At 42.3% G+C, this 112223-nt stretch overlaps 1 protein-coding gene across 1 annotated transcript; it reads left to right on the top strand.

Moving 5' to 3' along the window:
* Positions 1 to 12049: 12049 nt before the first annotated feature.
* Positions 12050 to 75333, top strand: TNFRSF21 (TNF receptor superfamily member 21). The gene is made up of 6 exons (XM_004424045.3): positions 12050 to 12593; positions 32334 to 32985; positions 34475 to 34969; positions 54244 to 54509; positions 72344 to 72572; positions 73934 to 75333. Exons 1-6 carry the CDS (start codon positions 12507 to 12509, stop codon positions 74161 to 74163), a joined length of 1959 nt encoding a protein of 652 aa, XP_004424102.1. The 5' UTR covers positions 12050 to 12506; the 3' UTR covers positions 74164 to 75333.
* Positions 75334 to 112223: the final 36890 nt, after the last annotated feature.

Raw genomic sequence — 112223 nt, 5'->3', positions numbered from 1 at the left:
AGCCTCTGTATGGAGAGCAGTGCTCCCGGTGCTGGGAGGTGATGCAAACATGGATAAGAAAGTGGCCTAGTGGCGTAGTGGTTGGGTTCGTGCGCTCTGCTTCTGCCACCCGGGGTTAGTGGGTTCTGATTCCAGGTGCGGATCTACACATTGCTCATCAAGCCATGCTGTGGCGGCATCCCACATACAAAATAGAGGAAGATTGGCATAGATGTTAGCTCAGGGCCAATCTTCCTCATACACACACACAGAAGTCCCTGCCTTCAAGTGGCTTCCACTCTGGCTGAAGCACATGCAATCTTATGAAAATAACTATAATGCAGAGAAGACATTCATGCATAAAAAGAGCATGTGTTTAGAACCAAATAACCTAATTGTCCTTTCCATGTGTGTTGAGGTTTTATACCTAAAGAGGATCTGAGGTTGTGGGGCAAGGTTGGTACTATCCACTCCAATGCTGGTCCAAGCCACCATCCTCTCTGGGCTGGACTGTTTCAATAACCTCCTTACTGGGATCCCAGCTCCCCAACAGCCTATTCTCGACACAACAGCCAGACTGATCCAGATAAACACACATCAGATCATGAAACTCTGCTCAGTGGCTTCGATTCACTGGAAAAAGCCAGTGTCTTAACCATGGCCCACAAGGCCATCCAGGATCTGGTCCCTGTTATCAATCTGACTTCATCTCCTGCCACTCTCCAGTTCTTGGTTTCTTGTGGCTCCTCCAAAACAGCAAGGACACTCCTGCCCAGGGCTTCTGCAGGTGCTGTTTCTCCCTCCCTTTCCTCAAATATTTTTGCAAATATCATCCTTCCTGATCACCCTATTTAAAACTGCAACCTCTCTCTCCACTTTGACTTGTCACTATTACACTGTGTAACTGACTTAGTTGGCTAGGGCTGCCTTAACCAAATACCACAGACTGGGCTGCTTAAACAACAAAAATTTATTTTCTCACAGTTCTGGAAGCTAGATGTCGGAGATCCAGGTGTCAGCAGGGTTGGTTTCTTTGGAGGCCTCTTTCCTTGGCTTGTTGATGGCTGCCATCTCCCTGTGTCCTCACATGGTCTTCCCTCTGTACTTGTCTGTGTCCTAATCTCCCCTTCTTCTAAGGACACCAGTCATATGGAATTAGGTCCTTATTTTACCTTACATACCTCTTTAGAGACCCTATTTTGAAATACAGTCATGTTCTGAGGTTCTAGGGGTTAGGATTTTAACATATGAATTTTGAGGGGACACAATTCAGTCCTTAAAAATAACTCAAGTATTTTTGTCTGTCTCTTAGTAAGTTCCATGACAGAAGGGTTGTTGGTTGTTTTGTTTATTGCTTTGTACTCAGAACTTTGAACAACGGCTGGCACATAGGGGTGCTTAGTCAATATTTGAAATGAATAGGTAGTAAAAGAATAGAAAAGAAAGCTAAAGTAATCTTTCAATAGTTTGGATATGTAATGGTTGGGGGCAAGCGAATTTAGAGCTGTCTTCAGCAAGGGTCAACTGGTAAGGGGGAGATGGACCTCAGGTTCTTCCCTGATCTTAGCTGGATAAAGCTGCATTTCTCAAAGTGTATTTTTGTTCCTGCCACCAACAGGTGTCACCCCTAAGCAGCTGGGTAGGACTCTAGCTTCATTGCTTGGCTGTGTGAGCTTGGATCAGCTGCTTGCCTCTCTGAAAATTTGTTTCTTTATCTGTAAGATACGGTTACAGATTCTTGCCCCAGAGGATTAATATGAGATGATGTTTGTGAAAATGTCTGGCATATAGTAATCACTCAAACTAAAAGTTTCCTACCTCTGAAATTTCAAGTTATACCGTTTTCTGAGTTCTACAGAAATAACACCCCACCCCCTACCCGTAGCTTCCCCATGATTATATTCTGTTCTCTACCTCGCAAATCCCTCTATCTCAGCCCACTCGGCAGGAAAATTTGAAAAAGAAACAACAAAAATGTGGTGTGGTTATTTTTTAAAAATTTCTTATAAAGAAATATAATTATTTTATTAGGGAAACAGTAATTTAATGCCTTAAAATGAAACTCATTTTAAGATTACTTCTAAGAGAAAAATTCCATTAAACAACAATTTATCAACCAATGAAGTCATTTACAACCCTTACTTTTTAGAATAGTAAACAGCTCTATATTAAAGATGGAGTTTAACTGATGCGTGGAGCAGACACTTAAGTAGGATGGGTTTTCAAACAACACAGTTCATAAATCAGTTCCAGAAAAGACTGCTTTAAGATACAAATATCTATTGTGCTCCTCATCATGAATTCTTTATTTAGCATTAGTTTTAGTGCTGTGAAGAGAGATGGTTGAAAACCTTGCAAAGTGACACCACATTGTTGATTAGTCTAAGGCTTTTAAATATTTTAGATATTTCAATGAAATGATTACTTTCTAAGCAAAGTTTGGATGTTCATGTTGTTTGGAAAGTGATTTCAGATACAAGCAAGTTACTTCAATTCAGCCTAAGGCATAGTGCATGGAGGATGTCCCAAAAATCTTACCGTAGTTTTAAACTTTAATGACTTCAAAAGTGTGCATGTTACAAACAACAACAACAACAAACCATTTAAAAGTGTTTTTATTTAAACTACTTTACTTTTATGCATTTGTGGTGAATTTTGAGTAACTAATATTTAGGGGCCAGCCTGGTGGCATAGTGGTTAAGTTTGCTCACTCTGCTTTGGTGGCCTGGGGTTCAAAGTTTCGGATCCTGGGCACAGACCTACACACTGCTCATCAAGCTATGCTGTGGTGGTGACCCACATACAAAAGAGAGGAAGATTGGCACAGATGTTAGCTCAGGGACAATTGCTGTCAAGCAAAAGGAGGAAGATTGGCAACAAATGTTAGCTCAGGGCCAATCTTCCTCACACACACACAAAAAAACCTTTAATATTTAATTTTAATTTTTTTTCCTTTTGGTCAATGTTTGCCACCTTCAATCAGAGGGACAAAAATTAAAATTCAATTTGTATTATTCTAAAAAATAAAAAAATGTAGTAACTGTACAAAAAAACTAAAAAATTAAACTTTCAAATTTTTTGGTAAGTTTGTAACATGTATACTCCTGAAAGCACTAAAGTTTAAAACTGCACTAAGACCTTTGGGGCCACCCTTGTAAAACACTATATATATAAGGTGCTGTGGGAATAAAAGTGAAAAAGATTTAATCAGAAGGGAAAGTTCCCTCTCAAGAAAAAATCCCTTTTTCGTCAGGTCGGTTACTACAGGCAGGGCACCAACGACCAATCATCCAAAAACCCTCAAGGCCCTTGAAGGGGTGAGGTGGGGTGTGTGTGGGATGGTGGGTTGGTGAGAATGTGATTATATTGCCTAAATTTCTGTTGCTTAAGTGACTCTGGATCCAGTTTTGCTAATGAAGTTATTTCTCTGTCCATTTGTCAGAAGCTTTTAATGCTGCCCTCATCATTTATGAAAGCTGAAAGAATAGCTCAAGAAAGTGCTGGAGTATCTAATCATCCAAAGGATCTTCTACAACCTACAAAGGATCTTCTACAACCAACAACCTATTATTGTGAGGCGAACTCCTGTGTACTGGCTAAGCAGGTGAGCTATGAAGCCACAAGACTTGGGGTCAAATCCTGTCTCCACCAGTGGCTAGGTATGTGACCACAGGCAAGTTACAAAACCTTGATAAGCCTCAGTTTGCCTATCTGTAAAAGGGGGGGTGATGATTCCAATAATACATATCCCAAAACTTAGCTGTGTGGATCAAACAAGATAATGCATGTAAAGGACTTATACAGTGCCTAGCACATGGTGAATGTTCAATGAGTGTTGCTGACTATTAGTGTTACTTTGATTACAGTGCCCCAAACCCTCTCCTTGCTTCCGTCATAAATGGAGCCTTCAAATGAAAAAGGTTTCTTCATTTGAAGTTGGCAAAAGGACCTTTGTTTTGCAAAATGCCTAACTGAAAGGCAAAGTCCACTGGTGCCAAGATAAAGGGGGCTAAAGGACTCTACATCACAAAGTAAAATCTTTCTTCTCCAGGATATGAAGGAAATTTCTATGCAAAATAGATTTTCTTGGGACAGACCCCAGAAAGGTTTGGGGAAGTGCAGGGATGCTGGGAAGAGACGCAAGAAAGACGCGAGAAAGGACCCAGTAGAGAGAGCTGGCCCTTGGGAACAGGGTGGGAATTTTTAGGAAAGAGAAAACTGTCCCAGGCTCCCTCTAACAGGCCGATGGATTTTCAGGACAAGAGCATCTAATCTAACTTTGTGTTGTGCTCACCATCTTAACCACTACACTGCAGGGCCTCCTTCTGCTGGAAATCCAACTCCTTTTTCAGGTCTTCCCAGATGGGCTCCCAGCTGAAATGAATCTTTAATTCCTATTCTCTACTATGCACTGTGCATGGTATGTACTATGTTTGCTTCTCATATAACGATTATTCAGTCATTCAACAAACATGCATTGCATAATCTATGTGCCAGGCTCTAGCTAGGAGTTTAGTACAGAGTGTCAAAATCTGAACATATTTATATGTTCTCAATAATATGTCTTCTCAATAATATTACCAGCCCCTTGAGGGCAGAAGTCACCTTTTTAACCATTGTATGACTCATATTGCCTAGCACAATGCATTGAACATATTCCTTGATAAATGTCTGCTGAATTGAATGGAACTAAAGAGAGAGATGAAATATTAAGATGAGTCTTGACTGATGATTTCAACTGGTAGAGTTTCCAGGCAGAGAAAACGGACTAAACAAAACAACTTAGTAAGGAAATGCATGGCATGCTCTAGAAACAGTGAAAAGTTTGTGTTCTCTATAGCCAAGGGAGTGGTAGAAGATGATCCAGAAAAGGGAGGTTGAAGCCATATTTTGGAGAGCCTTGAATGTCAAAATGAAAATTTTATATTTAATTTTTTAATCAATGGGGAGCCTTTAAGTGTTCTTGGGCAGATGTGAGACATAATCAAAGTTGTGATATAGGAAGCATAATTTGACCATGGTGTGTAGGAGTGTTAGAGAGACAGACTAGAGAGAGGCAGTCCAGTAATCAAGCTAATTAATTCAGCTAGGCAAAGATGTTAAAAACGTCAATTAGATTGTTTGTAGAAAGAAATGGAAAGATGTACAAAGACACAAGAGACTTTGCTAAAACAGAGGTCTTAGCAGCAAAGCAGATGCTGGGATTGGGAGGTGGAAGGTGTGAGAAGGCAAAAAAGAAAGGAAGAATCAGGAATGGTTTTGGGAATCAGGCCTATGGATGGGGAAAAATGCGGCGCTACTTAAAAAAACCAAAACAGTGATAGCAAAAAGAGGTGTTGGTTTATTTAGGAAAGAAGTGGAGAATGGCAAAGTGTAAGGGTTTCTTTTATTGGTTTATGTGATTATTTATTTACGTATTTAAAGATGAAGGTACTTGGATATCATATGTATGGGACAAACCAGAAAAGAGAGATTTTTAAGATGCAGGGGAAAAAGAAGTTATAATCCTAGAGGAGGCAGGAGCAGTGAACTCAAGATCATAAAAGGAAGCATCAGCCTTGGCAAGAAGGACTAGTGATTCAACCCTGAAATAGAGGTAAAGAAGGAAAAGGAGAGGGAAGAGAGAATGATTCAGCCTGTGAAGAAGGAAGTAGAAGAAGCTTACATCACAGAACCACGACGTCAAGATTACCTGATGAGGGTGAAGGGGCCAGGGTGGGGCAGAGGATCTGAGGAAAATAGAAGTAAAAGAAAAAAGCATGATTGCCAGTGAGCAGCGAGGACCAAGGCGAGGTTAGACAGCATGGAGCTCTGTTAGCATGAACAGGATCTCTTTACCAACACTGATCTGAGAAAACAGAGGCAGGGCTTCTGCCAAAGGGGATGAATGTCGTAAGTGGGGATGATTAGTCATGGGGTGAGGACTTCTAGGATGACTCTGGGGCAAATGTGACAATGGGAGGAAGGATGACAGACTAGGAGAGACTAGGAGAGACTAGGGGAGAGGTAGATAGATCAGAGACCAGGAGGAGAATACAGGGCAGGCTCAGCAGGGCTGAAGGAGGGAGAAAAGGACAGGCTGTTTGATCAGACAGGAAAGATCTTAGAGCTTGGAATGGCAATGTCTTCCTTGTTTTTGTGCCTTTGCTTGTATTGCTTCCCTGGCTCAGAAACCCAACCAGTTTCTTCCAATGCAAGTTTCCCCATTTTCAGGGAATAACCCCTCCAGCATTCTCCAAGTGCTCAAACCCTCAACAGTCTTACTTTCTTCTACATGTATAGCTCAGGCCACACATCTTGGTACTAATTTATAGTCTCATCTTATACGCTTTCATGTATGTTCATTTAATCTATCTGATTTTTTTTTTTTTTTGCTGAGGAAGATTTGCCCTGACCTGACATCTGTGCCAATCTTCCTCTATTTTGTATGTGGGTCGCCACCACAGCCTGGCTGACGAGTGGTGTAGGTCCATGCCTGGGATCCGAACCCACAAATCTGGGCCACCGAAGCGGAGCGCACTGAACTTAACCACTATGCCAAAGGACTGGCCCCTCATCTATCTGATTTGATTGTAAGCTCCTGGAAGGCAGACAACTTGCTTGATATTCTGTCTGCAACCCTGCCTCTTAGCACAGAGCTGGGCCAGAGCCTGCCCTCCAGAACTACTCGGTGATTGAGTGGATGAAAGGAGATCAGTCAGAGAGAGCAAGTGAGAAAACTGCAGAAGCCAGTGACTCGATAAATCCCAAACTGAACGGGCAACTCCTGAATAGAAGCTAATTGTGCTCCGTGTTCCTTCCATACCTCCAGCATCTGCTTGGAGCTCCTCTTCCCAAAACACTTCCTTCTTCAATCTTCTCTCCTTTCCTACTTCGAACAGCCTGAACTCCTTATAGCCAGGAGAAAATATGGCACATCAGCCAATTAAAATCCTAAAACTTCAGTGGTAGAAAGGATCATAAAAGATCTCTTAGTCCATATTTATCATTTTGCACGTGAGGAGGCTTAAAAAAACCCAGCAAGATACAGAGGCGTGCAGTGACTAGGCCAAATTCACACAGCTGGCTAACGCCAGAGCCAAGAGCAGAAGTCAGATCTCCCAGCTACGACAGTTTTCTTGACACTACGTTGCTTCATATCAGAGTAAGCAATTTTTCTATGCATCTTAACCTCAAATTCTAATGTGTCTCTGAAGACATTTCAAACTTTCCAACTTAATGTTTTTTCTCTAATTAGAGTAGTTTATAAAAGACAATCCTCTTAAAAAGGGGATTGGAGAAAGGAAGTTGATTTATTGAGTATATACGAAGGGACAAACACCATGCTGGGAATTTTACATATTTTATCTCATTTATTCCTCAAATCACCACTGTGAGATGGTTCTTATGGTCTTACAAATGAAGGAACTCAAAAAGATTAAGGTGTTGCTCAAACCCATCCAGTTAATAAATGGTTTAATGGAGATTTAATCCCATATCTGGTGCTTCCCCAAACCCATTGACTTTCAATTAAATTATTATATGAAGTCTATTTTCTCATCAGCTTTCCCATTAAGTGAGAAACGATTTAGGACACTAAGTGGAAAAAGTTTATGGCAAAACGAAAGCGTTACACGTGTGGACCCCTAAGGCACCTGGATGCTGGGCAATTCAAGGTGAGTTCCACTTTTCACAGGCGCAGTTTCTCTCCTTCAGAGAAAGAAAATAATTTAATCTCCTCACTGTTCCTGGGAGCGAGACAAAGGTGTCATACCTTCAAAGAATTGTTGATTTTATTTTTCAAATCATCCGTCTCTTATCATCCAAGAGACAAAGAAGCTTCTGGAACCATGCCTGCTTTGCATTTCTATTTGATCTTATCCAACAGTGTCTTCTTTGTAGCATGTCACCATGGAGACTTGATGAAACTCATGCTCATGCACTTAATCTTGCAATCTGTTGCTGAATGGCTGATATTCCTTCTTAGGCCGAAGAACAGCAAGTTCTTAAACGAATTCTTTTAGGGAAACGGAGCTGCGAACAAAATGTTTAACCCAAGTCCGGGATATGGCACTTTACTAATACATAAGACTAAACTTGTTATTGTTTGTTTAACCCAACTCAGAATGTTTGAATTAAGGCTTGGAAGAAGAAAAGGTACATTAGGTGTGTTAACTATTCCACTGCTTGTCAAACTTTCCGAGTTTTTTTCACTCAACAAATATTTATTGATTCAGGAAAATATCTGGAATCTCGACTACAGAGATATGAAGATGATTAAGACATGACTTTGGCCCCAAAGAGCTCAAGATCTGGCCAGGGACGCAGAGAGGTAAACTAACTATAGTATAATGTCATACATACTATAAGAGAGCCACTTGGGAAAAAAACTAGAGGAAGGAATGACTAAGTCTTTCCAAATGAGGGTGGGGAAGGTAAAGAGCGGACGTTAGGAAAGGCTTCTTAGATGAGGTACCATTTGAGTTTGGTCTTGAAGGATGGATTCACAGGAATTCAATAAGCAGAGGAGGGGAAATGAAAACAACACCTAACAAAGCCTTGTTAACAAAGGAAGGATGACAGGGACCAGGTAGTTAAGAAACATGATGATCTAACGGGATGAGTATGTAGAACCTGGGGTTTGTAGGGATTGGCAGGCAGTGGGAATGGAAAATCAAGCTGGATATGGAAAGTAAAAGCTCTATGTGCCATGTCGGTACATGTCTACTCAACCTTGTAGCAGTGAGGAGGGTTGAATTATAAGCAGAGATCAGAATATGAGTTATTTTATTGACTTTGTACTTCAAATTGAGAATAAGGAGGAATTGTTGTTAGGTTTTTGGCTAGAGGGAAGGACACGATCAGATTTGGGTTCTACAAAGCTCATTTTCCTTAGAGTGTGAAGAAGAGATTAATTGTAAGGACTGAGAGGTTCAGGCAAAAGGAGAGGCAGGGATGCCAGTCACGAGGTTTGGGTAATCTTCTAGGTAAGCAGCCTTGACCAGAGCAGAAGGGATATCGGGGAGGAGCAGTGGGAAAAACTGCTAGACATAGAATTAGATTAGAATTGATTGAGATAGAATTAGCAGGTCTTTGTGACAGATTGATGAGAGAGATGATGGATAACTAAGTCCTAGCCAATGGGAATGCTTCCCAGAGGCACACGATAATTTTTCTTGGCCAGAACTTTAGTCACATGGCCATACCTAGGAGTATTGGAGGCTGGGAAGTGTAGTCTTTTATTCTGGGCAGCCACACAATCAGCTGAAAATAAACGTGTGCCTATAATGGGGGGACAATAGCAATCTCTACCACCCATTCCTGCTGAACTATTTTAGTCATCTTTTCACCTTCTCCTCTGTGAGACTGTGAGCTCCTCAAAGGCAGGATCAGTTCTTGTTATTGTTTCTGCGGTGCCCAACAGTGTCTGACACACACTGGATACTCAGCACATGTTGAGATGAAACCATCTTGCTGTTGCCCAGACCAGATTCATGCTCTTCTTTGCTCTGAGCTTGACTTGAGCTGATTCCTGCACCTTTTGCGTGCTCACATCTATTCCCGTCAAATTCCTGCCATTCCTTCACGGATCAGCTCAGGATGTCGGCCATAAAGCAGTCACCACTCAGAATGTGGACGACTGTTATTTTCATTATGAAAACTGGGTACTTCATTTTTAAAAACTGAAATTTTACTAGATGCGAAAAGTATGCAGGATAAATAAAAAAACAAGGCAAACTCAAGGCAAGATGGTAATTTTGGTGATTTCTCCAGTGTCCCAATATATAATCAGGTTTTTAACTAGAAAGACAGAAAGTGGAAAAAATAGAAGGATAGAAAAAGCAGATTGACTGGAAATATAGTAAGGGAGAGGAAGGAATTAACAATGATTTTGGGACTGGGAAACTAGCAGAATTGTGCAGCACTGGCAGAAATAGAAAAAGTCCGAAGCTGGGATGTGTGTGAGGAGATGGGGGTTGGAGAGTGATTATATGGTAAAGATATTCCAAAGTTAGTCCTTGTGCATTTCTGAATTTCTATCCTTTCCCAGAAAATAAACATGTCTAAGTGACCATATTGAAAATGTGGCAATGAGTTAACCAATACTTGAAGAATTTTTATGAAGTGAAATGAAAAGCATTTACATCTTTTAATTCAAAGCAATAAAGTTTCACATCCCATCTAGATTCAAATTATTCATAATCTATTTATCACTCATACAGAAGGACATTTATTTAAATGTTAGCAGTAAACAGGATTGAGTGAATTCTCATATCTCAAAATGGATATTCAGTTTCAACTTGATGTGATCAATGCTACACCAGGAAGTGATGAAATTTGAAAGTAGTGGAAGCCAATTCAAACTTCTCTTAGGTCGTAGGAAGATAGATAATTGAGAAAGGACTCCTTATACTTGCATAGTAACCCAAACGCTAAATTTGCCCAACTTCATGGAGGAAATCAATCAGATCCTACTCTGAGAAATGTTAAGTTTGGATAAGAGGAGTTAAAGGGACTAACTAGCAACAAACAACTGCTTTGACCTCCCCCACTTTTTTTACACCTGTGCAACTTCTTTAAAAAAAACTTATGTTGGTATTGACCAGTCATTTGAGTTTTTGAAGAAATAATTGACATTGTTATATGTGGAGATACAATGCATATCCCTCGCGCCTTTGAACTTGTGGAAATAGCTAGCCACATTCAAGTCCAAACATTGCCCTCTCCCTAAAACTCCATATTTAGTGGTAATATTTTCTAGAACTTCTTTGAAGGTCACCAGAGGTTATATGTTACGGCTCTTTCCGCCTCCAACGTTTATGGACAATTCCTTTCTTTACTGACATGTTTAAACGAATAGATTGGAATTAATCTTCATAGCAATTTTTAGCATCTCCCGAAGTGTACAGAGAACAAAGGCCAAACCACAATATATTAATAAGAAAAAGAATAGTTGGCACCTCTGCCTTAGCACATGACTTTTGGGGGTACAGGGTATTGAGACTTGAAGCAGATAATTGAGAAATGTGTTTATCTTGAAGTAGAAGAAGTCAAGGAAATCTAGACTAAGCCCAGCACCACAAGACTCACAAGTGAGTGGTGGCGACCAGATGCCCAAGAGGTAATTTCAATATAGTATGCCATGTGTTGTCAGTACATAGATGATGGACACCACTGTACGAGAAGTGGTGGCCATAGTCAGGAGACTCTGCATCCCCCAGGTTAAACAAAGAAAGGGATGCCAGGTCCTCTCTCACATCCAGAAATGTGGGAGATGCAAACCATCCAAGAGAACTGTCTGGTTGTTCCTACTTCTGAAGCAGTACACTACCTCCTTTCCCACCCACCCACAGCCCGCAAAGGCATTTGGAACTCAACTCAAACATTTTTAACACTTTTTTGTGGCGAAGGGTGTTTCTCATCTCTGTGATAATCTGATTCAAAACACTGGATCCTTTAATTATGAAAATGCACCTGCCCACACATTTCAAGGATTTCCAAGCCCTCTCGAAGACCATCCACGGACCCAACTCCACGGGCTCCGGGTTTGGAATCTTTAGTCTGATTTCCTTAAGTGCATTCGTTAGCCTAAATGTTCTCAAACTTTGCCCCATATTAAATCACCGGGATGACTTTAGAAAAACACAATGCTCAGGCCACACCCCGTTCCAGTTAAATCAGTCTCCGCGGGTGGGACCCAGGCATCAATATATACGGTCTAAGCCCTCCAGGCGATTCTAAAGCGCAGCCAAGTTTGAGAACCAAAGCACTAGTTTCTTTTTGGCACGGAGTTGCTCTAAGTCCTCTCCGGTCGTGGGCTGTTTTTAACCATTGCGTCAGAAACAATAGAAAGGCGTCTGCTGTGGAAATAATTTGCTTTGAATCATCTTAGAAGAAACGAGTTAATCTGGGTCAGCGTGCGCATGACTTCGCCCTGCTTTCCCCGGGTCAGTAAGCAGCTGCAATTTCTTCAGCGAACGCCAAGGGGCACCCTCTCCCTCCTCGCTCCACCTGGAACGCCTTCTCCTTTCGGATCGCACAAAGAGCCCGGCCTCCTCCAGGGTGACATCACAAAGGGCCGATCCCCCGCCCCTTCGGCGCCACCACGTGTGTCTCCGCGCCCGGCGGCCAACCGACTCAGTCCCTCGCCGGCCGGTCTTGGGCAGCGGAGGAGGGTGGTTGGCAGTGGCTGGAGGCTTCGCTATGGGAAGTTGCTCTTTCGTTCTCTCGCGCCCAGCCCACCTCCCTGGTTCTCCGCAGCCGCTGTCGGAGGAGAGCACGGGGAGGCGCGGACTGCAGCCGCCGCTGCCTCTCCCCGCCCGGGCAGCCGCGCCGCTGGGCAGGTGCTGAGCGCCCCGGAGCCTCCCTCGCCGCCTCCTTCCTCTGCCCGGCTGCCCGGCTGCCGCAGTGCACATGGGGTGCTGGAGGTAGATGGGCTCCCGACCCGGGAGGAGGCGGTGGATGCGGCGCTGGGCAGAAGCAGCCGCCGATTCCAGCTGCCGGGGGGCCAGGCGCCCCGCGCGCCCCTGCGAGTCCCAGGCTCAGCCATGGGGACCTCGGCGAGTAGCAGCACCGCCCTCGCCTCCTGCAGCCGCATCACCGGAGCCACAATGATCGCCGGCTCCCTTCTCCTGGTGAGCGCTCGGGGAGACCGGGGGCGGCGGCCGCGCCGGAGCCGAAGGCGCCGCTCTCCAGCAGCGGGGCTGGTCTCCGGGCTGGGGCCGCGGGAGGCGTGGGGTCGGGCCGGCCGGGTTGGGGGCCTGCAAGGGAAGACAGCACACGGGAGGGCTCTGACCGGGTCGTTTGGGGGAGCCGCAGAGCTCAGCCGGGACTCGGGAATGTGGGCGAATTGTTTTCCTTGCAGTCTGGCTGCTTCTGGAGGAGGCGCTAGAGGTGGCCGCCGGGCTGCCTGAGCATTTCAGGGCTTTTGCCCCTACTCGGCCGCCCTCGTGCCCCCCACCCCCGCCACACAGCCCTACCATCACCGGCCGCTGCCCCCTCCGCGTGGTGTGGGGCTGGGGCTGCGGCGCGGGGCGCGGGGGGCTCGCCGCGGCCGTCGCTTTGTTGTAGCCGCAGTGTCATGTCGGGATGCTACCGCAGTGGGAGAGAGTGGTACCGGTGCGCGCCGGGCGCTGGAGACGCCGGGAGCATCTGTGCCTCGCGGTCCCCAGGCGGGCGCAAGCCGCCCCCTCCCCCGTCTCCTTTCCTTGGCTCGGGTGGGTGCAGATTCTGCACGCCAAAAAAAGAATCCTGAGACCCACTCTCAGGCGCCTCCAAAGCGGCGGCTCCCAGCCAGCCAGCGCGCTGGCACTTGAGTGGGGGGAGGGGGAGAGAGATCTACATAAAGGAAGATGAATTCTCTCCAGTCTTCCCTATCCCTCGTTTACCTGTGGCCAGGCAGATGACCCTGCAGGGTGGGGCAGGCTCCTTCTTCAGTACGCGAGCTACATTCAGCTCTAGGGCGTGCCCTCTACGGAATCCCATCACTTACCTGGTAAAGCCTGACACCACCCTTGACCCAAAACTTATCCCAACTTCCCCAGATTCCCTCTCCTTTCCAGATGTTAGGGGGAGGAGGAGGCGAGTTAGGTGGAAGAACATTTATTTGAGATCAAACCCTTGAGCCACCATAAGCTTCCCATGCCTATCTTTTTGTCTCTGCTGGGAGGATGGAGATTCTTAGCTAAACAACGAACAGAAACAAAAAACAGACTATTTTCATGGCAGGGTTGTGTAAGGGAAAGGCAGGCTTGCTGTCTCCTTCCCGAAAAGGGCTTAATGCCTGGCCAGCCAAGATCTGCTTAGATCCCCGGGGCCCCACAGTTGCTATGGCCTGGGCATTCATCCTAAAGACACTCTGGTTCCCTGTGAGGGTGTGTTTTAAGGGAAGAGAGAGACTACAGAAAAGTTTGGTGCCATTAACATTTATAATGAGGCAAGTCCCAGTCTCCTTCAGAGCCTCTTTTCTGCCCATTTAGAGTAATGGCAAAGTCAAGATTTGTAGCCTTGAAACAAGTGTGGAGGATGGTGAGCAGTGTGTGTGTAGGGGGGTCTCTTAAGGCAGTGAGCCTGGATTGATAGTCTTGGTGTGGAGAGAAACCCATCTAAGTCCATGGGAACACTGGTCCTAACATCAGTGGACTTAGATCTGTCCTTGAGCTTCTTCCACTGTAGCCCGCCACGTGTTGGCAGGGTCCCTCCAACACAACTGATTGTTATGCTCCCCACAGAGTCCAATCCTAGATTAAATCTTAAGTCAGTGTGCTATTTCATTTATTTTACCATTTAGCATGCGATAGCTGCTTAAAGTAAGGTCTCATTGTAATCAAAGTGTCAGAGCTCAGCTCCTTTTCTTAAGTCATTAAACTCAGTTTACCTAAAAATTTTGCACTGGATTTGCAACTGAAAACCTGAGAATTGAAGTTTGGCTAATTTCTTTAAAAGTGAAATTTATCGTGGAGCTTAGAAGCAATCTCAAGGTGTTAGCTAAAATGGGAGTCTTTATTCTGTTAATTGTAATAGAAAGGCTCCGCTTCAGTTCATGGAATGGCCTGGGGTTGACCTCTTTGTTCTGAAGGGTGACTGAGAGCGTGTACCAGGGGTCACCAGGGGCCATGCTGTAACCCCACACAGGGTGGGGAGGCACCGTCTTTTATTTTTCCCATCGCCGCTCTGCAAGCTCCAGTCCTCAGGACAGGTGTGGCAACGTATAAAACCATGATCTCATGACATTGTTCTAAGGATTATTTATCCCATTAGGATTCTTGGCCATGTGAACATGACAGACACCAGGTACTGGAGCCCAACTAAACATGGCAGGGAGCTCAGAACAGTCCTGGGGGAGGTTAGTGACCTAAGTATATATTGCAGTTAGATTAAACAACAGTGAACTCAATAAAATGTCCTGTTTATTATGGCTTTCATTTACCCCTCTTCTTGCAAATATCTCCCTTATTGTGTGGCAGTATTTGTTACTGTCATCATTTTTGATGCTTTTTCTTGTCATGACAGGCTAGCAGTATAAAAGAGAAGTTACTATAAACTTAAAAAAAATATATATGCTTATATATAATAATGATATATATAGCATATAGTATGATTTTTTATATTTATATATAAATTACTATGTGCCAGGTGCTTTGTATATAATATCTCATTTAACTTCCAACATCTCTGTTAAGCAAGTGGTATCATCTCCATTTTACAGATGAGAAAATGGAGGCTGCAAAAATGTCATTGGTTTATCCTGGGCCACACAGCTCACAAGTGATGGCACTGGGGCTGGAGCCCAGACTGCCTGACCTTTCATCTCATGCTCTGCCTCACACCTGTGCCACGCTGCCTGTTTCACAACTCCAAGCTTCTAGATGATGAAATGTAACAGCAGAGAAGGCTCATGGGGAGAAAGTTGAGACTGGTGATTTGGGCTGTTGCAGGACATTAGTGAGAATTACATGAGTGCCTTTGGAAGGAAGTGTTCTTGTTGCTTGCACTTCTGTTTCTGATGAGTTGAGATATCTGCATGATATTGGAAAGTAAACCATAAACTGAAAGACAAAATTTTATGTGTTCCAGGCCAAAAGTCTGGAGAGAAGAGAAAGGAGACTTTGAGGTTTGTTCCGGTGTTAAGGAATGCCCTAGAAGGCTTGCCCGCTATGATACAGCACACTCAGAGATGTCTCCTGCCCTCAGGGAGCTTGCTTTGACTGAGTGGATAGAATGGGGGCAGTGGGCCATCAGAAGGGAGCCATAATTGATAAGGAGATGAAGTCTAAAGTTTTGGAAACTGCTATTCTGCATGTATTGTGAATTCCAGGTAGAGGGACATTTGCTGCAAGGGCCTGGTCATCTGTGTGCTAGCCTAGAAAGTACCAAGTATTAGTGTTTGTCACTGTAATTGAGACTGGATGTCTAGCTTAGTGCCACCTCCTGACCTTAGCTTATGGAAGTAATTATCTAGAATTTGACGAGGCAGTTGTGGAGTGATCTGGTGGAGCTGAAGTGCTGAATGGACTTGGTGGTAAGTTCAAGTAGAACTTTGAATTAGAGCTGACGTTACATCCAAAAGATTTTCTCCTTTCTGTATACCTTAACTCCACAACCCTAGAGAGTGAAAGTTGGAAGGAAAGAAACAGCCTAGATTTGGGTAGCCGTTTATTTTTGTGTTAACAAACCTATATTGAGCGCCCTCTCTGAAAGGGGCATTGTCCTAGGCACTGGGAACCCAGGGATGAATTAAGATCTGGATGTTGCCCCACAGGTACAATTTACATGGTATATAAAATGTACGTGGCTACCAGCAGTGCTGGTTGGGTTTCACTCACTTATATGGGATCAGTGGATGAATGTAATATACTCGAAGTAATATACAAAATGTGATTGATGTTAAAATCTTTACACCACTTGAAGTAACTTTGGCTGTTAGTCTGTTAGAGACTAACAGACAAAAAGTCTGTTAGTCTTTTTGTTGCGTAAAAGAGGAAGAAAAATCTTCCAAGTCTCAGAAAAACGGATTAGCCTTGGTAGGGAAAGTGACTTATAATCAGAAGAATGGAGAATGCAGATCTGTAGTGGAATGCAGGATTTCTAACTTACCCCATGAGTCTTCCACCCTTGTCAAAATGTATAGAATGGGATCAAGCTTTCTCATCTGAACTGTTTCTAAAGGCATATGGCTGAAGCTGCCTCAGGTCCAGTCCAAAACAAACAAACCTCCAGTGTAAATAAAATACACAAGCAAACCAAATTGGCAAGAAAAAGCTTCCTTGTAATGGAATGTATACTACCTTAAGTGAAGAAAAAACCTGAGACTAAATAGGTATAAATCCACCAACTGGCTAAATTACATATTCTAGTGTGGTCTTGGACAGAGACTATCAAGCTGCATATGGTAAGCGCAGTTAATGCCATATTTTCCAGGACAGTTTGCAGACGGCCGCTTTCTCCAGGTGTGCCCTTATTGGATTGGATTGGGCAAATAGGCATGAGCTGCGGGGCTGGCCCCGGCTGGTGCTCTGGGTGCTTTCTGCATTGTGGATCAGAATGCGGAGACATCACACTTGAACTTTACACTTGACCCCCTCTGTCCAGATGAGAGGTAAAGCCTCTTTGGAGATTCCATAGGCAAGTTGCAAATTGGTTTTGTACTCAGCCGGCCCTTTATAAAGTATGTGAAATGTGATTGGCGTAAGTAAACTTGATTAATTCTTTTTGGTGTCGGGAAATGGTCAGATGCATCCTCAGACTATTCAGGGGCCAGTATGAATTGAGTGACTTTTTGTTGCGTAAACTGCAGCGCCTATTTTCCAGTAAGCACTAATACTCTGCTGGCCTTCTTCCCCCAGCAGGCCTGGCAAATTCTGGTGATGCCGGGCCACTGGCAGCTTCCTGGCAAACTCAGGTGCTTCTCTTCTGTGACAAGAGGAGCCCAGGGTATCATCCCCTTGGGCATGTGCCCGATGACCATTTGGAGCAGGCTCAGTCTGGACCATCAGGCTCAGAGATGTCTCTTTGACTGAATGAAAACTGAAGCCATAATAAGAGTCAGCTTGGTTCCCAAACTTGAACCCCCACTTAGCGTTAGCAGAACACTGGGCTCTGTTGCTTCTGGAGTGACAGATGCTGAGCTTTGATTCCTTAGGAAGAGGGGCGAGATCATGAGTAAATACTGGCCTTGCCCAGTGTTTGTATTTGTCAAATACCAAAAGTAAACAGGAATCCTAAATTGGCTTGTATGCTGCCACCTGGCTTTGCTACCCGCTCCCATCTCCAGCCTGAGTCCAAGAGGAGAGGAGCTGGGCAGAGGTTATACCCTGGGAGGAACCTGGCAGATGTCAGCCTGTGCTTAACTTGGGGCTGTCGAGAGACAGGGCTCGCTGGTAGAGGCTGTTGATTGAGAGCAGTAGTGATCTCACTCTTCTTGAGGGGTGCTCAAGGCTGCCAGGAATGGTTCCTTCTCCCTGCATACTGTCTACCTGGATTTTTTTCACGTGTCAGCATCCTGGCCTTGGAGATGACAGATGTTTGCAGTGGTGGGAAAATTGTGCTCAGAAGGACCTCAGACGGTGGGCATGGGCAGAGTGTGGGTGGGTAGTCAGGGCACTGAGCTATGGCCCCATCTTGTCTTTAGAATATATGAAAATTATGTCAAAGGCTTTGTTCTAAACTAAAAAACAAAACAAGAAAAAGGAGAGGGGGCTTACTTAGTAAGCTGAGTCGTAGCCAGGCTCATTATCTGGTCTTTGTATCGTTTTCCATTTGCTCTTCTGCCCCAGCACTGCTTGGTGGCTCAGTTGCTTGGAGCCATTTGCAGATCTCTTTTGGGTGAAGGAACGTGAGTTTAATGGAGTTAGGAGAGAAGAGGGGAATGAATCCATGAGTCCTGTAATCAAATGAGAGCAGCCGGGGATTCAAGAGGGCTTTGGTGCTGAGAGCCCAGAGGGGAGGAATATTAATGGCTGTTAATATTAATCATTGATATTGATATTTCTAGTTCCTATTATGTTGAGTACTTACCATTGACATTGTGTTGAATACCTTGTACAAATGATCTCAGTAAATCTTACAAGTCCATGAGGCAGTAGCATTAGTCCCATTGTGCAGAAAAGGCTTAAGAGAGGTTACGGTCAAGCAATTGAAAACTGCTAGATAGAGGATTCAAATCTAGGTCGGTGTGTCTTTGTACACACTGCTCTTAGTGCCAAGTTGTGGGTAGGGGATGAGTAACTTTAATTTACTGGAGTTTTGTTTTCTGTTAAGGGAACGATTTTACCCGAGAGCTAAACGTTCTTTTTCCATCTGATGAACACTTCTGCTCCATGATGGCACTTGGAAGTTTAGCCAAAATGGCTGATTATATAGTAGGAGCAACCTGTGTGTGTGTGTGTGGATTGAAAGGGGAGGGCATGGAGTCATTGGCAAGCATTTTCCCATGGCATGACTCTGACGGGCAATGCTGCCGTGGTTAAGATGGAAAGATCCTCTTGCAAATTGAAATGTTATAAATAGGGAATGGGCGCTTTGCTTTCCTGCTACTCGGGTCATTTTGAAAAATATTTGCTTAGTGATTAACAGTGTAACATGGGTTCTGCTTAGCGATGTAGTTTCAGCTCAACTTATCCTGAGAACTTGAGGACTGTTTAGGGTTTTCTTTGCTGCCAGCCTGATTATTTCTATAGGATGAGTGCATGGGTTTGCATCATCTGTCATTAGTATTTCCTTTGTTAACTTTTCATTTCAGGTCTTTTTGAAACTGGTTTAACTCCATGATGTGCATGGTCCCATTGATGATGTGTTTGTGTGTGGTTTATTACACTCTCTGTAGCAGTCTCCTAAGCAAGCTTTTAAACATCTCTCTTCAGGGGCCAGCCCGGTGGCATAGCAGTTAAGTGCGTGCACTCTGCTGCGGCAGCCCGGGGTTCGGATCCTGGGCGCACAGTGACGCACCACTTGTCAAGCCATACTGTGGCGGTGTCCCATATAAAGTAGAGGAAGATGGACATGGATGTTAGCTGAGGGCCAGTCTTCCTCAGCAAAAAGAGGAGGATTGGCGACAGGTGTTAGCTCAGGGCTAATCTTCCTCACCAAAAAAAAAAATCTCTCTTCATAGATTATAGATACTGACTAGACTAAAGAAAGGCAAAGAGTGAGAGGAAATTTAGTCACTGGTTCTGGGAAAGAGGGTGGAATTCTAGTCTCCCAAAGAACCTTTGTGACAAGACCATTGTCTGATTTCATCCTTGGTATGGCCAGGTTAGTTTAATCAGGATTACGAGAGGCGGGAGGGTTGGGAAAGGGGAAAAAGATTCAACGGCAAAGCTGACAGATTCCCAGAATAATTTAACTGGTTTTTATTCACTCCTTGCTCTTCCTTTACTTCTAGAAGTTCATGGCTCCCTGGGTTTAAATCTTGTGTACCTGGTCCAGGAAAAATACCAAATTGGACAAGGTTTGGGTGTGTGTCTTTCATTTGGAATGCTCAGGGGCCCATGTTATTTCATTTCAGCTTCTTAAAGACAACAGACAACGTGTTATTCATCTTTGTGTTCTGGCTCAATGCCATGACACATAGTAGTTAAGCAATAAATGATTGTTGAATGAATTCCAGAAGGATCTTGTTCTAAACTAACTGTTCATTCATTCTAGACAAGTAAGAAAATAGTTGGAGCTTACACTACATCTCAGTACTTTGAGCTACAACGGAAGGGTATTTGCATTATTAACAAAAAACATTTTAAACTTAAGTTGGCAGACTACAAGAACCTAGTAGGAATGGAATTCTCTTTGTGTGTCTTCCCAATTCATTTTTATTCTTTGACAGTATACAAATATTTATGTATAGTTAAAACTAATGTGTACATACTTGCTTGTGTCCTGCTTTTCTTGTGTAGCTATTTTGTATTATCTTACAGATATATTTTACATTCATTTAATGCATATTTATGGTACATCTATTAAATGTTAGGTGTTGCTAGACTCTGGGTGTTTGATAGTAAAAGGCTATTCATGGCCCCTTCCTCATGGAGTTCATAGATTATCAGGGAAGACAGAAGGGGTGATGTTTAAGAAGGACGGGGCTTCTTAAAGAGCAGAAGTAGGAGTATGCCAGTAAGAGGGAACAGCATGTGGAATGGCCTACAGATAGAAGAGAGCCTACATGTTCAGAGAATGGAAAGAAGACCCTTATGGTTGGTGCTCAGGTTGGTGTGGTTGGGCAGAGGGAGGATGGGTTGAGGCTGAAGAGGTGGGCAGGGCCTAAATCACATAAGACCTTTTAAAGTGTAAACATGTCAGCATATCACTTGGGAGTCCCGAGGCAAGCAGGGTTATAATATGGCTTGAATTAGATTTTTTTACAGATTGGTCTGGCAGCTCTGTGGAGAACGGATTAGAGAAGGGAAGCGTAGAAACAGGAGGCCAGTTGCAATCTTCTTGAAGTTCAGGGGAGAGGTAATGGTTCTGGGGTGGTGGCAGTGAAGAATGGGGATTACTAGATAGATTTGAGAGATTTTGGAGAGAGTTTACTGGTGCTGAGATATGAGGGGGCAAGTGAGGTTGAAGGAAAGTGGTCATTAGGGCTGACTCCCTGATTCCTAAGTTGAATAGTCTGTAGTGGTCTGATTTCCTTGAAGGGGAAGGCTGAGGGAGGAGTGGGGGGGGTTGGGGAACCCAAAGTTTGGATGTGTACTAGCAAGTTTGAGAGGTCCGTGATTCATGTCAGTTCAAGCCTTCATGCCTTTTTTTTTTTTTTGAGGAAGATTGGCCCTGAGCCAACGTCTGTTGCCAATCTGCCTCTTTTTGCTGAGAAAGATTGGCCCTGAGCTAACATTCGTGCCCGTCCTCCTCTATTTTTTGTCTGTGGGATGCTGCCAGAGCATGGCTTGATGAGCAGTGCGTAGGTCCTTGCCCGGATTCGAACCTGTGAACCACGGGGTTCCAAAGCTGAACGCGTGAACTTAACTGCTACGCCACCAGGCTGGCCCCCATGCCTGCCATTTTTAATGGCCACCCCTCCTCTGGTTGGCAGTGTGTTGGGCCATCCTACTGTTGCTGGATGCTTGGGTTGTTGTCATGGTTCTCCCACTGCCAGCAGCGCTAATGAAATTCTCTCTGTACAAACCAATTGCTCTTTGTCCTTTTGGGTTGTTCCCAAAAGTGAGGTGTATTCCCCAAAGTGGAATTGCTGGGTCACAGGAAACGAATGAAGGGTTTTATGGCTCTTGCTGCATATTGCCAGATTGTCTTTAGAAAGACTGAATTAATTTAGAGCGCCACCAGCAACCTATAAATGTGCCTTCTACCCCATAAGCCTGCCAACATTGGAGTCTATCATCTTAGTTTATTTATGCTGCTTTAATATAGATATGTAAGGCCCCTTGGTTGTGCAAATTTGCATTTCAGTAGTTGCTAGAGATGTCATAAATTTATCCATAGGATGATTACCCTTGTAGTTACTCATGTCGTCCTCTGTCTCAACTATGGAGTGGAATTTGTGTAAACCTCATTTGCATTAATTCTTCATATATTCTTGTTTTAAGCTTTTATTAGCCATGTATATGGCATATATCTTTACATTCTACTTTTAATATTATATTTAATAACAAATTTAAGTTAATATTCTTAAACCTATTTTTTGTGTGTGTCTGAGAATATCTTCCTTTTTGTTGATTTTAATAGTCAGAAATTGATCTCTTTACAGATGGGCTAAATAAACTATTCTGATTACTTTGAATCTTATATTTGATCTTTTTAATGTTGGGTTTGTTGGCTTTTCTGGACTTCAGCGTCATGTTGGTGGTGAGAACTATATCAGTGTGATCTGCAGGATGTTCACACACGTTGCGTGAGTAAAGGATTGTATGGCCAAATAAGTTTGGGAAGTGCTGGGTTCAGTCAGCTAAGTCCCTGTTTTCTACAGGGTCTCCAGGAACCATCAAAAGGCTAATATTAGTTGTGCCTCTCCAAGAGAGGGCTGCAATCAGGGGCGTTTCCTAAACTTTTCGACCAGGGCTTGGTAAACTGTATCTGTAAAGAGCTACATAGTAAGTATTTTTGGCTGTGTGGGCCTTGTGGTCTCTGTGCAAACTACTCAACTCTGCCTTTGTACTTGGAAAGCAGCCCTCGGCAAAACCTAAAAGAAAGGGCATGGCCGTGTTCCAATAAAACTTGATTTGTGGGCCCTGAAATGTGAATTTCAAATAATTTTCATGTGTCACCAAAATATTGTTCTTCTTTTGATTTTTTCCCAACTACTTAAAATGTAAAAACCATTCTTAGCTTGTGGGCTATGAAAAAGCAGGCAACTGGCTGGAGTTTGTTCACCTGTGTTTTAGACCCTAGAATCCGTAACATGTTGCGGGACTAGATCAGGGAAATTCACTTTGGAAAACCCTGACTTAAATTCTGCCGCATTTGTCTGAAGTGTACTTATTAATAGTAAATCCTTTCTCCTCTCTTGTGTTTTCTCATTTGCTATATGCTAAGTTTATATTTTAAATCTGTTTTAAGTGCCAGTTGGCCCTTGTGTGTCCTTTAACTCATTGCTGTGCAGGCTGTTTTTGTTTTGTAGAATGCTCCAAGTCTCATAGGGTAGGTTTTAGGATTACAGCTTTTTAAAATCTGGAGTCTTGGATACTGCAAAGGGTTCCTGGACCCCATTCCAGCATGTGTGTGGAGGCTTCCCCACACCAATGAGCAGTTCTCGGTTGCCAGTGGGGTGTCTGAGGATTCAGCTCATTCTGACACCATCTACCTGGACATAGAATCAGATTCCACAGGTAAAGGACTCAGTCCTGTCAGACCACCCTTCTCAGGTTCAATTAATTTGCTAGAACAGGTCACAGAACTCAAGAAAAGTCCGTTTACTCACTAGATTACCAATTTATTACAAAGGATATTAGAAGATACGAATCGACAGCCAGATGAAGAGATGACATAGGGCGAGGTCCAGAACAAGGGAGCTCTGTCCTCCTGGAGCCTGGAGGCTGGCACAGTGGCGCGTGGAAGTGTTCTGGTTCCCTAGTATGGAAGCTCTCCGACAAAGCGGCGACCCTCGAGCTGTCCTTTTGGGTGGTTATGGAGGCTTCATCATGTAGTTATGATTGGCTAAGTCATTGGCCATTGGCAGTTGATTCAACCTCAAACTCGCCCTCCTATCCCCTCCCTTGCCTCCCTTCCCCTGTCTGGAAATTAGGGGCTGGGACTGAAAGTTCCAATCCTCTGATCTCGGGGCTGGTTCTCCTCGCAACCAGCCACCACCCTTGGGGTGGGGTCCGAAAGTCACCTTCAGTCACCTTTGTGGCCCTGAAGCATTTTCAGGAACTGAGGACAAGAGTCATTCAAATATTGTAACCAAAGATGCTCCCCTTGTTCTTATCCCTCAGGAAATTCCAAAGTTTTGGGACCTGTGAGCCAGGAACTGTGGATAAAGACCAGATATATCTGAGAAATCTATTTCAGTCATCTGAATGACCAGCTATGTATTTCTTATGAATCACAATGCTGCAGATACATTTCTCAGGGATTGGATATTTGCATTTTAATTGGGGTGTTTTAAAAGATTGTCTAATCCCATGGGAATGAAGCTAAAATATAGTAAAATCATAAGTAGAAGGAGTGATAATTAAACTAAGTGACATTTATGGAGCACTTAGTTGTGTCACACATGTTCTACCTGCTTTATCTGTATTAACAATTAATTCTGAAAGCAATCTTAGGAGAGTAGCTATTGCTATTATCTCCATTACACTAATGAGGAAATGGAGACACAGGTTGAGCCACTTGCCAAGATCGCTTAGCTGGGACCTGGTAGAGCTGGGCCTGCTCAGCACGCTGGAGGCTAAAATGGGTTTTGTTTATACTTTCATGCTGGAGTTGCTGCACCGCCTGGTGCTGTTAGTCTGCCTTGGTTTATATAAGGATTCTATAAATTCTTAGTGAGCACAGAAGAGTACGCCCCCGGAACCTTTACCACTGTCTGGTTTATAACATGGCTTCTCCATGTAGGTGGGGGTCTTAGCCTGTAGAAGTAGTCATTGAAGCGGACGGAAGGAGTTGAAGTTCCGTGGTCCAGGGATTGCATGCTGGGTATACACAGGCTTCTGCATTGCAGGCTCCAGGAAGACAGCATCTGGGTTAGGTCTTGTCTGTTGTTTTCCTTTTCCCAGTGTCCCCTGAGCTTGCCTCCTTCCAGTCCTATAGTCAGCACATTCTAGCCTTGGCCGTGCCGTATTCAGCAGTGTTAACGACAGTCCCTGCTTTTGACCTAGCAACAGAAGACTTTTTTAAATCTGAGAGGAGAGGAGGAAATGCGAGAGCTGACCAAATTTATGTAACTGGGAACGGTTCTGTCCGTGCTTTGTGGAAGTTTTATCCTTGGAGCTTTCCTCTTCATACAGTCTTGTTCTCCCTTCAAATCTAGAGAATTCCCAGTAGTCAGTGTCTTGCTATTATGAATATAATGTGATGCTCAAAATAAAATGGTCAGAAATTCGGGGGGTAGATTGCCTGGCTTTTGCCTTTTGATCATCTTAACAGATTTTTATAGTTACCTTCTCAGGAATAACTTGCTTGCCTTATCTTTATGTAATATCCACAGCAACTGAGATTCCTCTTAAAATATTAGTTTTATGCAGCATTAAAAAATTTCTGTAGTAAATTCACAAGTAGTCTTCCTACTTGTCCATTATGAATGGACAAAAGTTTACCACTGCCTTGAGTTTGCTCATTTCCATTAAAAATTATTGGAATTTGATAAAGAACAAGAATGACATACATAGATAAACTCCTCTTGTAAACTGCAAGGAATTTTTTCCCATTTGTTTGAAGGGTGAGGTCATGGGATAAGAATTGTTGAGGTAAATAGGCCTTAATGCTCTGACACATATTAGCACATCTGGATGATTCTGGTCTTTAGTTAGGTCTGTCTCTACCCTGGAGTAGAAGTGACAACAGGGCAGGTGTGATGTGGGTCACCACAGTGAGTGCGGGGAACCTGGAAGCCTTTATACCTCGTCGTTTTAGACCTGCCGCTTCCCTCCTTTGAAATTTGTTTTGTCCTGAGTGTTACCTTTAATCACTCAGTAAGTGTGTATAGCATTTTCATATCCTGTTTGTACACTGATATTTACCTCATTCATCCATTATTGTTGGTGAAAGAAGTGTCCTGGAGAAGTGAAATTTTCCAAATAACTAAAGTTTAAATAATCTTATTATACTGCTTATAATTCTAAGCACCGTTAGTATGTAATCTTTTTTATAAAATGAGGGGGGATGTTTTAAATTCATAATGATATTTGTTTGTCATCTTAAGCACCGTGCTGAGCATAATTCTCCTAAGCCAGTTATGGTTCTATAACTACAGCGTGGTGTCCTTAGGGTCTTTGGAGGGGAAAGGAGCTCTTTTCCGATAGGCTGAAGGCTGCCAGACTGCTTTCTCTCTTGAATTATTGTGGCTAGTTGTGGAGGCTTTTTGGTTTTCTCACACTTGGTTTAATACCTGTGCTCGTCTCCAGCAACCTCCTCTACCACCACACTTTAATTTCCTGCTTCTAATTATTTACGGTCTGCAAATCCATTCATTCCGTCAGTCAACCAACACTTGTCAGGTATACCCTGAATCACGTCCTGTCGTTGAGGGCTTGGAGAGCATCTGGAGGGAAAATCAACCCTATTCTTGTCCTCCCAGAGCTTGGGGTCCCGAGGGGAAGACACACGAAATAGATTTACGTGCAACCACAAAATTATGGTAGTCCTATAGGAAAAAAAGGAAGAATGTGAAACCTGTTTTAAGTTGGGGAGGGGAGGGCAGGGATGGCATCTCAGAGAAGGTACCATCTCTGGTAAAGATTTTGCATTTCATCCTAAGTCATGAGGGAAACCACTGAGAGTTTTAAGCAAGGGATGGAAGGATCAGATTTGGTGTGCGAGTTGGAGCCAGTGTCAAGAAAGGAAGCCAAGAACTCAGTACTCCTTGCTAGACTCTCCAAGGAGGGCTGAGGGTTCCTGTGAGTGAGCTCCTGCTCCCTGCATTTTTTGACATTTCTTTTGACTACTCAACTCAGGTACTGGCAGCCTTTTTTTCTGAATTGGCCAGATAGTAAATATTTTAAGCTTGCGGGCCATATGGTCTCTTTTGCAACTATCCAACTCTGCCATTGTAGCATGAATGCAGCCATAGGAAATACCTAATGCGTGTCTGGGTTCCAGTAAAACTTACTTATAGGCACAAGTGGCATGTGGGATTTAGTTTGCTCACCCCGGCCCAAAGGATGCTCTGTTTATGACTTCCATGATCTTCATTATTGAGGTGGTTGAGCAAGGGAGGAAATGTGCTACATGGTTGTCACTGGCCTTGAGCCGCTTATGATCATTATAGGAAGATAAACATATACGCTTAGGAGATCATCAACAAACATTACAAGACAATATGTAATTAGGTACCAAAATGAACAGAAACAGGAAATGTGATGAAGAGTGTGCTCATCTACTTGGAATCTGGGTGTCTAGGAATAGTCGTAAAGCCTCCATGGAGAAGGTGAAATTTGACAGTCACAGACAGCTTGAAGGTTAGAGTTGAATACAACCTAGTCCAACCTGCTAATTTTACAAGCGAATAAAACAGAGTCCAGCTGGTCTTAAGGCAGAGCCTGGACAAGAATACAAGCCTCCTGTTCTCTAAATTTTTCCCTAGTATTCTTTCTACTTCAAATCTGATCCTTCTGCAGACTGAAAAATGTCTAGTAGATTCATATTATTAGCGAGGAGGAAAAGTGAGAGGTTCTAAGTTACGGGTTGTATGGAGATTTGTCCTTGAAGAAAGTGGTTCTCAAGACTGGGAGCAGCATGGCATGGTTGTAGCTGTCATTTGGGATGAGAAGGAAAGAAAAGAGAAACTGGGGCTTGGAGCGGGAAGGGAAGGAGGGGAATACAGAAGATAGAAAAATTCATGCATACGCCAACATATGGACAAGGAGGCAGTCTACATGTCCTCAGTAGGAAGAATCTCTAGATTCAGGCGTATCCATACTGTTGAAGAGAACTTGACCATTACAAAGAATGAAGTGTCTATATATTCCAACATGGAAAGATTTCAGTCATGTAGTATTAGAAAATGAACAAGAGCAAATCACAGGACAGTATGTGGGGCCTGTCTCCTTGAGACGTGTAAAACAAAACCCACATTAACTGAAACAGCCAACTTAAAATGTGTATGTGTGGATTATGTGTAAATCTCAGAGAATGGTCTATAGCAAAACTAATAGTGGGTTTCTCTGGGGATGTGTGGATTTGAGCAGAGACTTAAACATTTTACTCTATTTCATGATTATTAGAATTATTATAAGAATGTTTATCTTTGTTATAAAAATAGTAATTAAAAAAGAACAATGTTAAAACAATAAAAAGTGCCAGGTTGGGTAAGAGGCAGAGGAAGGGGCTCTGACAGTAGAACTGGGCTTGTCTCCAGAGTGTTTCTCAGAATCAGAGAAGATTAGAGTTAGAAGGGTCTTGCCTTAGGCTCAGGGGGTCCAAGACTTAGTTGGGCATCAGAATCACTTGGAAAGCTTAGAAACAAACAGAACAAATTCCAGGCCCCATTGCAGATCCGTATGATCTCAGGTAATGGGACTGGGGATGTGAATTTTTTTAAAAAGCTTCTCAGGTCATTTTGATGCTGCGTTTGAGGCCTGAGGCTTTGGTGAACCTCTGATTTGTTTTCTCCACCTCTATACAAAGGAGAAAATTAAAGGTCTTGATCAGGTAGAACCCAGCCTCGGGTTCTCTGGTGCCCGCTCTCGCACTTTTCAATGACCGTGTCTCCTCATTCAGGTGTTTTTCCTAACGTTAGCTTTATGTATCAATGCAACTTGTTTTTGCATTTTTTTTTTTTTTTTTGTGAGGAGATCAGCCCTGTGCTAGCATCTGCCAATCCTCCTCTTTTTTTGCTGAGGAATACTGGCCCTGGGCTAACATCTGTGCCCATCTTCCTCCACTTTATATGGGACGCCGCTGCAGCATGGCTTGCCAAGCAGTGCATCGGTGTGCGCCCGGGATCCGAACCGGCGAACCCCGGGCCGCCACAGTGGAGCGCGAGCACTTAACCGCTTACGCCACCTGGCCGGCCCCTGTTTTTGCATTTTATAGGAAACATTCTTAAATACTGTTTTTGTATTTGATCCCCTCCTCCCCACTACGCATCACTTCACCCCTAGTATCGTCTTTGGGAATGATTTTTACATCGTTTAAATTTTCTTAGAGACCAGAGTGCTACCACTAGGTGAGTCTTCAGTTGACTAAAAGGAAAATAACTTTTCTCAGGTGTCACCTGTGTCTCTGGTGTGAGAAAGGGACGTTGCCATCTCTTCCTCTCAGCAGGGTTTCAGTGAGGATGAGAGCCCGGGGAGCAGTTCCTCAGGCTTTGTAGCTCAGATAGGATTAGCTATTAACTTTGGAATTGGAAGAGCTTTTAGAGGTCCCCCTAGCACAATGATTTTCAAACTTGTTTTAGGAGTAAACCTTCCTTCAAATGAATTCTTACCTGGAAGCCTCCTTGGCAAATTGGTAAATCAGAGCTGCTGTGTTTGAGGCAGAAATGGGGAGCTTGGAGCCCTACTTCCAGTCCCTGCCCGTGGACCCTCAGATGCACCCTCCTGGGGCCAGGGGCAGCCCTGAGAACTGTTCCATCATGTGCTTTCTTGAGTCCAATATGAAAACTGTTGACTTCTTCCTCTTCTTCCATTGGTCCTCATTCACCAAATCCAGCTGATCTGACCTCTCAAATCTGTTGCCTTCTCTTTCCATGGACACCACCCTAGTCCAAGTCACCCAACTTCCACCTTGGCTTTCACCTTCTAAGTGGGTTTTCTCATCGGCTCTCCCCCGATGCCACTTTCACGTTCCACTCTGCAGCCAGATAACTTGTTTATTCACAAATGTGGATTACATGCCTCTTTCCCCCCATCGTCCCCTATAAACATATAATGACTTCTCATTGCATTTTGGATTAGGATCAAAATGTGGAGCCTCTCCCAATTTAACTATGGCCACTGTGTGGCATCTTGAAGTTGAGGCATGTACATTTTTTAGTGCCTGAGGTGAGCTTCTTTCTGCTTCAGACCTTTGCTCTGGGGCTCCGTCTGCCTAATCCCGCCCCCCACCCCCCGCCGCCCAGAGTTAAGTTCTGCTTCTCCATCCTTCAGAACTACTCCAAACATTTCTCTAACATCCCTGAGCTAGGAAGCACCCGTGAAACCCCCTCTCACAGGGCTCTGTATTTCTCCTTCTCAGAAATAATCTCAATTCTAATTAAGTAATTACTGATGTAATTAGTTGTTTTTGTCTGTCCTGCTTTAGAAGGTAAACTCCATAAGGACTGGAATAGAATTCTCAAGGTTCTGTCCTCAGCCTGTGGCCTGGTGCCTTGTACACACATAGTAGTTCTTCAATAAATATTTGTCCAATGAATTAATAGTGTCTAGTTTTTGCATAAATCTCATGTCTAGTGTTCAGCCCAGGTGAAACTGCTGAGGCCGCATTGTTTGTCAGCTCGATTTGTAGGAGCTGGAATTGCCTCCTCTAGTGTGAGGTAATTTAAAGGTCCATTTTTAGAGCCACATTGTCTAAAGTGGGTTACCTACAATGATGTGGTTTAAAGAGCCCTGAGCTTTGCTTTAATTAGAAACTTGATCAGTTATTCTAAAGGAACAAAGAACTGAAAAATCCACTTATTGAGTGGGGAAGTGTGTGAGTGTAATGTGTACTGCTATAGGGACCTCTGGTAATTGAGTAATGGGGGACAAATGCAGAGCCTAGCAGCATCCCTGGCGTTAGATTTAGAAGTGTGTACCCTGGGGAGATATATAAAACTGTAGGAAGCTGAGCCCTAACCCCATGTCTAGACACACACACAGTGAATTTGTGACCCCCTGTGCTCATTCCGCAGCACCCTCCCCCCACCCCCCGGTGTGCGTCTGGCTGACCACCCAGCCTTCCTGCACAGGTACGGGGCCAGACGCAAATCCCACAGAGCAACAGAGAGATGTTCGTCTCCAACACCTCTCTCTGGCCAGATCACCCGTTCTGTTCTCTGCTTTCATTTAATTTGTGCAAGTGTGATAACCTGCCATTTTGGTTATTTATATATCTTTCAAACTTCTAGAACACTGCAGCTATCTAAAAGTGCTTTTGCACTTACAACCTAGATACACAGGAACTCAGAGAAGCACAGAGCAGAGCCACTTTTGCAACCTCTTGGGTCGAGTCCTTAGCATGGGGGGAATTGGAACAAGATTTGTCCTCATGTATTGCCAAATGGCACTTGGGCTCCACAAGACAGTGATGGACTTTCTTCCCTCAATCTAAAGCACCTGCCATGCTGAGAAGAGGGTGGCTGGGCCTGGCTTTGCAAATAGAAGGGACAAGAAAAGGAAAGAAAGCCAGAAGTGAAAAGGGAAGATGTTACAGAATTTGTCATTATCAACCAGGAGATTCCTTTTCTTCAGAATCCAAGATAAGTTAAGCTTCTTACCAAGAAATCATTTTTTTGGTCTCAGATTAAAGAAAAAATATTCGCATAAACTGAAAATTTGTTTCCAGTACTGTCATTTAATTGGAGGCAGCTCTGGGATAGGGTAAGGGATCTCAAGGGAGATACTTTGGGTTCAAATAGTTAAATTATGAGGTGGAGGGGAATTGAATCTTGGGTTAAGTTTCAAGGTGTAAGAAGACAGGAACTCTGATCACTTTTTAAAAATTCTTGCTTTCTTCTCTCAGTTACCAGCACAGCAACAAAGTTAGAAGGAATTTGCTCTAATGGGTAGCTGGTAGTTTGAGACAGCCATTATTTTCTTGACACATAACTTTTTCCACTTCGTAGAGAATAGTGAAAACTTTCTTGTTGGAACCTCTCAATCTTCATTAATGCATAAAAGCTCTCTTTTAACGTTCATTCTTAACGCCCCACCCCTCACCCCCCAAGGACCTCAGGATTTAGTACCATAAATATAATTTCCTTTCCCCCAAATTTTCATTCTGGAAGCTAGTATAAAATCCTGTTTAGCTGGGTGAAGCTTCTGTTCTGTGAATTAAATTTACATGTCTATCGAGACCTTGCTGGGCACAGCTTTGTGCTTGGACTCCTAGGTGGCGTCAGGTCCATGATCCAGTGACCATGGCCTTCAGAGGCTGAACAAACAGGATGTCCATCTAAAAGCACCAACTGTTGTTTAAAGCACATTAAGAATGCCAACGGCTTGACTCTGTTTTGCAAAAATAAACAAAAACAAATAAAAAATGTTTAGCTTTGCATAGACAAAAACCTTTGAAGAAGTTGTGCCATGTCTCTCGATGAACTCCAATCGGGTAATCTGGTGCTGTGAAAGGAGCAGCCTGCACCTATGCCATCCTGCTTCTCAGTTGCTTTGTCCTGGTATCAAGAAATGGCAACTTAACATTTGAGTCATGGAAAGGAAGACAACTATTCAGCAAGTTATTTTCTTCTTGTATTAAGATTTTGACTTCTAGATAGCATTTTTAATATGAGCTACACAGTGCTTTCACGTTCATATGCTCAATTGATTTTTTTGAGAAGTGTTGCCAGCTGTATTTTACAGATGGAAAAAAAGGAAGCTGAGTCAAAGATCAGGCAACGAAACCAAATCTTTCCAGCTAGTAGGTCAGGCCCTAGGATGGAATGAGAGTCTTTGCTTCTCTCTTTCTATTGTGTTGCAGCAGTAGTGTTAAGAGGATACACTACTGCTCAGATCTTTAATAGGAGTGATGAGGTGGTGTTGGGATTGTTCCATCCTTTCTTCTCTTATGTTCCTTTATAACACCTTCTTGGTTTTTGTTCCTTCTCCCTCCCCTTTTATTTCTTTCAGCTTGGATTCCTTAGCACCACCATGGCTCAGCCAGAACAGAAGGCCCCAAATCTCATTGGCAAATACCACCACGTTGACCGTGCCACCGGCCAGGTGCTAACCTGTGACAAGTGTCCGGCAGGAACCTACGTGTCTGAGCACTGTACCAACACAAGCCTGCGTGTCTGCAGCAGTTGCCCTGTGGGGACCTTTACCAGGCATGAGAATGGCATAGAGAAATGCCATGACTGTAGTCAGCCATGCCCATGGCCAATGGTTGAGAAATTACCTTGTGCTGCCTTGACTGACCGAGAATGCACTTGCCCACCTGGCATGTTCCAGTCTAATGGTACCTGCGCCCCCCATACGGTGTGTCCTGTGGGTTGGGGTGTGCGGAAGAAAGGGACGGAGACCGAGGACGTGCGGTGTAAGCAGTGTGCTCGGGGTACCTTCTCTGATGTGCCTTCTAGTGTGATGAGATGCAAAGCATACACGGACTGTCTGAGTCAGAACCTGGTGGTCATCAAGCCGGGGACCAAGGAGGCAGACAATGTCTGTGGCACACTCCCATCCTTCTCCAGCACAACCACACCTTCCCCTGACCCAGCCATCTTTTCACGCCCTGAGCACCCGGAATCCTATGAAGTCCCTTCCTCCACTTATGTTCCCAAAGGTAACTGAACCTCATGAGTTATTTATTTGAGGATGGCTTTGAGCCCAGTGAAGTTACCAGGATTGGGCTTGTACCAAGGATATTTTCTTCATTTTGTGTATCCCAAAGTCACTCCTTAAAGAAGGAGACTGCATTTTGTGGCTAATTAAATCTAGATTCTTTGGACTTATTAGAAACATTTAGATTCAGAATAGAAATTGGGGGGATCAAATATCTGAAAACTAGATCACATCAAGCTAGAAATAAGAACTGAGATAAACAGAGATAGCGTGTGGCCTTATGTGAGTCACAGAATTTCTTCAGACCTTGGTTTCAAACTTGTCAAATAAATGAGTGATTTAGATGTTTAAGGTCCCTTCCAGATTAAAAGTTTTCCAACATGGACTCCATCCTGGGTGGACACAGGCAGAGGACAGAAAGAGGGAGAAGGGGAGAAAATACCATGACATCTGGAAGGGAGGGATGAATATTGGATCCAAGGTGGGGTAAAGAAGGGGAAGGAAAGTTAGAAGCTTCAGGAAACAAGCAAGTTTGTAATGACTTGAAATGAACAAGTAAATGAGTTTTACTTTATGCCCTTCATTTTAAACTTCAGGCAGAATATAAAATTTAGCCTTTATTTTCAAGTCCTTTTCTCTTTAATTTAATTTTGATGAGATGATAGCCAACTTGAGCTGTACTTTCTAACATACTCGTGTGTGATTTCATTTGACCTTCATGGTAACCCTGTAAGGAGGGCCTTCTCACAACCGCCATTTTGAAATGAAGAAACAGACTCAAATGACTTGTCCAGGTTTTCTCAGGGGCTGATACGGGTCAGGTCCTGTCTCTTGGGACTCAAAATCCCTGGCTCTCACACTCCTTAATGAAGACGACTTGTGGAAGCTTCTCTGAAATAAGTCCACTAAGCTGCCAGCCCAAATCTTGTTTATTAATAGCAGACGCTAAGAAAGTCTTGCCTTATTTTATTCACTGACCTGTTTCACCAAACCTTTCACCGGTCAAACTTGGATTTGAGTTTGAACTCTTTTCTTTATCTTAGTCATATTCTCAATTTTACCATTGCATCATGAAATAGTCAAAAGGTGGGAGAGGAGGAATAAAGGAATTAAAGGACCGAGGCATTAAATTTGAACTAGTTCTCTGGATAGTCAAAATAATTAAGAGTTGACAAAGCTCTGGTCATACATGTGTCTGCTCAGTATGTGAAACACAGGAGAAGCTGCTATGAAGCTCAGATGTTGGATCCCTGAGGAGGCCCTTGGTTTTGGCGTGAGGAAGTGAGTTTAGCTGTTAAGCTTAGTTTTTACCTTCTATATAAAGGTGCTGTTAGGGTCTTTATGAAAATGTGCAGTATCATTTATTCTCAAGCTCCAGAGGTCGTCTCTTCTTTATCTGGCCTACTTTGGAGATGACCAGGAAGAGGAGGGACTATATAGATCCCCAAATATAGAAAAGCTCTTCCCCGCTCCTTACTTTTTTTTTCTAGGTATGAACTCAACAGAATCCAACTCTTCTGCCTCTGTTAGACCAAAGGTACTGAGTGACATCCAGGAAGGGGCAGTCCCTAACAACACAGGCTCAGCCACAGGGGAGGAAGGTGTGAACAAGACTCTCCCAAACCTCCAGATAGTCAACCACCAGCAAGGCCCCCACCACAGACACATCCTGAAGCTGCTGCCATCCATGGAGGCCACTGGGGGCGAGAAGTCCAGCACGCCCATCAAAGGCCTCAAGAGGGGCCATCCCAGACAGAACCTACACAAGCATTTTGACATCAATGAGCATCTGCCTTGGATGATTGTGCTTTTCCTGCTGCTGGTGCTTGTGGTGATAGTGGTGTGCAGTATCCGGAAAAGCTCGAGGACTCTGAAAAAGGGGCCGCGGCAGGATCCCAGCGCCATTGTGGAAAAGGCAGGGCTGAAGAAATCCATGACCCCAACCCAGAACCGGGAGAAGTGGATCTACTACTGCAACGGCCATGGTGAGCCTTCTCTCCTTGCTTACAGCTCCTCTTGCCTCTCCTTCTCTAGTCCCTATTGTCTGAAGGAATGGGAAATGCAAAGTTTCTGGAAGCTCTTTTGTATACCAAGTGCTGTTTGAGCTCGTTGCGTTATGAGAAATGAGGTGGTCAGCATTTAATGTAATATGTTCAGACAGAATAACCGCTCTGCCCCTTTTCCTCCGGCACATTTGAAGGAGAGTGTTGTAGCCTAAGGAACCTGAGCATGACCATGACCTTGTCATCTAACAAACTAGGAGATCCAGTTCAGAGAGGGTTGGCTGTGTTGACCCAGGCTAGTTGTTTGTTTAGGACAGATGGGACTAACTTCATGTCTCCTGACTGTGGGGCTCTTGCTTGTTCCACACTGTTAGGCTGCTAAGAAAACAGAGGGGGAAAGAACAACTTGTCTTAAGTTCGCCTTTTTGAATATGAACTTTACTGTTAGATTCCTATCACTTTTCTCACGTGTACTCTTTCTTCCCTTATTTTTAGGATCCCATTTCTATCAGGAAGATAGGAAGGTCTTTTGGATTATAGACACCCAAAACTTAGTATGTTGGTGATCATCTGGGGCTGGGTCTTCCATCTCTTACCTACTAGTCAGAGTGTGTTGAGACAGGCTGGAATATTTCGGTTTTTCTTCTTTTGAAGGCAAAACATAACTTATAGAATTTGTTCCAGCGGCTAAGTTTGATCTGAAGCCTGTAGTCTTCAGACTGTGGCAGTAACTTCTCTTTCTTTAAATCCTAAGTGAGATTTCAGCCTGAAGTTTTGATAATCTCATTCAGGTGCCTTCTTTGCACTTAAAGGTGTAAGCCTAACTTTGTAGAAAGGAGTTTGGCCTTTTATATTGAGTCTTAAAAAATGTTTATACCCTTTGGCCCAGCAATTCTATTGTTGTGAATTTATCATAAAAGTATAAACCAGAAATACTTAAAAAAAAGATATAAGCACAAAGATATTAAACTTTTAACTAAGCATTATATATAATAAATAAAATGGGAAATAATCAAAGGGCCAGTTTTAGACAAATGACTAAATTATGCATATCCATATAATGGAATATTATGTTGACATTGAAGATTTTATGAACTTTTTTTACCCATGACACAGGACAATGTTTAAACTAGGTTAAAGAAAAGAAAAAAAAAACAAGCTACACATTTTATATAATATAGTCCCAATTCTTGTAAAACTTTAGAATAAAGACTGAAAGGAAATAGGCCCAAATGAAAATACTGTTTCTTCCAGTTTGATGGGATTTATGTGTGATTTTTTTCTTGTGTTTTTCTCTTCTTTATTAGTTTTCTGTCCTTTCCCCAAATTTTCTATAAATTTTCTACAACATGCTACTTGTATAATCAGAGAATTAGAGAAAGTTAAAAAAAACCAACTCGTTTTGCTTTCCTTTTGCTAATCTGTGTGAACGATCAAACCACATGAAAATTGGACTGAGGCACACATCCTCGTTGGGACAGAGCCCACACAGACTTGACTAAGACAGCCCGTGGCTGGCACCCCAGCTGGGGAAGGAAGGCTTCAATTCTTCTCTCCTTTTTAATAAAAAACCTTTTTATTTGGACATAATTACAAACTTATGGAAAAATTGCAAGAATAGTACAAAGAATACTGTATACTTGTGCCCAGATTGACCTATTGTTAACATTTTGCCCTTTTGCTTTATCATTTGCTCTCTTTATATAAAATTATAATTAGATTTCATATTATAAAATCTGTGATATAGAATATTTCATATATAATAATATAATGTTATATAACATACTATATATTGTGTATATATACATACATAAAGTAATTTTTCTGAACCATTTCATGACTCTTTATGCCTAGATACTTCAGTGCATATTTCCTAACAATAAGGATATTCTCTTACAAAAACATAGTACAGTTTTCAACCTCAATAAATTTAATGTGAATACAATATTTTAATTTACTGTTCATATTCCAATATTGTCAATGGACCCAGTAAGGCCATTGGTAGATAGTGTATTTTTTTCCTCTGGTATGGAATCTGGTCCGGGATCAGATATTTCATTAAAGTGCCCTTTAAGTGGCCAGTCAGAACACTTGTACATATAATTAGTAGAAAACAACATGAACATCCTGCTGGACTATGTAAATATTTGGAACTGTCCTTCCATTATTCACTTCATCAAAGTAGCAACTCCATTCCTTTAGTAGTTCCATTTATGGATTAGATTATGGTCAACTATATTTCTAAACTCTCTTTTGCAGTGTAGTTTTCAGAATTCTTGCGAACACAGTGAGTTGTAGAAATAAAACTGGTCCAGCAGCAGAAAGCAATTTAATACAATAACCTTAGACATTCTTATGACCATGGTAACCTTGTCAACTACTAAGCCTGTGTCCTTAAAACAATATCCTGTTTCATAAAAAGAATGGAAGTGCCAAATCAAACAAAGACTGACCATATCGTCTGTGAACACAGGAATATGCTTTTCCAAATAAATCACAGTAGTCTCATTCAGGTGTAGCTATCTATTTTAATAATTTAACCTTTTTCCCAGGTTTTTGCATTGGGATGTTTATATGTAAGGTGTTTTTCTAAGGAACACCTCTTCTTTCCAAATTGCTATTCTTAAAGGTACAACCAGGTAAAAATCCCATTACAAAGAGAGGTTCTGTTTAATAAAAACCATTCCAGGTGCTCAGAGGCCTGTAGAAACAATACCTTGTTGATCTGATTTGCAGTGATTTGTCCATTTCACACTGAATTCCTCATGAGGATGAGAGTGGGGATAAAATCGCCCAGCCCTGGGTGTCCTCTCTAAGAAGTCATATAAGACCTCACTTAGCCCTGCCCACCGTAAGCAGACCATGCTGTGCCCATGAATGCCACAAAGACCCTCAGCACTCTGAAGCTAGGTCATTGGTTCTCATCTTTCTTGCCAACAAGAGCCTCTTCTTTTATTTGGCTCCACTTACCCCTCTCTGCCAACCATGGACTTAGGATTTTTTAAGTTGAATGCCAAAAATCTGCAGTCCTACTTTCATGGAATCCTAGTGTTGGAAACACAAGATGAGACCTTATGTGGCTAGGAGGATGGAAGATTAAGGGTGCTGTGGTATTTGGTATGCTTCTTCCTTTCTGAAGTCAGAGCAAATTTATGTTTAGTAGATTGGGACTGTATTGTGGTTTCATGCAATATGTCTATTTCAGCAACAGGAATTGGAAGTCCCTTAGAATTTTTATACATAGGAATCTATTTAAGAATTTATTACAAAATCCAAGTGTCATCAAGATGTAAGTCTGTTATTGTTAACGCTTAATTTATGGTCTTGTCGTTTTTAAAAACTGTATTTCTTTTTGTAGTATAACCCCAACATAATTGGGTAAGTAAGTAGCGGTCCAAAATGTTCAATTTAATTTAAAATTAAGATTAATGCAGGTTCACATTAATCGAGAAGTTAGATGGAAAATAGTATTTTTCGTTTGATCTATTTTGTCACAAAAAGTATAAAAGTACAGATAATGAAAGTTAGTCCGTACACAACTGACCGTACGTGGCACTGACCAAGTCTCAAATGGTCTCAGGACGGTCCCTCCCTTCTCTCTCCTTGTCTCTCCTTGCCCACTTCTCTCGCTTCTCCCTTCCCTCCTTTATTCTCCCTTCTCTTTAACTCTTTGCAAAAAGTGTGAAGTTGGGTTCCCAGCAACCTGTTGCCCTAGGGATTCTGAGGGGAAGTTTGAAAAGCAAGTGAGGAGTGGAAATTGCCCTGAAATTACTTGTGGAGGAGGATCTGCAAGGTTATACAGGGAACAGAAAATCAGCAGTATCCTTGGATCCTATTTCCTTTTTCTTTCAGACTTCAGGCTCTGAAGAAAAATGAGGGAAAGAAGGGTGAGAGACAAAGGAATTGGATTTGTCATGTTGAAACTGCACTTCGTTCCTTATGAGCACGTTCTTAGGCCCGGGCCTTAGGGAGGGAGGACGCATTTGACACAGACCGGGCAGTGACCCCTTCCGGTGTAGTTACTTACAGCACGACGTACAAAGACAGCATCTTCTTTAAATTGACTGCAAAGGTTTTGTGAAAACAGCTGGTGCGCTCTCTCAAGCAGACTGTTTTGTACCTGTAGCAGCAAAAGTGCACATCTCCTTCTGTGGAACTAGATTCTAAGATGTTATTTCTTAGTTCCTTTAGCTCTTATTGTCTGTCACTGTTTAACTGTTTGTGTGTAGTGGTTTGTCTCGCCACATCGCTTACAAGTTCCTAGAGAGCAGACACTGGGTCGCATGTCCCCAGTGCCTGACCAATAGCCCAGGGCTCGAGGAGGGCTGGTCTAGAGCTGAGCCGGCCCATATTGTAGCTACATGAGCTACTTCATTTAAAACTAAAATTAAAAATTCAGTTCCTCAGTTGCACCAGCCACAGTTCAAGTGCCCAGTAGCCACACGTGGCTAGTAGTTACCATATTGGACAAGACAGATATAGAATATTTCCATCATAGAAAGTTCTGTTGGATAGCACTGGTCTAGAGCACCCATGAACTAAACCGTTTTCAAGGTTAGATTGTTTTCAGGCTGTTGAATGATTGGATTCTTTCCTTTTGACTAACAATGATATGTGGTGATAGATCTTAAGGTGAAAGATCTTAAGGTGGCTTCTTTGTACTAAATTGCCATAGATACCGAGCAGAATTATTTTTCGGAGCTAAAGGAGGCTTTCATGACAGCAGTGCTTTAAAATATGCAAAAACCGGCTACAGAAAGGTCGCTGGTATTCGTCCACCTGATTTTCTTCTTTAAAGTGAAACACTTTGACCCATGGACACCGGAGAGCAGAGTGATGTGAAGAGAGGGAGAAACCCGCTAATTCAGAGGCTGAGGCCCCTTTGTAAATGCTTAGGCGTTTGTGCTTAACCAGAATGGAAATGCATGAGCCTTGTGGGTAACCATAAGCAGTGAAACTTGTGGGAGTCATGTGGTAGGGTCAGAGGTGGGAGTGAGGGAGGCAATGGAGGCACGGATTTTGGGGGATGAAGTAGCATCATAGACTAGAAATTACCGTGGTAAACCTAGGTTCTAAAATTCTAGATTGCCATTCCTTGTTATTTCAGTGAATACCTGTTATTTTCCTGGGCCTCTGTTTATAAGGTTAGAAAAAAGGTGTTATAAAATGTGATTAAGAGCGAAGACTCTGGAGTTGGGTTCCACTTCCTAGCTGTGTGATCAAGAGCAAGTTATTTAACCACTCTGTGCCTCATTTTGCTCATGTGTAAAATGGGAATGATAATAGCACATATTTTCTTGTGAGAATTAAATAAGTGAATGTGTGCCCAGTGCTTGGTACATTGCTAGGCACATGGCCAGTGGTCCGTAAGTGCTAGTGTGAGGGTTAGGATGAGGATGACAGAGATGACACACCATCCTCAGTACTGTCATCATCACCTCCATCCTCTCTGGTAATCTCTTGGTCTGTTTCCTCATTCACTCACAGACGTAATGACCAGAAAGAGTCTCCTTTAAAATACATGCAACTGTACTTATGTGGTGTCAAAACTGCCACCTTATAAGAGCTTATTAGAAACATGGTTTTCCTTCTATATCAGAAATGATTCATTATTAGTTTAATTAATCTACTGTTGTAGGCAGTGCCCTCTCAAATGGGCAGAAAGCCTCATAAATAATCAAACAAGACTCTTTTTTGGCTTTATATTTGGATGTATATTTATTCTCTCCCCAGTAATGTTTTCTCTAAACTGTCTATACCAGGGGTCAACAAACTAGGAAATATTGTAGGCTTTGAGTATTTTATGCTCTGTGTTGCAACTACTCAACTCTGCTTTTGTAGTATGAAAACAGCCATAGACAACATGTAAAGATGGGCATGGCTGTGTTCCAATAAAACTTTATTTACAAAAATAAAGGTCTTGTCCCAGAGGCCATAGTTTGCCAGCCCCTGATCTATACCACAGAAGTGTCATCTCTTAGCAGCTTCTCGTCTCTTGCCTCCTGGTGGCTTGCACAGCTTGGGTAAGCAGTCTGGTTCTTCTTAGAGACTTTCTCGAATTCCAGCAATTCTCGCACCTTACTTTTAGCAGTAATGTTTTCTAGTCTGCTGAAGGGATGAGTAACAAAGAAGACCATCAGATGTGTGTGGGAGCTAGGAAAAGCTGGCAGGTATCCTTGTCTTTTCTCTTAAAAATTGCTCGATGCTCCCTCTGTCTCCTGACAGAAATCAGCTTTTATCAGGAGAGCTCACTCTTCCCTTGTTGTGGGTCCACCTCACAGGCGTACCTGCCATGGGCTTGCTACAACTTGTCTCTTAGACAAACAGGAACCATAGAGGAAGAAAGGATAGCTTGGGTCCAATTTCTCCTCCTACCTTTCATCTGTTTGCTCAGGGAACTGCGGTACTTTGAGAGGAGAGAGGGGCCAAGAGGAGTGGTAGACAGATGTATCTAGCTTTAGACTCCAGATCCACCCCTGCTTTCCTTATAGAGAAACTGAGAGTAATGGAGTCCAAATATCTTCTTGGTTCAGAACTCATCTAGTGCTACTTGAGGAGAGTTAGGAGGAATGCAGGATCTGCTACCCAGGATAAGGGTATCTGAAATGCAGTCCTTTTAAGACGTCTGAGATGGTTGAGCAGAGGCATGGGCTCATTCCTCGAAGCTTGGATTGCAGCACAAAGGAGGAGCTGTCGGACAGAAACAACATTGGGCTAGGAGAGTTGAAGTCCAGATCTGGTTCTGCTGCTAAAAGTCTGGATGATTCTGGGCAAAACACTCTCTCTTTGAATCGCAACTTGGTTTGTAAAATAAGATTGGAACTCATCACAGGGGCGTCACCAGATTTTGATCAATGTGACTGTTTGCCATAACCAAGTATACCTACTGTCACACTGATGTCTGTCAAGGAACCACTGCCCTGATTGGTCCTGCGGTGTGCTGTAGAGTGGAGTACAGTGTGTTGCTAGTCAGAGATAAGAGGCCAGGCTGAATCCCAACTGATGCCAAAGAAGGACTGTGTGCTCATTGCAACACGCTTATAATAGAGTAAGGTCAGGGCAGCAAAAATTTCCACTCAAATCAGGACACATGGTTGGGGAGGACCAAGAGAATGCGCAATAACTCTGCTTGCTTTTTGGGAGAATGTGAGACATTTTTATAGTGTGGTAGAGATTGAGCAGTTATTACAGAACTAATGTTTTGGGTCTTTCAGTCCCTTTAAATGTATCACCTTGATTGCAAAGGAGTTGAGAAGCCCTGTCCAAGGCTTTCATCCGCTTCTGAATTTTTATGCCGAGGGAGACCTTGGTCTCCTCATGTGGGCCAGGGAGCCCCAGCCACAAATAGAACTCCTGAGAACAGCTTTGCATTGGTCACAGGAGGGCATATCTGGGAAATGCTTTACCTGCTTTGGAAAAGTCGCTCACCTCTCGTGCTGGCTGCGAGGAGGCCAGCGGCTCATAGCCTCCCATAAAGAGAACCAGCTTCTAGGCTACATGTGCGCCGGCGGGGAACACCTCGCAGTCTAGCTAAGCGGTAATAAATAGGTTTCGGCTTTTGCTGCACGGCAGCCCTCTTTAACTTTCATATATTCTTATCACAGGTCATTAGTGTGACAATTACTCTCCCTGGTAAAGGAGTTCTTAAATTACATGTTTGCCACTGATCTCTGCATCTTTGTAAGTCACTGGAACTTTGCTTAAAATTTTACGAGGCAATCTAAAAGTGATCCTTGAGGATGAGGAAACATGTCCCTCGTAAGAGGGTAGAAGGCTGGGGTTATAGAAATAATTTATTTCACTTCCAGAAAGGCAATGTCCAAGTCTGGTTTCACCTGCAGGTAACAGGCTAAGTGCCCTGCGGGCACCCCGGAGGCCCGGGCAGAGCTCTTGCCCACAGGATTTATCTTTTGCCATGATGACCCTGAATTTCTTCAGGGAAAAATGCTGTGAGAGACATTAGATTAGCGAGGAACTATCCTCTTGTCTTATTACACATTTCTCCCTCTTTGTTCTGCTTTTGCTGTATTATCTCCTGTTTGAGAGTTGTTGTCCATAGGTTAAATTATTTTCCTAAAGAGAAGCTCAATGGTCGATCTGCCAATTCTAAATTAGTCGTACTTTGACTGAAGCAGAGGAACATAACATATGAAGTAAGCATTTCCTGTGTACCCTGTGCTCTCTTGCTCTGAAATGACGGGGGAAGTTTGTAACCAGGTTCACCTTTAAGGAATCCCGAGGCAAAGGAAAGATTAGGAAATTTCAAAAATAACTCATTAAACTGCTTGACTTCTGTTATTGTCATTGACTTATATGTAGTTGAACGCCAATTTCAAGGCATTGCCCTAGGACTAGGGCTACTAGACTTGAGTAACAAAAGGAGTGCTTGTTTTAGTTTTATTGTGGGAAGACTTCAAGTTGGAGAGCCATGGAGATCATGAGGAATTGTGTGTGTGTGTGTAAGTCAGAGAGAGAAGAGACCCATTTAGTCCAACACTTTCACTTTACAGAAGCTGAAACTGAGGCCCAGGGAAGAACAGTGACTTGCCCAAAGACACGTGCCCAGTGGGCCAGAGGGGAGACCAGAGCCTGGGTCTCCCGTCTCCTGGGAAGTACCCTTTATGTTTCACATGTTGCCTCTCTGGTCAAAGGACTGCAGAGTTCTGCTCAGTCCAGAGGATGTCATGGTTTGAAAACAATTACTCAAGTTTCTTGAACGAGAAAATAGAGAGGCCGTTTACCTGTGAGGATACTGGAAGCTGAGATTGGGAGAGCAAAAGAACTTAGGCCTTTGGCCTTTAATTTGCTTAGTGCACTTTTGTATCCTTGAACTGAGCTATATTTTAGGCCTTGAGTTTTATATATTTTTTATTTTTTATTTACATAACATCATCCCAACTTACCTAGCAAACAAGCAAAAAGGCATCCCTTCTCATCTATGTGTTGTCTTTAGGCTTTACTCAGTAACAATTTCGTTCTTGGTTCTCGATCCTTATGAATCCCAACAACAGGCTTAGAAAAAATGTTTCCTTTCTTCTCTAATTGTGGTTCCTCCTTTAGGATTGGTCAAGTGTGGGAGAATTGGTCTTTATTAGAGATTGTAAAGGAAACGTAGCTCTCAGATTCACAACTCGGCAGACTTCATCCTCATCCCAGGCTAACAGTAAGACGCAGTCGAATTGTAGGAGTGGAACTGCGGTTGTGTTTCTTGTATATTTCCCTGGGGTTGCAGTGGTTGGTTGGGTGACAGGTGTTGAGTAACTGGAAGCTGTGCCCTGGATATGTTTGAACACTATCAATATACTCTTCAGTCAGGTTTCAGGAATGACTTAAAACGTTTCATCTGAATTATTAAAACCACCATGCGCGGTGTTCAGAAATGAGGAATGAATGAAGTGGGTCAGGAATTCGATAAGTACTTCTCCACTTCATTTTTCTCTAAAGTGAGGTAATGAGATGTTTGCCACTCCTGACATAGGCAAGATCAGGAGTTGATTTGGGGACAATATCATGGTATAAACTGTGACTACTAATATATTTTTCTAACCTTATAAGAAAGGTTTTTGCTCCCATTAAGTTTTCATTGTCTACTTTAACAAGGCCATATATCATGCTTACTCAGTGCCATATCCTGTTCTAAGCATTTTATAAACATAAACTTAATTTTCATAACTCTATGAGATAGGCCACTATCATTGTCCTTATACAGATGGGGAAACTGAGAGTAACTTGCTCAAGGTCACACAGGTAGGGAGTGGCTGTGTCAGGTTTTAAACTCAGGCATCAGTCTGGTTGTAGACATTGCCTTTTGATTCTCAGTATCTGGATTTCCCATCAATTAATTACCTGATCTAGAAAGTTCTAGATTTCTGTGGTTGATTTACCATGCTCAATCAAGAAAAATTTATTTTCCTTAGCAAAACTCAGCTTGTTCTGAAATAAAACTACAAAATTGTCATCAGTGGTGAGTTTTCCTCTGTAGCAGTCACTCCAATTTTTTACTTTTCACTTTTTTTTTTTAAGATTGTTTGAAGTGGAAAACTTCTAAAGCCAGATACCAAATGGCTGAAGGCTCTGAGGGCTGTTTTAAAAAATAAAGGCTGTTTCACTAAGTCAGAGGTGATGGAGTCCTGCTAATCTGAACTCACATCTGTGAACTTGGTGCTTTTCTCAGCACCAGACAGCAGCAGCAGCTGCTGACAAGAAGCCCTCATTCCTCTGCCAGGAGCCTCTTTGACTCACAATTCCAGACAGCCATCCTGTCTGTCAGCCCAGATTTCCTATGGGAAATAGACTTGAAGTGTAAACACCAGGAAGCCAGGCCGAAGGGAGGAGATTATTCCCTTTGAGAGGCGGTGGTGCCCTAGCACTCTGCTCCCAGGGCATTTTGCAGGGGCGGGAATAGGCGGGCTGTTTCCACCCTCTACCCCACTCACTGTCTTTTCTACCTTGGCTTCCAGTAATACCATTGCCAGCAGACAGCATCTTTCTGTTTAACCTCTGAGGATGTTTGAGGATTATAAAGCACAGACTGTTGCAGGAGAGAAGCCTCTTATTGCCATAGCCTAAAAAGTATTATCTCGTGCACAGTCTGGCTGGAGACAAAGTGGCCAGAGATGTGGCCTGTGCCCTCTGGAGTCAGAGGCTACTGTCCTCCCCAGGCCCACCCACTGATGACTTTTTTCTCTAGGCTTTAGGGGGAAGGTATTTTTTTTTAATGTATATTTTATTCTGTAACTTATCTGACTAACAGCTTTTGAATTTAGGCTGTTTGGGATATTGGAAAACAAATCAGCATTTTCCCCATGTAAGGCTAAAATACAAGCCGAAAAAACATTCTTAAAAATTAGTGTCCTTGAATCAGCCTGGTCAGGTATTGTGTAAGCAGATTTTGCAGAGGAGGAGGAATTTCTAGAATTCTGCTTCATTCTTCATGAGTAGTTGGTCATTAACATTGCAGGGTATGTACAGAGTTTGACATAGTAGGTTTGTTGTTGATATGTCGAGTTTTAAAAAAATAGATGGGTTCACGTTTTATTGTTTTCTTTTTTTTTTGTGAGGAGGACCAGCCCTGAGCTAACATCCCATGCCAATCCTCCTCTTTTTTGCTGAGGAAGACTGGCCCCGGGCTAACATCCGTGCCCATCTTCCTCTACTTTATATGGGACGCCGCCACAGCATGGCCTAACAAGCAGTGCATCGGTGCGCACCCGGGATCTGAACCGGCTAACCCTGGGCCACCGCAGCGGAGCGTGCGCACTTAACCGCTTGCGCCACCAGGCTGGCACCAGCATTTGGCATTCTTGATTGCCTTGGCCTCCAGAACACTGCACCCTCCCGGTTCCCCTTCCACCTCTCTGGCTGTTGCTTCTCCATCTTCTTGGCTAGTTCTTCCTCTTCGACTCAACCTCTAAACAGTGCAGAGCCCCAGGGCTCTGGGGCTTTTCTCTCTGCACACTCTCCCTCCGCTGATGACCCATGGCTTTAAAAACCATCTATCTGCTGGTAATTCTCAAGTGCAGATACCCAGCCTGGATCTCATACCTGAACTCATGCAAATATCCTCCTGCCTCCTTGACAGGCCCAGATGTCAAACAGGCACCTCACACTTAAGACGTCTAGAACTGAATGCCAAACTATGCTGCCACATGGGTTAGCCACTGCAGAAAGTGGCTCCTCCAGTCTTCCAGCTGCTCAGAGCAAAACCTTAGAGTCAGCCTTGACTCCTTTCCTTCTTTCTCACCCCATAGTTTATCCACTAGCAAATCCCATCAGCTCTACCTTCCAGATGTATGCTGAAGTTGACCATTTCCTATCATTTTCGCTGCCACCACTCTGGCCTAAACCACTATTGCCTCCCTCCTGGATTACTGCTGCGGCCTTTAACTGCTTGCTCCACTTCTGCCCCCCCCCCTTCAGTTTGTTCTTGACACAACAGCTGGAATGATCCTGTTCAAATGTCTATCAGATAGTCATTTGTCTGTTCAAAATCTCCAATGACTTTCCATGGCATGCAGAGAAGCAGCTTAAAGGCCCAGTGCAATCTGTATTCCCCTCCCCACCCTTTGTCTCCCAGTCTATGACGCCCACCACTCTCCCCCTCGCTCACTGGCTCCAGCCACACCAGCTCTCTGCTCCTCCTTGTACATGCCAACACCCCTCCTTCCTTCACACCTGCCTTCCCCCAGATATCTGCCTGGCTTACCCCCTTTAGCTCTTGATTGAAATGTTCAGCCTCAGTGAGGCCTTCTCTTAGCTATGGGGGAGAAGGCCCTGTATCAACATTGCAGCCCTGCCCACTCCATCCGCTTTCCTTGCTCTGTTTTTCTCCTTAGCGCTCCTCACTAGCTAACACGCTAAATATTTTGTGACTTCCCGTGTCCCCCACTAGAAGGCAGGCTTCATGAGGAGGGGATTTTATTTTGCTTTGTTGGCTGCCATACCCCAGTGCCTAGACTAGTGTCTGGTGCTGAGTAAGTGCTAAGTACGTTCTTGTTGAATGAGTAAATGAACAACTTCAAACTTGGACTAAGATAAGGAGGAAGGAGGCAGTTTTGGTTTTGCTTTTTGTTTTCCTTTGTGGAATGAAATCAAAGGTTATTAGTTTTCCCGTAGCATCAGTGATATCTCTTTCTTCCATCTAGAAAATTGTCGACTGCTCTGATGTTTTGTTCTTGGTAAACAGTCTGTCCATTAACGTCACGGGACCTTTGCACGGTGGTTTTTAGTAGCTCCTGAGATTCATCTGAGCGTACAATGATTATCCCCTGAACCTTCAACAAAATAGTGATGAATTCTGCTTCAGAGATCACTTTTTGGGGTTAAAATGAAGTCTAAACAGTTCCTCCAACTGAGTTTTGTACCTCAACTAGGAAAGGAGTCTATTTAACTCAGGGCATACCGAGTTCCCAGCTCTGATAGAGCAATTTCTTGTGTGATGTGTTGGGAGAGATCGCTGTTGATACACCATTTTTTAACCAGACTATGATGTACTGGTTACCACAAAACCCATGTACATGTGGGTCCGTTGCTTTTAGGAGCACTTCCTCTGTGATCAAGCCAGACAGATGACGGCCTGGACAGCTTGTCTCTGCAGGAGGATTCGCTGCAGTGGGAGAATCCAGGAGACCTCTCCTCCCCCTCAGCTCTGGCTCCTGATGTGGACTTGGTGGACCACCCTCAATGGGAGAGGGCACCAGCAGAGAGAGAGGCTATTGCACAAGAACTGGCTTCCTGTGCTAGGAAACCCAGGTTCCACTCATTGGTGACCACACCGTGGGCCAGCCTTCTCATTAGTAGAGAGACTGGAGATCTGGCAGGGCGGTATGGCAAGGGTGTGATGGCAGGGTGGCCCTCGGGTTCTCAGTGGCTTAAGTTATAGAGGCTAATGCGATGATAAAAGAGGGAGGGGAGTTCAGGGAAGAGGGGAGGGATGACAAAAAAAATGCTCATTCATTTAAAGATATTCATTATATTCCTATTATGTGCTGGCTCTGGGAGGTGCTGGGGATCAAAGCAGATGTGGGGCTCAGGCAGAAGGTAGTCAGAAAAGGCATCTCTAAGGACATGACCATTGTACAGGGGAGAACATCAATTCTGGGAATACTTAAGCCAGGTTCTTATTCAAATTTCCGAACTTGACATACATTGCTCTGTACATACGTGGTGTGTGTTGTGTCCATCTTTGCCCTTGTGTCTGCAGTTTGCAGGCCTGGGGTCATAGCATGTGCTGATGAAGAGCATGTCTTGGGGGTGTGGGGATCGGGGATCGGGGTGGTGGTAGAAGGGAAGTCGTCTTGAGCTCACGTCTCCTGTTTTCCACGTGTGTCTCAGGAGACTGCTGTGTGTGTGTAGAGAAACCAGCAGAGGGATAAGTGGAGTCAGCTGTTGTGGGAGGAGGTTGTGTATTAATTGCCTCCATGGGAATTTTCTCATTATTTGTCCCTCTACCTTTCTTTCTGGAAGAATAATGAGACCTGACATTACATTTAACAAGTATGGGAGATGCAGTGGGAATACTTGAATCTTTTAAATGATGAGAGTTTGGTACCATCAAAAAGCTTATAAACACATTCATTTCTTTGATGCACCCAGTCGGTACGCAGCCTGGCTGTCCAGCATGAGATCTAGAGTGCTGTGTTGTGGGTTACAGACGGCCTTTGTTTCCGCCGGCTTGTCGTCACTGTCGTTCGTGCCTCTTCCAGCGAAGGCTTTAATATGGGTTCTTAATGATGGCACTCATTTCAGATATTTCTCTTCCAAAAGGACAGAGCTTTAAGAACTTCTCTGGTTATAATGGTCAATTCGGGTTTTTATTAAAAGAGGAGGAACCCTTTATTGCATACTGGAGTTGACATGGAGCTTTAAAAGAAACGAGCCTCAAATTAGGGTTGTCACCCAGATAATATCTAATTCAGGGTTTTGTAATGCACGGGAAAATGCCATTTCTTCCATAATAACCCAGTTGATCGCCTCATGCCTTAATTCCTGAGCTCCCTTGTGGCGGATCTGGGCCATGTCAGCTCACCCGGAAGAGCCCACTGACTACTGTTGTGACGCCCTGCGTGTGGCTGGGGCAGCAGCATTTTTCCTCTCACATCTGTTTCTGTGGATGGTGCCCCTCCTGTGCGATGGTGCCTCTTCTGACACATATGAGTGAGGTTCTGGAAAACACAAGAAACCAAGATTCTGGTGCTTGGCTTCATGGTTCAGCACCTATAATCCTGATGCTAAAACCTATGTCTATGCAGAACTTCTCCGACCTTTTAGGTACATTGTCCCAACAACTCTTGTCCGTGCAGCAAAGGAGGGGACAAAGGAAGGAGAACTATGTGCACTGAGGTGCTGTGCTTTATGGTTTTGATACTTGATCCCATAAATCTCCTTATCCACCTTATGAGAGGAGAGGTGGTATTTTCATTTTACTGAGGTGGATACTGAAATCTTAGAGCTTGGCATTTGCCCAAGCTCACACAACTAAGAAGTCACAGAGTTTGAAACTATATCTTGTGATTGCAGAGTTCATAATCTTTCTGCTGCCTACACCTTAAAATTTACAAGCCGTTTCCCTGGGGCCGGGGCCGTCTTCTCACACACAGCTCCTGGCAATTACAGCCTCTGGTTTATAGGGTTTGACTGCTTTGATGACTTCTTTAGGAACTTCAGCCATTCCAGAGAGCATCAGGACCTGACATCATAGGAAACGCCGAGTTAAGCTCCACACCCCTGTCTGTCAGCCCTGCAGTGGGTTGAAGGTTGTGTTGCTTTTCAAACTAAGAAAAAAGAGACTTGGCGTCACATTCGGCTAAACAGTTCAGATGAATTCAACATATAGGGACTGTTTCCTGTCTAAATGAAAAACCCTCAGAACTTTGATGGGACAGGTGATCAGGGCACCCTGCCAAGCACAGAGCTGGTCTCTATTTCACTTACTATCATTTCACATTGCGTTTAATAATTGGGGTGGGAACTTTCATTGTCTTGTGTTTGTGTGTGTGTTTTAACAAAGTGCTTGTCTAAATCTTTATGCCATTTGATAGTCTCAGTCTATTTCTTTTTAAAGCTTTTTTCTAGGTATCTTTAAATTGCTCTAGTTTCAGAGGTTGGTGAACTACAGCACCTGGGCCATATCCAGCCCGCAGCCAGTTTTGGTAAATGTGGCTTTAGTGAGAACACAGCCACGCTCATTTGTATCGTCTGTGGCTGCTTTCATATTACAGCAGAGTCGAGGAGTTGCGACAGAGAACTTATGGTACTCAAAGCCCAAAATATTTACTGTAGCCCTTTACAGAAAAAGTTTGCTGACCTTTCCTTTTTTTTTTTTCTTTTTTTTAAGGAGTACCATAGTTGTAAAGAAAAGAACTAAACCTGCTAGCCCCAGAGAAAACTCTCCCAGTATCTGCTTGGTCAGTAATAACAGGCCAGGAAGAAGCACACACACCATGGCCAACCCTGAGTCCATTCATATGTGGACTGGATGGCCATGCCCAAGGAGAATAATTGCAGCAAATAATAATGCTGATCTGCCACACCCCGTTCCCTATTAACCACAATAGAGGTACCACTAACTAGCTGGGCGACCTTAAACTTGTCACCAACTTTTCTACATGAGATTCGTCACCAATAAAATTAAAAACACTTAAAAAATTATATATATCTCACATAAAAGTATGTGTATATATAAATACATGTCTTATATATAGTTTAAAAAGGAATAATAAAATAAATATCAAATAAAGTAAGAAAATAAAAAGAAGACCCGTCTCCCCACCACCATCCACCATCCAGCTTGGGAAATAGAACTTTGTGATACCCTTGAAGTCCCTTCTGGGCACCCAGTAACATTCCCCTTCTTCCCCCCAGAGGTAACTGTCTCAACTTGGTTTAATCGTCCTATTGCTTTTCTCTATAGTTGTATTTAGTTTTGCCTAAAACTTTTTCTCTAAACAAAGAAAATTTTCAAAGCCCATCAAATTTTGTATTTCATTGGTGTTACTTCATTTTCTTGGTGATAAACTCTTTCTGTCTTCAAATCTCATAAGGGTTATCCGTCCAGCAAACACAGTAACACACAGTGGCTGCTCAATAAATACTCTTGACATATTCTGCAGGTTTTTCTTTTCCCTGTGGTGGCTATGGGTGGGGACGAGGTGCAGCAAACTCAGGGGCTAGTTCAGACTGGTCTCCCCTTCTCCTGCTGGGGTTTTGTGTCCATGTGCTAGGCTGGGAGGCTGGTATCTTCGAGGGAGCCATTGTCTCCACCATCTTTAGATTTGTCACCTCCAGAATGGGAGCGGGCAGTCATGAGGGACATGGCTGACCAAGGCCAGTTCACATGCGTTGTCTCCGTGTTTTCATAGTAAAAGAATAAGATGAAACCTGGTTCACGGGCCTTAAATTTAGTGTCCAGGCAATTTTAGTTCAAGGAAAATCTCATTGTATCCATTCTTTGTTTTCCTTTATTTTGTGGCTGGAAAAAAAGTATAAATACTGGGTTTTGGAAGAAGGAGCTGTTGTTAAGCTTAAGTCTTTTAAACTCTGTAATTACTCTATAAAGGCTGTGTATTTGCATCAGAAATGCATTTAGTCTTAAGTTTTAGTGCCCGGTATATGAAACATTTGTAATGATGGGGTACTTCCAAAAATATATCAACTCTATAGAAAATGTTAATCAGCTCATCCCCAGGGACTGTAGTGAGTATCCTCATTGTATAAATGAGGAAACGGACATGACAGTTAGTGGTTTGCCCAAAGCCACACTGTCATTGGCATTATGAAGATTTAAGCAAAGGTCCCACGTACAAGAAAACGCAGTCATGTTCTTATGTAAGACACGGTGGACCTTAGTCAAGTTGACTGAAATTAAGATTCAGGGACTAACAGCCTTTTGGTGTTTGGAAGAATTTACCACATCAACCACAAAGAGCTGGCCTGCTCCTTTAAGTTACCTGCGGGGTTTTAAATAGGACATGGATTTTTTGAGGAGTCTGTCTGTTTGAAATCAAAAGCTCTGTATTTGGCTAAACATTGCTATGAAAACTGAAAAGCAACTGGTTCAAGTATATTTCACACTGCCAGGGAAAATTGTGTGAGAAGTACAGTAATGTCTCAATTGTAGGAATTCTGCTTTTACAGTTGACAAGAAAGCAGCCTTCTACTAGGAACTTATTTTTCGAAAACCATTTTCAGGGGGTTGATTCAGGATGTATATGGGTCGTCCCAATCATCTGCCTCAATAAGATTGCATGGCAGAGTAATGCTTTGTATGGAGGAAGCACAAAGTCCTCCATTTTCAAAGAAACTTCTAGAATCATTAATGCTCTTTTCTTTGACAAAAATTGACAGCTTATTTTTTTAATATTTACCCCAACAACTGATTGGAGCAAAAAAGATTTTTTTCCCCTGGTTAGCCTCTAGTTAATTGAAAAAAAATCAATTAACCGTAATGGTAAGCGCCTCTTTATTTGCCTCTTTTCCTTTCTTCCCTAAGCTTCACTTGGGGACTTTACTTCATTTTTTTTTTTTTTTTTTGAGTAGTAAATGTTTTTAAGACATTGTTAACTATAATAAGTCTGATATCCGGGCGTGTATGACCTCATTCAGAGACATGGTATTGACCTCAGAGGAATCACCCACCTGTTGTGGTAAACAACCCAAGCCCTTACTGTGAGGTTATTTATGCACCCCATGTATAAATTTGGGCAAAGCCAAAGTGTGATTGCAAAGAGAAAGTGCTGTAAAGAGGAAGACACCAAAGTGTACTACTCAGGGAAAGCCTCCAGAGGGTCGGTGCCAGGTGCTTGTCCCGGGTTTGCAGATTCTGAGATTTGATTTTGGCATTTTACCCTGCATTCCTCAGATCTGCGGACTATAGACCCACGCTGACCAAGTTTTTAAGTGACTGATCAGCCAGGTTGACAGTGTATAACATTATCTGGTGAGTTGGGTTCAATGCCCCCAACCCACCTACCTTTGTGATATTGGGCAAATTGCCTCACTTTTCTAAGTGTTTTTTTCTTACCTGTGCAATTGGAATGTTAATGCTTTATAAAGATGTTCAAGGAGCTAATGCGTTAACATAATACCTGGAAGATAATAGCTATTGTTATTTAACTATCATTTTGGCTGTTGTCGTCATTATGACTGTGCAAGTCAACTTAGAAGGCCGAATAATAGATCAGAAAATTGCTTGTTGAGCGTAGAATAGAGCACAAGAAGTCAGAAGTTCTTAAGGAATGCCTCCATTGGGCTGGAACAGCTGGGTACATTGTCAGTTGACATAAAGGACAGCATTGTCAGAATCTGCACACCCTTTCCCCAGACAGTGCTGCATAAACTCCACTGCAGTTTTAATCTGTGGCTTATGCTTTTCTAGATTTCATGAAGTCACCACTTTTTTAGCCTGGGAGCCTCTTAATTTACTTGGTTCCAGTTGTTTTTAGCAGTATCAAAGGAATCACTCTGATTGTTTTGTTTGGATTTGGCTTTCAAAACATCTTTTGGGGTGATTTCTTATACTTCCAGATGGCTCCTTCTTCTGGTTCCACATTCAGGAAGTGAAATTTGCACAGGGTACCTAACTAGTTAGTCCCCAGGTTGGACTGCATGTGCCAAGTGCTTAGAGAAGGCAATGCATTCCTTTGACGTGTAGCAATGGGAAAGAATCCTTCTTTTAGTTCATTAAAACAGAGCAGCCTTATATAAAGACCCCCTCATATGCCTGTGTTTGTTTTTATTTTATTTTCTCTCTGATTTAGGTATTGACATCCTGAAGCTTGTAGCAGCACAGGTGGGAAGCCAGTGGAAGGACATCTATCAATTTCTGTGCAATGCCAGCGAGAGGGAGGTGGCCGCTTTCTCCAACGGGTACACAGCGGACCACGAGCGGGCCTATGCAGCTCTGCAGCACTGGACCATCCGGGGGCCTGAGGCCAGCCTCGCCCAATTGATTAGTGCCCTGCGCCAGCATCGGCGCAACGATGTTGTGGAGAAGATTCGTGGACTGATGGAAGATACAGCCCAGGTACTGTAGCCCAGGTCATCGGTCTTTCCCACTAACCTTTTGGTCCCTGTGCTTCAGATTTTACCATGTATATGTAATAATGAAAAATAACTGATATTAGGTTTTTAGGTTCATACACATACACACACACACCTTCTAGGGCGGTGGTTCTTAGCAGTTGTCCATTAGAATCATCTAAAGAACTTTTAAAAATTCTGATGCTTGGACCCCAATGTAGACCAGTCAAATCAGAATCTCTAGGGGGAGGACTAGGAATCAGTATTTTTAAAAGCTCTCTAAGTGATTCTAATGTGTAGTCAAAGTTGAGAATCATTGTATTTGGGGTAGGTTCTAGCATCAGGCTGTGCAGCCAGATCTGCTCCTTGTTACCCCATTTACAGTTTTATGTTGCATAACACACTTTGAACAAAACCGAGAAGGGCAACTTTTTTTTTCCATACCCTCCCCAGTCCAGAGGATGTTTTCTGTGATGTGGCTTAGGAAGGCCCCATCTTACCTCCTGAAGGATGCGGGTGGTGCTGGCAGCAGTGGGTAACAGGATTGATCCTCCTCCTTGGGCTTGTTTAATCCGTACATCAGATGGGAACTGAGGGGACCCAGCAGTGTGATTTATTTATAGTCTCTGGTCAATGAGCCCTGGGTTTGAATCTTGGCTCTGACACTTACTAGCTGGGTGATTAAGGGTAAATTACTTCAACTTTCTCTGCTTCTGTTATCTCATTTGTAAGTCAACTTTATAGGATTAATTAAGATTAGAAATAAAGTATATAAAATGCCTGACGATTGAAGGTGTTGTACAAATGGTAGTTATGATTATGATGTAACTCATTTTACTTAGCCTTTCCTTAATCATAATGTGCTTCCCTGAAAGGCCATGGATTAAGGACAAATTTGGGTATTGAATCATATTTCTCACACACTTCAATTAAAGTTTTGGATTGTATTCCCAAAATAAAGAAAATGCTGCCACTGAGACTTGATAAAACCCACTTAAAATTTAAAAAGCCATTCTGCCTGTGTGATTTTCCAGTGGTCCAAACTCACTACCTAAAAGAGCTAGGGAGGGATTTCCCCCATCAACTCCAATCATTCTGCACCAAATTTTATATATCAAGGAACTCAATTTTATATATTTAAGAAGTCCAAAAGCTTTTATCTTTTTATACTAATAGTGTAGTGTTTCTTCCCCATTGAAGGTAGACATTTATCAGGTGGATCTTTTGTCTAAGTGACTGGATAAAAATTTATAGGTGCTAATTAACTCTGAAGGTAGTCTTTAAAGCTCCTGGTATGTTTTTTAACTTCTTTAAAATGTGGAATTTCAGAAAAAATATTTACTAATAGATGCAGTGGTAAGCATTCAAAGACACACACCAGTGTCTTGTGATTTTCTGAGAAACAATCTCAGTAAGTACGGTTCACAACTAAAACCAAGCTTTAAGTAGCTGGATTTGGGGAAAGGAAAGGAAGATGTTTAATCTCTAATTAAATAAAATGGATACAATTCAAATAAAAGGTGTCTAGAGGCAAACTTTGTTGTGCTTCTTTGGGATGTTGGCTTTAAGGAAAGAACTGGTAGGGCAAGCAGCAGACTTGAAGAAGGATTTAGATACTGGAGAATAAGTCAGTGGATCTCCTTGGCAGTGCCTGCAAGAAAGATAAAATGTGACTGGTGCCATGTTAGGATTTGGTTAAATGGAATATTTAATAAGGTAGAAAGATGATCATGAGGTATTGTTCAGGGAAAAGAATGTTTCTTAGAAAAAACAAATATAAGCATAGGAAAATGAAAAAGCATAAATGTTAATGTTATGTTATTAAATCTAGGTGGTAGAATTAGAAATGATTTCTCTTTTTTATTATTTTCTATAATGACAACATATTACTTTTGTGATTTAAAATGACAAAGCTGAGAGAGTCCAAGAGAAAGGATAGGAAGGGCTTTGATTTACTGTGGTAAATTGAGAGAGGGAGCCATCCTTGTTTTAATTTGGGGAGAGCAGACAGTGGTGTACGTGACAATCCATTCTTCCTTGGTAGGACTGACTGAGGTTTGCAATGTTGAGTGAGATTTGCCAAAATTCTTAAAACTTACTTCATTTTTGGTTTCTGCATGTCCATCTCATTTCTCTATGTACACTTAGCAACCACTTAGAGTGTGGGCCTAATCTTCAGGTACTTCTTTTTTGGGGGTGGTAGTGATGGTGGTAGGGTATTGACTCTAACAAATGACCTTTGTATGTTTCTCGGATGGTTCCACTGTGTTCCATAAATATTTACTGAGCAGGCACTGTCATAGGTGCTGGGAAAGGTGAGCTCAGAGTCTCCATGGAGAAGACTGCATATCAAGGAGAGTGATTCATAACAAAAACTGCTGGGTCAAGGAAGAAGAACACAAAACACTTAGTCCCTAAGTGCCAAACCCTTGTACCTTTAGTTTTTTCCTTCCTCTTGTCTCCTCTATATACAAAAAGATTCTAATATCTATTTTTTGTTTTTTATTTTTTAAGGAACAGTGACATCAAAACAACGTATAGCTTTCTCTCTGGTTCTAGTGTACCCTGTGTGTTAGGATGGAGGCTGAGAAGGCAATATTAAGCTTCTTGTTCCATGTTTTAATAATGCCCATCATTGTCTAGCAACATGCTGGATCCAGCTTTGACTCTAATTTTCATAGCCAACGGGCATGGATTTTTGGGTGCCAGCTTTTACTAATCTCACAGTATGTAACTGTCTGTTCATGGTTTATCGCTGAGATTTGTCAAGTCCAACAAGAGAATCAGGACGCATGGGGCATAAGTGAGACTTATTCGTTCCATCTTATGATGGATTTGTATTCTTTGTGTATTGTGGTACGGCTGGAAATTTGGGACTTTGCCGCAGGAATTAATGGACTCTTAATGTGTAAAAATGACCGAGTGTGTGTTTTTAAAAATGGTTAATGTTTTTTCCTATTCATGAGCCTGAGAGCACCTATGTTATGTTCCACTCGAAGGATTAGCCCCGGTGCGCTGTTCAGTTACCTCTGTCAAGAACAGCTGGTCCATTATTAACCACAGTGGCCTATTAGCCATTTTCTAATTAAACACATCCAGAGACTAACTCTTTTTTATTTTTCTAAATTTTTTTTATGCATTAGAAAAATTATACAGTAAAATTCACTTTTTGGTGTGCTGTTCTTTGAAGTTTTTTTTTTAAGACTTTATTTTTAGAGCAGTTTTAGGTTTACACAAAATTGAGAGAGAGGTACAGAGATTTCCCATATACTTGCTGCTCTCACACATGCATATCCTCCCCCATCATCCATACCGCCCACCAGAGTGGTACATTTTTTACAAAGGATGAACCTACATTGACACATCATAATCACCCAAAGTCCATAGTTTACCGCAGGGTTCACTCTTGGTGTTGTGCATTCTGTGGGTTTGGACAAATGTGTAATGACATGTATCCATCGTTATAATATCATACAGAATACTTGCACTGCCCCAAAATCCTCTGTGCTCTGCCTATTTATCTCTCCCCTCCTACGCCACTCCTGGCAACTACTAATCTTTTTATTGTCTCCATAGTTTTGCCTTTTCCAGAATGTCATATAGTAGGAATCGTACAGTATCTAGCCTTTTCAGATTGGCTTCTTTCACTTAGTAATATGCATTTAAGGTTCCTCCATGTCTTTTCATGACTTGAGAGCTCCTTTGTTTTCAGTGCAGAATAATATTCCATTTCCTGGACGTACCACAGTTTATTTATCCATTCACCTACTTGACTCTTTATCTGAAGTATAAGCTATATTTTTCAGTACTCTCTTCTTTCAAGTTCAACCTCTAAACTGAACCCCACCTTCCAGAATCACACCTCTTCTTCCCTCCCAGGGCATGAGCATTTGGAAAAAGCAGCAACACAGTGGGACAGTAGTTGGAAGTTACTGTGATTTTGCCAAAGCTATTTAAAAATCAAAACAAAAGCCTAATACAGCATTCCAAATAGTATGTTATCTCTTTTTTCCATCCTTTTACTTTGATTTTTTTTTTTCCTGTGGCTTTATTTAAAAAAAGTCTTTTGTAAGTAGCATATACTGAAGGTTTTTTAAAAAATCTAGTCTGACAGTTTTTGTCGTTTAATTAGAGAATTTCAGTGTGGTGACATTTTTAATGTAATTACTCATATATTTGGGTTTAAATCTACCACCTTATTATTTGTTTTGTATTTGTCTTGTCCTCTTTTTTTTCTCTCCTTTCTTGCCTTCTTTTGGATTAATCAAGTGTTTTTTATTATTCTACTTTTTCTCTTCTATTAGCTTGTTATGCATTTTTTACTTTATTTTTAATGGATACCATAGGGATTACAACGTGTACAATTAAATTATGAGAGACGTTTTATAAATGTGCACGTTTTACTATTTGCAAACAATACAATAACCTTAGAAGACTGTAATCCTATTTATCCTTCTCTTGCATTATGTTTTTTGTTGTCATGAATTTTAACACTACATATTTTTTAACCCGCCGAAGGCATAATTATTATGGTTTTACGCGGTCAGATACACCTAGATATACCTGCATATTGATCTTTTCTCTTGTTCTTTATTCCTTCCTACAGCTTCAGCTGAGATCATTTCTCTTTGGCCTAAAGAATACTTAGTGTAGGTTTCCAGCAATAAGCTCTGTTTCTCTTTGTTTGGAAAATGCCCACTAAATAAATTAATTGCATTATTTGCCCTTTGTTTTTGAGGGATAGCTGGAAAATAGAATTTAAGCTTGACAGTTATTTTCTTTCAGTACTTTCATGCCTGGGTTTAAGTTTCTCCCGCTAAACAGCAAAGGAAAGGAGATGATTTTATTTTTAAATCTATATTACGTAACAAGTTATGTGCGCAATATCAGACCGGGCACTTTGAGCAACGCAAAGATGAGTAAGACAAAGTTAGTGCTGTGAGGGAAGCTTCCAGTTGAATGGAAGAAACTTATACGCGCTTATATAATTTAAGGGAGTAAATCCACAAGTGTGGGAGGAGGAAGTGCTGGGTGCACAACTAACAGGCCATTAAGGCTCCAAATTGAGGCATCAGCATGCAGACATGTGCCAGGTTCAACTCCTGTCCTGGCAGCATTTCACATTGGGGACGCTTTGGTAAATGACTTGGCCTCTCTGCCTCAGTTTTTCCTGAGAAAATGGGAACACCGTTAGTGCCTGTCCTATGAGATGTTGTGAGAATTAAGTGTGACCCACAGTAAGCCCTTGGTGAATGTTTACCATTAATAGTTGCAATTATTCCCAGGCTCTAGAGGTGAGAGGGATGGGAGAACGTTCCTAACTCGCTCCAACTCTTAGACACATAATGAGTCCTTTAAATCCTGAACATCAAGGGTTACTTAGTGTGGGGTGGGGAGGCATTCCCAATTCTAGGACTGCTTAAAGTAGACCGTTGAGCACGAGGGTTGCTATCTGGGTTCAGTGCCCAAGAACTGGAAATTCCAGCTAACTGTAAATATTTATTCCTTACTGGCTGAGCGAATGTTCCTAGGCCAGCAGGGGTGTTTTCTCTAGTGAAGAAACGAAGGTGATGGTGTGTGTGAAGATAACCGCCTGTTCTCTCAACAGCTGTCAGAAAAAGGGAAACAAAAGTGAGCAACTGAATTTCTGGGATTCCTTTTATGTTTTTTTCTTTTCTTTTCGGAACTTTTGTATATTTGGGTGGGCTTGGCCAGTGCAATCTTTTTCTTTTCTTTTTTGCCTCTCCCTTGGAGGGGGCGGACTTGTTTTTCTTCTCTATAGGAAACTCTGGGCAAATGATTTCTCTGACTCAGATTTTTCTATTTAAAATGGGAATTCAAGTGGTTATCAGAATTAAATGAGATAATGGCTTGTTAAACTGTGGGATGTAAAAAAAGGAGGTGCTAAAGTAACGGTTGGGCAGTAATTGTGATTTGAATTCCAGCATTCCTTTATTGTTTCATTTTGAAAAAGGGAGGAAAAAGTAATTTTATGTACATTTAAAAAATAATAATATTAAAAACAACCTCAATAGTTTAAAATAATATAAAGTGTTACTTTAGCTGTCTGTTTTGACCAGAGATTCACAAATGTAAAGAATTGGTGTTGATCAGGCAGAGGAGCTGGCTGTCTTAGCCCTCCTTCGCTCCTTCCGTAAGATTAGATAGATTGAAATGACACTGGAATCTAACCACTAGTGGACCTGAAGCCAGTGTTGGTGTTGTTGACTTCTATGTGGGAGAATGACTCTTTGTTAGAGATTCTGAATCCTTTCCAGAAATCACATAGGAGACCTAAGGGGGAGAGAGTTCTCTCTCTCACCCGTAGTGGACTATGTGTTGGAGACTGGGTGGCGTTGCTGTGTATAATCATCTGGGAGAATGTCAACAGTGAGAAGAGCTCTGGGCATTCTATTTGGCGAGGATGGTACCACTGCTGCTGCCGCAGAGGGAACTACAGTTATTGACTTGTTGCTCACCAGCTGCAGGATGCAGCTGTCCTTATCTAGGGTCTGCCTGAGACCAGCTATTTTCAGAAATCTAATATAGTGAGGGCGAGTTGAGGCAAATACCAGCTGTATATGTAACTGTTGGCTTTTTGGCTATTCAGATTTGTCTTTGTCTTTAATTTGCCGGTTGGTTATCTCAGAAAATAAGGATTATTGTCCTAAGGCCTGAAGATGTTAGCTAAGCTCGCACGTATCTAGCCCTGCCCTCTGCTGCATTACCAGAGCGTAGAGGGTCATTTAAGGTCAAGTTACTTTATTTGCAGGATGTGACTGCAGGCTCTGGGGAACTTCTAGGGTGTGGAGGAGAAGGAGCGTTGTAAAGGGATTGCTGACACACAATAGGCCCAGGTACACTTAGTGATGCTTGTGTTTAATTTAAGGTGGTCATTGTGCACAAAGAAGCCATGTCTATGAATCAGCCTATAGGTTTTAATGACATTTCAGGCTGTTCTACTTTTTATCTTATTCCAAGGTTTCATTCAGTTAGTCAACAACCTATTGTCAAACACCAGCTGTGCGCCTGGGACGGTGTAAAGAAGAAAGGTGGTCTTTGCCTTTCAACAGCTCACTCGCGAAGATGGAACACCTGTGCAATAATTAGGATTCAGTGGCATAAGCAAATGTCATAAAGGAAGTCTGCACAAGGAATTATAAAATAGCATCAGAAGGCAGGAGTACTTGACCCACCAAAAAATACGTAGAAAACAAGAGCAGACATATATTTGTCCATTTGAAGGTCATTTTTAAAAAAAAAAACAGATGGTAGTTTCTTTCAAGACTATGTTTTGGTCTTCTTCCCCAAGACTTTCCCTAGGGTGCCCTGCCTGCTTTGTCATACCAAGGGCTTCTTAAACCTTTGACTCTGCAATGAATGTCTGTTTTACTTAGAACCTTGTTTTGTTTTGTTCAGTAACAAGCTTTTCAGAAGCTTTTCATTGTTCTGCACTATGAAAGGTACAGGAATAAGCTTCCAGTGTCCCACTTCATGTCAAGTGCTAGAGTTCAAACTTTGAATCTCCAAGATCTAAAATAGAAGGGACTGACAAATTCAACAGTTTGACTTTTGACTGCTTGATTCGTAGCTGTCTTGTAAGGATCTGGGTGTTGGAATTTGAACTGCACATTCTCCTTTTTTGACTCAAGAGCAAATGACACCACTCTACTTTCAATAAATGCACATTAAGGAGAAAGGAAACCAGCGTTTGCTGAGTTTCTGTTGTGTCCCAAACACCCTCTGGGTGCTTTACATCAGTGCTTATCTAGCAAGCTTCATGGTCCTGCAACGTATAGGTAGGTGTTAGAATTAAGATGTATTTCTGTATTTTATTGGATGCCATGTCAATTGTAAGATGTGCCATTATTATATGTACCACAAAGAAAGCAATAAAAATACTGCCAATTATAGTTGTAAGATACATCCCTATTTTAGAGCTATTAAAATGTAAAAAAATATGTGTCATAGAATTAATGAAATATGGCAGTTGAGCTTGATGTGTACACGTTATAAGGAGAAAAGTCTGGGAAACAGATTCTTGGGGTCTTGACATTGATATATCCTCCCTCCCCAACACCCACATCCTTATACATGCTTTTTGTTTTTTTATACTCTTTAAGGTTGAGATGGTTTAACACAAGCAATTTATTTAGCAAACATTAATGGAACACCCATTACATTTTGAGCCCTGTATCAGGCATTGGAGATACTAAATGAAAAAAAAAAAAAACCCACACACAAAACACAAAAACAGAGAATCATCCCTCATGACGCTGACAGTTTTATGGGAGGGATAGGTAAGTGAACCAAACCTTGCAATAGATTCTGTCAAACTGCTAAACAGAGAATTTGAAGTGGGCTTTGATTTTCCCTGAGACATGGTGTCACTACATTCAGAAAAGGCTGAGTCTATTAGTTGATGACCTTTTCTACCCCTTTAATCCACACCCTCAAAGGCTTTCTCAAAAAGTGCTTTGGGAGGAAATCGAAATCAATATCGTGAAAAGAATCTTATTTTCTTCATCAATCACCAGTGCTGGAGATCATATTTTAATTTTTTTTTTAAGTCAAAACTCATGTCTGGATAAAGGTTAATAGCTTTTGTTTTGGCCGACCTTCTCTGTCCTGTGTTTGCGAGACTGTCTCTTGATCTGTTATAACCCAAGTGCCAATTGCAGGTACACTTGCTAATGAGGAATTATATCATGGTCAGCAGGAGGTTTTATTATACACCAGTTAATTTTATCGTTTTAATCACTTATTCCTTACCATTTCCTTGAGAGAGACAGCTGTCACTCCTAATTTTCCCATAAATTGTCACAGAGGGAACTCTGTTCTGATTTCTCCATAGTTGGGCTGAGTCAAGGGACAGGCTGGATGACCAACCATTAATATGACTTATCACCAAAAAGTACTAGAAAAAAAAATGGGGGAAATTTTTTGTTTTATAATCACAACAGTAGGTAAGGCTCTTCTGAGAATGATATAAAACCAAAAGCCATACAAGAAAGATTCAACTACTTAACAATAAATATACAAGCCAGAAAACACTGCATGCAAATCAAAAGACAGAATACTAACTGGAAGAAGTTGTTTGCAACATTGGGTTAATTTCCTTAAAAAATGAAGAGCTTTTACAAACTAATTAGGAGACCAACAACTTAAAAGAAAAATGGACCCAAAAGAAAAAGAACATGACAGTTCACAGAAAAGGGTCCTAAAGGTATACAGATTTTTACCCCTTGCTCAGAATAAGAAGAATTCAAATTGAAACCTACACTGAAATACAATTTTACCCTCTCAGACTGGCAAGGAGGAAAAGGTCTGATGCCATTCTTGTGTCGTGAAGGTAGAGGGAAAGAGGAACAGCATCTGTTGCTGATGCGAGTGTAAGTAGCCCAGCCCTTATGGAGGGCCATCTGGCATTATCTACCAAATGCATGGCAGCTGACCACTGACATCTCGCTTCTAGGAATATGTCCTACATGTATTCCCACATGTGCAGAATGGTGCAAGTACAAGTGTTCATTATAGCATCACTTGTAATAAGAAAAGAGTAGAGCAACACAGAAGCCCTTCCATAGAGAACTGGTTATGTAGGTTATGGACCATTCCTACAGTGGAACAGTATGCACTTGTCAAAAAGAGTGAGTCAGCTCTTTGTGTGCTAACCTGGAGAACTGTTTTTAAATGAAAAAAGGCAAGGTGCAGAACAGTGCGTACACCGTGCCTCACCTTATTGTAAAAAATAAGAGCTGAGGTGGGGTGGGGAATTTATATCCCTGTTTATTGGTATAAGTATAGATTTCTCTGGAAGAGAACCAGGGAATTGGTAACAGTAGTTACTACCAGGAAGGGAACTGAGTAGCCGAAACCTGCAAGTCAGAGGCTAAAGCCAGAGGTCAGTAAGGGAGAAGTAATTTTCACGCTATCCCCTTCGGTACCTTTGGAATTGTGTACCACATATATTCTAATTCTAATGGCGTGAATCTAACTAGTGACTTTATTAAATAATACTAATTCAATCAAATTTGGCAAGTTTAGGAAACTCGAGTAGCAAAGAGAGCTTGAACTAAGAAGGGTCTCAAGTCCATGAGTTTCCTATGAAATTACTTTCTATCCTCCATAATACATTAAGGCAAACTTAGAAGATTTGTGCAACTTTTTTCCTAGTTAGAATTGTCCAAAGGCTGTTTTGTGGGAAAGGCTTCCTAATAGATCTCACTGAGGGAAGTCGGGGGAACCTACAGAGCACGATCTCCTAACGTACTGACAGAGCCGAGCTCTTGCAAGGCTCGGCAGTGGGTGTGAATGTGAGCGGGCTCCAGGTCTGAACCAGGAGAGCCCGCTTACTCACTATCCTCACTTCCTCTTTTGAGAGAGCTAGTCAGTGAATCAGCTCAGGGCTGCAACGTTACCGTTGATGTCAGCAGCCTGGACAGCTTGCAGACACATGCGCCAGCAGCGGGGCGGGGCCCGCCCGCCCTGCCTCCCCCCGGAGTCAGCTGGTTCTGACCAGCTTTGGCAGCTTTGTATAGCACTGCTTGTGGCTTCCTGTCATTCTTCCCATGTGCGTCCAGGAGAGGAACGGTTCTCTTGCTTAGGACAAGGATTGGCCACGGACACCTTGACTTAAATGTGGGTGGATTTGTAGCCCTTGGGATTCAGTTTTGAAATTAACACTTAGAAATGATCAGAATTAGTAGATGACATATATATGCAAGACTACAGCAACTGTCTTGATCTGAGGTTGGCGTACTTAAGGGAGAGACACACGTGGCCAGCTAACCTAGGCTGAAGTTTAAATATAGTCTTAAGTAAGGTTGCAGTTGAAACAAAATCCTTTCATTATCCTATGCTTGGACAGATCTAGGGTGGATGTGGGTGTCTTTTAAAATAATTCCCCAGTGGTTGTGGCATTTTTGGTCAAGTTAATCCTATGAGCCTCCTGAGGGTGGGTGAGTTCCTTCTGCAGGCTCTGCCGTTGGCTCTCAACTCACCTGGGCAGTGCACAGCTCTGTTGACTCAGCTCTGCTGCCTCTGTGGTCTGGTGCAGAGCTTCCCAGGAAGCTGAGTAGGACATCTTGGCGTTGTACTCCTGTTCCTTCTTCTATCCCATGACCTCCAGTGACCCCAGGAGATCTACACAGCATAAGGCCAGTGATGTCCACTTGCTGATTGGTGATTTAGATTTAATTGTTAGCACTGTTCCCTATTTATGCAGTGGAAACACCTCCTTGCCTCCCTTTCCTGTGGTCTGGGCTGGGCTGGAGAAAAGGAAAGGAGGAAAGACAACAAAAGAGTAAATAATCAAGGCTAGGAAAAGTTGGGGGAATTTTTGTCTGACGGTTATTTGGCTTTTAGCCTTTCTTATTTATTTATTTTCCTAACTTTTAAAAATAAGACTTATGAGACAAAGAAAAGTTGAAAACACAGTACAACAAACACCCATAAACTTAGCACCTAGATTCAATAATTATTTTATTTTTTTTTTTTTTTTGTGAGGAGATCAGCCCTGTGCTAACATCCGCCAATCCTCCTCTTTTTTTGCTGAGGAAGACGGCCCTGGGCTAACATGTGTGCCCATCTTCCTCCACTTTATATGGGACGCCGCCACAGCATGGCTTGCCAAGCAGTGCGTCAGTGCGCGCCCGGGATCTGAACCAGCGAACCCTGGGCCGCCGCAGCGGAGCGCGCGCACCCAACCGCTTGCGCCACCGGGCCGGCCCCTCAATAATTATTCACATTGCTTTATGACGTCTTTGCTTTATCTATACATGTGCATGTATATTTCCAATCCATATTCTTGTTTCCAAGACCTCTCTCTAGATTTTTTATAACTGATAACCCTTCTTTTAAAGGTTAGGAATCAGCCTCTTCCCATTTCCCTCTTAACTTTTTTCTTTTTGATTGCAAAAAATTTTGCTGAGTAAATTTAGATTATTCTTGCCAAGACTCCTTCCTCTGGGTTGGATTTAAGAATTCACACTCAGAAGAATAATTAAAGTTGTTGTCTCTTATCATCTGTGACTGGTATTCTTCAATATGTGAACTTAGGAATTGAATAGATTCAGATAAATTTTTTGAGATAGGGCTGATAACGCTCATTAGCTGAACCCTCATTTATATCTGAAATCCTGGAACCACATAGATTTGGATAACAAAGCATTACTTATTACCTGAATCCCTGTTCTCTGAACGGAGGGACCACATAGACTCAGATATCAAGAGATACTTATATGGCAAAGAGAATTATAAAAAAATGTTTTTATCAGAGCCCAATCTTTCATTCCTACATGGCCCTATTGGAGGTCGTGAGATCTAACTTGATCTTGATTACATGGACAACTAGGAGAGCAGGGGACACAAGCTTGAGATAATATCATAATCTTTAAATAGTTGTAGTTATGTATTTATTTGTGACTGTAATTCCTTTGAGATAAACCTTTAGTGGAAATTGAATTTGTTTGCTTTTTTCAACAGTCACTGGTCTGTTGGGATCTGAAATACTTTCAAATAGAAAACAAGTTATTGGCTACAGGTGAAGTGTCTGGTTTACAGAATCTCTCATCTGTATCTCAGGGCAGTCATCCAGCCAGAGTGTAAGCTCTGCCATTGAGTTACAGGTCCTTGCAGACACTGCCTCTGGCCCCTTCACTCTGTCTGAGCGGCCAGGGCAGCTCCTTGTGGTCACGTGATTGTTTATATTGAGTTTGCAGAGTCTGTCAATTTCTCTAACTGCAGTGGGTCCAGACAGGGAAGTGTCATGGCTCAGCAAAGAGGATTGCTTTGGAACTAGACAGACCTGATCTTGAATCCTGCCGCTGTGACCTTGGGCAGGTTACAGAAACCTTTTAGAGCCTCAGTTTTCTCATCCATAAAATGGAGCTAATAAGAGCCACCTTAACAGCAAATAGATTACATGTATTTCGTGCTGAATCATTTAGCACAGTATCCATAATGGCTTATTTCTTGGAGTCCCTTTTTGTTTACTGGATCTGAGTAACAACTTGTCAACTCAGGTGGAACAGCAATTAGTTTCCATTGAATTTAGCAAATGGGCTTTTAAAAACCATCATTAAAGTGACAGAAATTTTCAAAAATATAACATAGAATTCTTCCTTCTTTCTAAGTTGGATGAGATCTGGGGGGAAAGTTCAGTTGAAAGGGTGACTTTTGATTGTAAGGAGCTTTATTCTGGAGTAAGTCAGGCATATCTGGCTACAGGGGCTCGGGGGAAGGGGCCTGGTGGAATCCGACTGGGTAGTGCCAGGAGCCAAGGGGTTAAGTTGAACCATTTTAGCAGATTGAAAGGAGCATCCAGGCTGGGTAATTAGTGCTTCATTTCAGGGGGTCACTGATGCATCAAAGTTGTTAATTAGTTTTATAAAAACAGATTGTGTAACCACAGGGAGTTTGTAATTGGGTAGTAATTGAAAATAACTCGGTGGTAAATCTTCGTTGAGTGAACCAGTTGGGGGTAACTTGGAAGGAGAAAGGGAGCTGGGGTGGAGGGTGAGGGGTGAGAGGGAGAATGAAATAGCAATACTAAGACAAACTATAAATAAGACATAATTTGGGCAGAGATGATCTCGTCTAACCTTTTTCGTTTAGAAATGAGGAAACGTGTCTGAGGAGGGAAGTGGGTTTTTTAAGACCACGTAGCTAGTTAGTGGTGTATTTGCTTTCTTCCCTTGAAGTGATGTTCCAGGATTTTCATGACTTTGATTTTTAGGAATTGACTGTGGGGAACATGAAATGCCTGCTGAAGGGATAGCTTCTGAGGCTCGAGTTCCCTGCCCGTTCCTGTCTGCAGAGTATGCTCAGGAATGATGCTAGATCATAGCAGAGAAGAAAGTCGTCTCAAAAAACCTTGTTTCATTTATGTACCACCATATATTGCCATAACAAAGGCTTGGAAGAATTTTCCTTTACCATTCATGGCTCCACCATCCCCAGGGGCTAGCGAACTCTTCAACCTTCCATAGTGTATCATCCTAGGAAAGGCCCAGTCAACAGGGAAGTGAATTTTTGGTTTGGTATTAAAAGAGGAGAATTATTTTTGAGCCTCGGTTTCAAGTTGTGATTTGGTTGAGCGCCCAGAGTGGGCACTTCAGTGTTGGCACCTGGTTGAGGTAGGAGTGGAGGGTGGCAAGGACACAGCTGAAATGGCTCTTCCACAACCCAAATACAAGTTAATCATTGTTCTCGAAAACACTGCTACAAACCTCTGTGGCCCAGAGATGTTCACGCCCACACATTTCGATCAATACCTTGTTTACCTAATCCCTTTGAATGGTTCCTCATCCTCAGTGGTTCTGGTAATCAGAAAGGAAAATAGGTCAGCAATGGAGCATTAGGTGTGACTCAGCAGTTGAGTAAGGTGAACCATTTGTCTCTCTTTCCTTATCACTTTGGACTAATAAGTACAGCATCTGGAAGGACTAAGCGTTCTTAAATGGAAACTAACCAGGAGGACATTTGGGGCTCATTTGGCCAAAATAAATTGCATGCTTCTTGAAGCTCACACAATAGAATCATTCTGTTTTTGGCTGCTCAGGGAGGTCCTCTCATTATCCCTGCTCCCTCCTCTTTTGGTCTGTCTTGCTGTCTCTACCTCATTTCTCAAGTAAGTCTTCCAAGTTAGCATGATGACCTCATGGCTATAAAGCAAAAAGAATGTACTTTTCAAGTTCCTCCAAAGCAACTTCAAATATCTGGTGTATACATTGCCTTCACTGGCCAAATTTTCCCAGAGACCTTTCTTTTAAGTCTTAATATCTGCCTCAGTGTAATAAATTGGGAGTTGTTGCCCTTTTGTGCCCATGAACACTTAATAGAAGTATAGAGAGGAGCTCAGCTGAGTATATGATCTTCAACCATCCTGTTCCTTGGCTACCAAGATAAAAAAGAGCCCCTGCAGCCATAACGTTTTCAAGTTAGCAGAAGGAAAATAGACTTATCAGTGGTGACTGCTTTTAAAAATAACATTGATTTTTTTTTTTTGGAGTTATAAAAGTTAATATGTGCCTGTAAAGAATTTGGAAAGCTTAAAGAAGCATAAGGAATAAATCAAGTTACTCATAATCTATTTTGTGAATATTTTGATAAGTTTATGCTCAATGCTTTTGCAAGAGAAGACCCTCTTCTGTGGAAATCTGGTTTTCTTGTTTAGAATATTTATTTTCTCTTTGAGTGTCTAAATTTTTTGTAAGTGTTCTTCATTTGCTGTAAACTCAATACTGAACCATGAATTTTCTGAATTACTAAAGAATTAATTTATTCCTCATATCCCGATGACTCAGTTTCTGATTAGAGATGTCACAGGTAACACAATACTTGAGTTGCAGTGTTGCAAACCAATTTTGATGGATATTGTAAATATTAAGGTACAAGGAGGAAAGGAGTTAGTCTCTAGGAGCAATTTTTTCTGTCGTATGAGAAAACATGCAGATAACTTTAGAGAAATCTGGAATGCAACCAGCTGCTGTGTATGCTACACTAAGTGAAGGGTACCTAAACTTAGTAGCTGAATAGATTTTCTGGAAAGATGATCACCAGATCGTCCCTGGTTTTAGCTATAGTTGTTAGCTCCGTTGTGCTGTTGCCAAAACCGTTCCTAGGGGCATTTTTATATTCACTAGACTTGTTAATTACAGGAGTGCATCACTTCAACATTCTATCTTTCTAAATTATGTTGGAGATCATGTGCTTAATTTCCACTGATAGGATACTTTGACAAAAGTGCGGGGTGGGGGCGGGTGGAATTAAATATTTAAAGTTTTGAACTGAGTTCAGGAAATAAGTGGGTGGACTTCTTAGCCTGTTGGCATGTGATTTGTGGGTGGGAATTTCTTTTTTAAGCAAGAACAGGGCACTATATTGACTGACCATGTCATCCAATGTAATGTCCCTGAGAACCAGAATGTAGACAAGTGCCCTTTGTCTATTTGAATGAATAAAAAATGTGTGTTGGCATGAATGGCCATGTGCATTTTTAGGGAGGAGGGGCGCATGCCAGGGCCTATTGAATTAAAAATTTAAGAGCATATACGTAAAACTTGTCTGTGCATTCGAAGGGGGCCACTGGGAATGCGTGTTATCTGAGTCTTAAACTTGCAGTGGAAGCAGCAGCAGGGTGTGGGTGGCTGTACAGAGGAAAAACGCTGTTGGAACGTTAGATGTGTGCAGCAATCAGTGCTCTTCAGAATCTGCAGTCAGCTGCAAGAATTTCTCAGGCCGTAAAGGTTGTAAAAGAGGCAGTTGTGTTTGCTGTGTGTTGTACAATTATTCAACGTAATGCTTTCAAATGAGGGTCAATGTCTTCCTGATTGAGGAACTTGAGGTGTGTGAGCGAAGTCAAGGGGGTTTTAATGAGCGGTGATTAACAGCTCTGGGAAGAGTGCGCATCACTCCCTGAACCTTGCCCTCTGTGATCTGGCCACCTGGCTCCCAGATTTTCATCCATGCCAGAAGAGCCAATAAAAAGATAAAGAGAGTGGACTATGAGATGCCGAGAGTGCCTGCCAGAGTTCTAAGGTATAAGGTCAAATGACGGGGCCAAACAGAGATGTCAAGCAGACCAGAGTCAAGCACTGGCTTTCTCCCAGTAGCTGCATGCCCTCTCTGGGCCTTCGTTATTTCACCTGTAACATGGGCTGGAATCACCTATCACTTCTCTCATCTCCAGTGTACACCCGGGTACAAGCCATGATTGTACCTCCTGCTCTCCCTACTTTGATTTTTGCCTCCCTAAAATCTGTTGTCCACACACCAGCCAGAGTGGTCCTGAAGCTCACTATCTCCATCTGAAACCATCTTGTTGGTTTGCTTGCTTGTTATTGTCTCTCTGACCCCCACTCCAGAAAGCAATCTTCATGGTCTCCATTATGTCCTTAGAGCCGATCACGGGCTCCAGCGGGGTGGTCCTCTTTCCAGCCACTTTTGCCTCTGGTGTTCTCCTGTTCTCATTCTTTCAAGCAGTTTTATTTAATTCCTAAGCTAGTTTGAAATGGGAGCCAGGGTCTAGTCTTAGTTCTGCCACTTACCAGTTGGGAGCCCTTAATTATGAAAGTCACTGAACTTCTCCAGGCCTCAGTTTCCTTACTGGTAAGGAGAGTGTGTACTAGTTTGCTACAGCTGCCATAATAAAGGACCACTTAAACAACACAAATTTATTTTCTCACAATTCAGGAGGCTAGAAGTTTGAGAGGAAGGTGTCATCAGGGTTGGTTTCCTCTGAGGCCTGTCTCCTCAGCTTGTAGAAGGTGGCCGTCTTCTCCCTGTGCCCTCACATGGTCTTCTCTCTGTGTGTGTTTGTGTCCAAATCTCTCTTCTTATAAGGACACCAATCATATTGGGTTAAGAACTAATTGTACCTCAATTACCTCTTTATAGGCCCCATCTCCAAATGCTGTCATATTCTGAGATGCGGGGAGTTACGACCTCAACATATAAATTTTGGGGGGATGTAATTCAACCCATGACAGAGGGGAATATACTAGGTATTATCTAAGACCTTCTCCAGTTCTACAAAATTATATTTTACGTTGGAGATCTTCCTCTTCACTCGCTTGTCCACTTCTACTCCTGTGAGACAGCAGATTGGTTCCAAATCTTTAATGCTCATACATGCCGTTGTGTATATTTTTGAAGGGTTTAGAAGTGTGTGTGTATAGCAACGATATAAGTTATGGACTGTTAACATGGGAGAATTTATCTATAAAATATTAAGTGGAACAAAAAATAGCATCTGAGGAGGGGTCTTAATTTCATTTTTTTCTATATAATTTTTGAATATATAATTAGAAAAATCTTTTTTCTTCCATCTCACAGCTGGAAACTGACAAACTGGCTCTCCCAGTGAACCCCAGCCCACTTAGCCCGGGCCCCATTGCCAGCCCCAACACGAAACTTGAGAATTCCACTCTCCTGACGGTGGAACCCTCCCCCCTGGATAAGAACAAGGGCTTCTTCGTGGACGAGTCCGAGCCCCTTCTTCGCTGTGACTCCACATCCAGCGGCTCCTCGGCACTGAGCAGGACGGGCTCCTTTATTACCAAAGGTACAGACCTGGGCAGGACGGCTCACATCGGTGGTCATTCTTCATGCCTCCTCCAAAAGAGCTGCTGGGATTTCTCCCTCGCTAGTTCCACAGCCCAGTTGTAGTTGAGTCATTTGAATGACCTGCCCAGGAAGACCTATCCTAGACTGCATGATGAGACTGGCCTGAGAGAAACCACGTCATTAGCCTCTGGGGACCCGCCTAGAAAATCTGTACAGCTCTGACTGCCTGGCCGAGAGCCAAGAGCCGGCATCCAGGAGTATCGGTCAGCCTTTATCCTCATGATGCAAATGTGTGTTTCAGGGAAGGTCTGATAAAATGTAGTCTTGCAGGTTTTTTGGAAATTATTTACCAGGCTTGCAGAATCCAAAGATTTAAATAAGTATAACCTATCTTGAGAGTCTGAAGTGTAGGTTTTCATGACTCAAATTAAAATTCGCTCTGTCAAGGCTGATTGCAAATAATGTTTTAAACAGTATGGATTGGTAATTTTGGTAAATAATTTGCCACATTCAGTTTTTAATAGCAAGGTAGAGAATTAGCCTGCACATTATATTGATGATAGATTTTTGTTAGAAATTTCCTAGTTTGGGAAATTCTAGTTATATTTTATTTGAAAGGGTTATATTTTATATATTTATAAAATAGGTTCTGTTTTACATATTTATATTTTATATACTTTACATAAATTTATATTCCTCTATTTTATATTTATATAAAAGATTTATATTTTGGTTATATTTTTTCTTACATGTTATATTTTAGAGAAAGCTTTTTATAATAGTGATAAAAGTTGTAGTTCCTCACCCCATTAAAGGTATGAGGCAAAAAGCCATATTTTCTTATTTATGTACTTTTGCCCTCAGCAGTTTAGTTTAAAAATATTGCAGGGTAATTAGAAAGTCAGATAAGCAGATTACATTGACTTGGAATTTTTGATTGAAAAGGGAGAGGCTGATATCTTTGTTTAGTAAACACACTACCACGGGGAGAGTAGTAGAGGTTTTTGTTTTTGTTTTTTTTAACTTTAAGCATTTCTGCATTCTCCCTTTGAGTTTTAGAAGAATTTAGGAGAAGTCATTTAAGTCTAGGCAAATGTCGTGTTAATGACACGTCAGTAACCCACTCAAGCAGATCCTTGTCTGATCTCTATTAGGCAGATCTTGCCTGTTATCTTACGTGCAATGCGAATAAAGTGCAATGCAAAGAAAAGCTATTGTGTTGTTTAAAATGTGCCAGAGCTTCACTCACTCACTTTGAGGGGTGGAGGTGGGGAGAGCCTGGGGAGAGGGTAGCTGTCACTCTCCCCCTAAAACAGTCCCTTTACAGCTGTCCCCTTCCTTTCCCTCTCCTCCCTGCAGAAAAGAAGGACACAGTGTTGCGGCAGGTACGCCTGGACCCCTGCGACTTGCAGCCTATTTTTGATGACATGCTCCACATTCTGAATCCTGAGGAGCTGCGGGTGATTGAAGAGATTCCTCAGGCTGAGGACAAGCTGGACCGGCTATTTGAGATTATTGGAGTCAAGAGCCAGGAAGCCAGCCAGACCCTCCTGGACTCTGTTTATAGCCATCTTCCTGACCTGTTGTAGAGCACGAGGGACACTACACTCTGGAAATTCCTCAATTTTAGTGGCAGGGTGGTTTGTTTTTGTTTTTTTATTTTTGTTTTTTGGAGTATGTGTGTGAGTGTGTTTAACAGAGTATATGGCCAGTGTTTTGCATTCTTTCTTTTTTTTAACCCTTCCGGGAAGTTGGTTTATAAGCCTTTTCAAGGTATAACTGTTGCAAAATACCCACCACTAAAGTTTTTTAGATTCCATATTTTTTTCTCTGTTTTGCCTTCTTATGTATTTTCACAATTGTTCTGTGCACTTTAAATTCACTTAATGTACCACAAATGTAGTGTGACTTTTCCATCACACTGGATCGTGAGGCTCTCAACTTCTTAAGTGTAATGGCATCTTGTGAATCCTATAAGCAGTCTTCATGTCACAACATCCACATCTACTTTTTTATTATTACTATTTTTTATTATTATTTGTCATTTACAGATTTTCTCAAGGGTTTAGGAAATGTAAGACCCTGTTGAGTTATGCTAACGCAGTTAGGTTTTGAGCTATCTTTTTAATATGCCTTGTTGTATAGCTCATATTCATGGCCGAAACTTGACCACACTCTTGCTGATTGTATGGTTTTCACCTGGACACTGTTTAGAACGCTTGATTATTTGTGCTCCTCTTATGCTAATATGCTTTGGGCTGGAGACATGAAATCCTCAAGCCATCAGGACTTGCTATTTAAGTGGCTTGACAACTGGGCTGCCAAAGAACTTGAACTTCATCTTTTAGAGATTGAGCTGTTCTGGAACCTATTGCTGCACTTTGGAAAGTCACAATTGAGTGCCAGTGGCACCTTTTCCCTAGGGAATTTGCCCAGCTTTGCTTTAAAAGATGTCTCGTTTTTTATACACACATAGTCGATAGGTCCAGTCTGCCCTCAAGGCCTTGGTCTTGGTGAGTTTCCTTCATTCAATCACTTTAATTAAAAATGGCTGCAGCTGTAAGAACTCTTGTCTGATATATTTGCAACTATGCTCCCATTTATAAACGTGCTCTCTAATGCTCAGTTGCCAGATTCTAATGCAAAGGTGGTATGGACTCCTTTTGTGTGGGTGGGGTTTGTGAGTAGTGGTGAGGGACTGATATCAGAAAAATGCCTTCAAGTGTACTAATTTATTAATAAATATTAGGTGTTTGTTACTTAAAGTAGTTTGAGTATATTTACTCCTTGCCTTGTATCTGTGCTCAAGTTATAACTCTGTGATTAGTCTCTTGGAAAAATATGTGTATTCTAAAAGCCTCAGCCTTCATAATCCATAAATCATAGAAATTAGCAAAGGTTTGTGTCTGAAAAAGTACCTTGAGATTCATAGAGAAGGATGACCAACCATTGAAGATGACGAAGCATTTCTTTGTCTTATGGGGTAAAACTGAGGCTCCTGTTTTTGAGGTTGTCCCTATTTTAAGAAATGAGAATTTGGAGGTGAAGAGGTGCAAATGATGAGTAAGCCTTGGAATATATTCTTACTCATTTCCATCCAGGAAATTTACCACTCATGGGAAGGTCTATACACGTTCACGGGCTTCTATATGAAACCTCATTGCCCCTGAATAACTTCAAGGGGCTTTCTTGGCAGTAAGGCAGGGTGAAGTCTTATGTTGGTGGGATATATTATATTACATTATATTATATCTATTGTATTATATATTTCATCACATGTCCCCCTTAGCTTGGGAACCCTGGTTCTACAGAATTCCAATGGCCAGAAGCTCAGCAATTTTGAGTTCCTCTTTTTGTGAGAAACTGGAAGTAGATAGCCTGTCTGAACACTTTGACACCCATGTCAGTGACATTAAAGGGGTTTTCTGGTGAGAAACTGGAAGTAGATAGCCTGTCTGAACACTTTGACACCCATGTCAGTGACATTAAAGTGGTTTTTTGGTTTCATCCACTTCCATGTGACTGGTTTCTAGGGAGCTATCTTGGTATTTGGTTTCAGGGTTCTCAGGCCAGGTTTCCCCTTCTCTTTTGCTCACAGAAGACTGAAACTCTTCAGAAAAGAAAAGCAAACTAGAATGGGTTATAGATGGTGGTAGAAGAGACAGATTTTGTTTTTCAGAGGATTTCAGGACTGCCACTTATTTTATGTGGGGGTTGAAGAGAATAAATGAATGAATCAGCGTTATGGTTATTAAGCTTGTAAATTCATAGCTTGGGGATGCTTTTGTTAACCATTTACACAGCTTTATACTTTACAAAGTGCTTTCTCATTATCTTATCGAATTCTCACAACTATCCTGTAAGACAGATACTATTAAATTGTGCCCATTTTATAGATGAAAAATAGGCTTATAAAGGCTAAAGAACTTGCTTAAGGGCCTACAGCAGAGTTGTAGACTTGACTCCGACTTGAATCTGACACCATCTGATTCCAAGACTGTTTATTCAGGACTAGTAACCAGAACTCCTTCACCGGGCTCAAACAGTGGACATGGAGATCACAGTGATGATATTTATCTGGGTTATAAGTAAAGCCCTATACTCGAGTTCAATGAATAATTGTGAAAGTACGGGAATGGGTGGTATCTCTTGATGACCCAGGGGAAACGGAAATAGGAGTTGTGTTTAAACAGAAGCTCAAGATTGAATTAACATGATACATAGCTTTTCTAAAAAAAAAAAAAAAAATGTAACCACCAGCTTCATTATTTAAAAATATAATGTGCTGGTCAGAGTTGACGACAGTCTTCTTTGTACGCTATGCTGCTCGCTTTGGAGGTTTTCTGTGGTGTGAGCTGCCTTCCTTTGAGGGGTGTGTTGAACTGGAAGGTTTCCAATGTGGGGGTTGGGGGGGTAACCAGAAGAGTAAGAAACAATCAGGAGCAATTGTTGGGAACTCTAAACCTGACAGTGAAGATCATGTAGGCAAGGGAGAGACTATCTTCAGTTATTTGAAGGGCTAAGGAAAGACTATTTTACCTTAGAGAGTAATGCTGTTTCCTCTAGGCCAATCTAGCCTATAATGCAGAGGAGCTTTTAAACAAGTAGACCAGGCTGCTTTTCAAAGGCAGGATGATTTCTACTCCCGGGAAAAGTTGGACGGGCTTCAGTGGTTCTCAAACTTGCATGTAAATAAAAATCACCTGGGAATGAACAGTCTGTTGTAAAGGCAGATTCCAAGAGAGTTTGATTCAGGAGGTCTGTGGTGAAGTCAAGAATGAATTTGCCGCCCAATTTTTCTGGAAACCTTCAATGGGCCAGACTGAGAAAAAGTGCTTTAGATCCTTGCCACTGTGGACCGAGGACCAGCAGAACCACAACACCTGGGAACTTGTTAGAAATGCATAATTTGAGGCCACTTTGCTGTGCTGCTTAATCTTTAATGAACGAATGAAACACTTGGGGATCTGTTGCAATTGTTGGAGGGGTCTGTACCTGGGTGATGTGGATGCTGGTCTCCAGATGACGTTGAGGAGCCTGTGATTATGCCTTGGTTTCACACAAAGAGTAGAGCTAATATGGGAGCAGATTACACCAGTGCCACATGAGAGAAGTAAACAATTTCTGATGATCCAAAGAGATTTCCAGAGTAAGGCAACCCTGGTCAAAATATATAGTAGTGGTTCTCAATCCTGGCTGCACATTGGAATCAGCAAAGGAGCTTTGAGAAATCCAATGCCCAGGCTAAATTTACTCAGACCAATTACATCAGAATCTCAGGGGATGGGACCCAGGCATCAGCATTTTTTAAAGCTCCTCCGGAGATGCCAATGTGTAGTCAGCTTGGACAATCACTCATTTAAGAGCTTGTGAAGGGAGTGCTTCTCAAGGCTCACTCCAGATCTGATGGATAAATCTTACAGAGAGTTAACCTGGGAATTTGCAATCGTGATTTTGCTGTAGCCCATGCCGCTCAACTCTGCAGACTTGCTTTAACACTCATAACCCTATTGTAAAATTTTATGTAACTGTTAAGAATTGATACACTACAAGCACGGATGGGGCAACATCTTAAAGCTTAAGTGCATTGATAAACCCACCTGCAACTAATCAATTCTTCGTGGCTTTGAGCATAATGTGTAAGGTATGTGATTATTTGGGAAGTGATGTTATGAAGGTATGATTAATCAAGAACATTTGGGAAGTGATGTTATTCTGATTTATGTTTCTATATATATTTGACTGAGGGTTTGCCAATTTTCAAAGAAATGAAGTAAGATATAAAGAGTCACAAAACTGCACTGACTGTATCATAGAATCTCAGGCTTTTGTAGCACCTGGGCCATTGGAGCATCAGTCTCATTGTACAGTCCTACAGATGCAACAGGTACCTATCTTGCACTTTGACTTGAGAAAAGTAAATGTGATCTCTTGTTCAGCAGAACTGTGGCCCTTTACCCTTGTAAGAACCTTGGACGTCGTCTAGAGCGCCCACGGTTTTCAGGTGGGAAGTTAGCCCACTAGTATCTGCTAGTTAATGGCAGAGCCCGACACCTGTCTCCATCAGTGCTCTTTCACTATTCAAAGATATCTTTTGCCTCTTTTCTTGAAAGTAAGTAGAAAATGAAATTAATGATTTGAGCAAGAATTATTTGAATTAGAAATCTAAAAAAGTTTTTTTACCCTATTTGACTTCCAGTAGCTGCATATGTGAAATACAATTGGATACTGGAGTCTTGTTTCCAAAATATAGATATTCATAAAACATCTTACAAGGATATGTAAGAAATATGTCAATGGAGAGGAGCAGGCTGAGCCAGTAAGAAGAGAGGAAGGACATGTTCTTTTCATGATTTCTTTTTTGGAGCCTTTTGAGTTTTGTGCTGTGCATAAGTACTGGTGAATTTAAAACATTATAAATAAAAATCATTTTTAGAATCTTTCTATGGCAACCAGGGAATGTACACCCATGAAGACCAAAGTAAGAGTTACATGAATCAGACTTAAAATGTTAGTAATAGCTTTGTGAGGAGCATTTTAGTAAAATCTGCAAAGGGAATCAGCCTCTTACCCTGCTGTCCAGGGCAATCTCTGCGGTTTTAGATCTTTTTCCTGGACTTGGCTTCCAAACAAACTTAATGTAATGCAAAATTCAAATGGAGAGAATTTAATCTTGGAAATTTAGAGAGCTGGAGCATAGAAGCTATTTTCTGGCCAATCTTTTTATATTTCTTAACTCAGGAATCACTTGCAATTAATATCTTCATGAGGAAAAAGGTCAAAGATTTCTTAAGAGTCTTAATAGTTCCTCATCTCTCCAAAGGAGATGCTTCTGTTCTGCACTGGCATTGTCTTGTTTTCATTCACCTACTGCTTTATTCACAGCAAAATGCCAAACAGAAAGTGTCATAGGAGAGGAAGAAGATGCAAAAGGGTAGCTCATTTCCAATAGTCTTATGACAATTGTTTCTCATTCTCTCTAGAATCTTAGAACAGCCAATTTTATACCAGGTTTTGGTCCATTTTGTTTAAATATAGTGTACCCACTAACAGAAATATTCATTTTATCATTCCACTCATCTATCCATGACACATTCGAGCACCTACCATGGGCCAGGCACTATGCTAGGAGCTAGAAATACAAAGAATTCCATACAAGATTGTAACGACCATCGAGAAGAGGGCATTTGTCTGTTCACTGCTGCATCCTCAGCATCTAGAACAGTGCCTGGAACACGAGGGGCTCGTCACTATATGTTGAATAAATGAATGCATGCAGGCTCCTACCTCTAGTTCACAGCTCAGTAAGGGGAACAGACATACAGACATTATAATCATATGTGTCTAAGTGAAATGATAGAAATACAAAGAGGGTATTAAGAGAGTTAGAAATGAAATATGAATCAAGGAAAAATATGTTCCCTAGTGTAAGCCTTCCTTATTAATGTCAAAGAAAATTGTGTCAAAAGCAAAGGGCTGACAGTTGCAGTTCTATGCATTTCAAAGCTTTGGGGAATGAGATAGGTTGCGTAGGTATATTGTAGACACTATTCTGTAAGCAAGGAGTTCATATCGTTTATACATTGGCTAACCATCATGATGAGCCATGAGGCCCAGTCATGCGACTGCTTTGCACATATCACATATTCAGAGGATAGAATGTATATATCCCTTCGTGGAACTCCTCCTCCTTCTGTAAAGTATCCAAAGCACTTGACATTATTCACTCTTTAATCTAACCTGAATCTTATGATGCAAGAACTGTTATTATTTCCATTCCGCTGATGAAGAAACTGAAGCATAGACAGATTGTGACTTCCCCAAAGTCTCACAGCTAGTTAACTGGCGGAGCCAGAAAGGCTATTGTAGAACTGATTGACCCAAGGATGGTCCTAAATGACGAATAAGGTGGACTGGATTCCTGCCCTCCTAAAGCCTCTCCTCTGGACTCAACCAAAGTTGAATTGTTTTTTCATTTCTTTGTTTGACTTCTTCCTTGCTAATAAAATTTTTTTTTTTTTACTTTGAAATAATTTAAGATACACAAGAAGTTTCAAAAGTAGTACAGAGAGTTCCTATCTACCCTTTGCCTAGCTTCCCAGCAGGATAACATCTTGTGTAGCCATAGCTGTACCAGAACCAGGGAATTGACATTACTGTAGTATTATTAATGAAACTACAGAATTGACTCAGTTCACACCGGTTTTTACATGCACTTTTTTTTTTTTTGGTGTATAGTACCACGAAATTTTATCACGTGTATATTCATGTAACCACCACCATAATCAGAATACAGAAGTTTCATCATCATAAAGAAACTCTCTCCCGCTACCTTTTTACAGTGATCCCTTCCCCTCCACCCTAAATCCTGGCAACTGTTCTCCATTTAGAGAATGTTACATAAATGGAATCATACAGTATGTAACCTTCTGAGATCGGTTTCTTTTCACTCAGCATAATCTCTTGAGATCTAACCACATTGTTGCATATATCAACAGTTGTTCTTTTTCACTCCTAAGTAGTAGTCCATGGTGGAGATATACCACAATTTGTTTAACCATTCATGCACTGGAAGACATTTGAACTGTTTCCAGTTTTTGGCTGGTACAAATAAAGCTGCTGTGACCACTTGTGTAAGGTTTCTGTGCAGAAATAAGTTTCATTTCTTTAGGGTAAATAGCCAGGTGTAGGATTGCTGGGTAGTATGGTAAGTGTATGTTTAACTTTATAGTAAACTGTCAAACTGTTTTCACAATGGTGGTACCATTGTATATTCCCAGAGCAATATATAAGAGATCTAGTTGTTCTGCATCTTTGCTAGTCCTTAATATTGTCAGTATTTTAATTTCTACATGGGTAGTGGTACAAACTTGAATTTATAAAGCTATGGAGACATACAAATAAGAATTTAAAATTGAAAAGTGCTACCTTTCTGATGCTCACTTCTATTTAATTGCTATAATTTCATTCTTTCTTTTTCTTTTAATTTAATTTTATTTTATTGTGATAAGAACACTTAACATGAGACCTACCCTCTTAGCTATTTAAGTGTACAATGCAGTATAATTGACTATAGGTACGATGTTAGACATCAGATCGGTAGAACTTACTCATCTTGTTTAACTGAAATTTATGCCCCTTGACTAGTAAGTCCCTTCTCCCAGCCCCTGGCAACCACTATTCCACTCTTTGACTCTATGAATTTGACTATTTTAGATACCTCATATAAGTGGAATCACACAGTATTTGTCTTTTTCTGACCGGCTTATTTCTTTAGCATCATGTCCTCAAGTTTCATCCTTGTCACATATTGCAGAATTTCCTTCTTTTTTTAAGTCTGAATAATATTCCATTGTATTAGTATACCAGATTCTTCATTCATCTGTTGATGGACGTTTGGGTTGTTTCCATTTCTCGGCTATTGTGAATAGTGATGCAATGAACATGAGAGTGCTATTGTCTCTTCGAGATCCTGATTTCAATTCTTTTTTTTTTTTTTTGGTGAGGAAGACTGGCCTTGAGCCAACATCTGTTGCCAATCTTCCTCTTTTTGCTGAGGAAGTTTAGCCCTGAGCTAACATCTGTGCCCATCTTCCTCTATTTTATGTGGGAAACCTGCCACAGTATGGCTTGGCAAGCAGTGTGTTGGTCCATGCCCGGGATCCGAACCTGCAAACCCTGGGCCGCCAAAGTGGTGAGGGCGAACTTAACTGCTATGCCACCGTGCCAGCCCCTTGATTTCAATTCTTTTAGATAAATACCAAGAAGTGGGATTGCTGGATCATATGGTAGTTTTAATTTTTCAAGCAATCTCCATACTGTTTTCCAGAATGGCTGTAACTAACTAATTTACATTCCCAGCAATAGTGTACAAGACTTCCCTTTTCTCCATATCCTCACCAACACTTGTTGTCTTTTGGCTTTTTGATGATAACCATCCTAACAGGTTTGAGGTGATATCTTACTGTGGTTTTGATTTGCATTTCCCTGATGATTAATAATACTGAGCATCTTTTTATACACCTCTTGGCCATTTGTATGTCTTCTTTAGAGAAATGTCTATTCAAGTCTTTAGCCCATTTTTCAATTGGGTTTTTAGGGGTTTTTTTGCTATTGAGTTGTGGGAGTTCCCTATGTATTTTGGAAATTAACCCCTTACCAGATATACGGTTTGCAAATATTTTCTCCCATTTCATTGGTTGGCTTTTCACTCTGTTGATTGTTTCCTTTGCTGTGCAGAAGCTTTTTAGCTTGATGTAGTCCCACTTGTCTATTTTTGCTTTTGTTGTCTGTACTTTTGGTGTCATACCCATGAAACCATTGCCAAGACCAATGCCAAGAGACTTTCCCCTAGGTTTTCTTCTAGGAGTTTTTTAGTTTCAGGTCTTATGTTTAGGTCTTACTCCATTCTGAGTTGAGTTTTTGTGAATGGTGTAAGATAAGGGTCCAATTTCATTCTAATATTTAGACAAATCTGGACTCCTCTGCTCTGTTCAGGTTTTGTCAGAGGGAAATTTTTTCAGGTGGCTCCAGGTCAGTGTCAAAGAATGAAGCTTAAATCACTCAGCATTTCCTGTATGGTGTTCTGAGGACAAGTTTAGAGGGTTCCACAGAAAAAACTCAGTGAGCAAATAAATTTGAAAAAAGCTACATTACTCTGCCCTCTTCCCTCCATCCAATGAATATTACAATGTTCACTGGTAGCAATATTAAAGGACCTGAAAATTCCTGTAATGAAATAACTTGTTTAACATTGTTTAATACAGCATTTCCCAAATTCACATGATCATGAAATACATATATATCAATATACACATGTATACATATGTATACATATATATACTTTTTAATTAATTTGTTTGTTTTTACAAATGCCTATTTTCTCATGGAATAGTAATTTTCTACAGAGTCTAGAAGAGCAGAGTCTAGAAGACCCTGAGATAGATGATAACATTGTGGCATCCTAGAAAGAACACCGGCTTTGGGGTCAGAAGTCCTGGGCCCACAGCTGCTGTTGGCTAAGGCTAGGAAGGTCTGAGTACATTTGAGCCAGCTCTCAGAGTAAGGTAATATCCTAGTGGCTAAAGAGGCCCTGAGAGTCCCAGGGAGGCAAGTGGCATAAGATGGACACGGTTACCATGGTCAGGTCAAGCTCTGGGTCAGAGACCAGCATTCGTACACATAAGAAAGAAAATCGATACCAGGGAAAAGCAATTAGAAAGTGATAATGTGATGCTGATAACTGAGGCAAGGCTTTGGCTGAGCCAGAGATTTCAGCTTACTTTCTCTTTGGTCAGAAACCAAGTCCAGGGTCATAAGGATCATAAACCTTCAGGCCTGGCAGGGGCTGGGACAGACTAGGGAATTTATGAGTTTATGAGCCTGGGCTGAGCTGTTGAGTCAAGACAGAGCCTGAAGGTCCACACAGGAGCCCAGCTGGCAGACACAGGGGGTGGGGCTCCAGAGGGTATGTGTCCCAGGGATCTAGAACTTGTAGGTCATCACAAGGATAATTTTCAAGGTCTCACAGTTTAAAATCTAGTGGTGGCTCCAAGCAGTAGGTGGGAGATCAGGCAGGCCCCAGAGAACAGGATGTTAGTGTCGAGAAGGCTAGCAGCACGTCCTGGGCGAGCAGCCTCTGAAAATTGGAAGTAGGGATGAAAACCCCATTAGTGATGGTCTGAGAGTGGGGAGATTAAAGACAGGGATTTTCACCTCCAAGTACCCAAAAAACAGCACCACTTCTCTAAGATCAGATCTATTCCTGGAGTTGGGAGCACAGCAAAGCTTACAGATGAGGGCGAGAGGTGGGTGAATGACAGCCAAGCAAGACAATACAATCAGGGCATAAAAAATCACGGACAGATGAGGAAAATAGGTGAGTGAGCCCCTGACTCAAATGGGGAACAAACGAGTAAAAATGAAGTCACGTCTGGATGCAGGGGAGCTGGCATTGTCCTGGGACAAGATGGTTGGGGGACCCTGAATCTAAATCTCATAAAGTATGAAACTAGATCTCAACATGGTCAAACTCTTCCCTCCACCATCCAAACTGGTCGTTGAGTCATCTTCCTGAACTTTGGTTAACTTTATGTGAGAAAAAAAATGATTATAAATTTAGTAGCTCCCGATATCTGTGGTTCAAGGACTACAGTATTATGTAAATGGTAAGAACATTAGAGGTCATTTAATTACACTTCTCACTCCAAAGCTCTCTATTGTATATTTCACTGCAATTCAAATTCATGACCCCTGAAACTTAAAAACATCCTTCCAGGCCTGGAGCTCTGAAACCAGTGAAGTGCAACAACTCAAGTGAACAGTGTGAAATTTTCAACTGCCAAGCAAATTGGGGCAGTGATGACAGCCAGAATAGATAATTCCATGGCAATGATAATCTACACACTTCAATTCAGTGGCCAATGGGCAACTCTGGATTTCATTTCGAGTCCTACAAATCTAGCTCAGAATCTCAGCTATATGATTAAATAGCTCTTGTGCTATGAAGTGAATATTTCCAAATATATTTTCATGGGTGCATTGCAGATACAGTCAACCTAGTAAAAATAACCACAATAAAAATGATTTATCTGCATTACCATCTTTCCATCCCAATTAACATTTGTTTTGTTGCACCAAGTGAAACAAATATATAAAAATGACAAGGTCTGGTCTAGTTTTTGTTTTGAAAACATTTTCTAGGAAAACAAATGTTTGCAAACTAAATAAATGTGCATGCCTTGGATAATATGCCTAGTCTGACATGTAGGTTTAATATCAAAAATCTTTGGGGGAGGCAGCAGTCTTCAGTAAACTGTCAAGGAGCAATGTTAGTGTTGGGAGAATATGTTTTCAGAGGAGACACTGTGGAAGTTCAAAAGTGCTGGGTGAATCCAGGTGCTTGGGGAGTGCATCGTAGCTGTGTCTCCATCATATCAGGACTCCCCTCTCCCAGCACCCTCCACCCCAGTCCCATCGGTATTGTCCTCCAAGGTCTGGACTGTGCTTGGTTCCACATTTTCAACCCTCCTTCTTCTCCCCTCTTTATCTACTCAAATTTACTGGTCCAGCCACATAGTACATTTTGCGGTTCCCCAAATAGGCCCCCAATTTCCTTCACAGACCCTTGTTGGGGCTGCTTCCTCTGCCTAGAATGCCCTTCCTGCACCCCCAGCTGCCTCCACCTCCTCCTTTATCAGCTAATTCATTCTTACTCTCCAAGACTCAGCTGCACTCACCACCTTCCCACCCCCTCTCTGCCTCAAGTGGTTGGCTAGGTGTTCCCAGCTCCTTTTAATTTTGTCTACTGTCTGCCAGGAGCTGTGCCCAGTAAACGTTGGTGGGATTAATGAAAAGAAGTTAGGAGGAGATTAGGAGATTGGTTAGGGAGGGAGGCAGGACATTAAGAAGAAGGGGAGGTAGGAAGGGAAGCCAGATGTCATGGAGCATTAAAACATATGACATTGACTTCAGTAGGAAGAAATCGTGGCTCTTGCGAATTGGATGTTTCCAATTGGAGTTGATGAGGCAAACCCAAGTGAGACCATTAAAGCTACAAATTACAGGCCAACATATAAAACGACAATGATAAAGAATAAACGAGGCTGGGCCGGCCCCATGGCTTAGCAGTTAAGTGCGCGCGCTCCGCTGCTGGCGGCCCGGGTTTGGATCCCGGGCGCGCACCAACGCACCGCTTCTCCGGCCATGCTGAGGCCGCGTCCCACATACAGCAACTGGAAGGATGTCCAGCTATGACATACAACTATCTACTGGGGCTTTGGGGGAAATAAATAAATAAATAAATAAATAAAAACTAAAAAAAAAGAATAACTTAAAAAAAAAAAAGAATAAACGAGGTAAATATAAAGTGGAAAAGCAATGAAAATGAGAATTAGTCACTTTCCGCCCATCCTGGGAACTGCGTAGTTTGCTTTCCTCTTTGCTATGCCCATCTCTTGTTTTAGGAAAAGTAAAATTTTTGTAAAAAAGTATGTGTCCCTTCTTCTTTTCCTTTCTTTGTGAAATAGCCTCATGATGAAACGATACAGTGTTTTGGATTTGCTTCCAAATAATTTGGGTTTGGGCAGGGAGTGAGTGGGATATATATGACACAAGCCTGGCTATTGTGTTGATTATTGTTGAATCTGCGTAATGGGTACACTAGGGTTTATTAAACTTTTCTACTTTTGTGTAAATTAGTCATTAAAAAAATACTAAATAAATCCTCATCAGGAACCATGTGTTCTGCTCTGGTTAAATAATTTACCAGGCTAAATTAAACACTAACTGAATGTTTATATACGTCTCCAACAAAATTTAATGTGCATGTGAAATATGTCAGATACTTGACAAGGCATAAGATATTTACTGTGATAAATGGAACTATGTCTATGTTTCCTGCTTCCTCCTCAACCTGAATCCTGGTTGTCCTGGACCCTGACTCAGTTCAGAGATGATTTACTTTGGGAGAGTTGGTGAGGGTTATCAATGACCCCACAGCTGAGAAATGGGCATAGCTTTCTCCTCTCATTGGATGCCACTGAGGGCCTCTTACATATTATATATCCACCAAATGTAGGGACACTTACCACTGCCGTGCTATATCCCTTATAGGGTTTCACTTATCTACTATCCTTAGATAAGAGAATTAAGGCACAGAGAGGTTAAGTAACTTGTCCAATGTCACACAGCAAGTAAGGGGCAGATTAAGGATTTGAACCTTAGGGTGTCGAACCCCAAAGTCAATTCATTTAATCATCAAGAAATGCCCAAGTCAGCCCTATAATGCCTCGGTTTCTACATCCATCTCATTTGTTCTCATACCTTCCCACTCTCAAATACTGGCTTTAGGGAAAACTTTCTCATTCCCTTCCTCCCATTTTAGAGGTTATTTCTCTCTCTCTGTCTTTCTTTCTTTCATATACCTGATGCTTGGATTTCCTTAAGCTAAATATGATTACTCTTAATCCCCAGATACTATTTTTCCCTGCAGCTATATTATTTTCAGTTCTAAGGTCTTTGAAATTGCCGATTATGGGATGTGGTGACGTGATGGCAAAGGAAAAAGAGGAGAAGGAAGTAGACGAGTCAGCTGCTGTCTTAAGAAATTACTGACATCCCTTCCTCTTTCTGGAGACAGCTCATCAAAGAGGCAGAGAAGGCTAATGACAGTAATAGCTGCCATTTAGTGACAACTCAATGGATTCTAATGCTGAGCACATTATGAGAGTTTTCTTATTCAACTCTTAGAACTGCTCAGCGGGGTAGGCACTACTATCTCCGTTTTACAGATGAGGGACTGGGGCTAACAGAAGTTGAGGACTTTCCTCAGATCACATAGCTGGTGGGCAGCAGAGGAAGGATTTGCACCAGGGCTGCTGTGGACAGTTGTGCAGGCGGGGGCTCCTCTTTCTACTGGGCACAAAGGTGCTGTATGGACTAGTGGAGGCCCTGTGTGAACCAGGCCCAGCAGACCTGGGCGTCAGAGCACTGAATCTTGATCCTGCTGCCTGGGAGTGAGCCTGGGCTTTCTACAGGGCACACACTCTACACACCCTGGTGTACACTGGATTGTTACAATGACATTTTGAGAAGGGAGAGATCAATAGGATTGGTGAAAAAGAAGGGCTTGTGGAAGAAGTAAACCTAAGCCACACTTTGATGGATGGGCAGATTACTTTTAGACAGAGAGAAGAGACAGGATTTCCTGAGTAAGAGAGGAGGGAGAGAGGCAACAGAGTTAGGAATGAGCGTGGAGAATGCAGGGAAGAGTGAGGAGGTGGTCCTGATTAAAGTAGGTAGCAGGTGAGGGGAGGGATCTAAGGAAAGGGAGTGAGGTGGGGTTGGACTGGGGGCCTAGAATGGGGCAGAGCAGTTTAGACTTGAAGCAGGAGGCAATACGGAGCCAGGAGAGTGATCTGACCTGGGGATGGGTGAGACGAAAGCATTTTTCAGGAGGATCAGGCTGGCGGAGGCACAAGAGGTCTTGGTCTTAGGCAGGTTCAGACCAAAGGTTGACAAGAAGTCCCGAAGGAACCGTCATAATCTGAGGTTTGGGCCAGCTTTGGTCTCCCAGGTGCAGTATGGCAGCCTCCTTAGGAAGGCTGGACTTATCTAGGGGCCCTGACTGTGTGTCTCTGGGACTCATCCTACCACCAGCCTTGCTTCTGTGCTGGCCCCTCACCTTGCATTTTGGGGTGATGTAAACTAAAGGACTCAGCAGGTTGGGGTTTTCAGAGGCAACTCCCAGAACTTGCCTGGTCTGGTTTTCCTCCCCTGCGGAGAGGAGAAAATGCATCATTGCTCAACTTGGCCTGGGGCCTTGGCAGGCGTATGTTTGCGGCTAACCTCGGCTTCTCTTTGGCTGGCCTCATATCCCCCTGTCCTCTTGTGTGGCCTTTCTCCCACCTGTTCATTCATTGCGCTCATTTTAACCTTCTCTAACCCTCTCTGGCTCCTTCCCATAGGGCCTCTGAGGAGAAATTTTGCTGCCAGCCCCAGCAGCAAGGTTTGGAAAGACAGTATGTGCTGCCAAGTTTAGGACGGCGACTTGATGAGAGGGCGAGCTTCCTTAATCCTGTTCTCTCTCATTGGCGATGTTTTATGGGTGACAAAGAAGGCTCCAGTGGGCATTTGTGCCCCACTCCAAGGCAGGTTGGGAGCTGGGCCTGAGTTGCAGCTCTTGATCAGCCATAGCCTGGTCCAAGATCTGCCCTACCTCCAGGCCTCACGTCTCCATTGGTGCAACGGGGCACTTGGGTATCTTGCTCTCTAAGATGCCCTTTCCTGCCTCTGCCTTCAGGATGCCCTGAGGACCTTCTCAGTCTCTGTGAGTTGGCCAGGGTGGAATCCTGGCTCTAACCAGGGCTGTGGCTGCCCAGTGAGGATACACAAAAGCAACTGCCAAGTAGAAACCACTCGTGCAAACAACAGTCACACACGTGCTCACACACACACAGACACACGTGCACCTTTGCTTCTTGTGACTCTGGCCCCTCTATCTCCAGAGGATGAATTTGGATTACAATTCCCCTAAGAAGCTTCAGCAAACCTATTACCTATACCCTTGTCACTAAAACCCTCAGGCACCATGATAAGGCCCTTGGTTGAGACAATGCTTAGGGAAGTTCTACGCCTTTAATGTGCTCATGGGATCCCTAAATCACACCATCTCCTGGTCCCTGTGCTCTGTCCCATGTCCTTGAATTGTGAGACCCTCTGCTCTGCTCTTCTCGCCCCACAACAGCAATAGTTAACAGACAATGGATGTCCAGAGTGCTCGAGGCCCTGGCGTGGCCCACGGTGCTGTCCCAGACCAGCGCAGGCCAGGGCTTCAGTTGAAGGAAGATTTCAGCCTGGTTAAGGGAGACAGAGAGGTTTATATGGTAACTACCCAGTGAGGGGAGAGGCTGTCAGTGCCAAGGAGTCTTCAGGTAACTGAGGAACTGGTAGGTTCAGGGAAGATTTCCAGAGGACGTGCCTGTAGTGCAGATGTGAAGGGTTGGGGGTATTTGGTAAGTGGAGTAGACAGGGGGAGATTTCCCAGGATAACATGAGCCAATATGCATGTGCGAGAGAGGAGGTCTCTGACAAGCCTGGACTCGCCTGTCTGAGGCAGAGTGCCATGGGCAGTGGGAGATGAGGTTGGAGGGAGAGAAGGAGGCATCAGTCAAGGACACTGGGGGTGAGCTGAACAGCCAGCGCCTGGAAAGGTGGGCCCAGGTGTGTGTAGCTGCCGAGGTTCTCACGAGGAGGTCAGTTGATTACAGTGACTTGGTTATGAGTTACCACTGCTAAGGAAATCTAAGACAGCTTTGAGGAAATGAGCATTGACAAGACAGTCCATTGAAAAACCAGTTTGTTTTTTCAGCCAATATCTTTCCTCAGAGTAGAGGTTGGCCTTTGTCACATTCCACTCCCTACAGTTGTGTAAAGTGATGCCTCATCGACTTTGAACGTGGGTTTCTTGTGGGCAGAACAAGCTGCTAGCAGTATCAGGGGTATGTGTGTGAGAGAGAAAGAGAGAGAGGCAGGGAGATAACACATTGAGGAGGCAGGAGAAAGGACAGTGTGGTGTCTTACTGTTGCTGCTCAGTAAAAGTTCGTGCTTAATAAACACTGCTGTATTGAACTGAAGGACAGAGCAGGATTAAAGAGCTGTACAGGGACCACCGTGCATTCTCTTTCTGGTTTGGTGGACTCTTCTACCAAACAAGTCAGCACCACCTTTACCTCTGTGGCAACAGAAATGCCGGCAAAATGAGGGAGCAGCTTGGAAGTCAATTTCTTTGGGGATAGTTTTGCTCTTTCTTGCCCCTAGGTTCTGTAGTTCTTCCTCCTCTTGGATTATTAACTTTGCTCCACACTGAGGCTGACGACAGGACCCATAACTCTGGCTCAGCCACCTTACAAATGCAGGGACCCTTGAGAGTATGACTGGTTCCACACTAGACTCACCATACTAACGTCACACTAAGGTCTCCTGAGTTTGGGCCAGCACGGCCGTGGTCAGTGAAGGATGGAAGGTGACATACGCCATCTCTCCCAAGGAGCCGAACTCTCACTCTTGTTAAACAAGCAACCAATTAACCAAATAAGTACTAATTGAATGTCTATTATGCCATTCAGTTTTGGGGGCAGCCCTCTGTCCTTTGACACCCTGGGAATTCTAACTCTGACTTGAGCTTGGACCTGCGCTTGCTCCAGAATCACTTGGTTTCTTTGAACTATTTTTGTTTCTTTTGTTTGTATTTGGTTTCCAGAGGAAAGGAATAGCTCTGATCTAAGTGCTCGTTGGGCAAGCAGAGAACTTGAATAATTAAGAATCAGTATAAGAACCTCAGTTACTGAGTTCTTCAGGAATTTTGGATTGCATGGATATTTTTCCTCTCACTTTAAAGGTAAGAAACATTTCACACTTAGAGAAAAAAATAGAGAGTAATATTGCTCACCTTGGTACCCAATATCCAGTTTTATCAGATATTAACATTTAGCCATAGTTGCTTCAGAATTTTGTTTTTTAAAGAAATGGAGCTTTGTACTTTAATCCCAATTCTATTCTATGACCTAGGCATAAATTGGCTCTCTCTTTGTGCTTTGTCTTTAAAATGCAGTGAAAGGTTAGGCTTTAAGATGGGGGAGGTGACAAAGAGTCCAAATTCTGTTGCAGAAGAATTATGAACTATTCTCAATAGAAATTCTAAAATATTTTAAAACTGGAGTTTATCAGTTGTACTAATTAAACAGAGTTGAAGTGGATCTTAATTTCGCCAACTACTAAAATTTTTGAAAGTTTTGAAGTCTTTCTGCCTGCAACATAATGAATTCATCCATCTTTCTAACTATTGTCCTTGCCCTCTTCAAATCAGCCATATCCAAATGGTCAGCAGGCACTTAGAATTTAAGACTATGACTTATTCTTTTGGTTTCAGTCCTTAGAAACTCAAAAGTTCAATGTCACTTTTCTAGTTTGCCTTGGTTTAACAATTTCCTAGGTTGTTCTTTGGGAAGGGAGATATGTGTGAATAGTTAACTTAACCTCATTAATGAGTTACTACTTGAATAGTCTGAGCTTAAAAGTTGAGTGGGTTGTTTCACTTAAATCAGAAAGTTGGTCTGTAGAGTAGTCATTCATATAGAGAACCAAGATGACAATGATTTACAGAATTTAGAATATGTAAATCATGTGAATAATACCGGAAATACTTTGAGAGGTTAAAGATCACTGTAGTAAATCCTAAGATTTTCTATTCTCATTATAGGTACTATTAAAAATTATTGTCTCCAAGGACAAAGATCATGTCACACATAGCATTGCTTAAGTCAATACAAGATAGAGAACAGTGAGTTGATTTCAATTTGGATGACAACAGTGCCTAACGCTTTTATGGGCAGTTATGGGAACTATGAGAGGTTCAAAGATGACTAATACATAGCAAGTTGGTCATCAAGTTGTGTCATCAGGGAGACAAGTGTGTACAACTAAATAGTTACAAGGTAGCAAGAAGCATGAGCTATAACAGACTTACAAAGGAAATTCCATGTGATCAGTGAGGTTGGGAACAGTTTGCTAATTCAGCACAGATTTATGTGGCAAGTACTGAGTAATCTATTCCAACTGCTAGGAGTGCAGGGAAGCTCAAGATACGATGGCATTTGATTTGGTCTTGAAGAATGGCTAGGATTTCAATAGGAAGAGGATTGGGGATATAGGCAAAATAGGGAAAGAAGCAGGAAAGGAGGAAAGTGGTACAGAATGAGCAAATAGCATAAAGATGTAGTGGGTTTTGAATTTCCATAAAGATTTGTCTGCAATTCCAGTCTTCAGTGCCTCACCTTTCATTCATTTCTCTCTCTACTGTGATCCAGCCTTTGTCTACATCACTTGCTCAAAGGCTTCTGGCCAGGTCATCAGTGATTTCTTCATTCTAAATCCAATGAATACTCTTTAGTTCTCATCTTATTTGACCTCTTGGCAACAGGGATGCTGTGGTCCACTATGCCTTCTCACTCATCCTCTGGCTTCTGCAACACCTTGTTTTTCCTCCTTTTTCTCTGACCTCTATTTTCATTTCCCTTTTCTCTGGCCATCATTTCTTGCCCCAAGTCCTTATGCATACATTTTCTTCTGTCTTAATAACAACCCTCCTCCCCTTATTATATCTGAATAATTCTTATTTATCCTTCAGGTCTCAATTCAATTATCACTTCCCTCAGGAAGCCTTCCTTATCGCCCTACTCTCCAGATCTTGCACCTATGCAGTTAGGAGCCTCTAGATAAATGCTGTTAGTACCCAGCTATCCTCCTAGATTAGTACTTACCACACTTTGTTTTCATTGCTTGTAGCATCTAAATCTAAACACAGAAGTCATGTCACCATTATATTCTCAACACTTGCTACAGTGATGGGCTAACACCAAGTACTTAAACACTTCTTGAATGAACAAATGGTTTATTCAAGTGGCATCAAGAAATTTGGATTGGTTAAAATAGGGTGTATATAGAAAGAAATGAGGAAAAAAAATAGGTTGAGAGAGAACTTTGGCTTTCAAACCAGAAATTTTAACTTCGTTCTATAGACAAAATTGACACTTGGAAGAGATCTGAGCCAGAGAATGACACGTTCTAGCGTTAGTCTAGTTGTCTGTTCTGTTAAGTGGTGCAGTGTGACCCATGAATGAGGTACACTGTTATCGTTGAGCAACTGTAAGAACAGACAGACAGTGATTGATTGAAAAGGAATGGTGACCAAAGGTATGTTGGAGGATGATGAAAGAGAGGAAGGCATTGGAAGTAACTCTTCTACATCACTACCATTCACTGGAAGAAAGGGTGCAGAGGAAGAGCCAGGTTTAAAGGGAAGAGAGTGAGTTCATTTCTTGATAGTTTGTTTGAGCTGGCAGGATATTTTGGAGATATTGCAGAGACATTTGGAAATTCCAGCCTGTTACTGAGAAAAGGTGTGAGCAAGAGAGGTGGATTTGAGAGATATTTGAAGAGAGGTAATGGTTGAAGATGTGACAGTCACCAGGGAGAGAAGAGAAAAGGAAAAGAATTAAGGGCTGCACATGTGACCTTGAAGAAATCTCACCTTTTAGCTGGAGGAACACAAAGCCAGCAAAGAACAAATGAAGAGATTTTTCAAGAAGGAAAAGATAGTCACACTCAAATATTGCTGTGGTCAGAGTCTTCAGAATGTGGAAGAGTAACCTGAAAGTTCGTAGATAGCACGACAAAGATGGTGAGAAGGTAATAATCTGACATGGATTTCCAGAGAGGAGAGATGGTTGAGTTTAGGAAGTGAAAGGAATGCAGAGATGATCCAGAAGCAGCAGTAGGGGAGAGGGTAATGAGAATGTGCCCCTTCTTGACTTTGAGATATAGGAGAAATGAGGAAGGAAGCAAACTCTACTTGAGAAGGTGAAAATCTAGGTTAAAGTGAAAGTTCGGTTTTCATTAGTGGAAGGAAGTGAAAGGGGGAGGGAAAGGTGAAAGTATTTAGGGCAGAGGTCTAAAGTGTAAAGGAACTTATTGACAGCGGAATGAGAGTTCCCAAGGTTACCAATTAGCAAGGTTTAACCAATTAATAAATTTTCACTGAGTCAAGTCAACCTGACATTTACCGCGCATCTCGTCAGCTATCTGTTGCAAGTATGTAAATTACAGGTCTGTTAATTTTTATCACAGTTAATAACGTGATTCACAAAGATAATCATTAATTAGTCATTAGCATTCCACCTTTCCGATTTTTATTCTTTCAAGGAACCATCCTCCTATTGTTTTCTTTCAATGGACTCGTTTTCTTACCCTTATTCTAAAAAATAATATCCGTGAAATCACTGGTTTGTACTTATATATATATTTTTATGTGTGTGTGTGTGAGGAAAACTGGCTTTAAGCTAACATCCATTACCAATCCTCCTCTTTTTGCTGAGGGAGATTAGCCCTGAGCTAACATCTGTGCCCATCTTCCTCTATGCCACCACAGCATGGCTTGATAAGTGGTGTGTTGGTCTGTGTCCAGGATCTGAACCTGTGAACTCCGGGCCGCCGAAGCGGAGCACACAAACTTAACCACTACACCACCGGGCCGGCCCCCATACTTATATTTTTATACCCTCTAAATTAAATACATAACAGCTAAAATACAAAAGGTTTATATAGGTAGAGCATGGGATCTGGTCCCTGACAACTTGATTCAAATCTTGTCTCTATCACTTGCTAGCTGTGTGACCTTGGGCAACATACTTAACCTCTCTGTGACTTAGTTTTCTCTTACATAAAATGAAGATGTTGCTGGATGCTCCAGCCCACTATAGTCTCCTCCTTCTCTCAAACTTTTCAGTAGCTCTTTCGATCTTATTTTCTGTACAACTTATTTGTCACCTGTCATATACTACCTTCACTCTCTTTTTCATTCCAGGAAAATTATTAAGCACTTGGTATAGTCACTGAGGGTGCATAATGATAGAGACCCAGGCCTCTTTCAAGGAGCCCATAGCCTACTTTACAAGGTAGTGACAGATTGGCAAACTGACCACTACAGTATAGACAGTGTCTTTGGCATAAACTCAGAGAGTAGCTGTGATCATAGTGAAGTCCTGCCAGAGTTGTGACGCTTGAATTCAGGCTCAGAGGATGAGTAGGAGACAAGTGCACAGACATGGAGGGCAGGATTCAGGCAGTGGGAGCAGACAACGGTACTGGAAGACACTGAGGTTTGTGGCACAGTGTGTTCAGAAAGCTAAAGTAGTTATCAATGGCTGGAGCACAGGGCAGGCAGGAAGGGCAGAGCAAGCGGGATTGGACTACGAGGGGTCCTATAAGTCATATTAAACGTCCATATTTTACCAAGAGTATGAGGTTAAAAGCATAGATTCTAGAACAATCTTTACAGGGTTCAAATCTTCCTTATGCTACTTACTAGCCAGTATCCTTCAGTAAGGAAGATGATTCTCTATGTCTCAGTTCTACCATCTATAAAATGGGGATAAAGTCAGTAATTATGCATTAATTCATGAGTTGCTATATGTCAAGTGCTTAAAACAATATCTAGCACATGGTAACTGCTATAAAATGATTATTATTGGTTGTGGAGGGATCAGTGAAGGAGCCGTATAAGGGAGTACGATGGTCAGATTTGAGTCCTAGAAATGACTCTAAGAGGAGTGTAGGGGATTAATTGAAGAGCCGTGAAAACTGGAGTCAGGAAAATGACAGGAGGAAATTGTAGTAATGTAGCAGTGAAGTGATGAGAGTATTGGAGATGCAGATGGAGGAGGGGGCAGATATGAAACAGATTAAGAAGGAGGCGTCATAAGACTTGATGGCCCATTGGATGGGAGATGTGGAGATGAAGGAGAAGGAGAAGTTAATACTCTGTGACCTGCTGTGAACACTTGGGTTTCTATTTGTGCCACTAAGCAAAATAGGGAGAATCATGGGTTTTGGAGTCAGGTGGGCCTGAGGGCCAACTCACTTTTATTGAATTAGCCGTGGAACCTCAGCTGGGTTATTTGACCAGGCTGAGGTTTGATGTTTCCTCATAGAAAATGAGGTTGATAAAATCAACGTTGCAGAGTCTTGAGGGTTGAAATGAGGTCAGGTAAGAAATGTGCCTCACACAGTGCCTGACACACACGTAGCAGGCCCTCAGTGAAAGAGAGTGATGATGGTGGTTTGGGGTTTGGACACGCTGAATTCCAGGTCCTTGAAGAATATGCTTGTGGACAAAAACATCTCCCCAAATAGATAAAAGGCATCTTAGACTGTGTCCCTTCCAGCACTTACCAAGAGCTGTACTTTCAACATGCAAGTGCTCACGACATTCTTATTTTAATTTGCTATCTCACTTCATAGGACCTGGGATGATCACTGCCTTGTTAGAACACCAAGGCTTACCTGGATTCATTGACAAGTGAGAAGCCACTTAGATTTGGGCAAGTGGAGGTTGAGGAAGAGTGAGGAACAGAGAAGAGAAGGCCTAGTGCCCTGCTGAGTGATGATTCAGTAAACAGAAGGAATGTCCCTATCTATAGATCGACTCAAGGGGATAGATTAGCCTTCTCAGCAGTCCTTTCCTTCTTGGCGGTGACTTATCAGAGCAGTAGGATCTTGGTTCACATTTCAAATCTCAACCTGAAGAGTTTCAGGAAAAACACTCTCTCCTTAGCTCTGGTTTCAGAGTTAAGGAAAAGCAGATACAATGCTTCATATCAATGGATTGGCTTGTTGTCATCCTTCTTCAGGTGTATGAAGTTTCTCCCCCTGTGTAGAAAGTTTCCAAGCTCTGAGAGAGTCCTCTTGGTTGAAGAAGCCACCAACTTCAAAAGCAGTCCATCATGGTCTTTGATATTTGTTGGACTGAATTTGGGGAACGATAAGGAGCCCTATTTCCAGTTTAAGCTCAAGACAGGTCCTGGATTTTAAACAAAGAGGGGTGCAACTCTTCTGGAATCTGTGGACTGCCTGGTTAATCTTCTGAGACAGAATCAAAAGGGAAGTTTCCAAGGGTATTTCAAAGTTTTTACTACAAACAGCCGAGGAGCGTGTATCTGAGTCTGAACTTTCCTTTGACCCCCGGCCTGTGTGGATAAACACCAGCTGCTTCTCCGACTTATCTCTGAAGGACCAAGAGCCTGCCAAGGGTCTTCACTGTCTGAATTCTAGAAAAGAGAAAGTGAAAGTGATGACTACTCTTTATGGTATTCAGGAGCTGGATTTCAACATATAATTAATTGATCTATTTTCTTTTTATTTTGCATATCAATACTGTACACCATAAAACCAAATCAATACTGATCAGCAGTACTTAATTATGAACTAGATTCAAACTGAGATCTAACTGACCATTACTGGACATCTGTAACAAATAAGGCATTTCATACCCATCATCACATTTAATCATATTAATCTTTATAATATATTAGTCAGATAAGTATTATTATTCCTGCTCTAGAAATGAAGAAACTGAGATTCAAGGTCATTTACCTAATATCTTACTCTAACTGTGACTGCAAGAAAATACATTTTTTTTTTTAAAAAAGGTATTGTGGGCTGGCCCCATGGCTTAGCGGTTAAGTGTGTGTGCTCTGCTGCTGGCGGCCCGGGTTCGGATCCCAGGCGGGCACCGACGCACTGCTTCTCCGGCCATGCTGAGGCCACGTCCCACATACAGCAACTAGAAGGATGTGCAGCTGTGACGTATAACCATCTACTGGGGCTTTGGGGGAAAAAAATAAATTAAAAAAAAAAATCCCCATTCTTATAAAAAAAAAATAAAAAAAAAAGGTATTGTTTTCACATAGTGAAACTCAGGTATCATGAGCAAATGCAGAAAAATTTACAAAGAACATGTTTTTAAAGTTATAAATGAAGGGTAATGAGATGAACTGTACACTACTTGGGGCTATAAGTTGTGTCTTGTTTTGCTTTTCACTCCCAGATCCCAGCATGAAGAGAGATTTTAATAAATGTTTGTGGAACAATATAGGTGAATAATAAGGATTCCCTTGGTCTTTGGATGAATGTGTACATTTGCAGAAAATAATAGAATTCCAGAACTGGAAGGGATCTTAGAACCATCTTCACAGTGGTTCTCAAACTTTAACGTGTAGCATCAGAATCTTCTGGAGCGTTTGTTAAAATACAGTTTACTGAGCCCCATCCCCCTAGAGTTTCTGGTTCACAAGGTCTGGGATGGGTCTGAGATTTTGCACTTCTAACAAGTTCCCAGGTGAGGCTGATGTTTCTGGCCCGGGGACCACACTTTGAGAATCGCTAATCTGTGACAACAGATTTTAAGGACTTATTTATTAAGGACTTTTATTAAGAACTTATTTATTAAGGATATAGTATGTGCCAGGCTCTGTGCTAAGTGCATTACTTACATTATGTCCTTTAATCTTTTTTTTTTTTTTATAATTTTATTTATTTATTTTTTCCCCCAAAGCCCCAGTAGATAGTTGTATGTCATAGCTGCACATCCTTCTAGTTGCTGTATGTGGGATGCGGCCTCAGCATGGGGGGAGAAGTGGTCCGTCGGTGCACGCCTGGGATTTGAACCCCGGCAGCCAGCAGCGGAGCGCGCGCACTTAACCGCTAAGCCACGGGGCCAGCCCAAGTCCTTTAATCCTTACAATAAGTCTAAGGATGGTGACGTTATTAGCATCCCTATTTTATTTATAAGAAAAATGAGACACAGAGAAGTTAAGTACTTTGCCCAAGGTCACCTATCTAACAGTTGGTGGAACCAGGGTTATGAACTCAGGAGGCCTGATGCTAGATCCCACACTCGCACAGTATGTTCTAGGACCTCAGGGAGTGAACTACCTCTTGCATCAATCTAGATGAAGAAATGAAGGCTCACAAGAAGTGACTCATCCAAGGTAACACAATGAATTGGGAGGAGAGAGTGAATGAGGACCCGAGCTTCCTAATTCAGCCTCTTTCAGGCTGCCTTCTCTTGACATAGAGCTCTAGGAGTGGGCAAGGGCTCTACACCCTCTTCCAGCATGGATTCCCAAGGCCACCACCTTCTATTCAGTATGAGTGGTACAGACATCCTTACGATGTTCTGATATCCTAATAGTTTTCCCTATTTACCTGCTATTTCATCTGACTAAGGAAGGTGGAGGTTACCATGGAGGAGAGGGTAGGGGGTGAGAAATGAGTTGTGAGGCTGGAGGCTAAGGCCCAGAAAGGAAAGAGTTAGTCAGACTGATGAATGGCTGGGTGGAAGGAAGAGTCTCCACGTGTCTTGACAAGTCCTCAGTTATGTTTCAACCGACACTTACAAAACCCAGCTCTTAGGGACTTGAGGTCACTGTACCGTGACCTCCCAAGTCTCCCAGGGATGCTGGGAAGGAAAATTAAGAATGTTTGGTTAGCAGAAGATTGGGCCTGGGAGGGCTCGTAAGATGGTAAATTCAGTGCCCCCGAGGCTCTAGCCTTAGATGTGCTGTCCCCCTTGCCCCAGAGTGTGTCCTCTCCCGGGCCAGCTGCTAGACAAATGTTTACAAAGAGAGCCAGCGCCCTGCAGTGGACAGAGCACTGGCCTCAGCCCAAGTCCCTCCACACCACTGACAGCTCATGAACTTGAGTAAGACTGTTGTCTTTCAGAGCTGGCTTCCTCGTCTCGTCTGTAAATGAGGCCAAGACAATGGCCTCCCCCAAATGTCCACATCCTAATCCCTGGAACCTGTGACTATGCTACCTTAAATGGCAAGAGAGGATTTGCAGATGCAGTTAAGGGTCTTTAATCACCCTTAAGATAGGGAGAGTATCCTGGATTATCTAGGTGGGACCAGTGTGATCACAAGAGTCCTTATAAGTAAAAGAGAGAGGCAGGGGGGCTGGCCCAGTGGTGTAGGGGTTACGTTCGCACACTCCGCTTTGGCGGCCCGGAGTTTGCAGGTTCGGATCCCGGGCGCGGACCTACACACACACTTATCAAGCCACACTGTGGCAGGCATCCCACATATAGAGGATGATGGGCACGGATGTTAGCCCAGGGCCAATCTTCCTCAGCAAAGAGAGGAAGATTGGCAACAGATGTTAGCTCAGGGCTAATCTTCCTCACCAAAAAAAGAGAGAAGCAGGAGACTCAGAGCCAGAGAAGGAGATATGACCACAGAAGCAGACCTTGGGGTGATATGATTGCTGGCTTTGAAGATGGAAGGGGACGACCAGCCTAGGATTGCAGGCAGCCTCTGTAAATTGGAAAAGGCTAGGAACTGACTCTCCCCTGGACCTTCCAGAAGGAGCGTAGCCCTCTGACTCCTTGATTTTAGTCCCTTAAGACCCATTTCAGACTTCTGACCTCCGGAACTGTAAGATAATACAACTTGTGTTGTTTTAAGCCACTAAATTTGTGATAATTTGTTACAGTGGCAGTAGGAAACTAATTTAGAGGGCAAATAACAATGGCCTTGTCTACCTTTGAGGGCTGCTGTGAGAGTCAGAGGAGATCATTTTTGTGGTGCCAGTTGAAATACTGTAACCCCCTCTTCACATAGAAGGCCGTCATTGTCAGCACTGGGGTGATTGCTTGAGACAGGAAACATGGGCAAACAAGCACAGTGATGTGCTGGTAAGTGTCTAATAACTGTTCTTGGGACCAGGGTGGGGTAGCGGGGAACCTCGATCTGTAGCGTTTACCTATTTCCATGGTATCAATACTCCCACCACGGCCATTTCATTTCAACATGAAGTCACTGAACCAGGAGTTGGGAAAAGATGTACACATCAGCTCTCACCGCTGCAACACAGCTCCAACACACCACTGCAGAAGCTCAAACCCAGCCCCAGCACAAAGCAAACAATGCATGGAAAAGCTTCCTTCTCGTGGGCTCTGAACATAATCGTCCCGCAGGAAGGCCAGAACACCACTGTGAGCCCAGAGGTAACATCAGGGAGGCAACTTTCTTTCAGAATCTGCACTGAGTTAGAGTTCGTCATTTTCTGAATGGGAGTGTGTGGTTATTCTCTGCCTTGAATAAGGACAGATCAAGAGGCAATGTGGTCAAAAGGTAAAAACTTCTAGTTATAAGATAAATAAGTCATGGGGATGTAGCGCACAGCATGGTGACTATAGCTAATAATACTGTATTGTATATTTGAAAATTGTTAAAAGAGTAGATCTTAAAAGTTCTCATCACAAGAAAAAAATTGTAACTGTGAGGTGATGGATGTTAACTAATCTTATTGTGTTAATCACTTCACAATATCTACATTTATCAAATCGTTATGTGGTAAACCTTGAACTAATACAATGTTATATGTCAATTATATCTCAATAAAACTGGGGAAAAAAAAAGAGAATGAATGGAATCCTTACATAGCCTTGGGAAGAATTCAAGTTCGGTTGAAGGAAAAAGTCTCTTATATGCAAGGACTGTCCTTACCAGGACAAGTTCCTATAAGGGAAAACAATTTTGGGACCTGAGAGATGGATTCTCTTGAAATGTAGCCCCTTGCTTGGGGTGGCAGGGAGGTTCCATCCCAGCAAGTATCAATAGGACTATGTTCCAGCGCTGGGCTCATGACAAGGTGTGATGACAACAAGTAGACATTGTCCCTGTCCTCAAGGAGCTCACAGTCTGGTCCAGCAGTCCTTAGACCTCAGTCACCTGTGTCTCATACTCATGTCTTCTGCCTAGACATATGTCACCTATACTTATACTTAATTCATATTTTCAAGTTGAAAAATTTAAATATAAAATATGAGAATTGGATTTGGCTGGATGTAAAAGAAATGCAACCACAGTGGCTTAATCAAACTAGGGGATTGTTTTTCATGTAATAAAGAGGCTGCTGTTAACAAGTGCAGCACAAGGGCAGCTGCTCAAGGGAACGGCCTCTTTCTCCCTTCCTCCTCAACCATCCTTAGCATCTTCATGGTCCAAGGCGTCTATACGTTTCACCTGGTTTCTAGGCAGAAGATGGAGGTGGGGGGATGGAGGAGAATTAAAGGGAAAAAGGCACCTGCCAGCTACCTGACCCTTTTCATCAGGAAAACAGTAGTTTCCCCCAAATTCCCAGCAAGTAGACTATTGCTTACACCTCATTGGCCAGAACTGGGTCACTCACCACCCATAGCTGCAAGGGAGTCTGGGGAGATGAATATTTTTAATGGGAACATGGCTACCTGAACAAAACTTAGGTTCTGTAAATAAAGGAAGAAGACGAGATAGTTAAGGCAACTAGTAAAATCTATCTCAATATCTATCTACTCAGTCTCACTTAAAAAATATCTGTATAGGGGGCTGGCCCCATGGTGTAGCGGTTAAGTGCGCGTGCTCCGCTGCTGGCGGCCTGGGTTCGGATCCCGGTTGCGCGCTGAGGCACTGCTTGTCAGGCCATGCTGTGGCGGCATCCCATATACAGTGGAGGAAGATGGGTAGAGATGTTAGCCCAGGGCCAGTCTTCCTCAGCAAAAAGAGGAGGATTGGCATGGATGTTAGCTCAGGGTTGATCTTCCTCACAAAAAAAATAAATAATATCTGTATAATCATGTACTTACTGGGCCAGTTGTGCTAATGCATGTTAAAATATAAAACAAAATTAAAACATAAAGTGCATCGCTATAAAGAATTTAAGTATTGGACTTTGGAAACTGGACTGTCACTACCAGTGGTTTTCTGGATTGCTTTCTGGGGATGTAGAATTCACTGAATTCCCTTCTTAGGCCACAGGGCTTGCTCAGGCTCCAGTGAGAGATGATCTCCAAGGGCATGTGGCAGAAACTGGCTCTGGGATGTGTAGGATCAGGGAGCTACCGCATAATTTTTTTTAAATCAAGATACAATTATATACAAAAAATGCACAGATCTTAAGTGTACTGTTTGATGAGTTTTACCAGATGTATACCCTCTGAAACCAACACTCCAATTAAGACATGACTATTTGCATCACTCCAGAAAATTACCTTGTGCCCCTTTTTAGTCAACAGTTCCTCCATCTGGGGGAAACCAATATTCTGATTTCTATCTCCATAAATTAGTTTTGCTAAACAGGTATCTTTGAACCACATTCAGTGTGGTCAGGGTCAAAAAATTTTAAGTGAATTTAATGTCAGAATTAAAGAAGAAATTTGCCCACTTTTCAACGACATGCAGTACCTTGCAAATAGCAGATGTCGACACCAGCAGCTGCTTTGGTTGTGCTGGTGGCCAATGCTCTCCTCTCTCCTGCCAAGAAAGATTTCACTCAACACTCAGCCTGCGAGGAGGCAATTTCCTAAAGGGCTGTCATCCCCCAGTGCACATCATTCACAAAGCTCTTCAGTGTCGAGAACTTGGGTATGAGTATTAACGGGCCCTAACTCTCTCTAGAGCTTTGATGGATGCGTAAACGGGGTGGATGCCTGTGTGGTGGGGGAGCTTGCTCTTCAGGATGACAAACTCTGTGGACACGCAGCCCCGAGAGACTAGTTGCTCTCGAATGACTCATAGTAACAAGCAGACAAGGCACAAGGCACATTTGTCACTTTTTCTGCCAAGGGCCCCTCCCCCTCCCACTCCAAAGTCTCCTTCGAATCCACCCTCTGCAGGTGGAACGACTGGGGGAGAAGACACGTGTTTTGCAACCAAGATGAGGTTAGAATGACTTGCTCTGACCAGCTACTCACCAGGAAAGCATTTTCAGGGAGCACGATCATGAGTGAGGTGGTTCAACTGCTTTTCTATTTTTCTCTTACAATGGCGATGCACGCTTTTGTAGCGTTTTTTGTAAAAACAAGAACGAAATGGATGCAATGCCTGGAACACAGATATCTAGCTGAAGCCAAACATGTCTTTGGCCAATAAAATGCCACAGGCCTATTTGGTTCCTAGTCCCACTAAGTTACACGTGCAGGGGACCTCCACATAGGGTATAGGCTTGGGGGTGGTGGGGACAGCACCTGGCCAACCGACCAGTTTTGTGACCCCTGCTGTCCTCACCCTCAGTCCCAAAGGTTTCTGGAATCCCTCTGTTAGCTATGGCGTGGGCATGTAGTGTCCTCAGAAGGTTGTATCTCTCCTCGTACTGAGCTATTCTTAATTAAGCCCACAGGACTCAGCCTGGCATTCTAGTCCCTGGACAGTCTGTTCCTGACCAACCGCTGTCACTGGCTTCTGCCCCATGCAGACCTCGATCTTCTTTAACTTGTAGGAGGTAACAGGCACCGACTCTGGAGGCGGAAAAACCTGGGTTCAGCTCAATTCATTATTCTTAGCTGATTGAGCTAGAACTGTATTTTTCCCAATCTCCACTCTGGCTCATGCCATTACCTTGGCTTGAAATGCCATCTCTGCTCCTTCACATACAGGCAAACCCTATTCACCTTCTAAAGTCAGGTGCAGATACCACCTTTTAGTCCTTCCTAACTATGCAACTGGGTGTGATCTTTTCTTCTGAGTTATCTCAGCATTCCGTCTGTTTGCCATTTTCCTTATCTTGGTTTTAATTATCCCGAGAGCTCTCCCTTTTCTGCATTTCTACCTTGAATCTCTGTCATAAAACCTATTACACAGTAGGGGTGCCAGATAAAATACAGGGCACTCAGTTAAGTTTGAATTTTAGATAAACAATGAGTAAATTTGTTTAGTATAAGTATGGCCCAAATACTGCATAGGAAATACTTATACTAAAAATTTTCTGTCATGTATCTGGAATTAAAATTTCACTGAGAACCCTGTATTGTGTGTGTGCATGCACATACACTATATCCGGTGGCCCTTCACACCTGACTCTTTAACAGATAGCTGTACACTTATTTGGCTCCTTCGCTGGGTTGCACGTTATGTGACAGTAGCAACCTTGTCTCATTCATTTTTGCACCCCCCACTGTTTCTTCCTCAAAGTAGTTGCTTGGTAAATACCTGTTGGTTACTAAAGGGATTGTCATGCCAGCAGGTACGAGCACAGAGCACTGTCCCTAACACCCTCAGCTTTGGAATCAGATGGACCAGAACATGTCGTGTTCCCACCACTAGACTAACTATGTGTGCCTTAACAAGTTGCCGCACGATCACAGCATCCTCATCTGGAAAATGAGAAGAAAAGGAGAGTGCCTATTCCGTAGGCACTACGTACCTTCCGTTCTCTGTGTGCATATAAAGGGCTTAGCACAGGGTCTGGTCCATAGAAAATGCTTAATAATTGTTAGCTATTACTATTGGAAATGATGAAACACCTTCAGACCAGATAGGTTGAGTTTAACAGCAACTATTTTGCTACAGGCAGTAAGGCTATGTAAAGGAACTAACTATATATATAATTTGGAAACGTAAAAATGCAGGATGGATCCAGTCTTCCATTGGGGACAGTTAGTAACTCGTTTGATTTTTCTTTCCAGTATACTAAGCCAAGGGCACGTCCTTTTCTCAGGCTAAGGTCCTCGTCTGGCCTCCTAGGATGTCAGTTCTTCGTCTCTTGTTCTAAGCCTGCCTTCCCCAGCACGCTGAGATGTTGTAGTGCCTCATCCAGCCCTTCATGACCATGTTTCACTTTCCCATTCACCTTTCCTCTGGTCCTGAGTGCTTAATTCCCCAACTAGAAATTATTTGCAGCTTCCTTTGGATAGCATTGCCTTTTGTGTGTGTGTATAAATGTGTGTGTGTGTAATGGAGGAAGAAATAAGTCATTTTGGTATCTCCTAAGTATCCAGGCACAGTTGGGTGAGTGGCCATTAGCAAAGTCACCCAGATCTGACATGTATTTATTGCTCTGAGTCTATGTGCAAAGAACACTGTCACTGGCTTTAGTGGCCCACCTACGCTCTACCAGGCACTGTGTTAGATACTTGGCTCACATCATCCCATTTAATCCTCACAAGAGCTATGTGAGGTGGACGTTCTCGTCTCAATCTTGTGGGTGAGGAAACCGAATGAGAGAGATTAGGAACCTGCTCTAAGGCCACAAGGCTGGTGACTTCTAGCTGCAATTCAAACCTGGTTCCTTGACTCCAACCCTTGGGGTCCTCTGCCAACGCCAGTGGATCTTCACCCTGGCTGCGCATTGGAATCAACCCAGGGAGCTTCTCCAGTTTAGAGATGTCTGGACCCCAACCCCGGAAATTCTGATTTAATTATCTTTTGAGAATCATTATAATTATATTGCTGTCACCTCAGCTCCTTTGCTAGAACACAAACGGATCAAACACCATCTCATTTAATTCCTCATAGTCCCCACTTCTGGGACTTGGGCCCTAAAACTTTCTTAAGATTTGTATTCAAGGATTATTTGTCTCAATGGCTGGGAAGGAGTCTATGTATATACATGCTCCATATAACTGTGGAAGTGTGGAGGCAACTGCTCAGAAGCGCCAAAGTAGAAGCAGTAGGAAAATCTGCTCTTCTGCTGTGTGAAAAGAGTCCTTAAAAAAAAAGTATTTTGGTGATTTCCACCCCCAAGTTCATTTTACGTTGCTTTCTCTGGGAACCTTTTGCCGCAAGGGACCCAAGTTTTCAGAGACTTGTTTCTTCTTCGTTGATGTTCAGTCCATGGACTGTTTCATTTCTCTCCAGGCCCAGACGAGTGCAGGCTAAGGTTCTATGATTTGTTTTCTACGCTCAATTGAATTTGTCTTCTTTTTTGTTTCCATTTCAGTGCAAGGATTTTGCTGATTGTATGTACTTTTCCCTTTTCTTTTGCCTTCATGATACTTCAGCAAGTCTTCCCCACGAAGAAAACTGTCATGAGTCATCAGTGATCTACATTTAAAGTTGATCTTTGTTTCAATACTATCGGCCCACCTGTTAGGACTGTGATCTCTGACCAATTTTATTTTTGGGAATCTCAGTTGTTTCCTTGCTAAATGAAGTATAATAAAATCTAGCACCCATGATTTCCATGAAAATTCATTTGCTAAACAAAATTGGTGTATTTATTTGTTTAATGTGTCTCCTCTTCTAAACTGTAAGCTCTTCTAGGACCACGTCTGTTTTGATTACCACCGCGTATCTGGTGCCTAGAATTGTGGCAGGGTTTAGTAAGTACTCAGTAAATATGGGTGGCATGTTGACTGTTGAGTGGGCTTGGGAGTCAGACATGCCAGGTTCTGAGTTTCTGCTGCATCACTTATGCGCTATGTGACCTTGAGCAAGTTGTTTAACTTCTCTGAACCTTCATTTTTACATTTGTAAAATGATAATAATAATAATATACCTCATATGTTTGTTGTGAAGATTAAATGACATATGCATATAAAGAAATCAGTTCAGTGCCTGGCACATAAAAGATCCTTCTAAGTGCTAATGAGGATGATGATGTTACCTACAAATGTTGATCTCTACAATAATGTTATTGGGAACCAAAAATATATTCCAAAATTGAGAGCTGCCTAACTTCAAAAATAGTAGCTATTCAGCTCTAATGAGGCAATGCAATGAAGTAGAAGTATGTCCACTTGCTTTTTCCTATATATATTCATCCCGTTATGGGATTTTTCCTTATAAAGAAGAAAACAAACATGTAAACCCAATTCAAGCTCAGGCATGAGTGACATCAGAAGTAATTCCAGGGGGGGATAATTGTATTTTAAAAGAGGCCCCGAAGTAAGACTCATTGCACACTCAGGACGTGTATATTTCATTGTATGTAAATAATATCTTAAAAAAGGAACTATAGAAAAATACTGAACTCTAGTCAATGGTACAGGTGCTGCAGAATTTGAGGGTGTACCAACGTCTGCAACTTACTCTGAAATGCATAAAAAATATGATGCATTGATGACGGCTAGATGCCTAAATATGTGATAAAGCAAATACAGCAAAAATGCTTGTTATAGAATCTAGGGGTTAGAAGTGTTCACTGTACACTTATTCTGATATTTTTGTACGTTTGACATTTTTCATAATAAAATGTTGGGAGGAAAAAGAAAGTGGGGGACCTTAGGGAAGGGAAACACTAAACCCAAGGAGGATGCGTTCACACTGGGTTTCGAGTCTGTGCTGCTTGTCAGGATCTGTATTTTAGGAAGACTTCTCTGATTTCCTTTCATTCATAGCCCATAGGAAACCTCCACCACTACCCTGTGTAATCTTGACCCAGATAAAGAAAAACAAGGTCTGAAGTGGAAAAATAGCAATGAAAATGACACATGAAGAATGGAGGGCAGAAGCAGGTGATGCAAAGGCACTTTGGGAAATAACTCAGTTATTAGAATTCCAGGCATCCAGGGCTGCTGGGAGAACATGAGACTCTGACTTCAGGCTCCTAGACCTTGTATCATACCTGTTATTTACCGTGTGGGTGAAAATTATCATGAATAATTGGTCATTTGATAGAGTATTATGAACAAAAGTGCATGTAGACCATGTCTTTTGAAAAGCATTTATGATCCTAACTTGGGTTTTTGGAATTGTAGTTTTTTTCTTTTTGGGGAAAAACATAATAAGAAAGGATTTGATAAATTTGAGAATATGTGTCAACTTCCTACGAGTTAGAACAGTTTGGAAATTTGGTTAGAGGGTAAAGATAGGTTTTAGGTTTATATACATGATAATCAAGAACATACCCTGGTAATCTCAGGAAATACAAGTATCTTCTCTGGGGTGTGGGAGGCTGCCGATGGGATGCAGGAAGACTTTAAAAAGAAGATGGAAAGCAGCACCCATGCCATGGGACAGCTGAACAATGGGCCATAGTGTCACCGTTAGCTCACCGAGTGGCAGTTTGAGGCCCATTTAGTTGACTTTTCTTCTGTTTGCCCAAATGGAAACATCCTGAAGCGTTTATTAAAAGCGGAGGTATTAAATATCAACTCTGAAAACTGGTTTAACCGGGAAATGATGAGCATTAAAACACACAAAAAGAAGAGAATGTACAGGAGCAGGGGAGAGAGTAACATGTAACCTGCAGGAATCCCAAGCAGGGGAGAATATCCAATTCAAGGTCATGGCCAGGTACCATCAGTCACATAGGTAGAGAGCAAATAATACTTCCTTCTTTACTATTTGCCTAAGAAACAGAACCACCTTCCTGTCTGTGTTCTTTGATGCCTCCTTGATGATCCCAGGGCTCCTAACAGCAGAGCCTGTGGGCTTGTGCTCATTTAGGGCAGATTACAGCTGGCAAGACCATGCTACTCTCTGCTGTGAAGTGCTCAGGGCCTGCTAGCACAGAGAACACCCCTGTGTATGTTATAAAAGGTGCCTTCTGGGTGTGAATTACAAAAATGTGCCCCCTCCTCTGGGCTGGCACAAGATTTGAGGAGGGGAGTGGTGGCTGAATTTCACCTCCCATCTCCCCCTCAGCTGGGTCCCTCTGTGCAATGCACATACTCTGTAACTGTACATGGTAGTCTGGAAAGCTTCTTAACTACCCTACTATGAGGAAGTTAAGGCTAAAAAGTCTTATTTAAGGCTACAACTTAAACAGTAATAGACTTTTCTTGAGAGGCAAATCATTCCCAAAGTTGGCCTTCATCATCATCATTATATAGAGCACCTGTTACACGCGAAGTACTCTGCCAGGTACTGGGGTGTGGGCGACATAGATGTCTAGACATTTCAAATCTAATTTCGGAGGTAGGTAGCACATGCTCTGTGCTGCCTGTGTACTGTAGACAGTGAGAGCTACGGGAGTGAGAATAAACACTCACTCTTCAAGTGCAGTTAGAGAAGGTTGCGCTGAGAAGGTGGTACTTGAGTTGAGTGAAGAATGCGTACGGCTTAGAAAACCAGACAAGACAAGGTAGGATTTTAAGGAGAGAAAATAGTGTGAGTGATGATGTGGAGAGAGGCTCCACCTCAGTGACCCCAATCACTCCATGGCATCATGTCACCCACTCTTGTTCCCCATTCACAACAGGCCCCTCTTAAGAGCAGTCTTCACTCCAGACCACAATGCTCTCTTTGAGGGAACTTTCCCATCCCACATCTCATGCACCCCAGGCCCGCCTTCTGAAGGGTGGTAGCCAGTCATGTAAGAGAATCTGGGGTTAAGCATTAATATATTAACACACCCACATAACAGAGATACATTTTAATGAGGAATTTCTGGACATACTGCCATAAAAAATTTCTAAAACTTTTGGAATTACAGGTAGAGCAGAAAGAGTTTATATTTGATATCTATTGCTATGCAATAAATTTTCCCCAAACTTAATAGCTTTAAACAACAAACATTTATCTCACAGTTTCTCTGGGTCAGGAATTCAGGAGCTGCTTAGCTGGGTAGATCTGACTCGGGGTCTGTCACGAGGTTGCAATCAAGATGTTGGCCAGGGCTGTGTCGAGGTTGCAATCAAGATATTGGCCAGGGCTGTGTCAAGGTTGCAATCAAGATATTGGCCAGGGCTGTGTCATCTGAAGCCCTGCTTGGGGCTGAAGGATCTGCTCATAGGCTCACTTACATGGCTGTTGGCAGGAGGCCTCAGTTTCACGGGTCTCTCCTTGAGTGAGTTCTCACAACATGGCAGCTGGCTTTCCTGGGAGTGAATGATCCAAGAAAGAAAGAGTGAAGAGGAAGTTCAGTGCCTTTTATGACCTAATCTCTGACAAACCCTCACTTCTGCTGTATCTTGTTGGTCACTCACACCATCCTTGATGCAACGTGGGAGGGAGATATGCAAGGGGCTCAATACCAGAAGGTAGAAGTTACCAGGGCCAACTCAAAGGCTGACACCATTGAATTCATATTTTGGGGAGACTAGAGCTTTTAAAACAAATAGCAGAGGTAATAGGGTGAACTGGATATCCTAAAAGTTTTCTTCTTTAAAACACCCCAAGAAGAAGACACAAAGAAATGGAAAGATATTCCGTGCTCTTGGATTGGAAGAATTAACATAGTTAAGATGTCCATACTTCCTAAAGCCATCTATAGATTCAGTGCAATCCCTATCAAAGTTCCAACAACACTTTTCACAGAAATAGAATAAAGAATCCTAAAATTTATATGGAACAACAAAAGACCCCGAATAGGTAAAGGAATCCTGAGAAAAAAGAACAAAGCTGGAGGTATCACACTCTCTGATTTCAAAATATACTACAAAGCTACAGTAACCAAAACAGCATGGTACTGGCACAAAAACAGACACACAGATCAATGGAATAGAATCAAAAGCCCAGAAATAAACCCACACATCTGTGGACAGCTAATCTTTGACAGAGGAGCCAAGAACATACAATGGAGAAAAGAAAGTCTCTTCAACAAATGGTGTTGGGAAAACTGGATAGCCATATGCAAAAAAATGAAAGTAGACCCTTACCTTACACCATACACAAAAATTAACTCCAAATGGATTAAAGACTTGAATGTAAGACCTGAAACTGTGAAACTTCTAGAAGAAAACATAGGCAGTACACTCTTCGACATTGGTCTTAGCAACATGTTTTCAAGCACCACGTCTGACTGGGCAAGAGAAACAATAGAAAAAATAAACAAATGGGACTACATCAAACTAAAAAGCTTCTGCACAGCAAAGGAAACCATCAACAAAACGAAAAGACAACCTAACAATTGGGAGAAGATATTTGCAAACCATACTTCTGATAAGGGCTTAATCTCCAAAATATGTAAAGAACTCATGCATCTCAACAACAAAAAAACTAACAACCCAATTAAAAAATGGGCAAAAGACCTGAACAGACATTTCTCCAAAGAAGATATACAGATGGCCAACAGACACATGAAAAGATGTTCAAAATCACTAACAATCAGGGA

This window comes from Ceratotherium simum, chromosome 13, assembly GCF_057802395.1.
Source record: "Ceratotherium simum simum isolate JZ-2026a chromosome 13, ASM5780239v1, whole genome shotgun sequence".
Classification (NCBI taxonomy): domain Eukaryota; kingdom Metazoa; phylum Chordata; class Mammalia; order Perissodactyla; family Rhinocerotidae; genus Ceratotherium; species Ceratotherium simum.
This window is presented reverse-complemented; position numbering and strand designations above follow the sequence as displayed.

Coding starts and splice junctions, on each gene's coding strand:
- TNFRSF21 (XM_004424045.3), top strand. CDS start 12,507: ATGGGGACCTCGGCGAGTAGCAGCACCGCCCTCGCCTCCTGCAGCCGC. Junction 12,594..32,333: donor TCGCCGGCTCCCTTCTCCTG/GTGAGCGCTCGG, acceptor TATTTCTTTCAG/CTTGGATTCCTTAGCACCAC. Junction 72,573..73,933: donor GGGCTCCTTTATTACCAAAG/GTACAGACCTGG, acceptor TCCTCCCTGCAG/AAAAGAAGGACACAGTGTTG.